The sequence below is a fragment of the Anthonomus grandis genome, chromosome 2 (genome assembly GCF_022605725.1).
Source record: "Anthonomus grandis grandis chromosome 2, icAntGran1.3, whole genome shotgun sequence".
Lineage (NCBI taxonomy): Eukaryota > Metazoa > Arthropoda > Insecta > Coleoptera > Curculionidae > Anthonomus > Anthonomus grandis.
Genome location: NC_065547.1, coordinates 4,315,823 through 4,437,718, shown reverse-complemented (window position 1 = coordinate 4,437,718; position 121,896 = coordinate 4,315,823). Strand labels below are relative to the sequence as shown.

The window sequence follows — 121,896 nt, the reverse complement described above, 5'->3', positions numbered from 1 at the left end:
TATATATGCTTTATGCAATAAATACATAAAGTGTCCGAATAAAGTAATACTGCAGCACACGTTTCGCGAAGTAATTAAATTCAGGCCATCTCTTGTCTTGGTAGGCCGACCTACCGGTCCTACCTAGTGGATGGTAGGTCGATTTAGTACATTACAGACATGTTGATAACATGGTGTTCCGTTAACATTAAATTAATTTAGTCTGCAGATAATTAATGTGGCAAAGCTGTGGTACAGGATCTTTTCGTGCATCGATTTACTACATTAGAGGTGTGTTGACGTTAAATAATCATGAATATGTTTTTTAAGGGCAGAAAACTAAAAAAGAACAGCCAGTTTGAGAAAAAGTACTTTTTCAATTTCTTACAAAAGAAACAATTGTTTAAACAAAACCATCATAATAATAAATAAATCGATCATATATTTACCATACAACAAATAAATTAGGTGCCTGTAAAATTTAATTTCAGTATCCATAAATTAAAGCTTTTTAAACAATATACAGAACAATAATTAATTAAAATTTCGGACGGATTAAAATAAAAAATAATACAGAATAGTTAGGACGAGTGCGTGTCCATGATGAGTACCCCATTGGCATTTTTCACTCTCACCCTTCCGTTGGAATAAACCGTTTCGACCGTTCCATCTTTATGGAGGGTTCTTATGGTACCGTCCGGATATTCCCTCCTCTAAAATGGCATTTTTACAGTAAAAATCTGTAAAATAAACCGACATCTTTACTTTATATTCTGCTGTGTGTATTTCCCTTTGTCCATTGGGCAACAAGATCATCACTTCACCCAAAGGGTTTTTAATAGTTTTCCTTCCATCGGGAAACTGTTGCTCCTCGGACCCGTCCGAGTTGATTATTTTTAACGAACCATCGGGGTAACAAATCTCGGTTTTTCCGTCTAGGTTTTTAGTGCATCTCTGCCCGCTAAAAGTGAGAAATTTAAAGATTTACCGAATTTTCAGGGTATTTATTTATTACTCGTTAAATTCCATGACTTCTGTTCCGTCGGCAAATTGGGTATGCCAGGCGTTGTTTGCCGCATAATGGTACCTAAAAATCGCGAGAAATTATTTATTTATTTATTTAAGGTTAAATGGGATCTTACTTTATCGTTTGCCCTTTTAGGTCGGTCTCTTTGGTGTCTCCGTTAAAGTATTGCATTTTTATGTGATTCCCGTCGGCCGAAATGGTTTTTACGTTGCCGTTACTATAACCGATTTCTACCGAGCCGTCCGGTAGAGTTTTTTCGGTTTTTTCTGCAAAATATTTGGGTTTACGTCAAGGCAAAATTAGAGTTAACGAAAAATGTTTGCAATTAATTTTTATAAAGCGTATATAGTAGTTCTCACTTTTTTACTTTTGTTCATAAGCTGTATTAATTTGATCCCTCCCTGAATCCTTTTCTTGCGAATATCTGAATATTGTGGATTATAATTATGCAACCTTGTACCAAGAACCATGGACTAGATGACTTTGTCATTATATTAGGAGGTGTGAATCACTTTAAAAGTAATGTTTTTACTTTAAATAATTTGAAATCATGTAGTCATGCAAATTTTATATTTCTATCAACCCGTACTTTTAGTAATAGTGACTACCCGTACTGCAATTTTAAGGTCTTAAAATTTAACGTTAAGTACTGGATAAATTTTTGCACAATGTTAATGGTATCTCAGAATCTTCTTTTATTTTCTTAGATGTTCTCAAATAGTTAAGTGAGTCGAATAAGCATGACAAAATTGAATATTAAACCTTGGTTGTAAGATCTATAATATTTTGCCTGGTGCGATAAAAAAAATGTTAAAAAAGCCTTTATTCATAATTGTTGGGGCTATATTAGTAGGAATTTGGAACAAATTTTAATATTGTTCTGAATTCACTTATTTAGTAATTAATTTGCTTAATAATTAACAATTTTTTACAGTAATCTTAACTACCTAGTCGTTAGACCGTTATGTTAGATTGAGTATGTAGTAAGTGTATCTAGTTTTATAGACAAAAGATTTTTTTTATATATATATAAACGTTTCTCATTTGGTGCAAACAAAAATGCTGTAGTTTAATGTCTGACTATAGCACAAATTTGGTAATATATTAAGTATATCGAGTGTTACGTGTGGGAGGTGAAATTCCCACCGTACAGATATATTAGAAACTGATTCCAATATCAAGCTTTATCAGAAAGCATCTATTTTTTCCATACAATAGCAACTGTATTATCTAGGACACTGGGTGGCAACTTTGAATAAAAAACCGCTTTATACACAAACAAACTAATTATTTAATTTCCAAGAAATAAATGTGGCAACATAGGATATCAAAATATTTAACAGAATTCACATGCACCCTCTCTCATTTACTCATAAAAACCTTATCTTTATGAAAGCTACAAACTAAAACTAAATAATTACAAAAATGTTGACATTTGCAACGAATTATGTCAAAGCCAAAGTAAACACAGTTGGCACAAAATAGTTATTACATAAAAATGGTTTCAAAACACTTACAGTAGTCTGTAAATTCCAGTATTTATACTCCAAACAGGACACTTTTTGTTTTCACTTTTTACAGGTTGTTTGCACTCACTTCTTTTTGTTTACTTGCACCTTTACACCTTTAACACTTGTTTGTTTACTTTACTACATATTTGACATTACAAAGAGTACAAAGCTACAAAGACCCAATCTGTATACTTAGTCACCCAGCACAAAGGTTACCAACTTGTAATTCTTCCAGGCTAGAAATTTACGGTTTTCGTGGATAAATTAAATTGATTGAACTGACTCGTTCACAGGTTTAATTAACTTCATAATTAAAAACCCTTTAACTGATAACTTATATAAAAGTTTCTTGGGGCAGAAACTATTATTTTTAAAAACAAAACATCACTGGCGCGTGAAAATCGTAAAAGAAACGATTAGGCGGGTCGAGACGTCACCCTCTTGAGCTTTTGTCAGTAACTCGACTACTGGAACACTGATCGGTCAATATTAGATTTTTGCATCGCGCTGCTTGGTTTCCGGTAACCTTTTTTTGTACGACGGCAAAACTTAAACGGGGCGGCTTCTTTGACTGCGTTATTTATAGATTTTCTTTTAACTTCGCACAGCTTTGTCGTGCCGATTAGACTACGTAAAAAGCAATGTGAGAAAGGAAGATATGCAAACATATTTAAGTTAAATTTAAAATAAATGGTTGCGTTGTTCGCAACATCGAGAATTACTTACCAATATTAGTAGAAACGCTCAGATTTCTAGGGCTAGAAATGTTGCCGAACATAGTTTCGTACTGTTTTTCAATATTACCGGGATCCACTGTAGTTTTTGGAGGTTCCTCCGCAGTACTATTGGACCTAACGCTGTCTCTAATACTTTTTGGTTTGGGCACGTCCTTAAAACGCACATAAATCGACCATTTTGTCATTGCATTTAATATTATTTACCTTTTTTAAGTCATTGTTTTGATCGTTTGTCCCTTCTTTGGCATTCTCTTTGTTGCCGCTACTCGGTTTTTCGTTAGTCTCACTCACTGTCTTATTCGATTGTTTTTTAAACGTTTCCTCCGTAAGTTTCGATAAGTTTTTGTTAATTTCATGGAGCATTTTCACTTCTTGGGGTCTGCGTGCGAATTTTTGTTGTACACTGAAAAAATATCCATAAAATTAACCATCTATATTCTATACAGATCTAAAGGACTATAATTAATTATGTATATAGGGTATTTCAAATTTGACCTTTAACATGGAGATTTCAGAATGTATAAGAAATACAAAGCGGTTCAATTGGAGCAAACTTATGAATTTTTGAGCTTAACAATATGCCGTTTAAAAAAAATACATATTCGAATGGTTCCGAAGATAATAAATCGATTTTATTTTTTTCGGAGCTTATTTCTTATCCGATTTTAAAATAATTAGCAACTTTTGCATTGCTACTTTTTTCGTGCTACATGATGGGGTTTTTAGATTTTTAATACGACGCACAGTGTTGCAACCAATGGACAAAAATGCACAAATAAAGTATTTAATTTTTAAACATTCTTGGTGTTATGTTTAGCAAAATACCCGAGTAAGATAAGGCAGGTACCTTTAACTTTTTTTATTCAGAAATTTTTGGATAATAAAAACATTTTATACCGATAAAGATTTGTGGTTATTTTTAGAAGTTTATTTTAAAATAAAATTATTGTAGTGTGCACTAGTGTTTTAAAGGTAATATATTTTTAATTTGTACACTTAAGTATGAACAACATTTTCGAAGGTAAGTTATCATTTTCATGTTAAGCCTTTTGCAGATATATAATTAAAAGAGTTAAAATATCCTTTTTCTCACTTTCATCAAGATTTACAAAAAGTAGTTTAAAGTCGTTTCATAAAATTTTTAGGATCGATCCTCCAAAGTGCTTGCTTTTAAATGACACCCATCACTTTTCGCGGAATAATGCGGAATTTTTGTTTTTTAGAAAAAACCATATCTAATACAATCCTGTATGAAAAATGGTTAAGTTGCGAAAAAAATAAAAAGGCACCAGGAATAATGGAAACAATTAAAACTTATTTTGCATTAGATAATTGTTCAACTGACATTGAAGCAAAGCTGCTAAATAGCAGCAAGCTATTTTCTGTTTCGTTATAAAGAATGTGGAACAATTGTGGAAGACACCGAGATGCTTTTCTTAAAAAACATTCGAGATGGTTACAAAGCACTCTTCATTTACCCTATCTTCAACCAAATATTCCAACTGAAGCAACTGACATGGAAGTGGATCCTCAACCAAGACCTAGTCGTGGAAGACCGCATGTTCCTTTTGAAGCTGCATCAAAAAGAACCAAATTGCGCAGAGTACAAGAGTTGTTGACAAATTATACGCCAGAAGAAATATGTTTTGCGGCAGAGAGGATTATTTCTCAATGAAAGGAAATTCCTTCAGAGGCCAAAAAATTAACACCTGAAGACGCCTTAGCACTTTACCACGACCTAAACCTTTCGGTTGAGAGATATAACATACTGCGTTCTAATTCTTTGCATACAAACTGTTTTCGGAGCTATCGCACTCTATTTGAATGTAAAAAAACATTTTTACCCTCGCAAATTATTGTGACTGACACTTCAGCTGAAGTTAATCTTCAAGAGCTTCTAAATAAAACTGCAGAGAGTATTTTAAAAATTCAGGATATTATAATATATTCTGACAAAAATTTTAAATTAATTTGCAAATGGGGATTTGACGGTAGCTCGGGGCAGAGTCTTTATAAGCAAAAATTTGAAGATAGTTTGTCAACAGATGATTACATGTTTCTTGTCGCATTAGTTCCTCTTAGATTAATTGATAATGAAAATGGAGAAAGTATATGGTCTAACCCACGTTCATCATCAACAATGTATTGTCGACCAATTGCATTTAAATTTATAAAAGAAACTTCAGATGTTGTTCGAACCGTTCATGGCGAAATTGAGTCATTAATAACTAATGTTAATAATTACCATCTTTTTATTTCAGAAAAAAATGTAAATGTTTCTTACGTGCGTGTTTGACGGTATTGTGGCCAATATCCTTTCAGAAACCTGTTCTACATCCAGGTGCATTATTTGTGGAGCCACACCAAGGCAAATGAACCAGGACTCAGTGCTTCAAAGAACACCAAATGCTGAAAACTATCGCTTTGGCCTATCGACACTTCATTGCTGGATTGGTTTTTTTGAGTGTGTATTGCACATCGCATATCGCTTACAATTAAAAACGTTGCAAGTAAAAAGTGGTGAAAGTAAGGAAATTTTTGAAAATACAAAAAAAAGAATGCAGTTAGAATTCAAAGACAAATTGGGATTAATTGTCGATAAGCCAAAGCCCGGGTATAGTTCCACAAATGATGGAAATACTGCCAGGACATTTTTTAAAAACGTAGAAATTAGCTCTGAAATAACAGGTATCGACTCAACTCTAATTAAAAACTTTCAATTAATTTTACGAGTACCTTAGAACATTGAAAGGCTAGAAGTAGCATGCCGTGGAACTATGGACAGGTTTGTTTGCTTGCAACATCTCTGATGCAATGATGCCAAATGCTTATACAGAAATGGCAAAAATCACTTTATATCATAAAAATTTTCAGTTGTTTCCGAAGGCTCAAAACAATACTACTGCTCCCCTTTAATAAAATATCAAGTATTTTTTAAAAATAAATTTGATAAAATACTCTATATCGAAGTCAATATTAACTTTAAATAAATGAAAATAAAGTACGAAGAAACGAGAAAACGGTAATGGCATCGCAACGCCGCTCGATCTCATTGTTTATGCCACTCATACAAGCACTCTCTACCAGTGACGTCGTCAACAAATATTTACCTGATAAATTTTTATTAATTATTATAGAGTTTGAGTATAAGTAATATTACCATTTATGAGCTATTTATGTGTTTTTTTAACGGACTTCGTTAGAGGAAGGTCCTAATAAAAGGCACCATTTTTGTAAAAGCATTTTTATGGAAATTAAATATTTTAATATAATATTATAGATTTCTTAATAAATAATGTTTTTGTTTTAAGACACAAATTATTAACATTTTGCAAAATTTTATTGTTATTATTATATTGGACAAAACTCAGGTTTACATCACTTACTTTATATCACATAATATATACTTCTATGGTGCTGACTTTTTCAAAGGGACAGTATTAATTCAGCGGAAAGAGTTAAAACTACAAGGAGGTTTAAATTGTGAAGGAGTTGCAGGTTTTTTATAGGTTATAAGATTTTTATTATGAGTATTTAGCCTGTACAATGGTTTTGAGACATTTAACAGTGACCTATATAATACCTAATACCAAATATTATATCATATTAATTTATACTAAAAAACAAAGCTTACCTAAGAATAAAGACTATATACAATAGATTAGATTAAATAGTTTATTAGTAAAAATATACAAACAAGTACTTTTACAAGTCAAATAAAATATGTAGTATGTTGGGCTTTTTCAAAAATCATGTTATTATTTCTTAAGTATTTTAATAATGACTTGAGACATCTAATTCAATTTCTTTGGGGCAAATTTGTTTATTGCAATCTTCAAATTTTAATTTTTTGCTCTTTATTTTTTTTCCATAATTTGGTGACAAGTGATTTAGCTTTTGAAACGGTGGAATCATCAGTGCTTAGGTCCTCAGGATATCATTTTGATTTTACCCTAGAATAATATACATAAAAATATAGTATTACCAATTAATTGCATTTAATTAAACAAATATAACACAATAAAATACTATATCACTTTTAAATAAGAGATATAGAATAGGATGATACATGGCATAAAACTAGTAGTCTATTTTGAGTGTATTTTTACCTTTTCCTTGGCAGAGTCAGGGAATATGTAGCAGTTAAACAAAAACGGCTTGGATGATAAATAGTAATTGTTGACCTAGACCCCACGGTTACTGTAGAACTATTAATCTCAGATGCAGTTATTGTTGATGATGAATGATCAGATCTGTAATTATACAAAATTTGGTGTATCTAGAATATTAATCTATTTTAATTATCCATACTTGTCTATATCAGCTTCACTGTTTGTACTATATACCATTTTGGAAGCTAAAGAAGTTTTTGCACTCTTCAGGAAAGCTATTCCTGCAGCTTTGAAGGGTAAATCACTTGGTAAATTAACTGAATTATCAGCTGCTGTGTTTTTAACCAGTGCATCAGAAATCCTAGTAAAAAAATAGTTTTACATACGTACCTAATTTAATAAGTATTAGGTATAAATAAAGATATGAGTAACTTATATGAGTAACACTAATCCTTTTTGTGACGATTTTTTTATACTAGAAAAATATATTTAAAAAAAAATTACCTTTGAGGTAGAGCTGATTTTTTTAATCTGTTTGGTCTAAGTCTGGCTACTGATAATATTATCTTCCTTATATAAGAAATCACTTTTAAGGATGTGATCTGAACAAACAAATATGTTCTGTTTAATTTTGTTGATTTCCATTAATGAAATCTATTGTTCCCTTTGGGCATATATTAGGCAATCTATAATAAGTATTTGATATTTAATCAAAAAGCAAAAAAATTACAGTAATAAATTAATATGTGGTGCCAATTACTATATATATTATTGTAAGTTGCAATATGGTAAAACAAAAAAAAAATATCGACCAAATTTTAGGGAAAGACAAAATTAACTTTATACATAGATATCAATATCTAAATAATTTTCAAAATTCTTTAACGGCAATAAAAAATTAGTAATTTCATCTATCTACCTAATGTCTATATTAAAAAAACATAACTATACATAGATAGGTACATGGTTATTAGGTATGCCTTCTTTCTGCCAAAACAACAACAAAAAAACATAAAATCCTGTAATAAAACCAGGGACAAAATTCTAGTTTTATATTTTTATAGCCTATTGATAGATGAATATGTTCAAAAAAATATTTAGAGTTAAAAATATAAATATTTTGGTATTTTACCCACACTTTCACATTCAAGTTTTTATTAGGTTTATCTATAAGATCCCCTATTCTACGTTTATGATGATGGTTACCCCATGATGTGATGTTATGAAAGTATCGGTACTTACTTGTGAAAAGATCGGCTTGAATCACCTTTTTATCATGATGCGACACAAACGACACAAGTTTTTCCCATCCTAGCAATTTAAAAAAACACTAAAATGTGGCCTTTTTCCTTTTGAAACCGAAAATTAAAGAAAATACACGAATCCCGAAAATAAACAAAAAGCCGTTTGACAGATGACACTACGCGTATGGCTCAGACGCTTAAGCTCCGATGTTGTCGCTTCAAATTTTTTAGAAGCAGTTTTAGGGATAACAATGTTAGTAATTTTGTTTTTTTTTTGCTTAAGGATATTATATTTATTCTTAAAATAGGTTAATTGTAGTATTTATACTTTTTATTTTAAATTTTCCTATAAAATACAACACAAATAAGTTAAATTAACGTTATAATGGTTGTTAAAATATAGCTAAAAATTTCCTCCGTTGGAAATTTGCGTCGACTTGACAACAGAGAATCGGCAAATATGTTTGTAAACAAAACACCCCTCTTGCCCCTGTGCACATGTTGGACTTAAACAAAGTTGTTGTTTACTAATTCTAGCCTTTCAATGTTCTAAGACGAGTACTTTCTTCAGGTTCTAAGATTAACGTACCTAAATTTCAGTCCTTACTTATTGATACTAGGAGCATTTATTTAAATTTTTATGAATGGTACTACATGCCTATAACTTATAGTATTGTTCATAAAATTTTAACGCACGGTTGCGAAATTATTAGCTTTTTTGAACTCCCTGTAGGGCAGCTGGCAGAAGATGCTCTCGAAGCCAGACACAAAGAATTTAGAAAAATTCATTTACATCACACACGAAAAGTATCGAGAATTCAAAGCAATACAGACCTCATTAGAACCCTTTTGATAATTTCCGACCCTAACTTGGCGGATTATCTTAGAAATCAGTCAAAAAAACAAAACAAACCCATAACGTGGGATATGGATATTGTAGAATATTTAAATGACCATATAGAAACAGATTCGTTACTTCTAGAAAATGATAATGTACACGAAGATGTTTAATGTTGTAAAAAACTTCTTTTTTTTCACCCTGTATAAAGACACCAATTTCTATTCGAACTATGTATAATTTGATAGGTTGTTGGTAAAAGTATTCATAACTCGAAAAACTCATCCATTATCCCAAAGATGCTGGTCATACACTTTTATAAAAGGTAAAAAACACGAAATCTACAGCATCACAAATACATTTAATAAAATAACGAAGGTTACATGTTTCGCTCGACTAGAGCATCATCAGACCTAAACAATAATTAAAATTATGTAACCCGAAAAAAGGAGAATTCAACAAAAACTTACCATAACATACACAAAACACCTAATATTTAAGTAAACAAAGATTACAATAAAGTGGCACTATCTATGTACAAAGAACTCAACTAAACAATCCAATCCTTTATACATTTTAGAAATCTAACCATCATTAAGAGCCTAGAACTACTTGAGGTTATTAAAAACTAGGTGGCCATCAAAATCAAACCTTTCATTAATACAGGACAGATCTGGGCTTTTAAAAGCTTTACTAATCTCCATTGTCTCCAACAAGTCTAGTTTTTTACTTTTGTTGCATTGATGCAGTATTTTTATATTTTGGCTGTCAGGAAAATCATGTTTGGAGTCGAGAAGGTGATTAGCAAAAGCTGATCTGGTCACTGTGATTTCGGTATTTTTAAATTTATTGTATTGGGCCTTGTGTTCACTAATCCTAGTAGAAATCTTCCTACCAGACTGGCCGACGTACACTGCAGGGCACTCTTTACACCTAATCTCATAAACTTCTGGAGAAGATAGCGGGGGTAGTTTATCTTTAGTTTTAATTAGATGTCTTTTTAAGGTATTATTGGTTTTAAAAGCTGGGGTTATGCCAAAGGGAGAAAAAAAGCGGGATAATTGTGATGAAATTGGTCCAAAATAAGTAAACGACCTAAAAGTTTTGATATTGTTTGTTTGTTGTCTGATAAAATTAAATGATAATTTATACTTATTCACATACTGAAAATACATTTTATATATAGGTTTAAGAGGGAAAATGTTGTTGCTTGTTTACGAAATATTTCAAAGGATATCTTATTTCTTTCCCTCTTAAGTAATAAATCTAAGAATGGTAAGATGTGGTTCTGTTCCCGTTCGATTGTGAACTCAATTTTAGAGTGAAGAGAGTTGACATAATTATGGAAATTTGTAAGCTCTACCTCACTTCCATTCCAAATCAAACATATATCATCCACATACCGTTTATAAAAGATGATGTTATTTTTAAAATTACTGCTCATTATTTTTGTTTCTAAGTTGCTAAGAAATACTTCACTAAGAAATGGCGATAAACAAGAGCCCATTGCTAGTCCTTCTTTTTGTTTGAAAAAACGGTTGTTAAATTGGAAAAAATTTTGATCTAACACAGTAGAAAGAAGCAAAAGTAGATTTTCCACCAAAAGTGAATCAAGTTTCCCCCTGAGAAGATCTTTGACTAAGACCAGACAATCAGCGGGTGGAATGCTTGGAAAAAAAAAATAAATAAATAAATAAATTTTTAAATAAATAATAAATAATTTTTTAAAATAAATAAAAAATAAATAAAAATAAATAAATTTTTAAATAAATAAATAAATAATTAATAATAAAAAAATACATTTTTCACGTCTAGCGATATAAGCTGGGCTGTATCTGGAACGTGAACATTCTGAATGCTTTTGGCAAAATTCACTGAATTTGTTACAGAATATGGCGCTTTGAAGTTTGAGACATTTCTAAGAACGTTGTTAAGCCAAGATGATAACTAGTAACAAGGGAGTCAACAAAGGAAACCACAGGTCTAATTGGCATGCTAGTTTTATGGACTTTTGGCAACCCATATAATAGAGGTGTTTTAGGGTTCATGGGATATAGTTTTTGTTTTGTGGAATTAAACTATTCTAAGGTTACCAAGGTCATGTCTAAGACTTTTTTTAATTTATTAAAGAACGAACTCTGTCGACCTTTTCAAAGTCTTCTGTGTTTAGAAAATCCATTACTTTATTTATGTAATCGTCTCTTTTTAAGGCAAGTAAGCATGATCCCTTATCGGCTTTTGTGAAAACTATATCGTTGTCCCTCATTTTCTTTTTTATAGATCTTAATATTTTGTTGTTGTTTTGATTTATTCTCTGTTTATTGTTAAGGAAACAATTTTGATTTAAAAAGGAAATTATTCTTGCTGTAGAGCATTTTCAGCCTCTACAGCCAATGTTTCCCTAACACATCGGTCGGTTCTGGTAGGAAGATTAAATTTTAAATTGTTGTTAAGAAATTTTAATTCGCCTTCAGAAAAAGAAACATCACTAAGGTTCATAAATCTATCGTGAAAAACATGACTAAAATTTCTTTTGCGATATTCGTGGAAATCATTGAGTCTAAGTGAAGTTATATATTTGTTTTTAAGGTTACTAAGTTTCTTGTGTAATCTATTAAAAATTGATATTGTTTGTTTGTTGTCTGATAAAATCTAAAAATTTTATCAGACAACAAACAAACAATATCAAAACTTTTAGGTCGTTTACTTATTTTGGACCAATTTCGTCACAATTATCCCGCTTTTTTTCTTCCTTTGGCATAACCCCAGCTTTTAAAACCAATAATACCTTAAAAAGACATCTAATTAAAACTAAAGATAAACTACCCCCGCTATCTTCTCCAGGAGTTTATGAGATTAGGTGTAAAGAGTGCCCTGCAGTGTACGTCGGCCAGTCTGGTAGGAAGATTTCTACTAGGATTAGTGAACACAAGGCCCAATACAATAAATTTAAAAATACCGAAATCACAGTGACTAGATCAGCTTTTGCTAATCACCTTCTCGACTCCAAACATGATTTTCCTGACAGCCAAAATATAAAAATACTGCATCAATGCAACAAAAGTAAAAAACTAGACTTGTTGGAGACAATGGAGAATAGTAAAGCTTTTAAAAGCCCAGATCTGTCCTGTATTAATGAAAGGTTTGATTTTGAGGGCCACCTAGTTTTTAATAACCTCAAGTAGTTCTAGACTCTTAAATGATGGTTAGATTTCTAAAATGTATAAAGGATTTGATTGTTTAGTTGAGTTCTTTGTACATAGATAGTGCCACTTTATTGTAATCTTTGTTTACTTAAATATTAGGTGTTTTGTGTATGTTATGGTAAGTATTTGTTGAATTCTCCTTTTTTGGGTTACATAATTTTAATTATTGTTTAGGTCTGATGATGCTCTAGTCGAGCAAAACATGTAACCTTCGTTATTTTATTAAATGTATTTGTGATGCTGTAGATTTCGTGTTTTTTACCTTTTATAAAAAAGTATTCATATATAAATAAACCCAAAAAATTGGTTACTTTAACTTTTAATTAAATAATGATTTTTGTCCTGATTTGTTTCATCCTGTATAGAGACATCAATGCATTTTTTGTTTAAAATATGATTTAATGTTATTAGTTAAAGTGTCCATGTATAAATAAAAGTTTAAAAGTGGTTAGTTTAACTTTTATCTAGTGATAATGATTTTTGTCCTGATTTCTCTATAAGTTGCAATACTGTGCGACGTTTCGTCTTTTGCCAACCTTTAAAAATTGAAAATTACCTTTTTAACGATGTATCTATATTTATTATGTATCTAATATCTATTTTTTGTAAAAACCCGAATTTTTGAAAAAAACTGGATTTGCCACAGTAGGCTGTACAAAATAATATCTAAACTGTTAATAAATATTACAAGTTGTAAATACAAGATAAACAGAAATACTAGTATGCAATACCGTAGTAGTGCATACACATTACGTCAGGGTTACACCCTTATTATTTTCGAAATACAGTAGAGTCTCGATAACGTGAACTAATTAGGGATGACTGTGTTCATGTTTTCGAGGAGTTCATGTTACTGGATAAAGTTAATCGCATGATAAACTAACACGTATATGTACTTTGAATATATATTTTATTGGAATATCAAACAAAAACATGTTATACAGTTAGTAATACATAGTTGAAAATGTATATGTATATGTTAATACATGGTATAAAGAAAAAAATATTTATTATATAGGTAAGTATATGTATGTAAGTAAGTACAATGTACATTATTTATATTTAATCCGTTGTTTTTAGAAAAAAGTTATCTAACTTTGTTTGACGGATACGTTGTTTGTTTGAAAGAATAGTTACACATTTACGTAATTTGTGTAAAGACTGAATATCCTCGAAGTCGGCATTGTTTTGCTCCGCCCATTCTAGACCTCTGTTAAATATACGAACTGCCTCAACGTGAGTGACTTTATCCATAGCCTGAGAAACGTCTGGATCTTGATCCTGTTCGGTTTCTGAATCATTAGACACTGCAGTACAATTCTCATCATGTTCAAAGAAGTCATCTTTATTCCATTCTTCGATATCTCCACGTTCGAAGTCTTGCCCTGGATCAATTTCTTCTAATAAATTGAGGTTAGTCTCTACAATGCTATTCAGGCTTAGCAATTCTTGACGAAGAGTTGCCAAGGGTATTGTGTCTTCACGATCATCATTGCTTTGGCTTTCGAAAATATTTTTCCAACACTTTTTAATGGTTGCTGGTTCTAATTTATTCCATGCTCGTGATAAGTTTAAAATAGCATCCCTGAGGTTGTATTGTTTGATAATGACATTCATGTCCTTAGATTTATTAGCTAAAACCATTGCCAAAAACATGGAGCGATAATGCAGTTTAGTCAACCTAATAACGTTTTGGTTGAATAATTAGGTTGAATTAAGGGTGTCACATTGGGAGGCAGATACATAACTTGAATTAGTCCATCATCAGATAAAAGTTCCTCTACTGGGGGATGACTGGGGGCATTATCCAATAAAAGAAGTGCTTTCTCTGAAAGACCTTGTTTCTTAAGAAACTTTCTCACCTAAAATTAAAACAAAACGTTATTCTTTCTTTGGCTGTTTTTCTTCCAGGGGCAGTTTTTTCTTCACTGGATACGTGAGTCTTTCCGGGTAAAAGCTTCCAGTACAAGCTGGTTTCATCGGCGTTGTACACTTGGTTATAGTCTAAGATTAGGTCCTTGATTTTTTCTTTAAGTTTACGTAAGAATGGTGAAACCAGCTCGGGCTGAGAAGATAGTTTTTTACCAGCTATTGTTAGGAAGCGTATGCCAAATCTTTTCTTGAACTTTTGCAACCACCCCGAGCTCGCAGAAAAAGTGGAATTTTTGTCGTACAGTTTTTCGTGAAAATATTTGGCTTTCTCTTTTAAAATTAAACCACTTATTGGTGCATTGCTGTCTCGTTGTCGCAAAAACCACTTATACAAAGCTTTTTCCATTAATGGATATTCAGAAGGTCTAAGAGATTTTCGTTTACCTGGTCCAGAAAAAGTCAAGGCAACTGTTGAAGTAATTTGGTCTTTTTTCTTCTTAATTGCACACACCGTGGATTTGGTTATTCCATACTTTTTTGCTAAAAAGGTAACTCCGCAACCTCTACTAACATCTGACGTTTTTTTTCCAGAGTTAAATAATTTACTTTCTTAGTAGACATTGTGCTTGTTTCGTATTGATCGGCGAACAAACACTGAATAAGACGCAAATTTCATATCTCTTCCAAACATGTACAAACAAGATATACAATTTGGCGGCGATATGCAAAAGTTAGTACTAAAGTTGCCGACAAAGGGAACATAGGAAATGCCGCTTAATGCCTACGGGTAAAACGGTAAAACGATTAAATATTTTTTTGTTCACGTTATAGAGGCGAGATATTTTTGGCGTTCACGTTTTAGAATAGGCTGAATATTCTAAAACAGCCACCAATTAGGCTGTTCACGTTTAGGGATGTTCACGTTATGGGACGTTCACGTTATCGAGACTCTACTGTACCTGTAAATATTTTAAAAGATACTAAATAAGTCAAAATAAAACTTGATGAGTTCTTAGTGTTTCCCTTGCTATCTTACAGGACCATTACTTCCAATCCACCTGTCACCAAACCTTTCTCTAAGATAATTTAAAACTTGTCGTGTATCTTGATGAAACCAAACTGTATAGTAGTAATTTTCTAAAGGAACTATGTTATCCAAATGGTCTTCAAAATCCGATCTTAAGAACTTCTAATAAGAATCTCCGTTAAGAGTTCCATTACTAATAAAAGAACCCAAAAGTCGATTTTTATTAATAGCTGCGCAATCGTTTAGACTAAAACGCACTTGTGCCCGAATTTTATTTACCCTTTTAATCATTGTTATTAATTTTCCATGAATTTTAAATGTTGAAGTTTTACGAGTTTTCGGAATCATTTTTCATTGGGTAGTATTTAATCGAATATCAGTTTTTATACTTTTTAGCGCGTTTAAAAACTGTGTGGAAAAACAAAAATACTTATTGAGCATCTAATAAAGTTAATATTGTCAACTGTTTTATACTAATCTAGATAGCTATTTAAATAATAAAGCTTCTAAAAACTGTTTGAACTTCATACTTTATAATATGACAAAAGCTAGTGAGCATAAAAATAATAAAACAAAAATAGGCATCACAAATATACTTTATTATCTTCTATTTATAAAACAAAAAGAACAAAAAATACCATTTTTAAAACAGTATTTGAACCGCAAAACAAAAAAGAGTGAACATTAAACAAATTATTAATAAGACTTCAATAAATTAAAAACATCACTGAATTACCAAAGCAGGTTTGGATTTTGATGGACGTCCACGCTTTCTGTTTTGTCCAATATGGATATTTTTTGCCTCTACAGGCGGAACTGTATATTTTAATCTAATTGCTAGGCCCAGAAGATGTTTGCACATATACTACAAAAAAAACTGTGGACCATTGCAGCTACCATTCATCCAATCATCTTTTTCTTTGGGAATTGTTACTCTCCAAGTTGAAAAAAAAATTATTTGAATTCATCAAAAGTTTCCCAAGGTTTTTCAGCCTGAACATCCAATACTTGACCTCCTGGTACTATATAGACATTGTTCTTCATGTCAGCATCTAACATTTTTATTTTTTTGTCTAATTTTGCCTATTGATATGCTTTTGTCCAATCAGGAAGTTTAATAAGCGGAGTAATTGAAAAGGACTCCTCTGTAGTTTTGCAGGACCATTCGTTAACCATCTCCGATGCGATAACCAGAAAACGAGACAAAGGAAATCTTTCGCGTATTAAACGATTCCAGTGCGTTGTTTGTGGCTGGTGATCCTGGGGCAGCACTTATAGCAGGTACCAATTGCGATTTTGAGTTAACCACTCTTCTTTGAAGTATTTAATAAAATTAGTTTGGGTTTCCATTTCCTCATAAAAAGTTGTGATGCGCTAGTAAAATGTTCAGGAGAAGTAACGGACTGTAAAGCATCAATGTCTTGTAATATATTCTTTCGGGGGTTTTCCATGCATCTATGTTGGTGCACACATAGTCAATTTGAGTGGTAGAGTTAGAAGTTATTCGAGTTGGATTATTAACTACAACATTTAAACTATAAGACCTTAAAAGGTAAGTCAATTGGTTTGTAAAATTATTAGACAGATTTGACCAGTCAATATTAAAATCTTCGTAGAAAATTACTTTCGAAAAAACATTTAAACCAGACAATAACACTTCTAGTCTAAATAAAAAGTCACCTACAGCGGCAGCAGGAGCTCTATATTATAAACATATAACATACAGATCAATAGAGCTACTATATATAATAATTGACAATTCAAATACCCTGTCATCAGCTAAATAATCAAATTTACTTACTTTTACAAAACTAATTTCCTTAATCAATTCAGAATGCAAAAAAATTAATGACCCTCCATGCAACATATTTAAACGACAGTACTTATCAATAACAACATAATTCTCTAAATTTACAAGTTCATCAGGTTTTATCCAGTGTTCACATAATAAAACAAAACCTGGATGTTTAAGCCCTTCCAAGAATATCAGAAGTTCATCCATTTTTTTTCTTATAAATTGGATATTAAGATGTACCAAAGAATATCTAGTTATGAGGTACTTTTGTTCAAAAGGATGAAAATAATTATTTTTTTCTATGTTATTTCTTAAATTTATATTATTTATAATAGGGGAAATTTCAATGTCTTTTCGAACATCTGTAGTTAAAAGCACACTATCATCATTCAATACATTTACAAAATCAGATACTTCCTGCAAGTTATTTGTTGTTTTTACGTGAATTATGGTTTTGTTTATTTTATGGCTTGAGGGTTCCTGACTTACTAAATTAGACAACAAACGAGAGACAATATAATTTTTTAACTTTTCACCTAAACTATCGCAAATGTTAGCAAACAGTACACAATTTTCTGTATATCTATTTACAGTATTTAAAAAGTCACAATAAAAGTCTTTGATTATAATTTAGAGCCCTTTTAAAATTAATTTTATCAATGTTATGTCCTCCTGTTGCCATTCTTTTATTTTTTTATTAATAAGTCCCATTTTGGGATATTTACCGTTAGTCAAATCGTTTGTACCGCTTCCCACTATCACAAAGTCTGTTGCTGACAAGTCCTTGGTTAAGCCACTAAGATTTTCTAGCACCTGCTCCTGTGTTGCATTAGGTTTTACAAACGATTGTATGTTAAAAACTCTGCCAATACCAGTTTTTGTCAAGGATCTGTTTAAACTCATAACCGTTTCATCCCCCAATATGAAAGTTCTGCGAAGCTTGGAAGGATTCCTAGATGAACAGTTTTTTTTGAGGAGGAGAATTCACTGAAAATACAGAATCCTTGGTGGGCAAAAATTCGTGATATTGATCACTTTATTCATATCACTAATTTTCATGGAATGGTTCTTATTTTCTTCTTCCAATACTTTAATTGATATCATTTGGTTCTTGAGGATATTTAGCTCTTCAGTCTCCTTTTGCAGCTTTTTTAGATCTTCAATGTATCCTACATTCTCCTTCTCCAGAGTACTAATTGTAAGTATTAAATTCCTATTCAACAAACTTAGGTCATTTACCCCTTTCTCAAAATCATTTTTGCTAGTTTCAAGCCAGGTTACTTTTAATAATAACTCTGTTTGTCCTGTTTTTAAAAGTAAATCATTTCTTTTGTGTAATTTTTCAAGATGAGAAGAAAACTTTTGATCTGCCTCTGTCACCTCACTTTCAAAAACTTGACTGTTTCTCCTAAGTCTTTCAATAAATATATCCTTTCCTTTTAATTCTTTTAATAAATCCTCGATTCTCTTTTCATACATCCCTTTTTCAGTTTCACTTTCATTATAACTATCTTGACATCCTTCAGAACACAAAATTTTATATCCTTGTAGTCTGATGACATCTGAAATTCTATCTAAACAGCTAGGGTGAAAAACTGACCTGCACCAGACACAAATGTAATTTGAAAAGTCCTTACTCTTGCAACACTTGAAGTTACAATTCATTTTATAATACAGTTTATTTAAATTCAATATCTAATTTAAAACGCCAGTTCAGTGGCAGAACAAAGGTCAAGTTTCAGGGAAGTCAGGTCAGCCTAGCAATACAGGAAACCCAACGCACTTCGAAAAAACAAACACACGAGTGCGATGAACCCAGAAATACCAAACAGACCAAACCAAAACTATTTAAATGCCAAACAAATTCCCAGCAACTTTGCCCAGTGCAACCACCTACTCAGTTCAGTGGCAGGACAAGGCCAAGTTTCAGGGATGTCAGGTCAGTTTTGAAATACACGAGACAAACGCACGTCAAAAAACAAACACACGAGTGCGGTGAACCTCGGAAAACCAAACAGACCGAACAAAACAAAACAAAACAATTGAGCAATTACCGGCAAACGCGTAGAACGAAAACACAACCGTTCAGCGACGACTACTACGATACTACTGAAAAATAATTGTTCAAATTATTAGTAAAAAAACATACGAATATTTAAAACATATTATAATATTCGTGACATGGTTATTTACTGTCTTGTCAGTTTATCACAGTCTACTGTGGCAAATTTAGTTTTTTCAAAAAGTTCGCGTTTTTACGAAAAATAGATATTACTTGTGATACATCGTTGTGATGGTTGGCAAAAGACGAAACGTTATATTAAAAATCTAAAAACACCATCTTGTAGCACGAACGAAGTAAAAATGCAAAAATGAAAATTACTTACTAAAATCAGATAAGAAATAAGTTCAGAAAAAAATAAAAGCGATTTTTAAACACTTCGGATTTTTTTGAACATACTAGAAACCATTCCGAATTTTTGAATTTTTTAAAAGTCCTATTGTTAAGCTAAAAAATTCTCAACTTTTCCCCAATTTAACCATCTTCGTATCTTTCATAGATTCCGAGATCTCCATGTTGTAAAACACCCTGTATGAAGAGAATGTTCATGAACCAAAAGGTGAAGAATTAAGAAATTGATCTTTGGTTCCCATTACAAGACCCTATTTCTGTTAATTCCTAGAAGAGTGTTCAATAGGGAAGAACGTTGACAAAAAGTCAAGTTTCCCTGAATGAAAAACCCAATAAATAAAGAATAAACCGCCAATTTAATACATACGAGAGTTTCGCGTTTTCCCTTTGCAACTTATCGATGGTGATTTTCATTTCGACAATATCTTTTTCCTGCTGTTTAATTTGGGTCCTAAGACGTGCCTGGGTGGCCCCGTTTTTCGCATCTTTGAGTTTAATCAGCTCCTTGGCATCAGCGAGTTCCTGCTTGAGTTGCGTCATTTCGTCTCGCTCTTTTTTCGATGGTCTGACGGGTTGGCATTCTTTCACGTAACTAAAAACAAAATGATATAAAGAACATAGTCTCACAGTATGGAAGGAACGTTCTGAGAATATCCCACAAAGGTACCTACTAGAAGGAACTACATATACTTCTAAATATACTTCTGTTTAAGTTCAAGTTGTATGTTTAGCTAGGTTTTGTGGCTTTATTTTAGAAATATGATTAGAATGTGTAATTAAGAGGTTTAAATGTGTTTTTTCTTTACAGGAAATTGTCCATGGTGCAGCTGCCTGCAATTAATAAATTATTTATAAAAATTAAAAAATGGTTCTGGAATTGCTAAATTATTAAAAATGAGATTAAGAGAAAATGAACTTTGGAAAATTAAAAAGGGGATCTTGGAATTGAAAAACGAATCCTGGAAAAGTGAATAAAATTATTTCTATACTCTATTTCAGAAATGTATAGAGCAATAAAACCTCATTAGGTATGCAAAAGTGGTACCCGGTGATCCACCAATATTTTATGCTACTACCTTAGTTAGGTATTAGTTTCAATGTAAAATTCTTTCTTTTCGTCGAGTGCAGGTAGTGCCACCCGGTTTTGGGTCAATTTATGAGTTTTGCCCATTGTTATCCACTGATAAACATTGAAAACGATTCGCCAAAGGGGTGCAACTGGGATTTGTTTTTTTATGAGACTTAATATTATAATGTTACTTTATGATTTTTACCTGTCTCTCTTTTTGCATGCTACGAGTTAAAAGGTATCTCTTTAGAAATAAAGGCATTTAATCCATGAAAATTAAATTAAAAGTACCTATAGTAATAGCAGGTATAATACTTATAATAAATATTTATTATACTTATAATAATTAATTATACTTATGAAAAGATCTAGGGCTTTTCCCTAAACCTTTTTTTATTCCCTATTACCCTATAGCAGCCTCACTATAGGTTTACAGGCAAGGGTGGCTTGGCCGTAATAGGTTGAGTAGAGAACCACTTGATTGTAGAATTCAATACTGGTTTATTCACAAAAATTAACAACTATTTATATCAGTCTTAAGATAACAATTCGAGGTAATTATACAAATCAAGGTGAGCATCGTAATCATAATTTTAACTATTTACTAATTTCGACCTTGCGAACTTATAGCAAACGTGAGCTTAAAATCCATCGCAAACACCTTGACCGGCTAATATCAACAATTTTATATAAATATGTATGAATATTTAAAACTACCAAAAAATGTAAAATATTTAAAAAATGTCGTTTAGACACTTATAATAATTAATTATACTTATAATAATTAATTATACTTATAATAAATATTATAAGTACCTACGCCTATGAACGACCACGAAATTTAGCCAAACAGGACGGAAATTCCCAGTTTATTACTCTATACATTTCTGAAACAGAGTATAGAATATTAGTTTTAGAAAAATGAGCCTGGAAATGAAAATTAATCATTAAAATCTGAAAATAATTATTCCTGGAAAATTAATTTTGGTACGCTTGGAAAAGTTTATCTTGGAAAATCGAAAGCTTCAAAATTGAATCAGGACTTGAAAAATTTTGAAAAAATATTCCTGGCATTTTAAAATTGAAAAATTAATTTTGACGATTTAAAAAAACTGATTCTGCAATTAAACAGTTATTTCTGCAAAAAACCTAGAAACTTAAAGAATTGATTCCGGAAAATTCAAAAATTTAAATATTAATTTTCATAAAAAAATATTATCTATAAAAATTTGGAAAATTATTCCTGAAATTGCAAGTGTTTCTGTAAAGTAATGCTGTAAGAATTATTCTTATTAATATTAATTATTAATTATTAAAATAATTCCTCTAAAATTTCAATTAAGGGAGATCTTTTATCTCCCTGAATTGAAAAATTATTCCTGAAATTCAAAAATTATGTCTATCAATCATATGCTTTATTGTCAAAAAATTACAAAATTTTGTAGACAAAGCTAATAAAAAAACATATAAAAACAAAACACACAAAATAAAAAAAATAAAAATAAATATACAAACAAAATAAATACTTGCAAAACTGTACAAAAACAATGTACCTGGTCAATATACATCATGATGTATAAAATGTCAATAAAAATAAACACAATAGCCAATAACAGTAAAATAAAGTCAATAACTAATATATTCTCAATTTTAAGTATTTTAAGATATAAAAAGAGCCAGTGTGTGTGTGATACCCAAAAAGTTATCCTAGAAAAAAATCCTCCACTGCGTACAAGGCTTTTTCCAGAAAGTACGCCTTCAAAGCATTATGAAATCGAGGAAAAGAAGTAATTGATTTAATTTCCAAAGGCAAATATTATGCATCTTTTTGGCTCTGTATAGAATAGAGCTTTTTACTAACTCGGACCGAGGGGTTTGCAGATAAAGATCATGCACTGCGTTGCGAAGTAAATAATTGTGAGACGGCCTACTTGGCATTTCTGACTTATGTTTGCGTACTAAGCAAATAGATTCAAATATGAATAAAGAGGGAAGAGTAAGTATCTTATATTTTTTAAAGATTTCTTGACAGTGAGTGCTATTAAGTCTAAGCAGATACCGAACTGCTCTCTTTTGGAGTTTAAAGATGCGCTCAAATTGAGTCACACCACATGTGCCCCAGAATGGAAGGGCGTAACGTAGATGTGACTCAAAAACGGCATAATAAACTGTTCTTGATGTTTAAAAACTTAATTCCCTGGAAACTGATCTTGAGGCAAAACATGCTGAACTTAATTTTTTATATAAGGCATCAATATACAAGTCCCATTTTAAGCAGTAGTCAACATTAAGTCCCAAGAACTTCACAGATTCAACGACGTCCAAACTGGTGTTGTTAAGTACAAAGGGTTGAATAGTAGTTTTATATGATAAGATTTTAGTTTTTGAGACATTTAGGCACAGAAGATTAGAATCGCACCACGATTTAATGGTAATTAAGTCATTAGAAATAGTAGCATGTAGTGCTCTAGCATCCGGATTGCTCCATGTAAAGCTAGTATCGTCAGCAAAAAGACAGATTTTGCCACTGATGTTAAGATTGGCCATGTCATTTATAAAGATCAGAAACAAAATAGGGCCCAGGACTGAACCATGAGGTACCCCACATTCTATTGGTTTGCAAGAAGACTTCGTCGTATCAACCTTTACAAGCTGATTTCTGTAACTGAGATACGATTTAAACCACTTAAGGGGCGTTCCTCTGAACCCATAGTGATTCAATTTGTCAATAATTAAGATGTTATGGTTTACACAATCAGAAGCGTTGGAGAAATCACAAAAAATTGTTGCTGTTGAATGATTATTATTTATACTAGTGTAAACACTATTAAAGAGAGAAAACATAGCATCATTTGTGCACTTGTTACTCAAGAATCCAAATTGGTGAGGAGTAAGAATTTTATATTTAAACAGAAACGATAAGAGTCTTTTTTTTAACAAATCGTTCAATGATCTTTGATAAAGTGGGAAGGAGTGCGATTGGGCGATAGTTTGAAGCTTGTTGTTTATCTCCTCCCTTATGCAAAGGAATAATTATTGCAGTCTTAAGGCAGGTAGGAAAGACTTCATTTTGGAATTACTTGTTAATTAAGTTTGTTAGATGGATTAAGGTGCAATTTGGCAGATTGGAAAACATTTTGAGAGTGAGCCCATCTGTACCAGATGATGATTTGTTTTTTATTTCATTTATTGTAGTTTGAAGCTCTGTTGATACAATGGGGGTAAAAAAGAAGCTGTGTAAATTTTCATTTGGGAGATATGAACGAGGATCGTGAGAAGGTGTTATGGTAGCCATTAGATTTTTAGCTACATTAACAAAGTAGTGATTAAGGTCCTCAGTTGAAGTAGGGATATTGCTAGATGAAGAAGTCTTATTTCTTAATTCATTTACAATAGACCATGTTTCTTTGGCAACATTACTTGATTCGATCATCCCTTTATTATAATAAACATCTTTTGCAGCTTTTATAGTCTTATGGTACATTTTTCTATAAAGCTTGACATAGTTATAAAAAAATATGCTGTCTGTAAATTTTTTCAGGTTTGATAATGAGCGCATGTTTTTTGCAGAAACACGTAAGCCTTTAGTGGTCCATGGCTTATGATGTTTAATTTTGATAGGTCTAAGAGGAAACGACTTATCTGCAATACTTGATAAAGACTTTATAAAACTAGAAACTTCACTATCTATATCGTCAGAAAGAAAATCCCAATCAGCCGTTTGGCATAAGTTCTTAAATTGTAAGAAATTATTTTTGCCAAAAACACGGCCTAATTTACGTAACGTGTTTTTGCCTTTAGAATTTATGGAAAATTTAGTTAGTGCAGCTTCATGATCAGAAAATCCGGAATTAAAAACCGTACAATCTACGAATTCAGGAGCAAAAGATGACACGACATAGTCGATAGTACTAGAACTATTTCTAGTTAGTCTGGTAGGAATTTTAGGTTAATATGCATTACTATACCCATTGAGACGAAAATAGAGTGAAGAGATTCTTGAACAGCACACACACTGGAAAAATCAATATTAAGGTCGCCACACAAAATTAATTTACCTTTTAAGGGTTCTAGCAAGCTTAGTAGTTTTTGAAGGAAAGTCTGTAAGTCAGCGTCAGGTGTTCTATATACACAAATAATATAGAGGTCGTATGTATTATGGTAAACTATGGAAAATTCAAATACTTTTTGTAAATACTAATAAAAAGTTATCAAACTTAGTTACCGGTGAAAAATCGTTGTTTATAGAATAATAATAATAATAATAATAATAATAATAATAATAATATGTCTTTATTAAAAAAAAGCAATATTAATCTTACAATATTACTTAATACTACATTGCCAAGAAGGCGAAGATTAGCTTAAAGCTACTCTTTAACTCTTAACCTTCCTAACATTCACAGTTTAAATGGAGAAAACGAGAAAAAAAAACAAAAAAAGAAACAAGTATATATAAAGTATTTATCTTCTAGAACACTAGACTATATTTTGGATTGATTTAAAAACAAAAGTTTATAATATTTCCTATACACATTTAACGAAGTATTAAATATTGGTTTATAAGTATTAAAGAACTTAACGGCATTATAAGTAAAAGATCGCTCGAATAGAGCCGTGGAATGGTGCGGCATGGTCAAGATATTGTATCTAATATTTCGAGTGTGAACATGGTTTCTTGGTATTAACTTTTCAAAAAGATATTCAGGTCTTTGACTAACATATAATCGATAAAGAAAAGTAGAAGTGAAGAATTTGAATAGGTAAGGTAGCGTTAACCACCTCAACTGAAGTATAGAGTCTGATACATGATCAAACTTTCCGAGGTTAAAAATAAATCTACAGCAAGTATTCTGCACGCGTTGCAGGCGGTAACGATTTATTTGGTCTAAGCAAGGATAATAAACTATAAGGCAGTAATTTAGAATAGATAAAACAAGAGCCACTACAAGTTTTTTCCTAGTTTTAAAATTTAAAATGTGTTTATTGGTATAAAGCATACGCATGCGTAAATAACACCTCTGCAGAAGAGTATTAACATGTTCCTTAAACCTTAAAGAATTGTCTATTGTAAGTCCCAGAACCTTCACAGTATCAGAGAACAAAATAGTTTCGTTATCCAATTGAATGTGAACAGTTTCCATTATATTTTTATGTGATCCTCGGTTTGAAAACAAAACCATTTTTGTTTTATTAGGATTAATGACAAGGTTATGCTCTTTTGAAAATTGATTTATTACGTTCAGATCAGCGTTAATAGTATCAGCCACGTTATCAAAATTAGCAGAGTCAAAATAATGTATGTATTGAGTATCATCAGCATACTGATGTATTTCAGAATCTTCAACTAGACCGGGTAAATCTGAAGTATATATAAGAAATAATAATGGGCCTAGGATCGACCCTTGTGGGACACCAGAAATAATGTTTTTCGAAGCAGAATATTCATTATTCACCCTCACTTTCTGGGTTCTACGCCATAAGTAAGTTTTAAAAAAGGACAAAACGACCTCACTACAGCCATAATATTTCAGTTTCGCTACAAGCAAATCATGATCGATGACATCAAATGCTTTCGAGAAATCAAGGGCTATCATAATGGCTGAAATCTTTTTGTCAAGAGCTCGCATGATATTATCGGTGACGTTTAGAAGTGAACTAGCTGTACTATGATGTTTCCTAAAACCAGATTGACACAATCACAAGACATAATCATAGTGCCCCCATGAAATAAATTTGTTCTATTAAATCTTGCTATTGTAGTGTAATTTTGAACAAAAACAGGTTCATCAATGTTTAGCGAGTGTTCGGTTATAGCAACTATTTCTGGAAAATTAAGCTCTTCTAATAAAAGAAATAATTCATTAGTTTTGTGTCTCAAGGACTGAATGTTAAGAAGAAACACGCTAAGCTTGCTATCATCCGATTTATCAGAGGGTGCTTAATCCTCCGGTCGCGTCACGTTATTTAAAAAATTTTGGTCCTAGATGAGGAACCACTGGAAAAATAATTAGATTGACTTTCTCGTATTTTTTGAAGCCTTAAATTTTTTTCGAAGAAGGATCCAAAAGCGGAGAGGTCTTCTTCCACTTCGGCTGCACCAATTCCATAGACGTCATGGAAACGGATATACAAGCGTCGGAGGGAGTCTATGTTAGTAGGTAGGCCCTCTGAAGCTAGCATTAGCTTGACACTGGTCTTGGTGTGGCCTTCGAGACAGACGTTGGAAGGCTGGTCATAGAGGTATGCCAAGTAGAGCCCAAGAGTTTTTAAGATGGTGGGGTCTCTCAGTCTAACAACAGGTACCGTCCATTTTCCGCATCAGATTTTTGGGATAGTGGCACTACTGGAGGAGTCATCGGGTCCATATTATGCAGTCCATCATCATCGTTGGCCTTCTCCACAAGTTTAAAGCTGACATTTTCTTGCCCAAATGACTTAGATGCAGCTATCGCATCTTTATCTGAACCAATTTGAAGCATATTGAGCTGATTTGAGACAGGTTTGGGAGTTAACTCCCAGGAGGACTCTTGACCATTTTCAGATCTACTATTGGCAAGCAAGTTGTGAATGTCATCCATTTTCTCGAACAAAACCTTCCATTTGGGATCATTTTGACTCAAGATATCACATAGTTCTGTAATGACAGGTTAGAGATCCATATTCTTTTTGAGACATGAACCCAAAGCATCAACAATGTCTAAAGGAATCTTACATTTTTCCCTCAACATTTCTTGGGTTTAAGAGGCATGCCTCGACGCGCTTTTTGTAACTGTGAAATCTTATCGTGAAGGAATTTTAGAGTAGGAGAGTCACAAACATTGCAGAAGAATCTAATGTTATGGTACTTTTGATTATACAGATAGGCCACAACAAAGGCCTTATCCAAACCAGTACAGGACATGCAAAAATTTCGGCGATATTTCCCGCTGCAGCGAAGCTTATATTTTTCTTTCTACAAGATGGTCTTTTGACAGGAATCACACTTAAATTTAGCCATAATTTCTTAAGATTGATTTCAAAAAGTGTCCAAATATTTAAATAAAAAATATTGTTCCGTGAACGAAAACTATTTGTAAAACAGGAGACCAGAACTGTTTATTATCAAATCACACGCACTGCGAAAACTTGATGTTGTAGAGTTAAAGTTCAATAAATTGTGATTTTAAGGTCAAGTTTAGGTTAACAGGTACTAATTTAATCGGAAATCAAAACTAATGTTTATACAGGAAGCAAATCAAAACTATTTATACTGAAAGCACACGTACAGCAAAACTTCGCGTCGCGTCTGGTAAGGTCAAAAATAGAAAGACAAATCAAAGTCAAAACAAAACTTATCAACCATCAGAGCCGACGAGCGAAGACACAACCGTCTCGTACGACTGCCAATGATCGAATGTTTTGCTAAAAAATTAATTCTGAAAAATTGAATAATTATTATTGGAAAAGTGAAAGAATTGAATCTAAGAAATTGCCAAAATTAATTCTCGAACTTTTAAACATTTTAATGAAAAAATTAATCCTGAAAAATTGCAAACTTGATGTTGGAAAATTGAAAAAACTACCATGGAATTAAAAATTTGAAATATTATTCCTGAAAATGAAAAATTAATTCGGGAAAATTGGTAAAATTTTCTAGAATGGAAAACTTAAAAATTATTCCTGAAACTTCAAATTCAATCCCGGAATCGAAAAATTACTGACTGATGGATGAATAGTAAAACTACTCTCCAGGAGTTGAAAAATCAGTTCTGAAATGAAATCGAAAAATGAATCCGTGAAATCAGGTTCGAAATTCCCTCAAATGAAGTTCAAAAAAAGTATGTGATAGGAATATTCATAAAGGCATTTCTAAAACATTCCCCCAAATATTCTTAAAAATGCTTAAATCAACTTACCTTTCGAAATACGCCCGTTCTTTAGCAATTTTCTTCCGTTCACTCTCCAATTCCTCCATCAGTTTTTTCACTTCCTCCCGATGCTCCTCACCATCCTTTTTCATTTTTTTCTTAAACTTATCGTACTCCTTCTCGAACCTCCTTAAATCCTGCTTGATCTTCGTATTTTCACACTTGAGCGCGGTCAAAACGGTTTTCGCCTCAGAATTCTTCGATCTACAATTAAAACATACATGGATGTTTAAAGCGGAAAGAAATCGCACACAGTTTCACCTTAATTCCTCGCAGTGCTTACACGGTTCCAGATTTCTTATCGTTTCATCTATGCGGGAATTCTCGTCGAAACTCGTGTTGACACCCGCGTCAACCTTTCTGACACTATTGTGTCTGTAAGTCGTCGACTCGAGTTCGGTCGTTTCTTCAGTGGTGAAACTCGGCGATCTCGAGGACCATCGGGTGTTTTCGTCGGAGAAACTCGTGTCGACCGACGAAGACATTCTTCTTTGACAGGTACTGTCTATAGGACAACATATTTTATTTATTTTACGTTAATATATAAGCGTTTTTGCTCTCTAGATTTACTGGCTAGAGAAAATAGATAGATAGATAGATAACATACTTTATGCCTCAAGAACTACAACGAATATAATTCTTATTAACAAAGCTTGAAAGACAAACTCAATGGCAACGTTTAACCCTTTCAGTACGGCTCACGGATATATTAGTCACTAGATTTTTTGGCACACAGGCGAGTGCCGAATATATTCGTCAGGTCAATTCTGAAGATCAATTTCTGAACGGCTGCCGACTCGGTCAGGGCGTTGATGAAAGTTTTTCTTGGCGTACAAGCGACTGCCGAACCGTTTCGTTTGTTTTGGTTTGTCACATAGGCGACTGCCGAAAATTTTCGGCGCTGCCGATTATTGACGGCATCCGGCAACGTGGCAAAATCAGGTGATACATCAACCCAATGTGTGATATTTCGAGTCATTTAGTGCCAGTTACGCCAAGTTACTGGAGTTACGCGCCAGTCTGACTTATAATGGCTCCTGAAGACCATGCGGGTCCGTCAAGGAGCTCTGAAAGGGCAAAAAAAGGAAGTATGATGAATCATATTGTGGGCTTACTGAGTTAGAAGTGAATAATATTCTAGATGAGATGAGTTAAAGTGACTTATATGCAAGCGAGGATGAACCATTTAAAGACAGTGGAAGTGAATACGTTCCTGAATCTGAGAGTGACAGTGAGGCAACTTTTAGCTCCGGAGATGATGAGAATGAGTTGGAAAACCAGAGTATCCCAGAACAGAACAATGATACCAATTTAGACACCCCTGATACTTTTCAAAATGTACAAGATTTTGTTATACAGTGGGATTCAAATGAATTCCTTCCCAAAGTTGACCAGTTTGACAGCACTCATAGTGGCCTCCAAAATGAAAGCTTATTTAACGAAAACCGAGAGGTGGAGTATTTTCTGAACTTTTTCTCCGAAGAAATAGCCAATGCTATTGTTGAAGAAACCAATCTTTTCGCACAACAACAAAATGCTAAGAAATGGAACAATATTAACTTAAAAGAGTTCTACGTTTTTATAGCACTTACAATGCTGATGCCACATGTAAAAAAGTCGGACCTGAAAGACTACTGATCTACAGATGATTTGATTGGAACTCCATTCTTCCGGCAAGCGATGTCTCGTGATCGATATGTGCAAATATTAAGATACTTGCATTTTAGCAACAACGAAGCAGCAGTGGAAGGTAATCGACTATACAAGATCGAATCCATTGTGAATATGTTTCAAAACAAATTTTGAAGCCAGTTTTACCCCTTCGAAAACATCGTAATAGATGAAACCATCGTTTTGTTCAAAGGTCGGCTGTATCCAAACAATATATAAAATCCAAAAGGCATCGATTTGGAATAAAATTATACGTTTTGTGCGACTGTGAAACTGGGTATGTTTCGAATTTCATTGTATACGTTGGCAAAGAGGAAAATAAAAATGCAGATATTGACACAGGTCTAGGTTTGTCATGAAATGTAGTTGTAAAACTTCTAGAGCCCTATCTCAACAAAGGACATTTATTTTACAGTGACAATTATTACACCAGTCCATATTTGGCAAGCTATTTGTTTGAGCATAAAACTAATAGTTGTGGAACCGTACGTGCCAACAGAAAGCACATGCCGATATTTCAAAAAAAGTTAAAAAAAGGAGAAACTGAATGGAGGAGCAATAACCATATTTTAGCTCTGAAGTGGAAAGATCGTCATGAAGTACAGATGCTCACAACCTTTCATGAGAATAAAATGATTATTCTTCCTAAAATAGACCGGATTACCAAGGAAAATAAGCAGAAACCATTATGTGTACTTGCATATAACGAAAACATGGGAGCCATAGATAGAGCTTGATGATGATTAGCAGTGTGGATTGTACTAGAAAAACCAGTAAGTGGTATAAAAAATTATTTTTCCACATATTAGATATTTCTATGCTGAATGCTCACGCTTTATGGAAGACTCAAAACTCAACCACACATTATTTCCTTCATTTCATCTACAAGTTATCCGACAGATACTTCAAAAGTAAGAATGTTTTTTTTTTCTGTTGGATTAATAGTTGTTATTATTTATAGGTATCCAACAAATTATACCCCTAAGCCTGGAGCTTAGCATGCGATGTTGGGTATGCTCTCACACAACAAAAGGGCCTAAGAAGAGAAATGATTCAAAATATATGTGCAACAATTGTGGAGTCGGACTGTGTGTTACGCCATATTTCCAAATATACTACGAGCAAGTCGACTTTTAGAATATTATTTTTTTAAATTTATTTTTATTCTTTCTTTTGTATAGAGTTTAACTTTCAGTCTGTCAATATATCTTTTGATTTGTGGAATAAATAAAATCATAAGTGAAATTTATTGTCAGCTTTTTACGTAATTTTTGTAATAAAAACCCATTTTTTAGAAGTCACGAATATATTCGTCAGCCGCCCATATGCCACTGTAAAAACTCCCGTCTATGTGGCACGAAACCGACTTTTACCTGCCGTCGTGAAAGGATTAATAATGACAGAAATATTTTACTAATACAATTGTTGGTTATATTACAGAATCTTAAAAGCCCAATAGATACTAAATGCTACCCAAGATTAAACGAAAAATATCCATCAACAGAATAAGACCCATGGTCAATTAAAAGGTTATTGCTCTTCAAATTCTCAATACAACCAACACTCAATGCCCATATAAATAATGGAGTCCTCTACGTAACTAAAGTGAAGAATAGGCAAACATAAATCATGTTCCTGGCGTGTTTGATAAGTTCTGGCATTCGAGATATTAGAAAGATATTTATGAACAATATACATTGTTTTCAAAACAAAAAAGTTAGTAGGATGACGATTTTATTTTCAATAAATAGTGGTTTGCAAGAGTATCAGACGCAATGATCGAAAAGCTCTTTTTTGTAGAACAAAAGAGGGTGAAAAAAGATATTGGTATGATGAATTTATATTGATAATATTGATATGATAAGATATGAACACCTGACGCTGATGTACAGATTTTCTGTCTAAAACTTCTAAGCTTGCTAGAATCCATGCCTCTAAAAAGTAAATTAATTTTGTGTGGCGACCTTAATATTGACTACTCCAGTGTGTGTGTTGCTCAAAAATCTCTTCAGTCTATTTTCGATTCAATGGATTTTTTAGTGCATGTAAATTCACCAACCAGAATAACTAAAAATAGTTCGAGCACCATTGACTATATCATATCATCTTTTTCTCTGAACTTCGTTAATTGTACTGTTCTCAATTCAGGTTTTTCTGACCATGAAGCTGTTTTGACCAGATTTACTATTGACACTTTAAGCAAAAAAAAAATTCGTAAATTAAGCCGTATTTTTGGTAAAAAAATTTTTTTGAAGTTGGTCCACTAAAGGCTTACGTGTGTCTGCAAGGAACATGCGATCTTTATCATACCTAAAAAAATTTTCGGACAGTATATTTTTTTATAATTATGTAGGGCTATACAGGTAATTATATCGAAAAGCAATAAAAGCCGCAAAAGATAATTATTATAATAACAGGCTGGCTAATTCTGGTAACGTTGCTAAAGAAACATGGTCTATTGTTAACGAATTAAGAAATGAGCCTCCTTCAACTAGCCCTATCCCCTCTTCACCTGAGAATCACGATTACTTTGTAAACGTGGCTAAAAACCTAATGACTACTATAACACCTTCTCATGATCCACTTTCATATCTCTCTAATGAAAACTTACAGAGTTTCTTTTTTACCCCTGTACTAACAGAGCTTCAAAGTACAATAAATGAAATAAGAAACAAACTATCATCTGGTACTGATGGTCTTAAATTAATCTTAATTTAATTAACAAATCGTTTCAAAATGGGGTCTTTCCTAGCTGCCTTAAGACTGCAATAATTATTTCCTTGCATAAAGGAGGAGATAAAGAGCAAGCTTCAAATTATCGTCCAATCGCTCTCCTTCCAACATTATCGAAGATCATAGAAAGATTGGTTAAAAAAAGGCTATTATCATTCCTGTTTAAATATAGAATACTAACTCCCCATCAATTTGGCTTCTTGAGTAATAAATGCACTAATGATGCTATGTTCTTCCTTTTTAATAGTGTTCACTCCAGTATAAACAATCATCATTCAACAGCAACTATTTTCTGTGATTTGTCCAAGGCTTTTGATTGTGTAAACCATACTATCTTGATCAACAAATTACAGCACTATGGGTTCAGAGGAACGCCTCTCGAATGGTTTAAGTCCTATCTTAGCTACAGAAGTCAGCTTGTAAAGGTTGATACGACCATGTCTTCTAGCAGACCAATAGAATGTGGGGTACCTTAAGGTTCAGTTATCTTATTTATCAAGGTTTTATAAAGGTACTATCCAACCCTTTATACTTAGCAACACCAGCTTGGACGTTGTTGAATCTGTGAAATTTTTGGGACTTATTTGTTGACAGCTCTTTGAAGTGGGAATTACATATCGATGTTTTATCTAAAAAAATTAAGTTCAGCTTGTTTTGCCATAAGATCAGTTTCCAGAGAATTAAATCTTTCGTCATCAAGAACAGTGTATTATGCCCTTTTTGAGTCCCATCTTCGTTACGCCCTTCCATTCTGCGGCACATACTGTGCGACTCAGTTTGAGCGCATTTTTGAACTACAAAAGAGAGCGGTTCGCTATTTACTAGGACTTGATAGTCGAGCTCACTGCCAAGAAATGTTTAAAAGATTTAAAATATTAACTCTTCCATCTTTATTTATTCTTGAATCTATTTGCTTGGTTCGCAAGTATATATTAGAAATTCCTAATAGACTATCTCACAATTATCCACTTCGAAACGCAGAGCATGATCTTTATGTGCCAATCCCAAGCTCTGAATTAATAAAAAGCTCTATTCTTTACGGAGCTAAAAAAATGCACAATCATCTGCCTTCGGAAATTAAATCATTGACATCTTTTCCTCGATTTCGCAATGCTTTGAAATCATATTTACTGGAGAGAGCTCAATTAAGAGTCAAATTTCAACCTGTAATCTATGTTCAAACCCAGATATTTAGAATTATCAACAACCTTTAAAATTTGAGTCTCAATGGCAATATCCCAATCGCATGTCTCTAAATTTAACACTAAGGGTTTTTTAGAGGTTAAGAGCTAATTGATTAGCATCACCCTGATCCTTTGAACGAGAACAATATTTTGTAGACCGAGAGGATTGTCCACGTCCACTGACCACAGTGCTGTATAATCATCTGCAAAAGCTCCAATCTCTCCAAATCATTGATGTAAATCAGGAAGAGAGTTAGGCTCAACCCAGACTCCTGAGAAACACCACAAGTAATGATTTTGCTATCTGATGCTCTGCCCTTGTGTCTGATAGAAAATGTCAATACGTAAAAGTTGATCCTTGAGCATGACAAAGGACAGACAGATAGAAAAATTATGTTAGTTAGAGAGAGAGAGAGAGAGAGAGAGAGAGAGAGAAAACAACCTGATCCCAGTGAATTGCCTAAAATTCAAAGTGAAGAATCGCTAACGCCATCTAGGAGTTCTTATTTTTTTGCTATGCCATTAATCCCCTTTACACTAGATGTCGCGATCAGTATTTTTTCATACAATATTAAATTATAAAAGGAACCAAAAAAAAAATGCTACAACGGTGAATGTGAAGAGGTAAGAGAAGTACGATATTACTAATTTACACAAAAACATAATTTTTATTTCTCTTGGTAAATATCAAAGAGTGTGGTCTCTTTTTATTTGTTTTTCAAAATATGATTTTTTTGCCACGAGATTTGGCTATTTTTCATGAAGTAATTGATAAAATTTCCTCTGCCTTCTTTTGCATCCTTACAAATATTTCCTCGATTACGACAATTTAGTGGCTTCATTTTTGATTCTAAACGATCGTAACCAATAGAAAGGACAGATCCATCATGAGTATTTTCTTGATACAGTCTGCAGAGGCGTTCGTATTAGATTGATGTTCAATCAAAAAATGAAGCAACGGAACAGTGGTTACTACTATTTTTTGAACATTCTCTGGTTCACAATGAATAATGTGTGAAAGAATTTATGGCCAATTATTAAAAAAACAAACCTAAATATGGATTTTTCAGATTTTTGAAGGTAAAATGAACTAAAGATTAGTGTGTGATACATCAATGTATTCAGAACAAAAATCGCAAAAATTTGACATTAAGATAAACAGGGTGTTCTATTTAAAAAATACCAAGTTTGTGCTCAATCTTAAAAACGGTGTTTCAAAATAAAATTTTAAACACGCCACTGACTTTTATGTAAAAATATTTATTATAAGCAGCTACCATTTTTTCTGTCTTATACAGGGCTTGAGAAATAATAACGTCTCCAAAAGTGAACATTTTCGTTTTCGCCCTGTATTTCAGGAACAAAAGTAGTTGGAATATTTCTGTTTGAAGCTTTAAAAGTTTTACAAAAAAAGTGTTGTAGGTATCAAATTTAGCAACTTTGCCATAATTTAACCGACCTTGAATCTCTTACGGTTTGCGAGATCCCAATGATGAGGGTCACTGGAATTTGGGCCACCCTGTACATATCCCTAAATACTAAAAATTATTTTTAAACAGTGGGAAGTGTAGTGCAAGGTACCCGTTATCTGCTGTAACAAAAGTTTCTGTTTAGTGTGGACACAAGTGGTGAAAATTATTGATTTAGACCGTTGACGAAGTTCAATCGACAAAGATGGGTCTTTCAACAACCGATCTCAGACAAATCAAGTCTGTCGTCATAAGCGTTTCTAACGAAAAATGTCTTTAGTAAGTGGCTGACAAAGTAGTCCAAATTATGGGAAGAAAATTCGAGGATTGCTGAGCAAAAAAAAAACAAACAAAATAGGAAACAGTCATAACAAATCCAAAACCATCTGGAACATCATTATAGAAACAGAAAATAATGATTCTAGTAATTTGAAACGTAATGTAACTCCCGATGAGTTTAACAAATTCTTTGTGAATATAGCTGACTCAATTACAAATACACTGCAAAAATCTAATGACCCTGTACAATTTACATCAAAATATGTACATAACAATTCAACAGTATTTCTCTCACCTGTTACCGAAATAGAGGTCATTGATCTTTTAAAAAGTTTAAGTGATAGTTCCGCTCAAGACATCTTTGGTTTGAGCAAAAAAATATTGAAACAACTTGCAAATGGTTTGGCCCTATTACTATCTCTAATAATAACAAATGTTTCTCATCTGGTACATTTCCACAAAAGCTTAAAATAAGTAAAGTTGTTTCTATATTTAAAAAGGGTAATATGGATGATCCAGGAAATCATCGACCCATATCAATAATACCGATATTATCCAAGCCCATTGAGCTCTGTCTAAACCAACGTCTCATATCTTCTTTTTTTGATAAACATAATTTACTTTCACCAGCGCAGTTTGGCTTTCGAAAAGGGAGATCTACTGCTGATGCACTCAGGGTAATGGCAGACTACCTGGTTGATGCATTTGAGGGGGGCAAGACAGTGGGTGCAATTTTCTGCGACCTCTCAAAAGCGTTCGACTGTGTCTCGCATAATATTTTGTTGAGCAAGTTGGCTTTTTAAATATCCGGGATATTTGCCTGGAACTTATCCAGTCCTACCTTGGTGAGCGTCATCAGATGTGACTTGTGGAGGAAGAACATCCTCTTTACTTCCAATAACAGCAGGGGTGCCTCAGGGATCAATATTGGGCCCTCTTCTGTTTTTACTTTATATAAATGAATTACCCGCCCACTTCTCAGAGGTGATGTCTGTACAATATGCGGATGACACAACTCTTCCCAGTCGGCATTCAGATATGATTTCCCTACAGAATGGAACTAGTGCAACACTTCACAAGTTAAAAGCATGGTTTGCTGACAATAATCTATGTTTGAATCTAAATAAAACAGAGGTGGTTAATTTCTCTTTAAGGGAAAGATATCAGAGAATAGACGCGATCAAATTTCTGGGTGTTTACACCAATTATTTAAAAAACGCCTCACCTGACTAACAGCATACGAAATATCAGGTCTGCTTACCGAAGCCAGAAAAATTAAAGAACCAACAGCTTGACGATAGGGTTCATTTCTTGCTGAGCTGTCAATACAATCTGGAGTTTTTAGATGAAGTCCAGGTTCTGCTGGAACACTCACAGGTTTTGCTTGATCCATATTTAATTTTTGAAGAGTCTTTTTCACATATTGTCTCTGGTGAAGCACTATTGTATGTTTTTCTCGATTGCACTCGATTTCAAGTCCAACAAATTATTTTACGTCACTCACCGTCATCTCGAAACTGTCCTTTAGGTTTCTCAACATGTCCCGAATCAGATTTGACGACGATGATATCACTAAACCGCCATCCAGGTATAAGGCCAAATAAATTGACACTCCATTTATATACCCGCGAAAACGCATGGGTCACTTTTCAGTTGTCTAAAATTATACTTGCTTAAGAAGGTCACAAATGTCTTATTCCAGCACCGCGGAGACTGTTTCAATCCATACAAAATTTTTATCAATTTACCGACACTGTTGGGAACATTTGAGTCTTCATAATCAGGTGGTTGTCTTATGTAAATTATCTCTTCTAATTCACCATACAGAAACGCAGTTTTAACATCAAACTGGGACATTTCATAATAATTTTCTGCTGCTAAAGCAACTAGCACACGTATACAGTCATATCTCACTACCGGGGCAAAAGTATCTTTATAGTCAATGCCTTCTTGTTGCATAAAACCTCGCGCCACTAAACGAGCTTTGTACCGCGTCAGGTAACCATTTTCGTCACTTTTTGCGCGAAACACCCACTTGGTGTCTATCTCTTTCGCATTTTCCCGTTTTGGCACAAGCTCCTATATTTTGTTTTTCCGATGAGCCTTAATTTCTTCATCCATAGCCAGTTTCCATTTTTCCGAATCTTCGTTTTTAATCGGCTCTTCATATGTTTCAGGTTCAACTACTGAATAATAAACTGCAGGTCCGAAGTAATCTGGGCGTCTTAAAGTTTCACAATTACGTAAGCAGCGTGGTTCAATAACTGAGGCGGAATAGACACATAGTTTGAGGGACGGCTATGTCTTTTAAACCATTTTTCATAAGCACTTTCAGAATTTTCTCCACTTTAATACATAGGCTGCTGTATTTATAGCTTCTGTCCACAATTCTCTTGGAACATTTTTGTTAAAAAGCATAGAGCGGGCACATTCCACCAGTGACCGCATTTCTCGCTCAGAAGTGCTATTTTGCTGAGGTGAGTATGGGGCGGATTTTTCATGAACTATTCCTTTCTCTTCTAAAAATGCTGTGAATTCATGGCTTAAATAATCCGTTCCATTATCACTTATTAAAATTTTTATTTTATTTGCCGTTTGTGTTTGTACAATTGCCTTAAAAATTTTAAAGTGACTTAGTACTTCATTTTTATGTTTCATAGAATATACCATTCGGTATCCACTAAAATCATCTTAAAAGAGTACAGCGAGCCCGTCGGTGACTCAATGTTTATAGGTCCACACACGTCAGAGTGAATCATCTCCCCAGGTTTGTCAGCTTTTGGTCTCAGTGTTGAATGGAATAGTTTTCTTGGTTGTTTGCCAAACTGACATGCCTCACAGAAAAAATCATTTTTATTCGTACAAGGAAGATTTGCATCTTTCTTTAAATCTTTTATTACTTGCAGGTTAACGTGTCCAAAACGTTCATGCCACATTTGAAGTGAATTACTCGTAGCAAGATTACATTCAATTTGGTTGGTTTGCTTTATACGGAAACTCATTTTCCATAAGTTGTTCTTTCGTGTCCCCCATGCATGATATTCTACCATTTTCATCACGAAATTCGCATTTATCTTTGTATGCAAAATGTGTAAAATCAGTCATTGCTCCCACTGAAAATAAACTTCTTTGCAGCTCAGGAATAAACAAAACATTGTTTATTGTGCGATCTTGCCAGAAATTATTCACAAGAGCCTGAATTTCTATGGCTCCTATCCCAGTTGCCTGATTACTCTGTGATCTGCCACTTTTACAACAATTGGTTTACTAATTGGCTCGATTTTAGAAAACCACTTTTTCTGGTTAGTCATATGCATGCTTGCAACAGAATCACATATCCAGTTGAATTCATCTCGTTCTTTACTAGATGAATCAAATACTGAAATATCACATATGTAAGCAGATTCTGTATCGGGGAGGTGACCATTCTTATTTTTATCTTCTTTTTCTTTGGCTAGTCGCTTTTTGCATTCACGCGCTCAGTGTCCTTTCTCATAACAAAAATTGCACTTGGTTCTTTTCTTTAAATTGGCAATACTTTCGTCTCTGCTTGTTGTACCCTTTTCTTTACTTGTAAAATTGGCAAGTTCCATTAGAAGAGCTTCAACTTTCAGTGCCAAACTCGTAGTCTCATCTTCACTTAAGGTCATTCGAGTCTCTTCTTTAAGTAGCCGTGCTACTAGATTGTTAAAAATTTGCATCGACGGTGTCACAGAATCCCAAGTAGTTGAAAGCGAAAAGCATTGTATTTTGCTGGGAAGCTACTAATCACTTACGAACAAATCGCACTTTGGCTTACACTTTCGCCTATATCTGATAAATGCTTAACAATCGTTTCAATATTTGCAATATGAGTAGATATTTTTGTATTAACAGGCATGAAACATTCATAGAAACGTTGCCGAATTAATTCTTTTGAAACTTCCGTCTTCTGCTCATCTATACTAATTAATTTTGACCACATTTCCGCAGCAGTTTTACAATTAACTAAATATTGCAATTGATCAGGCAGAATGGAAGAAAAAAAAATTACTTGCGCTTTTGAATTTTTCTTGTCCCAGTGTTTTCATTCAGTCGTTGTTTTATCTTCTGGTTCACCAGATGTTCCTTGAACAACTTCATCTAAGCCTTCAAAACTATGGACACGCTAAATTTCCACAGCTGGAAATTGCTCCCGACAAACTTGACAATGTGTCCTGCAGAGCCTTCTTTTGCAGTTGCCATTTTCACACAACAAGAAAACTTCACTAAACTCGCGCAATCCCCACTACTGTACCGGCTAGAGTGTTCGGCGGCGCGACGCACTCAAGAACTCGCGAACTTAGACACACTATAAACCAATGCTAAGCAAGCCAATGATAGCAACAGGTTATGGGCCCAAGGGTCAGGTTATGGTTTATAAGGTTGTGTGTCTAATAAAAGTACAGAAATACGAATAAAACTTATGTTTATTAACTACACGAATGATTAGTTATATAGAAAAATGATAGTAGAAAGTATGAAAAGTAATAACAGATCTTCCGGTCTGTTTAAAAGCTAATAGAAGACTAACTTTCTAACTTAATTTACAAAAAAAAAAGATCGGGTCGCATAAAGCAAACAAACACATCGCCAGTTGGATACGGTTAATATAAACAAAGCGATAAGGAAGGTCGGCTCACAAATCTGAGAAATATAAAAGTTCTTGCTATGGCGTTCTATAGAAAAACAAACTCGTTCAATATTAATCTTTGCTTATGCCTTTGATATTTAAATATACCTTAATACTACTAATAATCAAGCAAATAATATCCTGTATATATCTTTTTTTTGTGCATTATTTAACAATACTTTTTGACGATGCTAAGCTGCTGGATGTATATGAGCAAATAAAGAAGTATTAAAATTTAAAAAAATACGATTCTGGTGACTGCAGTAAGTAGCCTCAAAAAGTATGACATGCGATAAAAAGTGAAAAAATGACTTTGTAGCTATAAAAACCTTACCCGAATCGATTGTTGTATCATCAGTTTTGCCACCGCCCTCCATATGCCTCAGGTTCATTAAAAAGTGCTGCAGCACGTCTGTTTTCTGTGCGACTTCTTGCAGTTTTGTTTGAATGGTTTCCTGCATGTCTTTTGGAAAAACCTCTTGTATTTCCTCAATCGATCCTTCAATTGCTATAAATGTTTGCTAAATTTCTTGTACATTAATAGGGGAAACAAGTACCTTTCTCTGGTTTTCTGGGGGTACTAGCCAGTAGGTTTAGCACACTGGTGTTCGTAGAACAAAACGAGCTATTATCCACTTTTTTTTCTAAAATTTCAAAAGCTTTCAGCTCCCGCTCCGATTTTATTTCCTCTAAAGTGTAATCGCCGGCACTGTGTGGCGGTTTTGTCGTTACCAGATCGCTTATTCTGTCGCTAATAATAAATAAACAAATAATGTGAACGTTTTCAACAAATATCTCGGTTTATATTTACGGAATGTCGTTAGTATACAACACGTTGCTGCCGTCGAAATATTTCTTGGCATAGGCGTTCACTTGCTTCAAAACATTCTGGTTTATCGTGGTGAAATCCCCAACTTTTAATGTGAATTTGTTGGATTCCAGGTGGGATATTTTGGGTGTTTCTTTATAATAAATCTTTTTAAACAAATAATATTAAATTTGATAATAAACTTACCAAACCCTTCTCTTATCACATTGGCAGCACTGGAAGTTTTAAAAACCTTTTCCTCGCCTATCGCCTCCTTAGCAACGCGACTCTCTTCCGACCCCAGGCTCCTCCTAAACTCCTCGTACTCCTCGACACTCTCCCCGTCCTCCTCGGATCCTCCCACGGGATCCTCACTAGAACTCTTCCATTCACTCTTCTGAGCACATTGGAAGACCTGCTTCCAGGAGGCTCTGGGTTTAACATACTCCGGAACAGTCAAAGGGATGAAATCCACTTCTTTAGGTTGACTCTGAGGGTTCTTTAAAATCCCTCTTATTCCAGAGGGAGCAGATGCTTTTGATGCGGCAGCAGAAGCTTTAGGTTTTGCCACGACTACAATATCAAATCAAAATAAGCTTTATTGTTATGAACAAATATTTGTTGTTAATAAAGCAAATGTATATAAAAAAAGGACGAAAGTCAAAAGCTATATAACGAATGACACAGGAAAGATAAACAAATAAAATTTGGTATGTTGATGAAATTGCTATAAGAGCATCTTTTGACATAATCAGTTGTTTTCCGTCATACGATCATCGACGATGATTTCTGGGCTTGGGTAGTCAATTTGCAGATGGTTAATGCAATCAACCAGGTTCAAAAAGAGCCGTCTATATTGGGTGTCGCTTGGTGGTCTGTAGATACAGCAGATAAATTTCGTGGCACCACTGGCTATTATTTTGAACCACATGACGTCGAAGTCTGCAGGTTCAAGCGTTTCCTCCCGCTGGCAACTCAAATCGTTCTTGACAAATACTGCCAATCCAAAGTTTAGTCGAAATCGGGTGTGTAGATCGTATCCAGGATAAATGAGGTGAACATTTGTTGTTGAAGGTTTCACCTTTGTTTCTGCCAATGCCAGAATGTGAGGCTTATTTGATTGCAGGTGTTGGTGTACTGCATTAATATTGGTGTTTAGGCCTCTGATGTTGCAGAAATTGATTTTTAGGCTTTTTGATCCGCCTGATGGACTCCCCCGACCAGCCTCCGCCCGGAGATCCGAATGGGAGGCGAGTTTACCTCCGGAAAGTTTAAAATAAAAAGCATAGGTATTTGTTTAGATTTTTATTAATATTAAATTGAAAATACGTTCAAAAACTTTATGAAAAACCTTAAAGTTAATCTAAGCACATCTCACAAATAAACCATAGATTTTTGTCAGTCCTGCACATTCTTCATCGCACCAACGAAAGCACTGATTGCATCTGATCCACTTTTTCCCTGCTCTGTCCTCTGAATAAAAATTATTGCAATACAGACATTCGGCGTCTTCGGCATCTCTGTCCATATCATCATCACTGTCTAACTAACTGCAATTCAGTATCAGTGTCATCATCACTGGATGAGGTGAGAGGTTTTTTAGCTTTTCCCTTCCCTTTACCATTTTTTTTTGGTTTAGCTTTTCTGCTTCTGTTTTGACCCTTAAGTGTTAATCGGAATCGTTTTTAATTTTCTTTTGTTTAAAGCTTCTTCCAGTTCTGATTTGTAAGGCGATCCAGTTATTAACGCAGTAGTGCCACAGTAGATCCGGACGTGTACGAGCAACTAGGTCTCTGTCTGTTTCACCAACTTTCTGTTTGTAGAAGAAGTGGTCAAGCTATTTATTAAGGGTTTTGTGGGGATAGCATCAGGTGTTTTAATTATTTTAAGCGTTATTTCATGTCACAATTGGTATGATATTTTAATGACAATTGGTATATTATTACGAATTTTGATAGAAAGTAATATTCTGAGAATAATGATACCGCATTTGATACTTTTGTTTTATACATATTGAAAAATGAATTTTTTAAATGTTGAAATAGGTACCCATGAATGCGTTGAAAGTTTTAATTTTTAATCAAGTACACTCTTTTACTTTCGTAAAAGTAAAGTAAGTAACTTGTGGAGTCCCTCAGAAAACGGTGTTCCAATGGGGTAAGTATTGTAAGTTACTGTGATGATACTGCAATTTTGTATACGGCAAATAGGTGGCAAGATTTAAAATACCCTGCTGAAAAAGATTTTAGATATATTTCAAATTCAGATTCCAGAATAACCGGCTTTCACTTAATGTAAAGAAAACAAAATAATAAATAAATATATAATAATAAATAAATAACAAAATATATTAGTTTTACATCTTATCTTATAAGCTTCCTAGAATCGGACCGTTAATCCAAAAATCTCCATTACCGAAATAGAAACCATTAAATATTGTAGATCAAAATACGAAAAGAATATGTACATTAAATACGTAATTGAAAAGCTCAGAGGTCTGGTATCCAAATTTAAGTACCTAAAGACTTATTTAGATATTAAACACCTAGTGATAATCTACTATTCGTTAATACTATCAAACTGACCAGTTTACACTTGATAACGGTTGGACATACTTACCAACCGAAACGTCGTGTTACATTAAATAAATAAGACAATGCAAGTCCGACAAGATGTTGTCATGAATTATGTTAATTGAAAAATAATTGAAGAACGCGTTAAAACGTAGCCACCTATTCAAGAAAACAAAGCCTTTTTTTAATTGAATGCGTTTATTTATGTGACCCAACACCGAAATTACTGTGTTGGACATTCGAAAAAGGGGCACTTCACGGCACCCTATTTTAAAATTAATTTTTTTTTTCTATGAGTATGAAACGAAAAGCGGCAAATGCAGTATTATTATTTTTTATCGAAATACGTAATAACATACAAAGTGTCTCATTTAAAATAAGACAGTTAGTGTCACTTCCGGCTAAACAGGAAATCACGGAAAAACAACTGAATATGTCAAAAGATGCTCTTATAATGATTCCATTAATACGAATAATAATACTATAACGTACACTGTAGACTCCACAACACATGAAGCATAAAACTCTTCAAGGTTATAGTAGGCCTTTTCTGTCCTATACTTGAAATATACTTTGTCCTATACTTGAAATATACCTTGAAACCCTTGTCTAAAGCATTTGAGTGTCACAAGATCTCTAATGTTGCAAAGCAACCAGCTGACATTTTACTGGCAAGATCAAGTACATGATTAGTAAATTGAAGGTTGTTATCAAGGATGACACCAAGAAATCTGCTGCTAGAGTGTTCAGCAACTTGATTGCCGCCAATGGATACATCCCCAACCTTACCCCTAAACGTCAGGATTTTGGTCTCATTGAAGTTCAATGACAAACTCTTTGAGTCAAACCAGTCCTGTATCCTCTGGAGATCCATCATCAGGGGCAGATGCAAGGACTCACTATTTGATCCATGCCAAAGAATCGTGGTGTCATCGGCAAATAAGGTAATTTTTCCTTTAATATCCAGATTTGTAAGATCATTGACATACAAAAGAAAAAGAATTGGACTAGAGAAATATGAGAACATTCTTTCCCTTGTTGTTTATACCTCACAGGTATATAGAAATTAATCTAAAAAGTGTCAGTAATTTGTCAATTTAAATGTTCATCAACTTTTTTTTAAGGCTAAATTATTTAACTATGTCGGCCATACAGAAATCCAAACTGTTATCTATTAAACATTTCCCAAAACGAACGTTGGCTTTTAGCAGCTGCTGTAAACCCTCGGTGTTCGGTCATGTGGAACAGGGTCCTGCCGACCCAATCTTTGGGGTTGCGGAAGCGTTCAAGGCCGATAAGAACCCCAAAAAGGTAATGCTTGGGGTGGGAGCTTACAGGTCAGACGATGGTAAGTGCTTAACGAATTTATCACTCGAAATTTTTTTTGAATATTCATAGGTAAGCCTTATGTGCTGCCTTGTGTACGTAAAGCAGAGGAAATAGTTTACAAAAAGTGCGGAAACCATGAATATCTACCCATTACTGGTATGCCCGAGTTCAACAAACTGGCTGTTGAGCTGGCACTGGGGAAAGATTCATGTATTTTAAAAGAAGGATTAAATATGACTGTGCAGAGTCTCTCTGGCACTGGAGCCATAAGATTGGGAGCTGCCTTCCTAGGAATGTTCTATAAAGGAAACAAGGTAATTAAGCAGACTCCTTCATAATCCATTTAAATAAGCACATTGTTTCAGGAAGCCTACATTTCTAACCCCACATGGGGCAACCACCGTAATGTCTTTTTACACTCGGGCATACCATGGAAATACTACACTTACTATGACCCCAAGACCATTGGGTTGGATTTTAAGGGAATGTCCGAAAACCTCTGCTGCATTCCAGATGAATCCATTGTGGTCTTCCATGCGGTGGCCCACAATCCCACTGGCGTGGATCCCACCCCAGAACAATGGAAAACCTTTTCACAAATCTGTATGCAAAAGAAGCATTTTCCTTTCTTTGATATAGCTTATCAAGGTAGTAATTAATGCAAAAATTTGATATTTATTAATTCCCATTTTCATTGAAGGTTTTGCTTCTGGGGACCCTGAACGGGATGCTAAAGCAGTAAGAATGTTCATAGATGATGGGCATCAAGTGGCCGTAGCACAAAGTTTTGCCAAAAATATGGGCCTGTATGGAGAGAGAATTGGGGCATTTACCTTCACATGCAGTAAGGACAAAAATAAATTTGTTAAACTTAATAAGACATTTGTTGCCTGTAAGGATCTAAGGAAGAGGTGGCCAAAGTATTATCACAAATGAAGATCGTTATAAGGGCCATGTATTCTAATCCACCAACATTTGGGGCCAGATTAATCACTGAAATCCTAGGAAATCCCGAATTAAAGTGCTTATGGCTTCAAGATGTTAAAAGTGAGTATATATTCTTTATTTATTTGTGGAATCTACTTACAAAAGTGTTACATAGCATACCTATACAAACATAAAAAAATATAAAAAGAGACAATAACTTAAGACAATATATAGTAGCATTTAAAACCTTATGCATAAAACATAAGTCAAGTAATGTTCCTTATGAGCATGAGCACAGGATGATACAGGGATGAGATAAGCCTAAACAGCTTTACATCATCAGCGAACATTAGCACATGACAATTTTCAAGTTTCCCAACTAAATCAGTCAAAATGTGGCATATATTATTCTAATGTAATCTAATAATAACTCTTATATATTTAAGGTCTTGCTGATAGGATAATGAGCTGTCGAAAAAAGTTAGTGGAGGCCCTAAAGAAGGAAGGATCTAAAAAAGATTGGAGTCATATCACTAATCAGATTGGAATGTTTAGCTTTACAGGTATGGAAAAGGAATCACAGATAGGCCCAACTTGTTTTAATGCCATTTTAGGTTTAAAACCTGAGGAAGTGAAAAATATCATAAAAGAGTTTGCAGTATACATGACAGCTGATGGGAGAATATCTGTTGCATCCCTAGGAAGCCCTAATATAGATTATGTGGCGAAAGCCATACATACAGTCACAAAGTAATGCTCCAATAAATTGTTTAAATTTTGCTGTAATAGGAAATATATAATATTTGTCCAAAAGTGTTTTAATTTTGTTGATATCAGGAGTTAATTATGATAGAAAGATAATTCATTATAAGCTTAGATTCGAACACAGAAATTACTTTATGTTGTGAATTGTACAAATTTAAAATAAGAGCTCATACCTGGTTTTCGACCCACCAATCTTTTAGCCCTGGGATTATTTGGTGGTCGTCCATTGTCCATTTTAAACCGAGCCAAACCCTCGCCTTTTTTCAAAAATGGCCTTTTGGCTCCATTATGTACCTGCACTGGAGTTTCTTCAGCCAACTTCTCTTCTAGCAATTGTTGAAAATCTTTTACAGGGGATATTTTCCTTTTATCCCATTCTTTGGAGTGATCTTCTTCTACACAAACGTTATGCTCGGACTTATTTTCCACTAAACTATTAGGGGAAGGACTGTTGGACTTTTGTAATAGAGAATCAAAACTTCCTTGCCACAATTTCAACTCTTGGAGTCTCACGTAACTGGCGGCCGAGGGGGTGAGGGACATTATTATCAATATAAAAGGGGTATGTAGATATTCGAGTATTATTTCACAAGGAATTTCGAGTAAAAGCTCTAAAATTATTTTAAATATTTTTTTTTGAGGTTTTTTGCCGTTTGTTTGAATTTGAAAAAGCGAGGTTAGGTTCGACTTTGACATAACGTAAACAAAGGAGTGGGGGTAGAAGGAGGGACGGCCATTAACCTTGGATTTGCAGGCTAATTTATGGCATATTCGCTTAATTTTGGGTTTATTCAATATTTATTTCTGAATATAATCGAATAACGTTAATATATATTTGAAATAATGCATTTTTTTCACACTTTCTGAAAAATTTGACATTTATGACAGCGATTTGACGTTTGACACCTGTCAGTTGAAACGTCAAAATACTTACAATGGCGTCCAAGGTTTGGGGAACCCACTCTAAGCTCTAATAAACTAAACAATTTAATGAGTTTCTTCAAAAGAAAAGGCGAAATAATGCAATTTTCCCTATAGAGTTAAAACCAGTTAATAAAAGAATAATGGCGACCGCCTTGGAAAGCACTTCCCCAGAAAAAGCGTGGGTGGAATTCTGCGAGAGGCACGCGACCGCCGCGGCCCAAGATTTCTCGAAAAGTTGTCACAACTACATAAATATTTGTTTGCCGGAGAACGCCAGGACTTTGGTGAACCACAAGGACCTTATGAAGAAGTTTATCGAGTTTTTCACTGAGGAGTTCGACAGGGATTTCAATAGGAGAAGATTAGGAGGCAACAAGTGCCTCAATGGGATGTCAGGGGGTACTGCTGAGGACAATTTTGATACAGAGGACGGCAGCCCCAAAATGGCACCAAAACCCTTCTTTAGAAGGTAAATTGTTAAATAATATGGGTTAAATACTGATTGGCTACATTGAATATTGAGCAAAAGGATGCTTTTAAGTTATCTGTTGTAATTACAACTTTTTAACTTATCTTTTTGTACAAGCACCTTTCCTAAAGACTGAAAATTTGCTAAAATTTGTCCCATCTTTAAATCAGGAGAAAAAAATTTGGTGGAAAACTATCATCCCAATTTCCATACTATCAAACTTCTCTATAGCTCTTGAGATTTGCCTATATAATAGCCTTTTTTATCAAGTAAGAGGTTTCATTTTACCAATTCAGCATGGTTTCTTTCAGTCCAGATCAACAGTAAGTAACTTAACATCATTTCTTCAGACTACATATGAGGCTATAAATAACAAATGTCAACTAGAGGTAATTTACAGACACTTTGCCAAAGCCTTTTGTAAGTTGGACCAAGAACTTCTTGCCCGGAAACTTATCAGGCTCGGTTTTCATTATATTCTTATACAATTTTTTGATTCCTCTCTGACATATAGACACCAGTGTGTAGAGTATGAGTTTAAGTCATATGTTTATAAAACATATAGCGGCGCTTCACAGGGTAGCAATCTTGAACTTATTTTTTTATCAGTGACATCTCTGTTAAATTTTAAGCAATTTGTGCATACTGTTTGTCTTATACACAAAAAAATATTGCTTGGCTTCCTCTCCTTGGGTTACAATCTCCGAACAGCTTTAGAAATATAAGGAAACTGTTACTTGCAAAGGTATATATTTTTTCGACTTGACAAGTATTTAAATATAACATGTTGACAGTGAAATTTGCATAACATTATGTGACTTCTTACTACTTTTTTAATTGTGTTGCATAATATTATGTTCTATGTATGTAAGAATTGTTAAAATTTTCATATTTTTATAAAAGATTATATTGTAAACTATCTTTAAGGTTTTATATGATGCTTTGTTAACAACATTATGTCAGTAACAATTAATAAGCAAGCTATTTTTGACTTGGACTATAGATAACAACATAAAGTCATCTTTGAAATGTTTTGGTTTTATGATAAGAGATACATCAGACTAATGTACCAAGTAGAATCATCTTGTTTAATTCCCTAATAAAATAGTGATTTCTTTATGTGGCTCCACTCTGGTATCCAAACTATATTGTACACATTGTTAGAATTGAATCTCAAATTATGAGACAGTTTTACTACTAACGAAAACTCTTTAAAGAGTAAAAATAAAGGGTTTTGGTTAGTGGTAAAACTATCTTGTAATTTGAGTGTCACACCAAAGGATTCAACCATAGGACTAGAATTGAATCTGTTCAATGTAAATTTATAAAACATATTGCTTTTAGATGAAGCTTACCTCAAACAAGGATATAATCAGCACTTGTTACTCAGATTAAATAGGCTGTCTGGTTTGCTTTTTCTTTTCAAATTATGTTCAGCTTGGCCTCTGAGATTTGGTTGTGCAGTAGCCTAACGCTGATAACACTTGGGAGCTCATTTAAATGGAATCTCTCGTCTTGAAATCAGTCTGGAAAGTTCTAAAGTTTAAAAATGTCTTTTACAAGAAAATCCACCTATAATATATATGGATGAAACATATATCCATTTGACTCATACTCATACGAAGGGATAGAGTGATGAATCCCTGGCAGGACTTCAAAAACCAATAAGCAAGGGGCCGCGCCTTATTATAGTGCATGTCGGTGGCAAAAATGGATTTGTCTCCAATGCCTATATTAGGTGGAAATCGATCAGCATGAGTGGCGACTACCATCAAGAGATGAACTACGATAATTATAAAAAGTGGGTTTCAGAAAAACTCATCCCAAATTTGCCACAAAACAATGTTGTAGTCATTGACAATGCCCCATACCACAAGAAACAAATTGATAAAGCGCCGACAACATTGACCAGGAAAGCGGTGATGAAGGAATGGTTAAGGCTACGAAATATCGATTTCGACAGGAAACTGTTGAAACGTCAGTTATACAACATCATAAAAATGCACAAACCTAAATACAAGAGGTATGAAATCAATGACCTTTTTAATAGAAATGGTCATGAGGTTTTACGGCTACCCCCTTATCACCCAGACATAAATTTTGTTATGTAGTTTTGGGTAAACTTATTTAAAATGTTAAATATTGTGAACTAATTTATAAAACGGCTAGTCTGCTAAGGGTAACAACATTGATATATTAGAATTTTTGAATTGTTTCTACCATAGCACATACAGATACTCTGGTATCTAGGTGCTTTATATTCTTAGAATTGTAATATTTTATATTGAAGTTGAATATATTGAATTGAATTTAAAAAAAAAAAAAAAAAAAAAAACCCTTGAGCTGATTTGGGCAGAAATGAAGGAGTATGTGGCGTAAAGAAATGTAGATTTTAATTTTAACAAAGTCATTGAGTATTGTGACAATTTCCTTGAGGAATTTCCAGTGAAAAAATGGAACCCTCGATGTGAGCGAGCCAAAAGGTTGAGCAAGAATTCATTGACAAAGAATCAATAATGGATATTGTTGTGGAGGAGCTGATTATTAGGTTGGGTAAAGACAGTGACTCTGATGGTGATTTGGATGAAAAGGAGAATAATGGCGACCATGATGATGTTAACGATGGCGACTTATCTGGAATCGCAGAAATTGGTGAAAATGACAAAGACCAATTAGTTGAGGACAATAATAAAACTTATTTTAGTTTTTAAATGTGCAATATGTTTTTAAATTATTATGTAAATATATTAATTATAGAATTAAAACTTTTAATGGAGTTTTTTTTAAACATAACAAGTTTTATTATTGTCCTCAACTAATTGGTCTTTGTCATATTCACCAATTTTATGTATTTCTTTTCTTAGACTTTCTTTACATCCTTGGTACTCCATGTCCTCTACAAACCCCATGTCGACTAGTTTTGCTTCGTTCCTGATTCTTCATATATTTCCCATAGAAACACCTGTAGCTGCAGCAACACGTTCCTGAACCTAAAAATAAATAAATTTATTGATTAACTGAAGTGCTTTTTGCCTTTTGGGTGGGATTAAAGGCCATTGCCATTGCTAATCCATTATTCCGAGAAATTTCAGATCAAAACATACCTTTGCGAGAGGAATAACTTCTTCACCATTGCCAGCAGCCACTGATTCTACTTGCATAAACTTCAATACGTTGCTAACTATTTCACGACTTTGTCCACTTAACACTTTATTTTTTACTTTACTGAAATTCCTTCAAACAAATAAGTTTCTCGCTTACCGAAAATCATGCAACAATAAAAGTAAACCTTCGTGTTTACTCCATTCTCCAAGACAAACTAGGCTAACTAGGAGACCCAAATTAGTTCCGTTGTGACTGCCTTTATATCTCGAATCGACTAAAAAACCTGATGGTTGTAAGTTTATTGGTTTAGAAGTTATCGCGTGGTATGTATAAAAAAAACCATAAAAATATTATGTTGATAAATTCTGGGCATTTGCCGGGATAAAAAATGTCCGACCCCTCAAAATATATTGTCAAATAATATTGTAATCTACTTAGTAAATATACTTGTTGTACATATTTCATGATTAGTTAATATTTTATATAAGATTTTCTGATTTTTCTTTAGTAAGGAAAACACACATATTTGTAAATAGAATGAAGTGCCAAGAATAGACGCTTAACCTGCTTCTCAAAACAATGTTATTAAACTGTGGACTTTTAGAGTAAAAGTACTACACAAGTGATACTTATTTACTCCTTACTATTTTTGGCAGTAAAAGCCCAAAAATCGGTATAACCCTTTTTATACTTAAATTTGCAGATTAAGTTTTAAAATGCTTAGAAAAAGCAAAGACTTATTCCACAAACATTCAGAGGAAGACAACATTTCTCACAACAAGACTAAACTAGCAAAAATTGTTGTTGAATGCAGAAAAGAAGGTAGTGAGCTATAACTTTTATAGGGAACAATATATTTATTTAAATTTCATGTAGGAATTGTCAATTATACGACTCCAGAATGCCTGGACCAGCCCTCAGGGCCACCAAAATGGGAGAGATGCAGATTGCAACTGGTTAAAGCGACTGGAGGTTATATGTTGGAGTTTTATTCCCCTCCAAAGAACCCTAAGGTATAATTTTTATAAACCAATAATAAACTTAACACAACAAAAGAATTTACTATATTTAGCCTAGAAGTGGGGTATTTTGTGCCCTAATAATTGAAGCACGAGAGACCACTGCCTTAGAAATGCCAGATCATGAAAACACTTTTGTTTTAAAAGCTAGTAATAATATGGAGTTTGTCATTGAAGCACATGATACTGATGATATGAGGTCGTGGTTGGCCACCATAAGGTATATTCTAATATTAAGTGCTATGTTGCAACATTGAATAACTTATTATTAGGTATTGTATGAGCAGAAACTCCATAGAACACACCACTGCCACAATTGACTATCAATCGAATGCCCCGGATTTGCCCCCCAGGCATATGCCAGGGACCAGGGGAGTGGATAGATTGTCAAGTAGTTCTAATTTCGATATATGTCCCAATCCCGGAGAGACACATAGTAAGTGTGTGCCAAAATATAATTAAATTAATATTTCATTAATTATTTACAGCTATAGAGTCCGATATTGGTCAGACTTTAAAAAAGGAATTGTGGTTCCATGGGATGCTGCCAAGGTCTGAGGCCACCCAGCAAGTATTACACGATGGTGCAGCCGGTCATGGAAGGTTTTTGGTGAGGCAAAGTGAGACCAGAACAGGGGAGTTTGTGTTGACTTTTAATTTTCAGGTAAACAGACTTAATTTAATTCATTAGATTTAAATGTTATAATGCAGCAAGATATTTGGTGACTAGTCTTATAAAACAAGAGAAGTGGTCCTCATTGATTTTAGGAGGTGACACTTAGATTTATCTTTATTAAAAGAAATTGCAGTCAAAAAATTGAGAGTATTCGCAGGTGTACATGAATACAGTACAAGAAATCGTTCAGATTTTATTCTGGTAGATAGATGTGTAACTGGTCAAATGCTCAATACTGTTTTATTCAAGGGCTTAATTGAGTCTAATAGGCTACCCAATGACATCAAAAGCTGTGATAATTTAAACCAGTTTGTTTTGAATAAATGTTGAAATATTGTGAAATTTATTTTATTTTTGTCTTCGTCAGTTTTGTTGTAATATTTTGCGGCCATTGTATATGTAAAATTTTAACTTTCATTTTAAGCTCACCATTTTATCTTTACGATTTTTAGTGTAGGTTAGTTTTTACCACTTTTTAATGTTTGTTTAGTTTTTTGTGCTTCTCAAGATTTTTTAATTTTTTCTTCTTGCAGCCTTATGTATTTTGTAGTTATTATACTAAATATACCTTATGTATATTTTATATACTTTTTCGATACCAGTTTTTTGTATGTAGCTATTATGTTAAATAAACATTAATATAGGGGCGATAATTGGGAGAGGCAATATCACGCGACTTTATTGTTTGTGCCGTATTTAAACGCAGTAATTTTTGTGATTTTTTCGTCATTTTAATTTGTGAAAAGTGTTGCATCTGCTTGTTTAAATGAAACAGAGGCTATGAAATTTGAAGTTTGATTTAAAAAACAGTTTTTCTCATTATAATACACTGTTAAACGTATCAGCTGTGCATTTTGTAAACAAACCAGGTAGACAGTGTTGCCACATAAATCTATTAGTCTGGTGATCTGTGAGTTCTAATATTAAACTTGTGTATGCTATGCTATAAGGCAGTGCTTTTAGTCATTTTCATAAGGGTTAAGGTTATACTGTCTTACCTGATCTACAATGGGTGAGGGTGGTTCAGGTGACCGAATGGGCAAGGATATTCAGCTTATCTGTGAATCATGTAAGAACAATTGCTATTTTAAGGAAGAGAAAAATGTCTTGTTTGGTTTCAAATGCCAAAGGTGTAGAAAAGCTATTTGTAAATCTTGCAGTGGTCTTTCTTTAAGTGAGGTTAGATGTGTTTTATTGCAAAAACCTGTATTACTTGCCTGGTGCAAATGCTGTATATCTACTTATGCAAAGATTAACACAACACCTACCAATATTGATGTGATATCATTTGATGATATTATGACGGGACTTAAAGAAATGATTCAAGGTCTTTTTGATGTTATGGAGTCCAAAATTAATACCAAGCTTGAATCAATTACAAAAAAATATTTATGATACAAACAAAGAGCTAGTCAATGTTATGTTGAACAAAATTGAGAGCAATACTTTCAAGCTTGGTAACTCTGCTCCTTCAACCAGAACTAGTTATTTGAACTCAAAGTTCTCAAATATCAACATGTCAAGATTCCAACCAAATGGTTTAAAATAGCTAGCCCCAGCTCACAACAATAAACCAAAGAGTCCCTATAATAAACTCTAGAACTCAGAATAAAGAGCCATTAGTGTCAAAAAAGGCTTTGGAGACAGCGGTCAGTCTCGCCATTACACAAACCAACTTTGGATCTTCTCTAACCAGTTTGGGGTCTTCTAAAATCAGTCCTGAGTTATCACAATCTAGCCCTGGAACATCATCTTTGGAGCCTAATAATAAAACTGCCTCCAAGCCAGCTGTTTCAAGAGGCACAGGGTAAAACCTACATCTATCTGGAGTACCAGTGACTCATAAGAAATGGTTATATGTTGGAAGAGTGTCCGGTACAATTGTCACATCCGATGGCGTCCAACAAGTCTGTGAAGGTACCATTATTGACAAAAATCAGGCGAAGATAGATGACAACAAGGACGTAGTTGTATATCAGCTATCGTCTCGTAATGGCATAAAATCATTTAAAGTTGGTACAATCAATCTTTTCGGCCAAATGGAATTGTATTTCGTCCATTTGAAAATAAACCCAGAAATTCAAATGTAAATTTTCAAAGACCAAATGTACACATACAAGACAATTGATAGCTCTTAATGAGGTGAATGTAAATGGCTTAAGAACAAAGTTGGTTGAAGTTTGCAAAAATGCTTCAACTTCGGTATATGGTGTGATGATGTTATGTGAAACTTCATTGAACAGCAACTTCTTGGACAGTGAACTGGGTCTGCATAGCTTTACTATTTATAGACGGGACAGATGTCTTGAACGGACTGGTAAAACCAGGAATGGTGGAGTACTTATTGCTGTTCGCTCGTCTCTAGAGTCTGAATTGCTGCCTGTGGCTCATGAAGAATCTGAATCCATCTGGGTTTCCGTTATTTTTGGTAAAGTGAGACGAATTTTTTGTTGCTTTTACACACCTCCCAATTCTAAACCCGAAGACTACCAATGTACCAGCAAATGTCTTGCAAAAAAGATTGCCACATACAAAGTATAAACAGTCTAAGGCCGTTGAAGACTATGAAATGTTCAGTAATCTTAGAGCAATCTGTAAAAATCAGGCCGATCAGTGCTATTCAAACTATATTGAGCAAACCCAATCTTCTATTTCCGGTGACCCTAAATATTTCTGGGAATATATAAGAGATAAGACACAAAATAACAGTATTCCATCTACTGTGAAATATTTAGATGTAGTGGGTGAAAATGGCCATGAAATAGCATCTTTATTTGCACATTATTTTTCTTCAGTCTACTCTCCTGATGAATCTGATGTTCAGGAATTTACGCAGCCTGATATTACATGTTTTTTTTGATATTAATGAAATGCATGTACAAATATCTGAAGTCTTTGAAAAGTTAACCAATGTCAATGTTAATAAGGGCCCTGGGCCTGACTGTATTCCAGCTGTCTTTATAAAACACTGTGCTTTTGCTTTGGCTCGTCCACTATGGCTGATTTATAATTTGTCTTTCAAGACGGGTAGATTTCCAACCTCATGGAAGTTAAATTATTTGACTCTATAAGAATTATAAGAATACAGGTCATAGGGATGATGTGAAAAACTATTTTTCTCTGGCTTGTCACTTTGCCAAGGTTCTTGAAAGTTTTGTCACAGATTTTTTATCAGAAATTTAAAAACATAATCTCAACTAAGCAGCATGGGTTTGTCAGGGGTAGGTCCATTACCACTAATTTGTTGCTTTACCAAACAGCTTTGTCGGGGACCTTGGAGAGCGGTATGTCGGTTGATTCCATATACAGTGAGAGCCAAAAGTCCGGAATAAATTCATTTAAAATTCAGGGGTATGTTAAAAAAAAAAAACGCTCGGACACGTCGATTTTTATTTTTAGCTGCGGGTTTTCTTACTATAATTTTATGTATACAGGGTGTCAGGTCCAAAAATAAGTTACGACCATCAACTTCAATTTTTGAAATGGAAATACCAATTTTTTATTCTGTATTCTTAAAGAACAGAAAATCTAGACATATTTCATGTATAATGTCCTATACCTATCTTCATTTGTTTTTGAGTTATTGACAGTTGAAGATCCGCATATTTCCACTTTTGACATGTTATAAAATCCAAACGGTTAGACATAGACAAATGCGGTTTGCACTTTTTATCGAAGCTTTTTTAAAACCATCTGTTGACACTAGCTAGTTAGTGTCAACAGGTACTGAGAAATTTACGGTTGAATTTTTGAACATACAATAATTCATGCAACTATGTAACACCTTTACGTAATGTAAACTTAAGGTAATGTTGACATCATTTTTTGAAGTGACAGGTATCAAGCAGTATTATCCTTGTTTATTGTAAAATTTAATGTTGCCTGAAAAGATGAATAAGTTAAGTAAAACTAAGAGAATAGAAATACTAATTATAATAGGATGTGGTGATCGCATTAGGACCCAACACCAGGTTTGTGAAATGTTTAATACCAAGTATCCTGATAAGACAATATCTCAGTCTACCGTTAGCAAACTAAAAAGAAAATTTAGGGAATTAGGGAATTAGATCGACCCAGATCGGGTCGTCCCTCAATTTCCGAGGAAAAGAAGTTAAATGTTGTTTAGTCCATTGAAGAAAACCCTCATACACCGCACTAGATAACGTTGTTGGAAAAACATCTTTAAGAAGGATTTTGAAATAGGCAAAATATCATCCCTATAAATTAAAATTAATCCACGAACTTAACGAAGATGATACAGATCGTCGATTAGAGTTTTGCGAAACTATAATGAATGTCTGCCATAACGACCGTCTTTTTACTCGTAGAATAATTTTTTCTGACGAGTCGACCTTCTGCCTCAATGGTACAGTGAACAGACAGAACTGCCGTTACTGGTCTTCCTCCAATCCAAATTGGGTGATTGAAGCTCATACCCAATATCCTCAATATGTGAATGTTTTGGGCCGGCATTATCAATGACAGAGTCATAGGTCCATTTTTCTTCGAAGGCACCTTAACAGGTCAACGTTATTTGGAATTCTTAAGGAACGAACTGATTCCCGCTCTATGTTTGATGTTTCCAAATGCAAATAATCCCAATATTCCAGAAGCTTCAATTTGGTTCCAGCAAGATGGCGCGCCGCCACACTTCAGCAGAGCCGTGCGCCAATATTTAAGCGAGGTATTTCCGGGTCGATGGATTGGGCGAAGGGGTCAATTGGAGTGGCCTGCTAGGTCCCCCGACTTGACTCCTTTGGACTTTTTTTTGTGGGGTTATTTAAAGCATAGGGTGTATGTAAATAAACCCAACAATTTAGAAGAATTGAGAAATAATATAAGAAATGAGATTCAACGAATACCTCAAGAAATGATACGCAACGTTCTGAGAGAATTCGAATCAAGACTCGCTTACTGTCAAGAAGTTAATGGGGCTCAATTTGAACATTTAATTCGGTCTAGATTAGAATAGTTTCTTTTTGTTTAACGTTTATACAATACTTTTGATTAAATACATTAATATTTTGAATGTTTTTTAGAAATTCAACCGTATATTTCTCACTTTGAAGTAAAGTTTTGAAGTTTTAAAATTTTGAAGTAAGTTTTGAGTAAATTTCTCTGTTGACACTTACTAGCTAGTGTCAACAGATGGCTTTAAAAAAGCTTCGAATAAAAGTGCAAACCGCATTTGTCTATGTCTAACCGTTTGGATTTTATAACATGTCAAAAGTGCAAATATCCCGATCTTCAACTGTCAATAACTCAAAAACAAATGAAGATAGGTATAGGACATTGTACATGAAATATGTCTAGAATTTTCTGTTCTTTAAGAATACAGAATAAAAAATAGGTATTTCCATTTCAAAAATTGAAGTTGATGGTCGTAACTTATTTTTGGACCTGACACCCTGTATACATAAAATTATAGTAAGAAAACCCGCAGCTAAAATTAAAAATCGACGTGTCCGAGCGTTTTTTTTTTAACATACCCCTGAATTTTAAATGAATTTATTCCGGACTTTTGGCGCTCACTATATACTGACTTTTCCAAGGCCTTTGACAGGGTTGATCATTCTCTCCTGGTTGAAGTCATATCTGTCTGGAAGAACACATATTGTAAAGATAAATAACTTTTATTCTAGTCCTTTTCCAGTGACTTCTGGGGTTCCTCAGGGTGCCCATCTTGCCCCTTTTTTATTTAATCTTTTTATTAATGATGTTGTTCATTGTTTTGATTATTGTAATGTGTTGCTTTTTGCTGATGATGTTAAGATTTTTAGAATTATAGACAGTAACTTGGCACATCATGCACTTTGTTCTGATCTTCACAAGTTTGAATTATGGTGCAAGAACAATAGAATGGTCCTAAATGCTAAAAAATGCAAATATATTCAATTTACCAGGAATTTTAGTCCACCATTTCATCAGTACCATCTAATGAGTTCACTTATTGAGAAGGTATCAGAGATACGTGATCTTGGGGTGCTTTTTGATTGCAGACTAACTTTTTCAAAAAATATTGAAAACCTGTGTAATAAGGCTTACAAAATGTTGGGTTTTATTAAGAGGCACACTCATGATTTCAGCAGTATTGATTCCATCAAACTTCTGTATTTTTTTATTGGTTCGCAGTCAACTTGAGTCGAATTCATGTACATATATGGTCATCTTATTATGCTAAATATATAATGTATCTAGAAAAAGTTCAACGTAAATCAGGGTCGTATCTGAACCAAAATTTTGGGGAGGTTAGGCCAGTGACTTTTGAGAAATTAGGGATAAAAAAAACATTAATTTATAAATAGGTTTTACTAACTGTAGTTCTGCAGATAAGGTATCTAGGTCCAAAAATTCCTCATATAGTAACAAGTCTTCTATTTTTACTATGTGTGTTTCGCACATATTTGGTACTAGACAATATAACGATGAAAGTGATTTTTCGTGATTTGCAAATCTTGCAGATAGTTCTTCTATAAATTGATCAAAAAAAAGGAATTGCCACTGTGATTCGAAAATATTCCTCTGCAGTAGCTACCATGGCATTAGAACGGTTCTGCTGTTGTGAAACTATTCTAGGTATTTTTATGCATTCTTCATCATCTATAGACTTTATAATAGCTTCAGATTTTTTACAAATATTTTTGAATTCTTGATCTATATTCAGTCGCATATTCCTGACCTGACTAATAACAGTATTCACATGCTCAACAGCGCTAAATAGATCAAAATCCACAGTCTGGAGAATTCTGCATAACGGTAGAGTAAAAGCAAATAAAGTGGACGCTGTTAACATACTGATGATAAACTCACTGGTCATAATAGCTCGAAGGAACTGCAAAGCTTTTGAAGAAGTTTCGATGTCTCTTACTTGTTTTAGTTCTTCTAATGTTTCAATAATGGGTTTAAAAACTTCAGTAAATCTAATTAGTCCATCATGATTTTCCACCCACCGAGTTTCACACATGGATGTTAACTTAGTCCATTTACTATTTGGAACATATTCTTTAATTTTATTTTTTAATATCTTAGTGCGTATAGCTGATATTTTTATAAAATTTGCAATAGATTTTATTGTTCCAATACAATTTCCGATACTCTGAACCTTACAGGAATGGGCAAGAGCTAAATTTAAAGAATGAGCACTACAGTGCACATATATTGCTGCTGGATATTTTTCTCTAATTATAGCCTGGACACCTTTAAAACTGCCACTCATTGCAGCGGCCCCATCATAATCCTGTCCAACCATGTAAGTGCAATTCACTCCAAGTGCTTGTAAACTTTCCAGCATTACTGTCGCTAAATTCTTACCAGTAGTATTCTGAACAGCTACAAATTTCAAAAAATCTTCCTTCAATGTATAGGAAGAGTTGTCGACATTTTTATCAAAATCTATATATCTTACACAAAGGGATAATTGTTAACACGAGAAATATCTGTAGTTTCATCCATCAGAATAGAAAAATATTTTGCCCTGTTTATTTTAACTACAATTTCATGTTGTATTATTTCGCCACAAATTTTGATTATATTATTTTGAATTATTGGGCTTATGTATGGATGGATATGATTGGATATGATGTATGGCAAAGTTATGGATCCAGACTCGGAAGTTCCTCGTAAAGCTAACTCTTGACGGCCACATAAGATAATTGTCTCAATAATTGGTACTAGCTTTCTTCTGTTTTCTGCAATTTGCTTGGAACGGCTGGAATCGAGTTGCATCATGATATCTGGTGCAGATCTATTAAAAGTTGCAATAAAGTTATCGGCAAAAACGGAGATATTTTTGTGATAGTCAATTTTACCATGTTGAATAAATCCCTCAATAGCATCTTTCCACTTGTTAAAGGTTTTGCAACTAAAGCGTTAAGCTTCTGATGATCTCTTTTTCCACTATATTTACATGAGAAAACTGCACAATATTTATACACTGCACCTTGTTCGTCTTTGGCAGTGTAGCTAAGCCACTGAAAGCGTTTTAGCCACCCCAATTGAAATTTTAAGTTTCTTTTTTTAGAAATAGGAAACTTATATTTTTCATCTGGAATCCATCCAGCCGTCAATAGTTTATATTTAAGAGCATCATCAAGTTTTTTAACAAAACACCAACCGATGTCTAACTCATGGATATTATCTTCAGATGTTGCGATTTCATCTTTATGCATCAAATTTACTGTTTGGCTGCAACTTGCCATTTCGATTTAATTTTTGAAACAAAATTATAAATTTAACCCTCATTTACATTGGAATTTCAAACCAAATTAAGTAAGTTGAAATTGACAGATTTACGCTTGCAGGGTCCAAGCAAAAATTCTTACTTGACATTTGACCGCAATTTGTAATGTAAATGGTTGTAAGAGTTTCTATTTGACAGCAGAAAAATTTCAATGTAAATGGGGTTTTAATAAAAACTGATAAATATCCCAGTGACAATGAATGGAAAGACTAAAATATATCAATGAAAGCTCTTCACCTATAGATTAGCCATCACCTACTTATTTTATGCCTAAGCAACTAACTCATTTTTACAAACAAAAAATATTAAAAATGCTCGAATCGTAGTGCTACCATGGCGGTTCCCAAGCGGCAAAAATATGAAAACAGAACCAGTGGCGATCACGCCGATAGTCAAACACATCGGGGGCGAGAGCCGAGAGCAGCTTGTTAAATGATATTCGGGCCCATTGGTGGAAATTTAATCCTTGAAAGTTGTGCCTGCGGGTTTCATCTAGTGTTTTAAAATCAGTTTTAAATTTTGTATCAAATTATATGCATAACTCATGTAGCATAATCTATAGGTACTAACTAATCATTTTAAAATAAAATATACGTAAATTTGTGATGCAACGATGACTTGTATTTTTTTCGTACTTTTTTTGTATATTTTTCTACCTATTTTTCATTTAGTGTAAAAAATGCGGAAACGTAATTATTTATAATTCACGGAGGACAGGTTGATTATTATTCACTTTAGATAAAAAAAATGCAGATTACCTTTTGTCCTACTGCTGTCAATTTGAAAATTGCAATGTCTATTTACAGTGTTTACACATTACACAAACACTATTATTATTCGTCTATTAAATAATATTATATTATAAATAGTAACTATTAATCAACAAGTTAGTACACAGTATAATATGGTAGGTACATAAGATTTACTCCTAAAAGTCCTAACCTAACCAAAAAATAATAAATAGACGAATCTATTGATCTTCAGTCATCACCTAAAACGTCACCCGCGAGCTTAACGGATTTTTTTTACGATTCCAGACTATTGTGAGTTTATTTTTCGTTCATTTTTAATAAAGAAAAAGTGATTTTGCACTTTAGAAATTTCCTTTTTTGACCAATAGAGTGATTTAAATACTATTTTTACTTATTTTAATTAATTTTGTATTGTTGACCGTGATTAAGTAAATTTAAAAAAAAGAGTTATAGTTACCAGTCGTTTCAATTTTATTTTACGTTATAAGATTTTCGGGGGGGGTTTGATCCCCCAAACCCCCAAACCCTCCCCCCCCCCCCAGATACGCCCCTGACGTAAATTCATAAGATACATTGCTTACAAGCTTAATATTTCCTTGTATTGATATTAATTACAGTGAAATGTATAGATTGCTGAACATTGAAAAGTTGGAGACTCGACGTAAAAACTGCGATATTGTCACAACATACAAGATTCTTAACAATGTAATACAGTCTCCTGAGTTGTTGTGTCAGCTTAATTTAAATGTTCTTCCTACTACAGTGCTCAGACAGACTAGATTATTCTACCTTGAACAACAATGTACACTGTATGGTGAAAACTGTGCAATAGGTAGAATGATGATTAACTCAAATAGTGTCAGAATAGATTTGTTTCATTGTTCTCTGAGTTCACTTCAACGAGTTTTAAAATCTACTTAAGTGCAATATAATTTTATATTTTGACTTTGCTTAAAGTGTGTCTTCTTTTCTATTGCAGTTGTTGTCCTTATATTTTATTTAATTTTATTGATGTTACCTGTTATCTGTTATTTATGCTAGATATTTAATGATAGTACTAATACTTCAAGTGCTTTATTGCGATATAAAATCTTATTTTGTTGAATATTTTATATACTATATTTATTTTGTAAATTGGTTAATTACCGTAATATATATACTATATATACTGAACTAAACGATATTATATTACATTATTATTATTTTTACTTTAACAAGTTTTTACCAATAACATGTTAACACTTTCGTTTTTTTTAACTCTTAAAAATTTGCTACTTGTAAACAATATTATAAGCTCTTATCATTCACTGTTATATCATGGTTTTATCCTCTAGAAGTCCTTTATCTTGAGTAATGTGTACACAAATATATTTAAAAGGCCCTGAAGTTATTCCCAAAAATATTGAGATTCTTTGCCCAATTCTCTTTAAGTATATTCCAATTATTTTGGCAAAAAATTGTACCAACCAAACATATAATTTGATTTAAATTCATCCGGAAATATTCTCTTAATGTTCAAGGTGTAACTTGCATAATTATCTAAATATTTTTTTAATCAATAATTTTGTAGGACCTTTTTTCATATTTTAGGGTAGACCAAAGCATTTAAGGATGACAATCAATGAAAACGGTCAATGCAGATTACAACACTATTGGTTCCAATCGATATACGAGATGCTGGAAAATTTTAGGACCCGACCAATTCCCTTGGAAAGTGGAGGAAATTCAGATGTAACATTAACCGATTATATTCTCAATCCTAATGCTAGGCAGCAGGTCAGTATAGTGGTGAAAAGAGAGTAACTTGATTAATTTGAATGTTCAGAGAATGTTTTTTTTTGTGAATTGAGAATGTGGTGTGAACAGATTAATTTTAAACTTGAAAAACTAAACAGGACTTATGTTTTTTCTTTCAAATTGTTCATTTAGTTCTAAGGGTTCCAGATGGTACAATGTGAGATACTTGTTTGAGATTGCATTAAAAATAGTAAAAGAGCTGCTCGTTAAAGCATTTCTGCAAATTTGAACCATTTTTTTCAGACGAACTTATTATTTATTTATTTAAATAAATAAATATTAAATAAGAAAATCTCATCCATTTTTCACAAAGAGACCGACGTATACAACAGACGAAAAACAATGACAAACACAAAGTCACGGTCTCACAACATTTACTTAAAGCTACACGTGTTTCGCTCTATTCAGAGCATCATCAGGCCTAAAACAATAATAATTAGTCTTAAAAGAAAAAAAGAGGACATTAAAAAGACTAAAACCTCAATGTTACGTGTGGGAGGTGAAATTCCCACCGTACAGATATATTAGAAACTGATTCCAATATCAAGCTTTATCAGAAAGCATCTATTTTTTCCATACAATAGCAACTGTATTATCTAGGACACTGGGTGGCAACTTTGAATAAAAAACCGCTTTATACACAAACAAACTAATTATTTAATTTCCAAGAAATAAATGTGGCAACATAGGATATCAAAATATTTAACAGAATTCACATGCACCCTCTCTTATTCACTCATAAAAACCTTATCTTTATGAAAGCTACAAACTAAAACTAAATAATTACAAAAATGTTGACATTTGCAACGAATTATGTCAAAGCCAAAGTAAACACAGTTGGCACAAAATAGTTATTACATAAAAATGGTTTCAAAACACTTACAGTAGTCTGTAAATTCCAGTATTTATACTCCAAACAGGACACTTTTTGTTTTCACTTTTTACAGGTTGTTTGCACTCACTTCTTTTTGTTTACTTGCACCTTTACACCTTTAACACTTGTTTGTTTGCTTTACTACATATTTGACATTACAAAGAGTACAAAGCTACAAAGACCCAATCTGTATACTTAGTCACCCAGCACAAAGGTTACCAACTTGTAATTCTTCCAGGCTAGAAATTTACGGTTTTCGTGGATAAATTAAATTGATTTAACTGACTCGTTCACAGGTTTAACTTCATAATTAAAAACCCTTCAACTGATAACTTGTATAAAAGTTTCTTGGGGCAGAAACTATTAATTTTAAAAACAAAACATCACTGGCGCGTGAAAATCGTAAGAGAAACGATTAGGCGGGTCGAGACGTCACCCTCTTGAGCTTTTGTCAGTAACTCGACTACTGGTCACTGATCGGTCAATATTACATTTTTGCATCGCGCTGCTTGGTTCCGGGTAACCTTTTTTTGTACGACGGCAAAACTTAAACGGGGCGGCTTCTTTGACTGCGTTATTTATAGATTTTCTTTTGACTTCGCACAGCTTTGTCGTGCCGATTAGACTACGTAAAAAGCAATGTGAGAAAGGAAGATATGCAAACATATTTAAGTTAAATTTAAAATAAATGGTTGCGTTGTTCGCAACACTCAAAAAGCCACTAACGTTGGCAAAACAGTAAATAAACATACATTTAAGGTTAGGATGACTATACAATTATTTAGAACCAAAAAAAAAAATAATAAAAAATAAAAAATTGTAAAATATCACACCTATTGGGAATCGAACCCGCGACAACAAGCTTACAAGCCAGAGACTATAACCTATGGGCTACCGGAACACTGAGGAGAAGTTCAAAACATTTGTTGTTAAGCCAAGGCATTCTAACACAATATTAAACTTATTTCAGTTGGAAGAGATGTAAATATAAAATTGATTAAATAAGATTATTAAAAATAAGGTTGGGTTCAAAATTAAATACGTCGTTAACACAGACAAGAACAGGACTCTTCTTGGCTTTAGTAATTTCCATCCTCTCCAGAAGGTCAAGCTTTTTCCCTTTAGGGCATTCATGAAGTATTTCAGCTCCGACCTCTGGGGAAAAGTGATGTGTGGAAGCTAACAGGTGATTCGCAAACGCTGACTTTGTATCACGAACGTCTGTATTTTTAAATTTCTCAAACAACGCTTCATGTTCTTTCATTTCATTCTTCTTCCATGTTCTTTAACGCGTGTAGAAATTTTTCTTCCAGATTGGCCAATATATACAGCGGTGATATTTACCGACTTTTACAAAGAGCACCTTTTTTATGTAAAAAGCATAGGAACATCATAATCTAATGCCCAAATGGGCAGAAATTAAAGTCTTAAAGAAATGAGCCTAAATTTACCAAATACCCCCCTGATTCTGAAGCCTCTGGTAAATTTTTTTTTATTTAGTAGGTTCAAAAGAATAAACGTACTAACAATAATTTACCTCCCAAAATTGGTTGCAATAGCTAAAGTAGTTCCGGAGCTATTAAAAAAAACTAGTTTTTAAAGGTTATTTTCAAAGAGCTCTAGCTCCCTGAGGACGCTTTTCCGGACCCATGTTTATATGAACTTTTGTTTTTCTTTTGACGTTTTCTATCTGCCCTAGAAGTTTGTAACATGATGATAGAAGTTTATAAGATCAATGGTTATGTTTTTGTATGTATGTTCGTATTTTATATTTGTGTCTTAAATATTTCTTTTTTAATTTTAAATTTTATACTTGTAGTTTGTGAGTTTTAATTTTTCTAGCTTTGTTAAAAACATTTTAATGTTAAAACAATAAAGCAATATTTGACTTTGACTATAATAAAATGTTGTACTTACATTATTATTATTCTTGGAGCAAACATTTCACAAAGCTTTCCCGCACGCATTTTCATATTTAACGTAGCGTATCGCAATTCGAGTTAAGCCGAATAAAATTTTATAAATAACGTCCGTGGTCGCAGTACATTTGCGATATCGCGCGCGGAATATTTTGTAAATTAAAAAATCAAAATTCTGCATAATTTGTGTAGATAGGATTATTACAGTCAGGTTTTTTAAATTAAATAATAGGTAAAAAAAAATGTATGTAATATGTTATTATTTAATCGACACCGTGTTTATTATTACTATTTAATAAAACTATTAATATTTAAAATGTAATCTAGACTGTAAATAGATTATTAATCGATTATTATTATTTTTAGACTTAAAATCTTTTTAACCTTAAAATAATGTTTTTCATAAAATGTAAAATTAGCAGTAAACTTTTAAGCGAGTTCAAAATTAAAAAAAAAAACATTTTAAATAGTAAAATATTTTATTAAACATAGGTGCGTACTTTCAAAAAATCCTTTTATTCACAAAAAATTATTTTTCACATTTGTTGTCCACCATACTTATGTTTTTTCCACGCATTCTGCTTGTACTTTTCTTCGTCCAGTTATGAGAGTTTTTCGCCTTGCAATTGATGTTGGCTGAACTCCTATCTTTTTACCCTTCCATATTGTTTTTGTAAAGCTTCGTTTAGTGGTGCGACATTTAGAATCATTTGATTTAAATAAGGTATAAAGGCTACTTATCAAACTGGAACTAGAGTTTATGTTTTTTTGGAAGGACGTTATACGAGTCTGAATTGCTGGTGAAAACCCAAGCGGATCATCTCTTAATCCTGTAACCACTTTCTCATTAAGATTTCTCATAAAATCTTCCCATAAGGTTTCTGTTGCTGAGATGTCGTTAGAAATATTGGAAGCTCCGCGAATGGTGGTACAATCCAAAACTTCATCGTTAGTGTTTTTCGAAGTGGATGCTTGACTGTTACATAAATCCATTGTAGGGTGAATTATAGACTTTCCTTGATTCACTGTTTCAATCACTGCCTTTAATGGCATTAAAAGTTCTTCTGGAGGTTCCAATCCAGTGGCGATTTTGAAAAATAAAGTTTTATTTTTGTTTATTAAAATGTTAAAAATGTTGTTTAGTTCCCCATTATTTAAAATAATATATGATTGATGTTTTTGAAACTTTTCCGGAGGTTCCTATAGGGCAACTACAAACACCAATACTTAAATCCACAAAACATTTATCTTCCATTTTACTATCAAGAACACAGAACTTCATGTCTTTAATATGCTTAATTTGGCTAAACGAAACATCGTTCGCATTTGGACACAGTCGGTTAATAGTATTTTTTGTAACTTTATTAAAACATACATCAAAAATTCTTTGTTTGTAGTAACTTTCGAAGGCAGATGTAACAAAATCAGCTGGGATAGATTATATGCTTTTGTTCGTTCTAGAGTGTTAAGAAAATTCGCTACTTTAAATAATATTTAAGTTTAATACATTTTTGACCGTACGAAAACTCCTTCTTCTTGCGAAAAGAGCCAGACGGTTTTCCGAGTATCTTCTTCCCGGCTTGAAAAATAACATTTTGTACGTATTTGGTAATTTAGTTAAGTTTTGGTTGTCGATTAGTATTCGTTACGATGACATAAGTTTAAGTCCGTGGCCGTCGTGGATTGTAACGATATTTTATATCGGCAGAATTTACCATTTTATGTGTTTTAATACCGTGATAAATATTAATTGAACCAGTGATGTACAGTCTGTGTTTTTAACGAAATAAAAATCCGATTAAGATAAATTTGAGTCGCTTTTATTTCAAACATTTTTGGTCTTCGAGCTCGGATTTTTTATTTTTGGGTCCTTCCATGTGAACTTTTAGTGTTTTCGTGCATGGTGTTGCACGATTGGTTCTTGGATTAAACGGTATTAATTGGTAAACACAATTTGGGGATTGGAAAGTGAATTTGTTGTGTGAATTCCAGTGTGGACTTTCCAATTGTAAATAGTCAGGCCCGGACTTGGAATTTTGTTAATTTGGGAATTTGTCTATTGTGAGAGGCAAGTTACAAATAGCTGGCTTATTAAGCGTTTTGCTGTGGATACTAAACGCGCTGTGAAGAGCTGTACGCTATTTGAAGGGTTTATTTGTGGGAACCCAGGAGGTGTTGGTAGCTGGTGCTGGTGGCCTTATTCCTTATTGTGTGGGCTCTTAAGCGGCAAGTGGCTTAAAAAAGTGGACTTTTTTGGACAGTGCTTCGTAGTGTGGAGTGTGCCGAGTAAGATTTGGTGAAAAATAGTAAAGAACAGGTAACATAGGTTAAGAAATTTGTGGCCTCTATATTACTATAAATTTTGTTGCATATTTGTGTTTGCGTTACGTATTAGGATACAGGGCTTTTATATAGAATTGTACAATGGAGGAAGAGCTTAAATTGTTAATTAAAAAGCGAGGGGCTGTGAAGGGGCGAATCACTCTTTTCAGAAAATATTTGGCAGAAATTGAGGATAAAGTTTCTAATTTGGGGGAAAATGAGCTTTTAGATGAAACCCTTCTTATAGAGTTAGAAACTAGATGTAACAAAATTGAGGAAATCTTTGAGGAGTTTGAGGGTTATCAAACTGAGATAGAATTAAATTCTAATGAAGAAGATTTTGAATTGAGGCTTAGTGAGAGGGATGCTTTTGAAAACGATTATTTTAAAGTGGTGAGTAGGGCAAAAAAGATATTAAAATCTCGTAAGGACGGAGATAATAAAAGCGATATTTCGAGTGTATCTGAGGCACCCTCAAACATGAATTCTGGGGCAAGTTTAAATGTGAACAACGCGGTTGGCAATGTGGTTACAGAAAATCTTTCAAATAGTGTTAAATTACCGTTAATTAATATTCCAACTTTTGATGGGTCTTATAATAAATGGCTGGAATTTAAAGACACATTTGAGAGTTTAATCCATAAAAATCAGGGTATAAGTGAAGTACAGAAATTTCATTATTTGAGGGCGCAGTTATTGGGGTCTGCTAAGCAAGTAATCGAATCTATTGAGTTTAGCGCCGTAAATTACAACATAGCGTGGGAGTCATTATGTAAAAGATTTAATAATAAAAGAATACTTATCCAAAACCACATTTCGGGAATTTTTGAGGTTTCTCCTTTGCGACATGAGTCTTCTGAGGGCTTGAGAAACTTGTGTGATACGGTGTCGAAACATTTGCGGGCATTAGAAAATTTGGGTAGACCGGTGCAATCTTGGGATGATTTAATAATTCATCATTTAGCCTCTAAGTTAGATCGTATTAGTTTAAAAGAGTGGGAGAGTCTTAAGGTTAAAAATGAAACTCCTTTGTTGTCAGATTTTAAAGAGTTTATTAAAGGTAGGGCTGATCTGTTGGAAACTCTAGAACATTCTAGGAGTCCCAAGGTAGAGAAAGATCACATTTCAGGTAACTGGCGTAAACCCAAGGAACAAAAGGCATTTTTAAGCGTTGGTAAGAAGTGTCCAGTGTGTAAAGACCTTCACGAACTTGTAAATTGCAAAAGGTTTTTGAATTTCCCTGTTCCAATTCGAGTTAGTATTGTAAAAAGAAATAGGCTTTGTATGTGCTGCTTTTCCTCTAATCATTTTAGTATGAAGTGTACTGCACCTAAGTGTGCAACATGTAGTATGGATCATCATACATTATTACACTACTCTAGGGCCTCCTTAGAGGGGAGTAGTGCTCAGGTAAATAAGGGCCAGGAAGTTGTTGTTAGTACTACAAGTGGAGGTACAGAGCAGACTACTATCACTATGTCTACGAGTAGCGGTAAAAATTGTGGGTATCGCGGCCAACAGGTTTTGCTCTCAACAGCGGTGGTCAAGGTTAAGGATGTCTATGGTGAACTACATGAATGCAGGGCTTTATTGGATTCGGGTTCGATGAGCAACTTTCTGACTGAAAAGATGTATAATAGGTTAGGGTTGCAGGGTAAACCAGTCGATGTTTCTGTGGTAGGGATTAGTCAAAGCGCATGCAATGTAAAAAAAAGGTGTGAGGTTGAATTTTTGTCTAGTTTGGGTAACTTTAAGGCTTCAATCTCATGTTTAATAATTCCGAGCATAAGTGAGGAACTTCCACTTTATGAGGTCAATTTGAAGGCACTGAATATCCCTGAAAATATTCAGCTGGCAAATCCAGGCTTCCATATCCCAGAAGAGGTTGATATGCTGATTGGGGCTGGATTCTTTTGGAAACTCGTGCGAGATGGGCAAATATCGTTGGGCAATGGTATGCCATGCCTCCAAAATACATGTTTGGGTTGGATTATTTCTGAAGAGTTCCAAAATAATATATCTGGTGGGAAAAATTCTAAAACTGTTTGTAATTTTGCAATGAATTTCGATGTGCAAAATCAGTTGCAAAAATTTTGGCAATGGGAGGAACCAGGATTGACAAAAAATGAGAATTTGTCTTCTGAGGAGGTAATGTGTGAAAATTTGTTTGTTTCTACAACTTCTCGTGGTGAGGATGGTCGATTTGTGGTGACTATTCCTTTGAAAGATTCTGTAGATAAACTTGGAGATTCAAAACAAATGGCTTTGCAAAGATTATTTTCCTTAGAAAGAAGGTTTCAAAAAAGTGAGTCGTTGCGTAAGCAATATGGCGAATATATGGCCGAATATGAAAGAGTGGGCCACATGACTAAGACTAGTGATTTTCAGGAGGATGAGATGTCTTTCTTTCTTCCACATCATGGAGTGATTAAAGAGGACAGCTCTACAACAAAATTAAGAGTTGTGTATGATGGGTCGGCACAGTCAAGCAGTGGCGTCTCCATTAATGACTTACAATACGTTGGACCTAAAATACAGGATAATTTGTTGTCGATTCTGTTACGATTTAGGCAAAACAAGGTGGCATTTTGCGCAGATATTGCGAAAATGTACAGGCAGATTTGGTTGATGGATGATCTCATTTCCGGTTCGTCATCTCTAGAAGAGGCAATAGAGGTGTGTAAAGAGACTTCTAGTATTTTAATATCAGCAGGTTTCGAGTTAAGAAAGTTTTGCTCCAATAACAAGGTTTTTTTGAGTCAGATGGGTCCAGATAATCCAGATATAGAAGGGCATAATGTTGTGTTGGATCTAGGTGAAGGTGGAAAAACCAAAACATTAGGATTATTTTGGAACTGTTCTTTGGACGTTTTTACGTATAAAATTGGATCTTCGTTGAATAATGATGTGATAAGTAAAAGAAAAATACTCTCTGACATCGCTCAGATATTTGACCCGTTGGGTTTGCTAAGTGCCAGTATCATAATTCCTAAAATCATCTTACAGAAACTGTGGTTGCTTAAATTGTCGTGGGATGATGAAATTCCAATAGAGTTAAGGAATGAGTGGTTAAGGTTTAAAAGTGAAATCTTGGAATTTAATAGTCTTTTAATTCCCAGATTTGTGTCATGTGAAAATCCAAAAAGGATGGAATTGCATGGGTTTTCTGATGCAAGTCAAAATGCATTTGGGGCTTGCGTCTATATCAGAACCGTTGACAGTTTAGGTTGTTTGCAGGTTAAATTGCTATGTGCTAAAAGTAGAGTGGCACCAATAAAGGCTTTAACTATACCAAAATTGGAACTGTCAGCTGCATTATTACTCTCAAAACTGGTTCAGGAGGTTTTAGAATCAAAGGTGCTACATTTTGATGAAATGATTTTATGGTGTGATTCAACTGTAGTGTTAAGTTGGATTAGGTCGCCGGCAAATCAGTTTAATCAGTTCGTATCAAATCGAGTGGCTCAGATACAAACATTGGTAGATTGTGACAAATGGCGGTATGTAAAATCTGAAGATAACCCCGCTGATCTGGTGTCCAGGGGTGTCTTTCCATCTAAGTTAAAAAACAACAAGATGTGGTTTAATGGTCCTGATTGGTTGGGACAGTTGGAATATTTTGTTAAAAATGTAGAAATTGTGAGTTTGGATAAACTTCCAGAAACCAGAAAAAAGATCAAGGCTTATGTTTGTGTTGAGAATATTCCCTTTGAGCTACTTAATAAGGTTTCAGATTTTGATAAATTAAAGAGGATTTTTGCTTGGTGTAAAAGATTTGTGGATAACTGTAGGAGCAATAAACTTGGGAAATTGCGTCGTTTTGGAGAATTATCTGTGGACGAATTGAGAAATTCTGAGAGGGAATTAGTGAAAATTGCTCAAGTTGAAAGTTTTTCTAAAGAGTTGGCTGTTCTAAGGAAAGGTCAATTCATAAAAAAAGGTAAATTGTCAGGGTTAAATGCTTTTCATGACAAAGATGGTATTTTGAGAGTCGGTGGTAGGTTGAGGTTGTCAGGTTTTGAGTATGACAAGAAGTTTCCTGCCCTATTAAGTAGTAAACATATTTTATCCAGGCTAATTGTGAGGCACGAACATAAAATATTGCTACATGCTGGTCCTCAGATGGTATTGAGCTCCATAAGAGAAAGGTATTGGCCTATTGGGGGGAGAAATTTAGTAAAGAAAATAATTTACGAGTGTGTGGTATGTGCGCGAGTTAAGCCGTTATCTCTTGGGATTCAAATGGGCAATCTTCCAAAATCACGTTTAACGATTCAGCCTCCTTTTAATATTACAGGGGTGGACTTTGCGGGGCCGTTTAATCTCAAGATTGCACAAGGTCGCGGTAATAGATTATATAAGGGTTATATATGTTTATTTGTGTGTTTCACGACACGTGCCATACACTCAGAAGTTGTCACAAGTTTGTCAACAGAGGCTTTTATAGCCACACTTAGAAGGTTTGTCTCGCGTAGGGGAAAACCAAGTGAAATTCACTCTAATAATGGTAAAAACTTTTTGGGAGCCTCTTCAAAATTAAAAGAATTTGGTCATTTTTTAGAGGATAATCAATCCAAATTGGAAGGGTTGGTCAAAGATGAGGGTATAGAATGGCATTTCATTCCTGCCTACTCGCCTCATTTTGGAGGCCTTTGGGAGGCAGGCGTCAAAACTGTCAAATATCATTTAAAAAGGGTGGTTGGCAATCATAATTTAAGTTATGAAGACTTTACAACGATTTTGTGTCAAATAGAGGCCATTGTCAATTCACGTCCTTTAACTCCGATGTCATCCGATCCTCGCGATCTGGATGTAATTACCCCTGCGCATTTTTTAATAGGTAGGCGGCTTACCTCGGTACCTGATAAGAACTTACTTAGTGTTAGTGAAAACAGGTTAGCGCGTTTTGAAAAGCTGCAACAAATGCAGCAGAGCTTTTGGTCTAGGTGGTGTAAGGAATATGTGGCTGAACTTCAAAATCGTGTCAAGTGGAAGCACAGTAAGGACAAGTTAAAGGAGGGTGACTTGGTTTTGATCAAGGAGGACAATATTCCACCTTTGGATTGGCGAATGGGACGAGTATTACGGCTTTATCCAGGTGTCGATGGAACCAGTCGTGTTGCAACTGTTAAAACTTTACGTGGTGAAGTTACTCGTTCTTTTTCTAAGTTGTGTCCGCTTCCAATCGAAGCAGATATTAAATAACGGGTGCGTGTTGTTTGTGTAATGTGTTAATTTTAATTTAATTACGTTTAGTTAGGTTTACAGTTGTTTTGAGACTATGTTAGTATATGTCAACATAGTCGTGGTTGTAACTGTTTTATGTAAGAAGAAAGTAAGATATGTTAGGTGTTAGGGTTTATTATCTTACAAGTATTTTTTGGTTTGTTGAAAGTCTTGATTCTTTCAAGGCGGGGGGGATGTTAAGAAAATTCGCTACTTTAAATAATATTTAAGTTTAATACATTTTTGACCGTACGAAAACTCCTTCTTCTTGCGAAAAGAGCCAGACGGTTTTCCGAGTATCTTCTTCCCGGCTTGTAAAATAACATTTTGTACGTATTTGGTAATTTAGTTAAGTTTTGGTTGTCGATTAGTATTCGTTACGATGACATAAGTTTAAGTCCGTGGCCGTCGTGGATTGTAACGATATTTTATATCGGCAGAATTTACCATTTTATGTGTTTTAATACCGTGATAAATATTAATTGAACCAGTGATGTACAGTCTGTGTTTTTAACGAAATAAAAATCCGATTAAGATAAATTTGAGTCGCTTTTATTTCAAACATAGAGGGATGTCCTTAAATAAACGAAACATTACTTCTACAGTATTGTTTGTATCGCAACCTCTGGTTAAAAGATTTTTTCTATAATACAAAGCCCATGACTGTATGTTCCTAATTTTTTAATCTAAATATTTCTTATAATTCTCGAATTTATTTTTGGACTGCAAAGCTTCAATATTTAAGTCAAGTTCTTCCTTAGTTTGATCATATAGGACATTTTTAAATAGCTTATAATGATGTGGTCTTTCGTCTTTTGGTATATTATTACGCGCAATGTTAAGCCACTTCCAAACGGCTTTTAAGACGTGAAAAGTACAGAGAAGCATTTTGGATTCGGGCCAGTACTTTTGAAGAACCTTTCTCTCAGTCATGTCATCATCTGTAAGAATAATTTTTTGTGAGACATTCTGTAAATGAACATCTAATAAGTTCCTCTAACTGCCAAGTCGAACAATTATACACCCCAATGGAATGCCACCAATAGCAGATTGTGTTGCGAAAAAATATATGTTGTGATTTTGAACATCACAATTGCTTGTTGCATCTACAAAAAGAATTTCCGATGCTTGAATTAATAAAGTTGCAGACCGTTTCATTATAGAATTACATAAAGATATCGCATAATGATCGTCGATGTGACATATTTTATATGACACTTTATTGTTTGTTAGATTTTCTTCTAATTTTTTAAACATATCAGAACCTGTTCTCTCACCGTAATTCTCTTTTAAATGCTTTACTCATAAATTTTAAAAGTCTGTTTTATTTGGAAAATAATAACGATCGGCCGATAGCGTATTATATTCATCTTCCCATTCCTCCATTTTTTTTAAACAAAAACTGTGGTATGCAGATAACACTGAGTGGCCCCTTTCAAAATATTGCAATATTTCTTGTTTAGTGCTTTCACCTATACGACGTCGGATGAGTGCAGCAGCGCTAAGAGACAGTGGTATAATCGTTTGAAAGTATGCTTTTTGGCTTTTTCATGTGGTGTTCTTATGGTTCTGGTTATTGACCATATGACCTTGGATACCGCCATAAGTTCGGTAATCCATTTCTGAAATAAATTAAAACAAATTTTCCACAACCTAGGAATAATAAAATATACGATAATTTAAAACATTTACACACCTAATGGAAGTAATTAAATTATTTAGTTTACAAAGTAAATTGAAATCTTTTTAAAGTATTTAATTTATTATGCTAAAAATGTATGCCATAAGATTGACGCTTAAAAGTTATGATGGGAAAAAATTACTATACTAACTTCGAATACGTTGAACGCCACGCGCCACACACGTTTAAGTAAATTTGCACAAACGTAAGTTTGAGGCCTCGGAATCGAAAATTGAAAGTTTCTGGAGTCTTGTACAAGTCTAGACACTTGCGGAAAAATTTTCCAACACTTGTAAGTATATCCTTACGTGTATGACTGGCAACGAAAGCGTAAAACTTAAAAAAGGAGTCACTCTTAGATATATGTAAGTAGGTATAAAATATACAGGTTGTCCTGTAAATAGTGGTCCAAGCGAAAACTGCAGATAGATTAGACAATACCCCATCGGAATAACCCCATATAGGGTTAACAAAAGTGCAACGGTTTCCGAAATATTCGCATTTTTGATAACTTTTGAAAGGTAAAAAAAAGCCAGAAAATATTAAATTATTTGGTTGATTTTATTTTTAGTTGGATTTTTTATGGGATGTATACCAGAATTTCTTCGTAAACCATTTATCCAAGTAAAAAATTCGCAAAATCTGCAGAATATTGTTTCTTATAGAAGTGTGAAATTCCTGCATAAAAAAATAAGAATACCGACCTTGTCGTACTTAAGCTTAAAACCTTTTGCATTTAATGTAGACTTGGAAACATGATAAACCAATAAAAAAATGTATCTATCAAAAAATTCAGTCTTAGTCTTAAATTTCAGTCTTAGTTGCTTATCATCGATTTTTAAATATTCAGCACCAATTTTTTCCACAAAATCCATTTTTGTAAGCAAATACTGAATGAGCGTGCTGAAACGATTATTTTACTAGAAATTCTTAAATCACGTTTGATATTGCAGTACGCGATGCGATTTCGCGCGTGATTTATTAGGCCGCGTCGTGCAAGTTCGGACTGCAATACGTTACGTTAAATATGAAAATGCTTCCCGCACTGCTTTCGGTCACTTCCTCTTGCCCGAGGCCCGGTCGTAACTACTTCCAAATTTCGTTCGTCGTACCTAGTGTTCATTTTCTTTGCCAGCAGAATTTCGGGTTTTTTCCAAACCATCGTTCTGTCGACAAAGTACTTTTGCAATCTTTTTACGATGGAAATTAAAAAAAAAAGTAATGTAATTAAAAAAAAACCATATGCTATTTTTTCTTTTTGTGGTTAAGTTAGAGTAGCCTTTAGGGCTAGACTTCGCCATTACTTTAAAATCTTGTATTTATAATGTATATTTATTGAAATAAAAGCCTTTATTATTATTATAAATATTTTAGCTTCAACACTCCGGGTCGCGGCCTATTCCGGTGCCTGCGTCCGCTGCCGCGGCATCTACGCCCATGATGCCAAATCAGGGCGGGGCTGCGCCCACGTCCAATGGCGCCCCCGAAACCGTGGGCGGTGCGGGGCGACGTGCGCCCATTCCGGTACCGGAAGTGAGACAAGTGAGATAGATGTTAGACGTACATACACATGTTTATTTATAATTTAGATATTAGACGGTCGAGTATTTTGTTTGTATGTGTATATGTGTGTGTGTGTGTGTGTGTATGTGTGTGAGAAAGAAAAAGAGAGACTTGGTTTGTTTTTGGGTCAATTATTATTATTATTATTAAGATTGCGCTGTGAGGAGGATTTATTATGGATGTACAGGATGCCCCAAGTTTGTGAAACGAAAATAGTATTTGCGTTTTTTAAAGTTCTCTTGTTCATGGAGGTTTTATGGAAAGTACCTGAAGGAATTGTTGATTATTATTATGTGAATTTTAATATTTTGAAAAGTCATGAAAGAAGAATTTTATTGTTTTTAGTTTCATATGAATGCTGATGAGTTTTTTTGCCCAAAAGATTCTTACAAGTTTCCTTGTAAATGATTTTTACAATTTATTACATAGTCCAAAAATAATATAATAATACAGTAATGTATGGATAATCCGAACAGAAAGTTGGCAGACCCCGTTCGGTTTACCAAAACTTTCGGATTATAGGATTCATAATAAATGATTTCTATAATCCGAACAGGTTCGGTTTATAGATAACTTTCTTCACCATATAAATCACCATAAAACATATTTGTACATAATGGATTTAAAAACCTTTATTTATATGCATACATAAATGCATGTTTCAAAATAAAAATAAACTTAACAGGAAATCAATCAAGAGATTCAGTAAAAATTTTTCTAACAAGAAAAATATTTACGATTTTTAAAGAAAACAGTTATAATATAGACATACTTCACTGTCTCTTAATATTTTCTTTGGATAAAATGTCCAGAGTTCTTTGAACAGGTTTTTTGATGCTTAGATCGACAGCCTTCTGTCGAATTCTTCTTAGATGGATCACTTCATGCAGTGACAATTCATTTTCTTCCGCCCAATGTAGACACTTATCAAATGAGATCACCGCTTCTTCGCTGAACATTTTCTGTATAAGTTCATCCTCGTCATCAGGTTTTTGATTTTCTCCTGCGACATTAGCAATGATCTCATCATCTTCTAAGATCTCTATATCCAAATTTTCCTCGTCATCACCTCTTGCCCATTTTTAACTTCTGTTTTATCTATCAGATTATCAGCACGATTTACTTTGTTCACTAACTCCACTAGATCACTTCTTTCATCTGACAAAATAGAATTACATATTTCTCCTCATAAAGCATGCAGCGGTATTAAATCTTCTTCATCCGATTCATCCATGTCCTTGGCGGAAAGAAGTTGACACCACGATTTTCTCACCAGTTTTTCAGGCACTTGCTTCCAAGATTCGGCTAATGCAAACACAGCATCCTTAAGCGACACATTCTTTAAACATTGCGCAATGTTTTCATCATCTTGTGCAAGTACCTCTTACAGCAGCCTTTTTTGATATGTGATATATATTTTGGATCACATTCTGATCCATCGGCTGAGCCAGGACAGTGCAGTTAGATGGAAGAAACATGACTTGAATATTACCATGATGGCTGGCTAGCCTGGTCTGTGAGCTGAAGCATTGTCCAGTATTAAAAGGGCTTTCTCTTTACGGGCCCTTGCATTTGCGCAAGGCATAAATGTAATACGGTCTTTACTGATTTTCCGACCCGGGGCACCCTTTTCGTCTGCGTGTACTAATGTATTTTCAGGAAGGCAGAGCCAGTATAATCCAGATTCGTCCGCGTTATAGATTTGCTCTGAAGAAAGACCGAGTTGCTCAATTTTTTGTTTGAGTTCTATACGAAAGGGTTCCACAGCATTTTCGTCACTAGACAGCTTTTCGCCGGTAACTTTTAACGAGCGGATCCCAAATCTGTATTTGAAGCCTTGAAACCATCTTCTGCTAGCTTCGAAGTTGACTCCTTTGTCATTATTCATTTCTGTGAAAAATTGGCGAGCTTTTTAAAGTATGACAAAAACTATGTATACACTGCATGTTCAACAACAGAAAATTCCGCTTTGCGCATCGTTTTTCTTGTTCCCGGCCCTTTTTCAGTACGCGACACGTATCGATTAATTTTACTCTTTTTTTTCCTGATATCGGATTTTGTTGACTTCCCGACATTAAAGCGTGTCGCCAAGGACGTGAATGAACATTCGGAATCCAGCAGACTTAAAATTTCAGCCTTTTGTTTAAGACTTAATGTGACATGCTTACATTTAAAATCCATGGTTTAAATGAAATATGCGATACATATACATATATGCAGCGTACAACACAACTACATAACTCTACTCTATCCATAAAACACGTCAAAACCACTATAAAACCACGCAACGTCTTGCTGCAAGAACAAACTTATAATTATGAACTACTCACCTAAATTAAACGTTGCATCATCTTTTCGCACTAGACGCCCACGCTCCCGTACGTATCGACAGTTCGAATTACGGAATTCACGGTGTTCAGATTATGGAATCAATTTTACGCAATTGGGGCGTTCGGATTATACGGGGCTTGGACTACCCATACATTACTGTACATAAAAACACCACCTTGGAGTCCAGGCATAAATATATAAATAGAAAAAATTATAGGCACACAATTACATTCCTGGCCATATTTAAAAGTAATATTAAAATAGTAGTAATATTAGAAAAATTACTTTTTGGTTATTTGGTAAAATTACTAATTGGTCAATTCAACTACAAACATCCGGTTCGTTATTAGATAGTTTTAGTTAATAATATTTAAAAATTATTATCATTAAATATAAAGCATTTATGTTAATGGAATACGATTTTTCGCCGAAATTAGTATTTTGTATGGCACCAATAAGTCCTAAACATTCTTTATAGGATTTATATCTGGAGAATTTCCAGGCCAGTCAAGAACGGTAATTTGTTTCTTCTCTAAGTGTTTATTAGTCATGTTTATTAATTAATTTCCAACCCACGACATTCTTGTCAATACTGCAGTTTTCGAATTATTAAGTAATTTTACCATAAATGAAAAAATCTTTTCAAAAAAAGCTTTCAATTTAATTTAAAAGCCGATGAGTTTCTTTACCAAAAAGGAAATTACAAGTTTCCTTATAAATACAACAGGTTTGGAGTTATTGAGTAGTTTTTCTATGGATTGTAGAAATTTTAAAGTTGTCAAAGCCTGTAGAAAAATTCAAATATCTTGAAAACTCATACAAAGATTTTATTGATTTTAGTTTCATATGACAGCTGATGAGTTTTTTTAATAATAATAATAATCTTTATATAGCAAAATCTGCTACATAAAAATAAAATACATAGTATGGCATTTAATATAATATTAGTCTGCCAGTCAATAGCAAGCAGCTTTTCCTGTAGATGATTAGAATTATAATTTTTAAAACATCTTTAATAAATCAAAGTATGAACAGGTGGTTTTTCTTGCTGGTTAAATAAAATAGATATAATTGAGTGGTCACTGATTTTAGGGGTCAGATGTACCTTATGTGCCAATTGCTTATAATAAAATCTATTAGAGGTTTGGCTTGTTTCTGGTAGGCTCTAACACTATTTGTGTAAATCCTTTTGAATATATAAGATTTTTTATTTTATTGCCAATGTGTGTTTAAGTAGATCGAAATTAAAATCACCAACAATAATGTTAGTACCATTAAAACTGCTTTCATCTAAATATTCTTCGAGGAAGTCTAAAAAATTGGCGTCATATTTGTTTTGTGGGTGATACAACACTGAACACAAATACTTAATATTATACACAGACAATTCCAAGGACAATAACCAGACACAAGAATTAACAAAAAGGACGTTTATTCTTTTATATCTAATATCAGATCTTATCAAAGCCATAACTCCTCCTGTTCTACTGTCATTATTCGTACACTGTTCCGACTTGTACCCATCTATGCATGGTTCGACATCAGGTGTTATGTGAGTCTCACTCAAAAGAACAACTTTAGGCCTCCAATCGTTAACAAGCAAAATAATATTATCCTTATTATTAAAATAACCTTGACAATTAAAATAAATAATGTTGGAGTTTAGTACAATATTAGAGTCTAGTTGCTATTTTATGTACTTACTTCGTTGAATTTCTTCTAGTCTCTTGTAGGATTCACATCCCATGAAACATTATTTACATTTAAGTTGAGACCATATTTTTCGTTAGACAACACACAATTTACAAATTTAACAAAAGTACGTAAAAAAGTAATTTAATCACAGTACATTCTTTAACGTTGTGGTTTCCACAACACTTTGCACATACTTTGTTCTCTTTACAATCCTTAAGTAAATGACCATATCGACAACATCTAAAGCATCTCCGAATTCCACACTCGTTGGAGACTATACAGCGGTTCCATCCGATATTCATTCTTTCTTTTTCGATAAAAACACTATGCGTAGCATGCAATTTTTATTTTCTTGTTGGGACTATCTTGCAAGTTGTTTTGCTTATTTACTTTTGCTACAGTCTAATTTTCTGGAAGGGGATACTCAGATTCACTTATGCCTACTACTTAAACACGGTGTTCTAACACTTTTGGGATATCCACACTATGAGAATCTCCCATTTTATTCTGAATGTGGGCTTGAATATTGGATATCTTCTGTTCTGTACCACATTTTGGAATAATTCCTCCATTCTTTGTTGTCTTCCCCAAAGTTAACCCCCCACCTAAATCAGTAGGATCACCTTCTGTACATCTTTTTGAGGACACTTTTGTTTTACTATCAATACCGTATTGTCGTTTTTTTGTAACATTGTAGCATAGGTTGCTCCAACATTACCCTTTGTCTGTACTGTCACAGCTTGCTTATTTTCTTTTAAACTAGCTATTTCGACTTTAAGGCTACGATTTTCCAACAACAACAAATATACTTTTTGGCTTAACTCTTTTGTTTTCTTTACTAGTAGTAACAATGTAGCATTAACATCTATTTCTTGATCTTCCAAGCGACTCCTTTTTCTTGTCTTCGGCTCTTGAGTATTTTTTACAAGTTCGATGGCACTCGTGGGATTCGGATCGCACACCTCACATTTCCAAGTGGCTTTTTTCATATGAAAGCCTCTCATGTCCATATTCTCACACTTCCCATGAAAAAACATGCCACACACATTGTATAATCGACTTTTTATCATCGAAAGTGGCCTTACATTTGAAACAACTATTTTTACTAAAGTTTTGCTTCCGCCTGCCATTTCACATGAAACAATTTAACACTGGGATATTCGGAACGTAGCTCACGAAATATTTGTGGACACAACACATAAACAAAATGGGCGATTTAAAATTTTACACAGTATTTTAAGTTTTTATGTCTGAAAAACTGGTTTTCTAGATTCACTAACAACACTGACGATTCAACACAACTACTAAAATATATCACATACAACCAAATTAATTAAAATGCGATATAAACCCGCTAAATAGATATCCAGTGCGAGAGTAAATAATATACACCTTATTACGCGACTACTCTACTTGCAAGGACCCTTTACTAAAAAGGTCCTTGCAAGTTTCCCCGTAAATACAGCATCTTCCAAATTATTGAGTAGCTTTTCCATTAATTTAAAAAAATCTTGACACTGTCAAAGGCTTAACAAAAATCCAAATATTTGAAAAAATTTTAACAGATTGGTTTTAGTTTCATTTGGAAACTGATGATATTCTTTACCAAGAAGGTTCTTAGAAGTTTCTTGGTAAATACAACAGTTTCCAAATTATTGAGTAGTTTTTCCATGAGCCAAAATAATCTTGATAATACAAAAATCTAAATATCTTGGAAACTCATTTAAGAATTTTATTGATTTTGGTTTAATATGAAGGCTAATAACTTACATTACTAAAAAGTTATATAACTATTATAGCAGTCCTTTTCATTCACCTCCAGAGAAAGAGATAGATGCATAAAAAATGTTTAGGTATTCATTAATTTACCATAATTATATCCTCGAATTTGGGACTCCCTGTACAAACTGATAATAACTTAGAAAAGTGTTATCAGTATATGTTAGACGTCCTCACTAAATATCTTAATCATTACCGCTTTAATTAAAGCTTTATCCTTTGGGCGGGACTATATCTTCTCTTGTCCAACCCATTCTTACCTCAAACTTTTAATTTAAACTTTCTGTATATATTTAAACCCCGTATGAATGTATAGCCTTAAAACACCATCATCATATTGTATACAGCTCCGACAACAAAACACCATTTCATGTTCATTTTTTGTGTTTTTTTGTGGACAAAAAAAAGCGAATTTGGCCCTTCGTCCACATACAGACACCGCGCTTCAAAGCATACCAAGACTGATTTTTTCAAAGAATTCGTTAATAGTTATCATTATTGTATATATTACTCACTCGGTGTCATTTGAGGGGTTAAGTTTGGTTTTTTTTTTAATAGCATTACTTAAAAATACTCCATAGGACTCGTATAGGACCGAAAATAAACCTTTTTGATAGGATTTTTACATTTTTTACGCTTTTTAAGCGGGCAGCTAGAAGGAATAATATTTATTCTAGTAGAGAGAATTGTTCGGGAGGGAGAGACAGAGGGAACCTATATAATTCAGGGTGTCAAGACACTTATTATATTGAAGCTTGCCTTGAGAGTTTCGAATTTAAGACACCTTGTACATAAAAAATAGATTTATAGTACCCCCCTCCACAACCGTAAAAAAAGTGCAATTTTATTTTTTAAGTACCTACTCTTGTTGGTAACTCATGGATCAATAAGTCCTGGGATTAATTATTAATACGCATTATGTCGGAAAAAATGTGATCGCCAGTCATGTCTTTACCAAAAAGGCAAAAAATCTCTTGAGCTAGATCTGGAGAATCTCAGCTTGTGTGGAAGGATTTCAACGTTCAATTTTCATTGACCTGTTACATGGTAATTTCCTTTTCAGGTTTGATCGCTTGGGTGTAATTTCAAATGCTGTGATCGATGTTTTTTCCTTTACATGATAGTGTCATAAAGATTAGATAGATTATAAAGATCTAAAATTTCACCTAGAAAATCTCCCTATTAACTGTATTTTACAATTAACTATCACTAAATAATTTCTATTGCTTAATTTGTGTAACTTTTTGTTCAAAGTCGGGAAATTACTATCTCTTAATTTCTTAAGTTATATAAGAGACAAAGGCACTCTTCGTCTTCCGATTCCGATTCACTTGATGACTTTTGTGGCAAAAGGCGTTTTCCCTTATCAGATTTAGATGCAGAGGACTGTCCCTTGAAGGTCGGCTTTGAAGAAGAAAATACCTTTTTAACGGTTTTCTTTTTTGGGGCGATGGCTTGGAGCATGCGAGCTCTACCGATATATCTGAAGATGTGGAGGCATGTTGGGATAGGCTGTTGATGTTAGTAGAAGTACACTGGGACATTTCGTTTACTGAAGAGGTATTGTTGTCTTTTGGCACATTTGTAGGCTCGATGTTCACATTGGAAAGACAAACGAAATCACTGTCATCAAACAAATTTTGATCTAAAGGCCATATGCCGCATTTCGCAAATAGCATTTCCCACTGATGCAGCTTTTGCATATGCTTCTCCCAGTAATCTTGATACCTGAAATTGCGTAATATTTTGGGTAGGGTGCGCACGAAGCCATTTATCTGCTGCTTGATTGTAACATAAACTAAGGGGCTTAAAGAATGAGACGTCACAGGGTTGCAACCTGTGGGTAGTGTGTGCTGGTAGTGACAACATGATGATTCCATTATCCCTTGCTAAAGTTATGGCTTCTAAATTTTTTGTATGGGTGGTATGTCCATCCATTATCAAAAGTACTTTTTTTATTTTTAGATGGCTTCGCAAAATTAATAAAATGCCTTAGCCATTTTGCAAATAATTCACTCGTTATCCAGCCCGATTCTGAGCAAGCAAATTCTGTTTCTGGAGGTGCGCCTTCTTTGAGTTCATCTGTGAATCTTATTCGCTTGAATATAAGCATCGGTGGGACGTACATACCAGCAGCATTAATGCAGCAAACACATGTCGTGTTTACTCCACGTTCTCCGCTTGTAAGAGATCCTATGTAATGCTTAAGCAGGCCGCGCATCGAATCGGCTAGGCACGCTACGCTCGGCATAGAGCGATCGGAATTCCGACAGACCCCGCGCACTGAGTACGCACAGTCGGCAGTCGTCCGTTAGTTCCATTCGTGTATTGGTGTATAGAGGAGCAGAAGTGTTGTAAATATACAATATATTTTACGACAATGGCTAATTCAGACCGTCTGATTACACTCACCCTTTATATTTATAATGCATACATGAAATGTGAAAAAAAATTGTATCTGAATATCATTTTAACTTTCAGGTTATTTAAAAAAATGATCCAATTTAAAGCTGGAAACCTTGTATTTATTATATACATAATATGTGTAGCTACCAAGAAATCTAAAAGATTTTTAAAATATATTATTTTACTTACCAGATTGCCCAGTCTTTTTTGATATTGCGGTCCAAGCATTTTCTTTTCTTATAGTGTCATAATAGTATCTGTTCTGGGGTTCATATAAAATGACATATTCCCGAACACATTCAATCAAATATTCATCTCTCGACATCACAAACACAAAACAAATATCCCAATAAAAACAACAGGACAACAAAAGAAATCAAACGGCCAAACGTTGCGCTGTTTTTCTCCCTCTACACTAAAATCTATTAAAAATCAATGGTCGCCGTAAGAGCATTCGGCAGTTTTTGCCCCTCGAAGCAACCGCCGTTTTTGCCGAGACGTGCGTACCGCGCCGAACCAACACCCACTCAAAGACAAGGCCTTAGTGCTTGGCGCATGACGTCATCGATGTGGGCCACCGATTTTTAAAAACCAAGGGATTTCATATGCTAATATCTCAATATTTGGCTTATTTTAAAAAGTGCTAGCAATAGAATAGAGTTCAGGAAAGATTCAAAGGTATGTTTTAGTTCTGGTTGAATGTCAGGTTAAATATTATGGTGTAATATTAAATGCAGACTCCCAACTCCCCTACATCTGCGCCAAAATTCAACATATGTATTTAGGTATTTTTTATGTTTTTATACCATCAAGTAGTAAAAAATGTTATTATATACACATAAATACATATATTGACTTTAAAAGCTTAAAAAGCTTAGGTATACTCAAAAAGAAGCACATTTTTTCTTTGAGGTGTCAAAATGAAGAAAATAGAAAGAAAGAAAGAAAGAAAGAAAGAAAATGTGCTATATTACGTAAGACAACAAAATCTTGTGTACAAGCATCCTAAAAACTAAAAAATTCCAAATTTACTTTAAATTTCAAATTTCAAACAAACATAACATCTAAAACACTTTACCATAACATTTACACACATTACCAAAATTAATCATAACAAACAGATTGAGAAAAAAAAAAGCATCTTTTTGATAAATTTCATTAAAAAATAAGTAAAGCTGTCAATAAAACAGAATTTAGAAGAAGTAAATTAAATTATTTAACAGGAAACAAAACTAAAACACTAAAATGATGTCAGAGCACAGGTTAAAAAGTATCATTGAAAAAATCGTCAAGGCTATAATATGCCCTGGATAATAAAAGTGATTTTAATTCCTTTTTGAATCTCTTAACTTCTAAAATTTGTCTGATACATAGAGGAACATGGTTGTAAATTTTTTTGCTAAGGTATATAAGTGAGTTCTTGGTGAGGGAGGATGTAGGGATTGGTAAGGGAAAATCGTTAACCTGGCGAGTCATATGTCCAGTGTTAGAGGGAGGTTTAGGACATTTATGAATAAAATTTTTGGTCTGGTTTAGAGTTAAGCCAATTATTAAATACAAATTTAAGTATGTGAACTGTCTCAAATAGGTAAAATAATGGTCTCTGATTATCTATGGGATGAGGATAAACAATGCTAAGTTGGTCTGCAGTTGAAAAATGACTAATGACTTTCCCGTTAATGGCATTATTATCACACTATTAAAAAACTATGTACCCAATCTCCTCTAAATTTTAAATAATTGTCTTAATAAAATTATGAAGTATGTCTGATGTAATTTTGGAGATGGAAGCTATATGAACTACTTCCTTAAAGCTGGAACACACACTTGTAATCATAAAAGTAAATGCCGAGGAAGCTAGAGACTATTATTGACTGATTTTCCAGTCATATTACCACCTTTATAGTCCATGTAAGGATCAATATGAATTTCATCAAAAAGTAGTGTCACAAATCTCTCATGATCCTTTAGTAAACTAAACACATTTCGGGCATAAGTTAAAAACATTTTTTTTTCATCTATGTAGGGATCGATCATGTGTTTGTTACAAATACCCATTATAGTTTGAGGATGTGGTAAAATTAGGGATCCATAATCTCTTAAATACTTGTACGCGTGAGGACTAATAGTATAGATTATAGAAGTCAAAATTATTGTACTACTTGAATATCTGTACCTTTCCTTTGCAGTTGTAAGCAAAGCTAATTGTTCACAAATAAAATCTAAAGAATGCACTATTTTGTTGTCTTCAATGTTTTTAAAACTTTTTAGTATGTTTGACACAAAATCGAACACATGTTTCATTTTATTTATGTCATTTGATGGTTTGGCATGTTCGAGAATAGTATTGCCAAGGGTATTGGTAGCAGTCTCGGTAGCAGTATTTGGATTTAAGTCACAGTCGGGGTTGTCATTATTGGTAACATTTTCCTACGCGAAGTACGCGAAGAGTTTACATAAATATAACATACAGGTTTCGCGGAAATAAACAGTTCCGATTTTAGGAAAAAACATAAATATAAACAACCTAACCTCTCGTTTCATCAGGTGGTACAACTAGTAGTGCGCCATTGTCAGATTTATATAGAAAGAACTCCTATTGGCAAGTAACAAGGTATTAGATAAATGATAAAATTTGAAAAAATGGAAGTTTAAATTATAAAAAGAGAAATAAGGATGCACTATTTTTTTAACTAAATAGTAAAGTAAGAGCAGTTAAAGATATAGATTTAATTATTTTAAGATAGTAATACATCATCCTAACGTTCACGGCAATCTGCAAAGTCTGGCAGCGTTGCAGGCAGCCTTCCGCGGACGAACAACGGCAGCGTCAACAGCTGAATTCACGCGAAAATCAACCTGAAGTGCATGGCCCAAACGTGTGACGTCACGAGCAAAATTTTTTGGAGCGCTTTGTCCTTTTGTAGAGGTGTTATTGGCCGAACCGACGAATCCGACTCAGTGCCATTTAATTCTATGCAAAGCAAAAACTGCCGACTGCTCTTTTCCGAGCGTCGCGTGCCGAGCCGATTCAGTGCGCGGCCTGCTTTACCCTTCTGTATTCAATTATTTTTTGCGGTCTCTGGACTGTAGAAAGGCCGGTCTCATCGACATTATATATCTCCGACGGACCAAACTTATGTTTATCGTAAAGAGCAGTGAGGCAATTAAAGAAAGCTTCAGCTTTTTCCTTGCTGAACCCTACAGCCCTCGCCGCTGAAGTTGCCTCCGGCTGGCTAAGCGATAACTCTTTGTGTCTAGACATAAAACAATAATACCACTTTTTGCCCGCTCGTCCATTTTTAAACCTGTGCGGAATTCCATTCGCTTCGGCGACGTCTTATGCGAGTTTCCTTAAATCACTACGAGTGATTCCAAACAGACTTCTCTCAAGCTCTAGAACATGCTCTACTATCTCTTCCTCAATTTCTGGTGGAAGATCTGCGGCTCGTACAAATTTTTATTCACTTCCATGAACATGTTTGTTTTTGTCGTCAATTCTGCGTTTTAAAGTTGCCTTCGGTATTTTATACCTTCTAGCTATTTCGTTTAAACCTATACCTCCATTTTGATGGGCAATTAAGGCTTGTTTCATATCTTCCTCGTTCCATTTTCCATATTTTCCACGTTGTGACATATTTACCTTGAAGAAGAAAAAAAGTTGCTTAATTTCGACCGGTCCAAAATAAGAATTATTAAGTGGTTCAATTTAGGATACTATAACCTCACTTTAAAATAGTCATTTTTAAAACGGTTTTGTTGTGAAAAACAGGTAAACTATTAGGCGAAATAATAGGTGACAACCTGTTTAAAATGTATACATAGGGGAGAGTGGGGGAATATCGACTACTTAAGCGCTACTGAGTTTTTTAACTTTATTACTTTATCTAGTAGAAGATTTTTCTATTGCTTTCGCAAATGAACAAATTTTTTTTTTCTAAGATGGGTTTTTGTAAACATGGAAAAGATCGGATAATTTCGACCGATAGGATAATATCGACCACAGTGTAGGGTAAAATCGACCAGGCAGTAATATTTTGGAATTTATTTTATTTTAACATTTAAACATTAATTTATACTGAGGAAAAGTCACAAATATATACTGAAGCTTTTTCTGCGCTGGTACAGTCAGCATGAGCCCAGGTTGCAGAAGAACGGCACCGCCACCAAATCTCACTATTGTATCCAAATTGTTCACAAATAGCGCAGATTTCATCAATTTCTCTTTCCTCTCCAACCGGGGTTTCCACTTTATCTGTAATTTTTCTTGTGACCTTCTTAATTTTGTCATTTCCCTCCTCCTTACCTGTAATTTTTTTGTGATCTTTAATTTTTCATTTTCCTCCTTTTTTTGTTTTTTTAATGTCTTATTTTCGAGCTCTTCTTTTAAAGGGGTAGATGTTAATATTTGAGAATGTTGCCTTTTTCGCTGTGAAATTCTTCGTTGAAACACTGGAGGTGGACATAACTCGTGAAAGACAGTATTTTCCAGTGTTCCTTTAATTTTCAGGGTTTTATCACCATCATCGCTTAGACTGTCTTCCGCAACTTCTTCCAAACTGAATTCAGAATTAGACGAATCTGATGACAATCTAGTTTTACGTAAGGTATTCAATTTTCCTGGACCAGATCCACTTAATCCACTTGGCCCTGGTTTTGAAGAAGGAGTCTTCTGTCTGAATTATATGGGTTCTAAAATATTTTCTGATGTATTTTCCTGCAATGGTAAATCTCCTGGAGCCGTTGTATTTGGCGGATCATTACTATCTTCATGGATAGGTACAAAGTCTTCCTCACAAAACGCATCACGATTGATGGGAAATATTCCGGTCGTTTTAAATCCGTTTATAACTATTGTAAGCATTTCCAAAAAGTTCGGCAATATCAGTGTCTTTTATTTTTTCATAATTTCTACTTTTCATGTACTTATCACATTCTTGGTGGTTTTGAAGGACTTGAAGAAAGTTACGTCCAGAGGCTGTGTCCTGTGAGACGTGTGGGGTGGAAGCGATAGTAAATGAATGCCAGCATTTCGACAAAAAGTGTAGGAAGCTAAAGAAGAACGAGTGGAATGGTTATCCAGTAATAAAAGAATAGGTTGCTCTGGAGTAGCATTAGCGAATTTCGCAAAATGTTACCGAATGGTTGCATTCGGTAAACAACTCTTCGGTAATCCATCCAGATTTTGAGCATTTGTATATCGCGCCTGCCGGACCATTTTTTCCAAGCCATCTTTCATTCTCATTCTCTTAAAAATCAACATAGGCTGGATATATTGCCCGGATGCACTAAAACAGCACACAATCGTAGTATTTTGACCCCTTTCTCCGCTTGTTATCGCACCGACTTGCTTCTCTCCTTTTCTTGCCAATATGCGACCCGGATTGTGGACATTGGAAATACCAGTTTCGTCAACGTTATAGATGCGATGAACTTCAAAATGGTATTTTTCAAATAGTAACTCTAGATTATTAAAAAAAATATTCATTTCTTCTCTGTTGAATGCGGTAACTCTGCTAAGGCTAGTAGCTTCTGGTTTGCGAAAACTAAGCTGCGGATAACGTCTCATAAATAAGTAGATCCAATCCTTGCCGCACATCCCGTTCTCCTTATTAAAAGGATGTTTGATTTTATTGTCTCTGCATATTTAAAAACCAATGATCTTATGCTTTGAACTGTCAATCCATAAAATAATGTTGACACTTTTAATATGGTTTCAACCATTTCTTTTTCCTGATTTTCGGAAAACACAGGTTTAGTTCCCAACGTAAGTTTTTTTGGTTGAAATCTACCTTTTAGCTTATCTTGAAGAGTACCATATGGTACATTAAATATTTGTGCGGCACGCCTAATGGATAATGTCTTTTCTCCCACGGCCTTTATTGCTCTTTTCATGGAATCCTCCGTCCATGAGGAACGTCCAGTTTTTAGGACGTATGTTCGCGGCATCTGAAATGAAATGCTGACATGTAGGTACCTAATGCTTGCATTTATTCCGCACTTTATTATATAAAATATAAATATATAATTAGGTTACAAATATTAGGTAGGGTAATATCGACCAGTGTGATCGATTTTACCCGAACCGGTAAACCTAACCGAATTTTTTTTTTTTACTCAAAATATGTATTATAAGTGCACCAAATTGGACCTAATAAACGAAAGCATATCTACAGCATCATATAAACAGGAAATTCAATACATTTAGAATGTAAAAAGAGTTCCCTAGCTTAATAACGGCAGTGGAGTTTTACTAAAAAAAGTCTAAACACGAGCACAACTATCAACAACAACACAGAAGGAGTTATGGAACGATACTAATCGTATAAATCGCCATATGGCGCCAAGTTTATGAGATTTGAAACTGGTCGATTTTGCCCGACGGTCGATATTCCCCCAGCTTCCCCTAGGCAGACGACAAAGTTACTCACCAGTAAAAAATAAAGCCCTAAGAAGCTAACAGCAAAATTACACAGCAGCACGAAAACATAACACGTTATTTCCCGAATTATCCGAACTGTACAGGTCTCTTGTTTCGGGCTGCGGCTAGCAAATATATAAGCTATATCTACCGGCCAACAGATGACGCCTGGCACAGTTTTTATTCGAATAAAAGCGATGGTCCAATTTAAGAGCCGGTCCAAAATAGGGACCTCTCCCCTACATCATAGCAAAAAAAAAGCAAGACAAGCAATTTCTGAAATAGGCAATGTAAACCAGACACCTTACAGCTACTTTAACCAAAAACTTAATGACCTATCTGTTTTTAGCTAACCACTGTGAATAAAGTTTTGCTAGTGATGAAAAAAGCACATGTGATCATTCCGATTGGTGGTTGATACTGCATTCAGGGCTGCCAACATAAAACATCTTTGGCCTGTTAAATTAGTTATGGCGACATCTGTTGACCGTTTGAGAACAAATTTGAAGCGTTGGGAGGTTGTTGCAATGTTGATTTTTTTTTAAGTTTCCCGTTTTTGTTGCTATTCACCCAGCAGTTTTTTCTTACCCCATTTCACAGTAATTATTTAGTAGATTCGATGCGTTACCGGTCTCCATAATATGCTTAGCAAATAATGACTCAGGATTATTTTGTCTAACACATCTACTGCCGTGTCATTCATATGTGAATGACATCGATTTAACTACAACAGGCCGTGTCGTTCCATAGTGCATGACATCTAATGCTATTTAAATGGGTGGCTTACACGGTTGGCCCCGCACGACTCTCTAGACATAGTTGGCCGCGGCATATTATTATTGCTAAAGGTTATTGCTTGGTATTTTAAAAAAACACAAAATTTCGCGAAAAATGTATTTCTTAATATTATAATTGATTGATTATACACATGATTACTATAATATTATAGTATTTAATCAAGTGTTTTTTAACTAAAAAAAAGTTCTAAACCTCTATGAACATAAGCAAAAGAAAAATGAAAACAAAACGAACAGATTGTTACATTCTAATGTATAAAAAGAAAAAAATAGTACCAAGGGTAACACAAAAGCTTAGCTAATTGGCAAAAATTAGCAACCATCGAAAGTCCAGAATTGCGAAACTTAATGTTGTTAAGCATAGTTGCAAAATGCAACTCATGCCCATTTTGGCTTTTTTTCGTGCCATTTCTCTGCCGGATTCCTTTTGGATTTTGGCATAGCATTCGGCACACTTTCTTCTGATTTTTTTTCCTATTTGAATCTAATCTCTGTAAGAGCTGATGGTATGAGCCCTTTGATGATCTTGGTCTATCCATGGGTTTTACCTCTTCAAGTTGTAAAAGTTCGGCTACTAACGATTCTCGGAAAATGGATATGGTGATCAGTGGCGTGTCGTGAGGTTTGTGCCAGGAGGGGCACAGTAAAAAAATAAATTTTTGCAATGCCACGCCTAAAACTCTTTAAAAAATAGTTTCCTTTTTTTAATAATGATATCATATGAAACAAAAAAAACGAAAACAATGGCACGTTTTGAATAAAAGTTTACCTATCTCTTTTACCTAAGTTGAATCCAGGATCGATTGAACTCAACGAAAAAAAAACTGTAATATCAGAGTAGTCTTTTAATATCATATAAGTCAGTTCACTAAGAATAAAGGCATTTTCTTAGTACGAAAAAGGGAACCATAAAAATAAGGTAAGTATTTACTATTTACATGGATTATTGTTATGTTTAGGTATATTTTAGAATACTATTTTCGAGATCATTCTATTATAATAACATATTTACACATTCTAAACAAGCGAGAGGAGCTATTTTTTAAAACAGAAATCCGCTCTACGGTCCGTCATGGAAATAAATTTTTCTAATACTTTGTCATCAAAATTATTTATTTCATGCACCAAATTTCGATTAATGGACATCATAGCCAGAGCATTTAGTCTATCATTAAGCATGGTATTTCGCAAAAATGTCTTTATGCGTTTAAGCATAGAAAAAGTACGTTCTGCTTCTGCCGTGGTCATTGGAGTTGTCACGATAATTTTTAATATTTTTGACGCTTCAATAAACGTCTCATGAAGGGTGTTGTCCATGATAAATGAAAGAAGATTCATTGCTCCAACAATTTCTTTTAAATCATCTCTCGAATAGATTACCTCTAATTCTGTTCTTAGCCTTGATTTGGTCTCTGCTAAAAGTCTAAAACTGCTACAGGAAACTTATTATTTTTCTGTATTAAACAGGTAAGCGGCTTGCAAATGACCCCGGTAGGAAAAACGATCCTTCATTTGAGTTGTAATTGTATCACAAATTTCTTTGGCAATAACACTTCGAAAATTATCATCGGTTAGCGTAGGGAATTCGGATTCGACAATCTTTTGAATCGAATCAGTTTCATTTCGGATATTTAGAAATATTTTTCTCAAAAATTAACAATTTCCTTTTGCAACTGAACGCTGTCTTTATTTTTAGATTGAAGCTGATTGTACAGTATGTCAAAGTGTGGTAAAATTCTGTGAAAAAGTGTTAACCAAAATACAAACTCTGGATCTTCCAATGCTCTTCGTAGACCGGAAGCTTCATTTGACGTAAGGCCTTTTTCACACCTACTTTCAATTTCTTCAAACACTTCTATAAGTTTTTCAGCTTTAAAAAACAACAGACACGTGAAACAGAATAACAAATTTCTTATTTCACACCCACATATCCACTTATTTTTTTCATAAATATCCTTTGAAAATCGTCGGGTAAAAGATCTGCTCTCTGCTTTTCGCGTACTAGTTTGCGTTAAATTTAAATTTGGCAAGGGCCTTCCCAGTTCTTTAATTTTGACCTTATCGGCCAACGGCAGTCTATCAAAATTGATTTCAATAATATTATCTAGAGTATTTATCATAAAACGTAAAAAAATCCTCAAAGCCAAATAGGCGTATATAACGATACCACCAACACAAAAATCGATAATATCGACAAAACAGTACCTCGTTAACAACGAATTGCCGATTAAAGGTCGGGACACACATGCCCGCAACGAGTCCGCACCGTAACACGGCCGTAGCTCGGTTCCGTGTTCACCAAACCACACATAACCGAGACACGGGCGTATGTCTTTCACAACGCTTTTCAAAAGGTCTCAGTTTGCACCGAAACTCTAAACAAAACGGTCAAAAAATTTAAAGTAGGAATGTTTTCCAACTTTCGGAACAGCGAATTGGCAATTTTAGCTATTGCACTGGATGAAGAAGAGGAGAAAAAAGTAAGAAAAAAACAGAAACGGTTGAGAAGTAAATGGATACATAGTGCTTGGAAAACAAGGAATATTGAAGGGGAGTTTCGCACATTATTTCCTCATCTAATGGACGATGAGACGAAATTCTACCAATATTTTAGAATGACACAATCCACATTCAATAAGCTTTTGTTAAAGGTGCAGAAGGAACCCAGGTTTAACACATGTGTTACTTTTGGCTGACGTGTTCGAAGTAGCATTGACCTGGGAATTTTGCGCACCGTCTTCTTCCATTTCTCCCTGGTTATTCTGACTTATAATTTCAGAGTTCTCTTCTGCATTTTGTTGAGTCGGTTCCTCAAGGAAATCTTCCCGCATAGAGTCATCCTCAGTATCATTGTCGATCCCCAACTCAATATTTCCTGAACCGGAGACGTTCGAAAGTGTGTCTCGTTCTGTTAGTTGAGGTTTTAAGAACTCCAAAAGATCTTCATACTTATATTTTCTATGATTTGCAGTGGCTTGTCCAGAGCTGTCTTTCGTTTTTGCAGAGTCCTTCGTAATTGGTCCCGAATGCACGTCCACCTTTTTTTACATTCTTCAGCACTGCCTGTAAATAAATATTATATCATTACAAAATAATTACAATACAGAGTTTTCATTTATATTTTGACGCCTACCTACAATAATTATTAAAAAACGTAGAAAAGCCAATCTTTCATATAAAACCTTAATAGAATTTTGTCTTTTATATAGCATATCGAAAGAAAAAAAAATATAGCAGTTTCCAAATTGTATTGGCGCTTTGGACGGAAAGCACGTAACAATAGAAGCTCCAAAAATGTCAGGGAGTCTGTATTGGAACTATAAAAAAACCTACTCTATTGTTTTGTTGGCTCTAGTAGATCCTTTGTATAACTTTATCGCAGTAGATGTTGGAGCTTATGGGAAAAATTCTGACGGTGGTATTTTGTTAAATTCTAATTTAGGGAAGTCATTAGAAAGTAACAGTCTCAACATACCAAAGACAAAAATGTTACCTGGAACTAATACTGAACTACCTATGGTTATTGTGGCTGATGAGGCTTTCCCCCTTAAAACATATATGATGAGACCATATCCAGGGAGAGATTTGACTGATGATAAAAGAATATACAACTATCGTTTAAGTCGGGCAAGGAGAATATCCGAAAATGTTTTTGGCATTTTGCAACAAAAGTTTCGAATATTTAGTAGAAGACTTCAAGGAAAACCTGAAAACTTAACAGTTGCTGTTACGGCCACATGCGTCTTGTACAATTTTATTCGGAAAAAGGAAGGCTCCATGCTACCTGAACTCTTGCAAAATGAAAGTAATGACATATCTGGGAGGTCGTCATACTTAAATAATATAGCTCGCATTCGTGGAAGATCAGCAAATGCAGCATTTGCTGTGCGAGAACAGTTAAAAACTTTCTTTACTTCAGCAGAAGGTAGCGTAGACTGGCAGGAGAGAGCAGCCCTGGCCGTTTGAATATTTGAAAAATGGAATAGGTTGAATAGGGTTTTCTCTTATTTTCTGTGGGTGGTGTACATTATATTTATTCATTTAAATTAGTCATACAAATTAAGGTAATTATTCTTTCCTTACTTAAATAATATCCTATTTTTCTCAACATAAATAGCAAAAAAATTGTAAATATAGAAAAGAACTAATTTAGGAAAAATCGACACTTTCTATTAACTTAATGCGCAGATCAAAAGCAAATGAATAAACTAAAAATGTTGGAAAGATTGCTTTGTTATTATTTATGATTTAGAATATACTATCTAACTAATAAATAATGTTAAACCGTTATTACTCTTACTACTGTTATTAAAATTATTATTATTATTATTATTATTATTATTACTATTATTACCATTAATACATTATATTATATTATATGAATTTTGTTTGTCCTACCTTTTACATTTAATTCCATGGCAATTTTCTTCCACACTCTTTCCTTATAATCTACATTTCTGTATTTTACATCGCGTTGTTCGTAAAGTGCTAGATATTTCCTCACTTCTTCGATAAGCTTCTCAATTTCCATTTTAATTTCCAGCTGTATGATCACTACGGGAACGCACCGTCGTCCGTCACCGTCGATTTTTAAAACAAAACTATTCTAGCTCGTTGCGGAGTCGGCGCACGGGCACGGTGCGGTCATGTTAAGACTACTTCATATGATTACGAACGACAAGTCACAACCGAGACACGGCCGTGCTACGGTGCGGACTCGTTGCGGGCATGTGTGTCCCGACCATAAAACGGGCCTTTCCTTGCAGAATAAAAACATCAGGCCGCAGAAAATCCGCGCCCTAATTGACCTTATGCAACCTGAATATTACAGGGCCTCGTGCATGCTCGCGCCGCCGAAATCCTACATCGATACATGTCGAGGCGGGCGGCGCTGTTTTCGCGCGGCCCAGCCATATGATTCAATCTTCTCAGGTGCGCACGTGCCAATGAGGACGACGAGTTAGAGATAAGAGCGAATGTGATGGTTAGATACGATTTTTTTTAGTTTAAATTTTTACTTAGTAACACAATGTAAAATGTAAAAAAAAATTGGTGTTGCACATTGTCTTGGAGGGGCGCGCGGCCACGCGGCCTTATGGAGCAACCGCCACTGATGGTGATCATATTTTTTTTTCGTTACAGCCTTGTACACCACCCACGAATTCACTACTGCCATGCCCAGTAACAGTTCCATTCCCAATTTCCGGTACCATTTGATATTCTTTCTCAAAGTGGAGACGTAGGACCTCATTTGGTCGGAGAGATCTATTCCAGCTTTACCCTGGTTATAATCAAGTACAGCTAATGGCTTTTCAGTGACACGTTTTTTTTTCTGTCTTGGGACGGAAGCTGCGGTGGGAACAATCAAAGGTCTCGCTAACACGTTTTCTTCAGAGGGCTCATCCTGTAGCTCAGATTCTATTTCTTCAGTGGGGTTTGTTGGAGTCTCGTCTTCTTCTTGTGATGATAAAGCATCAATATTAGAGCTCGTAGAAGGCAGAACTTGTAATGGAGCAGTATTAGAGGCAGTGATCGAGCTTCGTTCTTGTGAAGATGATTTTTGCTTTTTTAGGGGCGTTTTTGTTTTGGAGCATGTTTTATGGAAAGCATTCTCACATCTCTGGTAACCTTCCATTTCAAGATAACTATACCATTATTATCTTCTCGGGCTATGATTTCTCCTCTTTTCAAATTCTTCTGAAGAACCTCTTTCGGAAGATCCTTTTTAGATGACCTTACTGTACCTACAACATGTGTCTGTCTGGATAACAGGGCTTTTGCTAGTTCATAGCTTGTATAAAAATTGTCGACATAAAGCGTTCTTCCCTGGTCCAGAAGATCATGTAAGAGTTCCATGCAGACGTTTTTCGCTAGTCCGGTTTCTCTCTCCCCGCTTGCAGACTTTCCACTGTAGATTTTTAAGTCCCAGGTATAACCAACTACTGAGCATAATTTAAAAAGTTTAATACCATATCGATGCGTCTTATTTTGTATATATTGGCGAAAAATTAGTCGTCCCCTCCAAGGTACTAATGTCTCGTCAATAACAATAATTCACCTGGGCAAAATAGATTTTGAAACTTTCTCTTCAGGATATCGACAAGCGGCTTGATTTTTCCCAAACGTTCTCCCGGAACAATTCTTTCATTGTCATTAAAATGAACCATTGACAACAGTAACTGATACCTGTTCCTTGACATCACTGCTCGCGGAACTGCAAGGTTATAGATACTACGAGTGGACCAATAATCCGAAAGGGTACTCAGTCTTACTAAGCCCATCCTCATGGTTAGCCCCAAGAACTTTTTAATTTCGTCGTTATTCCTCGCTGTCCATTGATTTATCCTTGATCCTTTGGTTTTTTGGCTTGATCTTATTTTTTGTTGTGCATATTTATTGGTTTCCGTGACAATATGACTAATGATTTCGTCACCGACAATCAACGAAAAAATGTCTAGTGGCGTAGAGTTTTCATCAAGATCTATTTTTAAGCCCTGGGGTCTACTAAACACAAATTGTTTGTGTCTTCCACAGTATTCAGTCCAACCATGATTATCATTTTGGTCATCTTGATAGGGTTCATCCACTTAATTGGCAAGATGATCTTCTAATTCTTGGACTTCCAGAGTTTCAAGTATACCATCTAGATCTTTTGGGTCTTCGTCTTCAGATGAGTCTGAATATTCTTTGATATGATGGTCAAGCAACGTTTTATTTTTTGACATACCAGGATACCAAACAGGGTCATCAATGAAATCATTGGAGCTAAAGTCACTACCTTCAGTATCACTTATACAGTCTATTTCACGGAGAAGTTCTTGTTCTGTCAGTGGTCTCTTGTTTTCTTGGTGGTCTCCTGGTCTCTTCCTCTTACTCGTTTTACTTTTATTTTACACTTTCACTGGGGTATCTGCAAATCATGACATTGAATTATGGATTTCTCACTCATGAAAGCCAAAGCTGTAATGTGCCATTACGGCAAATATACAGTTCAAGGTGGAGAAATCCATGATTCAACGTTGTCTCGAGATCTGGTAAGCTTCTATTTCTCTTCAAAATGACCTGTTACAAAAGAAAAAGCTGTCATTCATATATGAATCACGTGGCCTATCCGTCAAGAAAGAGTTTAACTTTTTCCACAGGCCGCGTCATTCATATATGAATGACACATTAAAAACCATAAATTAATAAAAAAACTTGTTATTTGTCCATAATAACATACCCAAAAATATAGAAGTAAAAATGAGCTTGGCCTCGAGAAGAATTATTCTAATAACAGCACGGCAGTAGATGTGCTAATGCATCGGTCATGTTCGCTAAACCGAGTTTTAAAACTACGCTTCGTTCTACCTACATAAAAATAACCACACTCACAAGAAAGCTTATAGATTCCTTTACAAGATAATGCTTTGATATTACAGTTTGGCTCTCAGGTTTATATAAAGAGAAACCAGGGCAGCTCCTTGGTGTGCCAATGTATTGCGTCATATTGTCTCGCCAGAGAAGAATTTACAAATGTAACACTATCTGGTTGGAAACAGTATGAGCGACATTCGACAGTTGTTTTGGTCAAGCCAAAGTATGCTTTTCAAATTTAGCACCTTCTGGTTTATTACGTTCTTCATATTGAAGAATTTATATCTGAGATATTGCAGGTTGATTATCAGACTGTTATATTTTATGGCTTTTACAGGATGGAATTTCAATTACTTGTATCCTATGAGTTCTATCCATTTCCTACGGAAACTTATTAACAGCAAAATTGATGATATTTCATTCAGTTCCTTCAAACATGTTTCCATACATCTCGCTTGTAAGCTTGATATAAAGTGTGTTTCACTTGTGAAATCAAATATCCTATAAACTTGTTATGTTTTCCATTTTAAGTAGTAGTACCAGAGGATATACCAGGAGGATTATAAGGGGTTTTTCACATTTTTGGGAGTAACAGCCCCACTTTGACATCCAGAGCGAGTGAGCAAGCACACAAAACTAAAAACTAATCATGAAAGTAGTGTCACTTGTAATGCACAAACGAATGATTAAACTCTCATAAAATTACGTAACGTTTGAAGGGTACCCCTATTTAAAAACCATAGGAATGGTGGCTACAACTAGTGACCTTCTGTTGCTTAGTCCCGGAACTTATTGATCCATTTAGTACTTTAATTTTTTCTTTTAGTTTTTAGTGTTACTTTTAAGTTGGTTTTAAAAATAGCTTTATTTATTTTAGCGGAAAAAGAATCTCGAGTTATACCGTTGAAAAGTATGACTTGTTTTTAAATATTTTTTGTGTGCTGCATGTGAAGCTTTTTAGGGTGATCCAAATAAGAAGAAATGTCTTTTAACCCTTCAACTTCACGTCAAGGGGTTTCGTTTAAAGTATTTTCAGTAATGTTCCTCTCGATTGGCTTAAACAGTCATGGCAAATGCTTATTGGGCACCTTTGCTCATTTTAACAAATTATATTTGGTCCACCCTAAAGCATTACAAAAAAGCAAAAACACATCGATATTGTATGTGAATCTCAACTATTATTCAGTCACTCATCTAAAAAAAACTGTTTTATTTAATTTATTTTATTAGCATATAAGTTCAAATGTAAATATAACATTTATTTAAAACTTTTTTTTTGTTTTATTTCCCTTTTTCTTTGTTTCATTTTATTCCTAAAGACTCCTTTTGGGTATTTTTTAAGTAGCAGCTTTTTAGTATTTTTGTGATGCTTTTATCTCACACTGTAATCGTAAGTAAAACCATTAATTAGTATATTACTTAACAAGAATGGAACGTAATACTTTCTCAATGTTTTATAACTCCTAGTGCAAATTGAGCCTTCCTTAAAGGAAGTTGTAAAAAAAATTACCTTTTAACTAACCCAAACATTCCTATACAAGAAGTGTAAATTATTTCATATTTCTAGGTAATAACACACAATGGGAGCGTAAGAACCCAAGAAGCAGTTCAGGAGCTACAATCTGAACAAACTCCCAATAGAGCGGTGGAAAATCAATATAGTTTCGTTTAGGGAGGTGCAAAAAGGGATGCCGACATAATCAAAACTTTTCTGCCAATAAATTAGGAATAGTGTTATTATCAGGGTGATTTATGAGGCCCTAAATAAAAAAAAAATGATTACCCTGTATATGTTTTGGAAGCCAAAATGTCCAGTTCCTCAAACACACATTCCTGTAAGGTTTTTTTTTAAATAATTCAGGTCTATTAGAGTAGGATCGGGTTGGTTAGAAAGAAATTCTTGTAGAACCAAAGGGTGAACAAGAGCAATTTGGTCTTACAAGGTTTTTGCCCCAAAAGCTTTTTTATTTAATAATTTATTATTGTTTGTGTTGTCTTATTGTTAATAAATTTATTTATAAGAAACTATAGTTTTTTTTTTTAAGTTAGACTCTGTACAAAACTCTGACAAGAATATCATTTTTGGTGCTGTCTACATCCCTCCTGCTTCTCCTTTATCAATTTTTGTGAAATTTGCCTCTACATCCATGGATTGCGTATGTTCATACTAGTTATGATGTTCTATTGTGTGGAGATTTTAATCTGCCACATGCGGTATGGAGGAACTCTGTGAACGGACTGCGTGTTAAGACGGCTGAGTCTATATCATCTGCAAATGTGCTATATGTAGTTATAATAATATGTCTTTATTAAAAAAAGCAATATTAATCTTACAATATTACTTAATACTACATTGCCAAAGAAGGCGAAGATTAGCTTAAAGCTACTCTTTAACTCTTAACCTTCCTAACATTCACAGTTTAAATAAAGAAAACGAGAAAAAAGAAACAAGTATACAGGGTGATTTTTAAGTTGATACTTTTTTTTAACTGTGTATAGAACTCGGTAAAATAAACATTTTTATTCAAAAAACCGAAAAATAAAAAAATTGCATTGCCAAAATGTTATAAAATGAGTCCAATACGGTCCTCTCTAATTTAAATAAGTTGTTCAAAGTGTTGTCACCATTAACTTCAACACAACGATTTGCTCGACGTAACCACTGTTCCGTAACGGCACGCAATAGAGAAATCGGTTTTTGTCTAACTGTTGCGCCGCAGCCTGCTCAATACGTGCTATTAGTTCTTCTTGTGTGTCGATAGGCGTCTTGAAAACTAAACTTTTCATATACCCCCACAAAAAAAAATCACATTGATTTAGGTCTGGCGACCTTGGTGGCCATGCAACTGGTCCATTTCGGCCAATCCACCGATTTGGGTAACTTATATCCAAAAATTCGCTCACTTCTCGTCTAAAATGGGCAGGTGCTCCATCCTGCAGGAGCCACATAGCTTGCCTGATATTCAGTGGCACGTCTTCTAACAGAACAGGCAGATTAATTTGCAAAAAGTCCAAATAAAAATCGCCCGTCAAACGGTCTGGTAAAATAAATGGTCCAACAAGTATCCCATTCACAATTCCTGCCCACACATTAGCAGAAAAGCGGTGTTGAAAATTGGTTCTGCGAATTGCATGGGGATTATCAACAGATCAAACATGCGTATTTCGAAAATTGTTTATTCCGTTTCGGGTGAATGTTGCCTCGTCCATGGCTAAAATTTTGTTCGAAAAATGTTGATCATTTTCATGTTGTTGTAGGAACCATTCACAACATTGAACTCTGCGGGGAAGTCTTCAGGCAGTAGCGCTTGGACACGTTGAACGTGAGAGGGATTAAATTGATTCTCCCGCAATGTTGTCCATACTTTTGTTTGACTTAATTCGACCTGCCCTGCAACAACTCGAGTATTTGTTGTTGGATCTTCTTCGATGAGATTTAAAATTTGTTCTTCCCTATGAACATTTTTAGGTCTCCTTCCTCTTCCTGCATGCCCTCCACAATGTTCCCGTAAATCGCCAGTATCCCTAGCCCGTTGAATAAGATTTATGAAACTTCTGGGTGTAGGATGATTGCGCAAAGGAAAGCGGTCTGCGTATAATACCGAAGCAGCAGCAGCACTTTGAAGACACTCTCTATAAGTAAGCAACATATCCACAAGTTCATTGTTTTCATAACGGTGTGCAATTTTTAGGATTTGCAAATTTCAAATTAACAATAATAAACCAAAAGTGTTTAAGACTAACTGATCGGTATAATGCGTGATCGATAATACAAAAATTATATTCACTTTTTTTATTCTGTATGTCCCTTGTTTTTGAGTGTATCGAAAAAAGTTATTTGAAAAAAATTTATATTTTACCGAGTTCTATACACAGTTATTCTTTTCGAAATTATACCATGTAGCATGTGACTTTTTCCATTTTGATACAATTTCAGACTTCAACCGACGAATTTCTCGTTTTACTTTTATTTCATCCTCATCAGAAAATGGTCCAAAGTTAAGGATGTATCCTTCAAGATTTTTGCATTTTTCTGTTATATTAACACCTTCTGACTCTCTGACAAATGTAAATAGCATCCTACGTGTCATATTTCGAAAGCCAGATGCAGCTAAAACATGAAAAAATCACAAAATGTCACATTTCAAAATTTCGATATTTTGAGATGTCCTCCCTCCTTTAAGGCGTTAGTTCAAAAAGTTGAAAAAAGTGGACATTTATTTTTTGTACCATAGAAGACAAAAATGTAGGCTATTCAAAAATATTAATATCAATGCCCGGCAAATCCCGGCACTTTGACTTAATCATTTTTGATATATATTTTTTTAGATGTTTATTACTAATGTTATCATCTTAAAAACGGAATACCAAAGAAAGTATACAATAAATGTAAAAAAATAAAAATGAAGTTTGCAAGTACTTACCTGTTGTATTAGACTCCATAACTTTTCTTTTCTTAAAATAATCTAGGTACGACACAATTCAAATTAAAAATTATTAAATTTATTTCATTCTAAACACTTTGATATAGAGCTCACAAACTATTAACCTTAAAGTGACAATTAAGAGAGTTGATAAGGCATAAACAATAAATAACAGTTGGGTTTGATGCACTAAAGTCTTAGATACCTAAAAACATGTATTAAATCTTTTCCGTCCTGATTTCGGAATACGGACTTCTGGCCGCCCAGATTGATGAAATACTCCTATGTGCGGCATTATAAGAAAAAATCGCTTAAACAGAGGCGTGGAATCATAGAGAAATGAATATTAAATATACTTTTAATTACTCTATGCGTGGAATGGTGCGGCATGGTCAAGATATTGTATCTAATATTTCGAGTGTGGACCTGGTTTCTTGGTATTAACATTTTTTTTAAAAGATATTCAGGACTTTGACTAACATAATATAATCGATAAAGAAAAGTAGAAGTGAAGAATTTGAATAGGTAAGGTAGCGTTAACCAACTCAACTGAAATATAGAGTCTGATACATGATCAAACTTTCCGAGGTTAAAAATAAATGTACAGCAAGTATTCTGCACGCGTTATTGACGGTAACGATTTATTTGGTCCAAGCAAGGATAATAAACTATAAGGCAGTAATTTAAAATAGATAAAACAAGAGCCACTACGAGTTTTTTCCTAGTTTTAAAATTTAAAATGTGTTTATTGGCATAAAGCATCCGCATGCGTAAATAACACTTCTGCAGAAGAGTATTAACATGTTCCTTAAACCTTAAAGAATTGTCTATTTTAAGTCCCAGAACCTTCACAGTATCAGAGAACAAAATAGTTTCGTTATCCAATTGAATGTGAACAGTTTCCATTATATTTTTATGTGATCCTCGTATTAGACACCCAAATGAGTGATCACTATCCAATTATGCTAAATATGGAACCAAAAACAGAAAACAAAAATGTTAACAAAATATATCACGTAGTAGATTACGAAAAATTATTCAGTAAAATAAAGAACACCGACTGGCCAGATATATTACAATCAAATGAGGTGGAAATTGCATGTCCCAGGTTTATCACCCAGTTTAACGAGCACATAATTCATCTAAAATTGAGAGGAAAAATACCAGAAAAGTCCATAAAATAAAAGAATGGATTTTAACAGAATTAATCATTGCAATACGAAAAAGAGACAAAATGAAAGGAAATTAAAAAAAAAACAATACTTAAGAATTACAAACTTAATTACAGATTTAATTAAGAAATGTAAATTTGACTACTATAAAATTCATTTTGAAAAATAGGAATATATCAGATAATAAAATATATTGTTACTAACAAAAAAGAAAAAAGCCCGCCCACACCTAAAATTAATAACAATAACAATGAAGCATTTGAAACGGACAAAGATATGGTTAATTTCTGCAATGATTATTTTATAAAAATAGATATACAGTGAAATTCCTCTTAGCGGACAGCTCTCAATAGAGATATTAGTAAAAAGGTGAAAAAAAATAAAAGAAAACTCGTTTTTTCCCACGGTACCATTTTTTTTCTTAAAATTATAATCGACAAATTATAATGTAAGCCCTAAGTTGGCAATTTCCAGTAAAAAAAACCCAAGAAAAAAAAATTTTTTTTTGCTCCAAAATCGAAAGGGGTATAGCCATGAAAAATTGTGAAAAAATGGTTTTTATTTTTTTCTAAATAAACTATAATTCTGACAACTTTTTGTCTTAAACAAAAGTTTTCGGGAATATTACGAGGTATCCGAATGTTAAAACGAATTGATTATAGCTATCACAGAATCGGAGAAAATTGTAAAAAACTATTAAACATAAATATCGAAATATCAAGAGCCCTATGGAAAAATTTCAATTTTTTATTTTTCTGTCTTGTACTACTCCAGGATACCTTTTAAAAAGGTTATTATCGATTTGACTCTAAAATGAACAGAAAACCTATTTATTTGCATTTATCGATTTTCGAACAAAATCCGGCACAAAATGAAAATTTTTCAAAACATGCTCCAAATTCAAAATTTCTTTTTTCTGGCTAAAGACCATTCAAAAAGTAATGAAAAAGCTTTATGACAAAATTTTTCAAAATCTATAATAATGCTACAATATTATGAAAGAAGATAAGTTCCCTTTAAAGCCTATGTATTCGAACCGATGATTTTTTAATGTTTTTTAAAAAGGCAAATTTAAGAAATAATTTAACTAATTAAGATAAAAGGAATAGGGTAATACAAAATATTATCTATAAATATATAAATATCATCTAATAGTAAATTTCAATCGAATAGGAAATTTTGATAGTCACGTGACCCTAAAACTTAATATTTTAAAATTTTGTAAAAAATCAACAATTGCATCCTAAATAAACCCCAAATTCCAAATTTGAACCCAATCGGATCAATAGCAAAAGAATTATGAAAGTCACGTGACTTTAAAATATAATTTGTCAAATATCTGTCAAAATTTATTAATTGTATCCTAAATAAAGCATAAATACCAAATTTGAACCCAATCGGACTCATAGCAAAAAAGTTACAATAGTCACGTGACCCGGAAGTCAAATGTCAAATATCTGTCAAAAATTAATAACTGCTTCCTAAATAAAGCCCAAATACCAAATTTGAACCCAATCAGACCAATAGCAAAAAAGTTACAATAGTCACGTGACCTGGAAGTCAAATGTCAAATATCTGAAAAATTAATAATTGCATCCTAAATAAACCCCAAATACCAAATTTCAATCAAATCGGACAAATAGGAAGAAAATTAAGGTAGTCACGTGACCTTAAAACATAGTCATGTCAAATATCTGTTAAAACTTATTAATCTTATCCGAAATAGGTACTAGGTACCAAATTTCAACCAAATCGCACCAATACCAAAAAAGTTATGATACTCGACTAACCTTAAAATTCAATATTTTCAAAAAAATTATATTTATATCCCAAAAGCAATGTTTAAGAATTATTAACATATATTAATAATAAACTAAATAGTAAAAACTCACCTAATATTGAAATTTTTATTTTAAATTAAATAGATCATTACGACTGACCCGTGTATATATTCGAATAATTTTAATAAAATAATCGGGCAAATTTCATTTCGTCTCACCCCGGTATAAAACCACTGACTTTTCAAAAAAACGGCATTTTTCGAAGACGTCAAAATGTTTGCCAAATTTTCCTGGCCGCAATACACAATTTCCCCAATTGATATGCACAGATTCGGAAAGCCCATTCATTTTCTGATTCGGTGCTTCCTTTCCCTGATCGTTTCCGGTTAATTTTCATTCATAATTTTACAAAAAACCCAACCAAGTCCCGGCCACCTGTCACGAGCAAAAAATTTGTAGCCATTTCATCAGAGTTTAGGTTGACACCTCCAATTACCTGCAAAAACGCAAAAAAATGGACTTTTTTCATAAAATCGCATTTTTCGGGTACTTGTACTATCGCTGGAACCCTGAAATTTTAGTATGTGTTGTAAAACAAAATTTCGGATCTTTTAGATGATGTCTGATCTTTTCACCATGTACAGGGACGTGGCAAATGAATTAAACGCGAAAATTCGAATTGCTCAGAACCTATTAATGTTGGAAGATTGTAATTTTACATAAATAATGGGGTTATTAAAGTATTTAATGCCTGAGAATATAAATGGTCCAGGTGCCACTACGAAAAAGTTATTAAATAAAATGTGATTTTCGGGTCGGACCTTCATGGGTAAAGTTCATTATTGCTCGCCCTGTATGGTTCCCAAAAATTTCGGTTACATGCCATATGAAAGGTAAAAGATGAAGTTATTTTTTGAAAAAAAAAATTTCCCAAAATAAGTATCGTTTGGCGGAAAATCTCAAAAAACTGAAAATGCTAGAACTCGTAAAATAATTTTTTTACAAAAAAAAGCTCCAAGTATGTTAAATCTCTTATAAAATGAAGTCTTTTCGCCGAAACACTTTTTTTATAAAAATTTTTTTTTAGCCTCTGGAGAAGTTTGAATTTTTTTTTTAGTCACTTTTGTTCGCTTATAACAACTCACCCTGTATACCGATCGGGCCCAAAAAGTATACAGACATGAATTACTATAAAGTCTTTTAGGCCTAAAAATTTCAATTTTTTTGACAGCGTTAAAATTGAGATCTCGTGCAAAAATGAATTTTGACCCGTTTTTTTACGAATTTTTGACTTTGAGACAGTACCGCTCCGTTTGGTGGTACCGGAAAAAAAATTTGTTTACGGATCCATCATTCCCAATGTGTTGAGAGACCCTATGCCAAATTTCATCGTTTCGCTAGCCATACAGCCAAAGATATGAATTTTTATTTCCAAAAAAACACGATTTTTCGGACCCGAGGTCGCGTCATGACTATTACTGGACAGTATTTTTTGTCACGAAATTTTAAAGAACAATTTCCTATAAAATAAATTCTCATTAGCGGACGCTCTGTCGGACGGACAAGGACAAAAATTTTCAACCCCAAAACGCGCAAAATTCCCCAACAACGGACACGGATCTCCGAAAGCGGACAAAAATTACCGTTACATTACTCCAGGAAAAAAATCACGCCACTTTAGTATCCACGTATGTATTGTTTTAGTACCGTCTTGTAATTGAAGCAAATGACAGTGCGCCCGTTAGAAACTTTTTAACGCTGAGGCAAAAAATGGAGGTTGTAAATATTGCAGAACAGGAAAGTTGAAATGTCCTTAAACTGGGAGAAAGGTATGGGTGTAGGATTTTAATTTTTGTATTTTGTGATCACAATGCACATATTATTGTAGGTTTAATATAAGTAAAAGTCAAGCGGCGGAGATTGTAAAAAATAAAGAAATTATTCGAAGACAATGGTAATCGGAAGAAAATTTAGATCAGAAATCAGCAAAATTGAAAGGTAAAGCTGCCCAAATAGACCGAGTTTGTTTTGAGTGGTTTGCCCGCGCAAGAAATCAAAAAATTCCCATCTCAGGGCCCCTAATAAAAACGAAGGCGAAAGAAGAAGCAATTGAATTGGGGCATCGCAATTTCAGCGCATCTGATGGTTGACTGAACAAGTGGAGAAGAAGGCATAATATAAGCTTTAAGTGCATCTCAGGGGAGTCGGCAGATGTAAACCAAGAAGATGTGAATCAGTTCTTAGAGAGGCTACCAGGAATGTTGCTAGGATATAGGCCAGAGGACATCTATAACGCAGATGAGAGCGGTTTATTTTTTAGAGCTTTGCCAGATAAAACTTTAATGTTTAAAGGTGAGAAGTGCACAGGGGGCAAAATGTCAAAAGAACGATTAACAATACTATTTTGCGCCAATATGGCTGAAAAGCTTTTGGTTATTGGAAAAGCTGCGCGCCCACGAGCCTTAAAAAATTTACCACTTAAGAGTTTGCCAGCTACATGGACATCAAATAAAAAAGCTTGGATGACAAGAATTATCATGACAGACTGGCTTTTGGATATCGATAAAAGAATGGGTTGTCAAAAACGAAAAATTTTACTTTTTTTTGATAATGCCGGTTCACACCCAAGAGAACTTAACCTTAAAAATATTAAAATACTTTTTTTACCTCCCAACACAACTTCTGTATGTCAGCCCATGGACCAAGGTATAATACAAAATTTTAAATTATTTTATAGAAGCCAGATTTTAAAGCACATCCTATCAAAAATGGATGATGTCTATATCGTCTGCTTCAGATTTATCAAAATCGATTAACATTTTGGAGGCATTATATTTTATTAAGAAAGCCTGGAATAAGATTACCCCACGCACAATACAAAATTGTTTTGTCAAAGCTGGTTTCCAAAAATCACCTCAAGGAGATACTCGAGCAGAAGACTACGATCCAGAAGATGACTTACCTTTGGCAACTTTAGCGGAATTCTGGAAAACTCTCAGAAAGCGGAAGTTGCTGGAAAGTGATAGTGAAGAAAAGGAAGAAGAGGAAGAAAGGGAAGAAGCTTTGAGTACTGTGAATTCTTATGCCGATGCATTAAAATGTATTGATGATTTTAAAAAAATTACAAAAAATGATTTTGTCGCTTTTGAACACCTTAAAAATATCGAATCGCATTTTCAAACCTGCCTTTTTCAGGAAAAAATGAAACAGAAGAAGCAGGCAAAAATATCTGACTTTTTTAAGGTATAAGATCTGAAATTTGCAACAAATTTTTAAGGATTTTAAATTTCAGTTTTGTTTTTCTGGTAATAAAGGTAGAAATGTACCTATGTTTTTTTATACTTGTAATTTTCATCAATACATGTTAGTTAATAAAAATTATGTTACTAATAAAACATATGTTAGTTAATAAAAATTATGTACATACATTTACATATTTGGGTTTTCTTATTAGCGGACACTTCCTATTAGCGGACAATAAACTTGGTACCGTCAATGTCCGCTAATGGGAGATTTCACTGTACACATGAAAAATAAAATTAAAACTCCTCAGAACGAATTTCAAATTTCTCAAATAATTCAGTCTTCAAATTCTTTCGTGTATTTGACCCCAGTAAACCAAAACGAGATTATTAAACACATAGCTACTTTAAAAAATATTCATTCATCACCAGGTTTAGACCAAATTTCTACTAATATAATTTATTAGTTACACCTAGAGAAGAGAATTATCGGCCTATTAGCCTTATAAATAATTTTGCAAACATTTTAGAAAAATGTGTTAAAAGATCGCTTAACAACAATTCCGAACTCACTTGGCATATATTCTCGGAAAATCAGTATGGATTTACAGAGGGTCTGAATACATCACATGAAGTATATAAATTAACTTCATAAATAACAAAAAATTTAAATTCTGGTAAAAAAAGTATTGCACTAAACTTTGTATTCTCATTTATAAGTCCTTAGGAAAATCTGTAATAACATACTGCATTATAGGGCGGTATCTACAAAAGTACATTGCAGCCTTTGAATGTAGTACAAAATTACGTTTTATAGGTCATTTATAAAAAAAATAAAGTGCACACCCTGGACTTGATTAAAATGACTTATAATGCAGTCATAATAAATCAACTTCCTGCCTAAGAACTGATAAAAAAAATATGCGAAAATATTGTTTGTTTCTGATTAATATAGTCGAACCTTTCAAAATGTTAAGGTTATTGGCACTGTTTAAAATGATGATTTTGTTATCACTTTTCGAAGAACAATACAGTTTTACAAGCAAAGACATTACTAATGATATGAAGTACATAAAAGTGTGCAGTAACTCTTCATCCCCGATAAGCTCATGTGAGTATTACTTTATTAAATACAATATGGCCTAAAAATATTTTTTTAATCATAGATTCTATGAATGACGTTTTGATCAGTAGAAACCTGGAAAACACTCGCTCTAGTGTATTTAAATGTTTCCTACATTGTCTATTAACAAAGTACGGTTGGATGGATGAAGACGGGGGGTTTTTAATTCACGATATCCGGGAAACTTTGCAAGAAAGCGATATCCAGATATCCACTTTGGAATACATTTTATACTCTTGTACTGCCATGAAATCGATGAATAGGTGTCATAGGGCCTTCTATTTCACCGAGTGCTTCTGGAAGAAAATGGATGAGGCAAGAAACCTTAAAAACTATATATATGAAATCACTGTTTATTGGTTCAATTTTTAGGAACAACCTGCTGAAGACGATTTGTTCTATGAAGTACAAACCAAATGATCAGACTTTTTGGGGTTATGATTTCACACAACCATTTATATTATTTATTCTTTAAACTGCTATTACTTAATAAATAAATTATGTATTTCTTCTTGACACTGTTTTACGTTTATAATTATGAAAGGTATTTAAAAAAATAAATTAATTTTTTTTTGTATTTATGCGCCTTACGCCAACACCATAAACAAAACATTATAAATCTAAATTATTTGAATATAATAATATCACAGTGATAATGGAATTGGAACTGTCGTGTTCCGATATCGGATCCGGATCACGTTCTCAGTATGTCTTTAATAAGGTATTTATGTTGCAGAAGAGGGCAATTAGATGTTTATTTAGGGTCGGTCCTCGAGACACTTATTGTCCCTTATTAGTTAGACACAAAATTCTTATTTTGTACTGTATTTTTATTTTGGAAACAGTCAGATTTAATCAGTCTGCCAGATTTAAAAAAAACATAATATCGGGTGAACTAAATGTGGAGAATATTGGTTATAATACCCGCCATGCCTCTTAAGCTGCGTCCACACCGAGTCGACACTGTCGATCGACATGTCGATTTGTTTTCCATCGCTTGTCGGTAAACATGAAAGAGCAGTCGATCGACTTTAGTGTGTGGACGTGTTTTCGACATTCGACAAAGTGTTAAAGTAGAAGTAGGTACTCAGTGACGTCTTGCCTTGTTGACATCGTGGCCGTGTGTTTTCGTTAGAGAAATGGAATGGGAACAAGCTAAATTCATAGCCTTTATTGAGGCATACAAACTAAAAATAAATCTATGGGATTCTAAAACCAAAAACTATAAGAACAGGAACTTGAGGCACGATGCCCTTATGGAAATTGGTAAAGAATTTAACATCGAGAAGCAAGCGGTAGTACAAAAAATTAAAAATCTTTAAAGTCAATTTGCAAAATAAAGGACAGCAAGAAATCTGGCTCTGGTACGGAGGATGTGTATAAAAGTAAATGGTTTGCTTTTGAAAGTATGAAATTTTTACTAGACAAAAATAAGCCCAGGCAGATGTTGGATTCACAGATACGTAGACTTTGAGAGCTTATTTATGTATTTTTATTTTTAAACGACAGGTTGTTTAGAACACTGTTAAGCCTTTAACATATTTCGTATTGCCAAGGAACTTCGGGTGTCATAAAATAGTATCTTAATATGTTTCTCACTTATTGGGCCTGCACTGCACTTCTTCTAGGTATTCTGGGTAAATCTGCTAAGCCAAGCTCATTACCATTATTATTTCTCCAAGCTCCTGGAATAACGTCAGTTGAATCAGAGCAGTCGGAATCGAATGTTCCAGGGGGATTATAAATGTTCTTAGATGCACATTTTCTAAAAAAGTTGTGCAAGTAACATCCTGCTAACGTTACCTTGCAGGCGGTTTGAGGTTTTAATAGTAATGGTTTGCGAAATATTCTAAATACATTAGATATTAACACATTTTCTGATATTCTTCGAGCTCTGCTGAGGCGATAATTAAATACTCTTTCACTAGAACCTTTAGTGTGACTTCCTGCATATGGTTTCATTATGTTTGTTGACAAAGGAAATGCGTCGTCTGCAACAAAAACATATGGGCTTTTTAGATCACTATTTGGGAGTTGATTTTCTCCAGGTAAATGCATTTTATTGTCCTTCAGAAGCTTATTAGACGTAGTACTACTAAACACGCCTCCATCGGAAATGCGCCCTTGGCATCCAACATTAGCATAAATAAAATTGTAGTTTGCGTCGACTACAGCGAACAAAACAATACTAAAAAATCCTTTGTAATTGAAGAATTCACTGCTGCTGTTTATTGGAGCCTGCAACGATATGTGTTTTCCATCCATACCTCCGGCGCAGTTTGGAAAGTTCCAACGATTGTAATAGTCGTGCGAATAATAGTAGTGCTTCATTTTAGGCATCTGAAATTAAAAAAAATATATTTTATTTTTTTAAGTTCAAACTAGCAATAGTGCCAACAGAAGTAAAATAAAAAATCTTTCTATTACAGGTTTCATCAGGGGTGGGTGCAGTGGAAGATGCCAACGATGTGGATAATACTGCTGATGAGCATGAGAATACTCATGATGCCATTTTAAATACTGGAGAAGGCAACTCTGAAGACTACGAGGAGTAATGTAAATGCCGATAATGTTGAAAAAGCAAAGGAAACTTTAGCTACAAAAAAACAGTTTAAGTCGCCAGCTCTTGGCCACGTACCTTCAAGAAAAAGGAAATGCGATAACTCAATGGTCAATGAAGCCTACGAGATAATGACGCAAACATTAGCGACAAAACAATCAAAGAATGTGTTTACCATATTTGGCGAAGAAGTGGCTGTGACATTGCGAAATTTGCCCACTACTTATGCTCAAGCTTCAGTGCAACACAAAATAAGCACACTTCTGTTTGAAGCAAAATTGGGAACTTACAACTATCCCGTAGCACAACAACCACAGCAGCAGTATTTTTCTCAGGATCAGCAACAACACTATTATCCTCAATCTCAGCATTCTCAGCAACAGCAATATTTTCCCAGTACAGCAAATTCAGGTGGCTTACTGACGATTTCACCGATGCATTCCCCGGAATCATATTTCTCATGCTCTCCTTTTAGCATTCCCCCTACTTCGGCTATTTCGGCGAATCATTGAGTTCTTGATGCATACGCTATTGCTAAATCATGACCTATTGGTCCTTGTGATGCCACTGCTCCAAGGGCTACATTATAGAAGTAGCATCCGTAGTGAGATTAAATGTTGTAAAATCTGGATACTGTAAGATAGGTTCATTTACCAAAAGATTTTTACATAAATGAAAACATTCTACAAATTCTTGGGTATGTTCGATGTTCGCACCTTTCTTTAAACATTTAGTCAGTGGTTTTGTTATACGGGCAAAGTCCTTAATAAATATTCTATAATAGCCCAATAATCCCAAAAATCCTTTGATTTCTTTTGTCGACTTCGGTATTGGATATTTCTTAATTGCTTGAATTTTGTCCGGGTTTGGTTTGGCATCGTCTGCTGTTACAACGTGTCCAAGATAGGCGACTTCCTTTCGTAAAAATTCGGACTTATCTAATTGTATTTTGAAGTTAGATTCTCGAAATCTTTGAAATACACATCTTAATCGTTCTAGGTGTTCTTGTAACGACGTGGAAAATACAATAATGTCGTCTATATAGACTAGACATTTTTCATTCCGGATACCTTTTAAAATATTGTCCATTACACACTGGAACGTCGCTGGCGCGTTCTTTAAGCCAAAAGGCATACGCAAAAATTCGTAATGTCCATGCTCTGTATTAAATGCTGTTTTTTCGATGTCATCTTCATGCATTTGGATCTGGTCTAATGTGGTAAAATAATGACATTTGCCAAGTTTGTCCAATAGATCGGTTATATCAGGCAACGGGTATTTGTCACCTAAAGTTTTAGCATTTAGTCCTCTAAAGTCGATAACGACTCGCCATTTTTGAGTGCCTGATGCATCTTGCTTTTTGGGCACAACCCAAATTGGTGAACTCCATGGAGAGTTACTTGGTCGAATAATTTTTTGTTGCAACATTTTATTGATTTGTTTTGCAACTTCGGCTTTGTGTACTTGAGGATAACGGTATGATTTGGTATAAACTGGTATTTCATCTGATGTCCGAATTCTATGTTTAATTTTATTCGTGAATGTTAAGGAGTCATTTTCATTATAAAATATGTCACTATATTCATTAATTAAATTTAATATTTTAATTTTTTCTTCTAAATTCATATGATCAGTTCGAAATTTAGAAAAATTTAATTTGCGTTGGTGTGAATAAACGCTTTCGTCATAATTATTTAAAGAGATTGTTGGTCTTTTAAGGTCTTCTTTGTTAAATGTTTCTACCTCTATCTCATGCGAAAAGTCTAAAGTTACAGGTTCGTTGGTGTTATTTAATATAGTGGTTAAAGCAAAGCCTTTTCTTGCAACTGATAAGCATTCCGGGATCTCGCAGTTATGAAACTTCTGATGAGGTATTATAATTTCGCCATTTTTTACAGACGTTTTAATTTTTATAACTTGCTCGACTCGCGGTGCAATTGTTATGCAGTTTAATTCATTTTTAGTTTCTTGAAATTTTAATTTAATTTTTGCATAAGGTGTTATTAAATAACCTTTTTCAAAATCGAGTTTTGCTTGTAATAATTTAAGACTGTCAAGTCCTATTAAACCATGAAAAATTTTATGAAACTTAAAAAGATAAAATTTCAAATTTTTCGGTTCAGGCAAATTAAAAATTTTTGAAGCGGGAATTAAAGAACTAAATTGATGAGCAGATTTTTGAAAAACAGTTGACACTAAAAAGGGGTCATGAAAAATTTTATCAGCATAAAATTTTTCTGCAATGTCAGGGTCAATAAACGATTTTTTTGAACCTGAATCAATTAAAATTTTTGTTTTGGTTTCTGGAAACTCTATATAAGAAAATTCGCTAGAGTTTGAGAAATTAATTGAGGTTCATGTATCACATTTTGGTGTTCGTTTGAGAAGTTTCCTGAACATTTTCATTTTAACAGGGTTCCTCAATTATACCTTCGTTACTTTGTTCAGAACCATATTGGGGTTTTGGTATTATCGTAGTCATAATAATTATATAGGGTACAATTCTGTTCTTGAGGGTAATAATATTGTTGTGGATAATATTGAGAATGTGTTGAATCATCAATATTATTTTCAGTTTCCGTATTATATAATTCTTCAAAAACAAATTTTGCAGGATTATAATTATTGGATATATTTGGGGTATTTGTTAATGGTTTAAATTTTGAGGATTCTATTCCAGACATAGGGGTTGCTGGTGGTAAATGTTTTATTTGGTTTGGCCTAAATACATTTGTTGGTGGTTTAGTGTTGCCAAATACTTGTGAGTTTGTGAAAAACTTTTGTGGTGGTCTATTAGGGTTTGGCCTAATGGGCACTGGTTGAGAGGGAAAAGTTGGTCGAAAATTATCTCTAAATGGTTGAGAATAAAAATTATTATGGTATTTATTGTCTATTTTGATTTGTGTTATTTTCATAATGTTGATTAGGTACGTTATGCCTTATGTTATTTTGATTTTTTGGCATATTTAACAAATGTTTTGCGTTATTATCTTGCAAATAATGAATATTATGCTCTTGAGTGACAAACTGTAGAGCTTGCATAAGATTTTTGGGTCTCATGCATCTAATTGTTGTACCTAGTGGTTCTTTGAAACCTGATAAGAAAGTTTTTAAAGCAAGGTCGTTATAAAGAGATCTTTTTAAAATTTTTGCAACATCTGTGGTTTCATGTAAATCTACATATGAACACAAGAAATTTAAAATATGTAAAATACGATCGTAATATTGACTTGGCTTTTCGTGATTTAATTGTTTCATCATAACCAAATCCCTGTTTAAACAAACTTCGTCCCTTTGATCCGCAAAATTTCTTCTTAGGGTCTCTTTTAACTTATCCCATGTACTAACATTTTGGATATTTATGACTAACTTAGCTTGCCTTGTTACCTTACTTATTAAAGAATTTAAAATATATACATCTTGAAAATTAGCAGCATTTGTTCTATCATAAAAACTATCAATAAGTGATTGGCATGTTGTTAAATATCGATTTCCGTTAAAAACGGGAATGCAATTTAAGTATTCTGGTTTAAATTGTGCCATTTCTAAATTATTTGTAATTATAGAATTAAAATTATTATTACACTTACTACTACTTGATTCTAAATTAGATGCTTCTGTAATTTAAGAAACAGAGTCAGCTGAGGGTTTCATTCTTAATTTGTTAAAAACATCAATTATGTCTTCGACGTCAGACATAAAGAAAGTGCAAATATTTAAATATCAATGCATTAAAAATTCAATCAATAGCACTTACATTACATTAGTAGTTCCAAGTCCAATCTTCGGCATAACTCTAAGGGTGAGGCTCTGGTTAGGCAATGTAGTCCCTTCCAATTTCTTATCCTTGCGAAGACAGGCAATGTTCGTCCTATCCCCCAATGTTTAGTCGAACAATATATAATACACAGTTCTACGATAGATTGGGATCTTTTGATTTTCAAAAAAATCCACTCTGCGTTTCACAAAAAAGTCAACTTCACAACAATGTTCTTTCCGGGTAATTCGTTAAACGAAAAAATCTATCGGCGTTTCGATTGATTTCCAGAAATCCGATCCGACTGCGCCAGTTAACTCACTAGCTCGAAGATTTTCCTTTTTAAAAAAATTGTTTTACAAATAATATTACATTAGAGCTTAAACTACTTCTAAAGTATTCAACTGACTGCTTAAACAATGGGTGAACAAAGAATATATAAACATGCAATATGATATGCTGAGCTAAGGGCTTTCCATAGAGGTAACTCATACGTAGAATTCCACGCGAAATTCAAAAATGAAATAAAAAAGGTGCTTTCATTTGAAAAAATGAAGTTGATGGTCGTAATTTATTTTTGAGCAACCCTGTATGTACAAACTTCACGTACAAAAATGTGCAACTTGAAATAAAAATCGACGGGTCCGAGCGTTTTTTTTTCGAACACACCCCTGAATTTTTAATGAATTTAGACATAACTTTTGGGATGCACTGTATATAAGTTGTATATAATATAGAAGTTGTTTCGATCAGTAAACGTATTTCGTACTATGTAGTAAATTATAAAAACATATTCGGACTGGACGTGAATATAATCATTTATTTACATTACCACCAAAAGTGGAATGCTTTTTTTCGTATGAAATTCCTTTATTTAGAATTCCATGCCTCGTCGGCCCGGGCCACGTAGGATAGATCTCGATTTTTTATGTATCAGTAACGGGTCGAAAACAATTACGTCTCGTTTAAATTATTGCGTTTCATATTCAATACGCATCCAGTGTTGTGTCAAATGTGTAGTTTGTACTAATAGTGAAGAAGTCTTTGATCCACAAAATAAATGCCAATCATGTTTTAAGAGTTATGCATTTCGGTATAAGATCACATCACGTAGCGATCACACCACATAACATAGTGTTTTCATTACCTATGTTGTACAATTGGTATGTACAGAGTCATTTCTTATATTTTTCCACCTCCCTTCACTTTTTTGGTATAAAAACTGGTACCAGTGTAAAAGTAAACATGGAATGTCTACGAATATACTGGATATTACAAAATTCATTGCAAACATTTTTAAAGTTTCTTGCATTTTTTCGGTACAATTAATTTGATTTGACAAAAATTAAAGCAGCCACACAAAAAAACGAAAATGACTTGGTTTTTCTAATTTGATAGTTAGGCTTAATAATGCTCCTCTTTCGTTTACCAGCGATTTTCTTAAAAACGGTTAATCCTATAGAAAAAATGCAAAAAAACCACAATTTTAGGTTATACAATTAGATTTACATAATTTTTGGGACGGAAAATGAAAAGACCACTCAAAAAATGGAGACCTACAAAATTTCAGGAGATTTGGCGCGTTACTGTAGTCGCAGTTCCAAGTGATCGATTTTCAACAATCAATTTGCGCGGAATATAGCTCTGATACATAACACATATTTCGCAAAAACTAATTTTTTACATTTAGCAATTTTTATATAGGGCGGTCCAAAAATATTAAGAGGGGTGGATACACGTAAGGAATAACTTTGTACATGTTTTATCACCCCATACATATACTTACATTTAATTTTAACGTAAAAATTTTCTATCTTAAGAATTTTAATCAGAATAAACTGAAAATACATTTTATAATTAATAAAACTCCCTGTATATTAATTTATTATTTTTTTATTATTTTTAAACGAAATATAAAAAATTTTTCCAGGTAGACACAAGTATCACCCAAGTAAAACTCCGGTGATTGAAACAAATGAAATACCTATTAGAAATTTGAGGTAAGCCCCCATCTTACCCATTAAAAATTTTAGTATAAATTCTATCTTGTTTTTTTCCAGATTTAAATTCTGTTGGGACAAATCCAGTGTTCACAATCGTAAAATGGAAACAGCCCTAAAGGCCATGCAAACCGGCAAAGACTATCCAAAGATTAAGACTTTCAGAAAGTTTTCAGGTGGTTCCAGATATATAGGTACTACCTAGATACCAGATGATATTTTCCCACCAGGACCGATTTCACTTTCAATTCTTAAGGTACCTCATTTAAAATTAGAACTTTTTGGATAAATTGAACGTAGTATATACTATCGGACAAAAGTAGAGAAACGTTTAAAAATTTGGTTTTATTTCAATATGCCGACAGTAATGCAGTTCCATATACAGTGACCGCCTAAAGTTTCGCATTTTTCCAGACATTACAGCTGCTCCATCGTAGCTTTGGGAAATAACTTTCTGTACATTATTTTTCACCAATAAATTCAGTGCTTCCATAATGACAGTCGAAATAGCATCTGCGTCTTGTCCACTTGGATTGACAAATGACCAGAATCTTTCATATATCTTTCCTTTGTGTTCATACCTAACTACAAGGCAGGTCTGCGTTTTTCCAGAAATGTCAGTGGTATCATCGGCTATAATGGCAATAAACTTGGACATATCAATTTGCGCTAGTATTTCATCTTAGCACACCTCTAACATACAATCTAAAAGTTCATTTTGTATTGTCTTAAAATGTCCTTTGATAGCACTACCACTGCTAAAATGATCTTTTATTGCGGAGTCCACACTGCCCATTAGATGCAAGAGACTTCTGAAAACTCCTGCGTTTGAACTTTGGCAGAAAGCAAGACGGTTTACAAACTCATGTAAAACACTATCAATTATTTCGGGTGATATACGTCTAATTTCATATCTAATTCTATTTTTCAAATCTTCTACGTTGTTTGGCTTCTTATTATAAACTTTTCAGGTACCCCCATAGAAAATAGTCTTAGGGATTTTGGTCTGGTGACCTGGCCGGCCACTCTATTGGCCCTCTTCGTCCTATCCATCTTCCTGGAAACACTGTCTGGTTCTTGTTCGTCTGGGTTTAGGGCAGCCAAAGCAGGGATAAGATCTTCTTGAAAAAAATTCAAATAGCGTTGTCCTGTTAAGTTTTCTTCGAAAAAGCATGGCCCAAACATTAATAGATTTACGGTACTGTGTATGAGCCTCAGTTGCCCAGTGTGGATTTGACACTGACCAGACCAGTACCGATAATTTTGCCGATTTACGACACCGTTTAAACAAAAAGTTGCTTCATCCGAAAACAAAACTCGTAACATAAACTGACGGTTATTATCGCAAATGTTCATA

The 121,896-nt window shown here is 33.9% G+C and overlaps 3 protein-coding genes and 1 long non-coding RNA gene across 5 annotated transcripts; 2 read left to right on the top strand and 2 right to left on the bottom strand.

Annotated features, from left to right (window-relative positions):
- Positions 1-401: 401 nt before the first annotated feature.
- LOC126750385 (cingulin-like protein 1) lies at positions 402-47,795 on the bottom strand. 2 transcript variants are annotated; one of them, XM_050460002.1, is made up of 14 exons: positions 47,303-47,795; positions 41,743-42,108; positions 41,539-41,689; positions 41,285-41,478; positions 41,062-41,226; positions 29,002-29,245; positions 28,729-28,944; positions 20,129-20,353; positions 3,459-3,657; positions 3,244-3,406; positions 1,122-1,272; positions 995-1,066; positions 745-940; positions 402-692 (listed from the first exon to the last, which is right to left on the bottom strand). In XM_050460002.1, the coding sequence occupies exons 1-14, from the start codon at positions 47,670-47,672 to the stop codon at positions 561-563; spliced, it is 2,844 nt and encodes a 947-aa protein (XP_050315959.1). In that variant the 5' UTR covers positions 47,673-47,795; the 3' UTR covers positions 402-560. The 2 variants fall into 2 exon arrangements, with proteins under 2 accessions (XP_050315959.1, XP_050315958.1); XM_050460001.1 differs by having other exon boundaries at positions 41,062-41,235; positions 47,303-47,794.
- Positions 7,396-7,976, bottom strand: LOC126750388 (uncharacterized). The gene is made up of 3 exons (XR_007665700.1): positions 7,871-7,976; positions 7,566-7,727; positions 7,396-7,507 (listed from the first exon to the last, which is right to left on the bottom strand). It is a non-coding gene; the product is annotated as an uncharacterized LOC126750388 (long non-coding RNA).
- On the top strand, positions 45,333-47,125 carry LOC126750387 (aspartate aminotransferase, mitochondrial-like). The gene is made up of 7 exons (XM_050460003.1): positions 45,333-45,456; positions 45,507-45,751; positions 45,803-46,085; positions 46,138-46,281; positions 46,335-46,484; positions 46,811-46,927; positions 46,979-47,125. Exons 1-7 carry the CDS (start codon positions 45,423-45,425, stop codon positions 47,116-47,118), a joined length of 1,113 nt encoding a protein of 370 aa, XP_050315960.1. The 5' UTR covers positions 45,333-45,422; the 3' UTR covers positions 47,119-47,125.
- A 282-nt stretch (positions 47,796-48,077) lies between the features above and the next one.
- Positions 48,078-102,430, top strand: LOC126750121 (SH2B adapter protein 1-like). The gene is made up of 9 exons (XM_050459628.1): positions 48,078-48,522; positions 52,331-52,449; positions 52,504-52,640; positions 52,700-52,866; positions 52,919-53,082; positions 53,135-53,310; positions 63,904-64,089; positions 77,507-77,674; positions 102,048-102,430. The coding sequence occupies exons 1-9, from the start codon at positions 48,194-48,196 to the stop codon at positions 102,150-102,152; spliced, it is 1,551 nt and encodes a 516-aa protein (XP_050315585.1). The 5' UTR covers positions 48,078-48,193; the 3' UTR covers positions 102,153-102,430.
- Positions 102,431-121,896: the final 19,466 nt, after the last annotated feature.

Excerpts from the sequence above, each read along its gene's own strand:
- LOC126750387 (XM_050460003.1), top strand. The coding sequence starts at position 45,423 with ATGCTTGGGGTGGGAGCTTACAGGTCAGACGATG. Across the intron at positions 46,485-46,810 it reads ATGGCTTCAAGATGTTAAAA|GTCTTGCTGATAGGATAATG; the intron begins GTGAGTATATAT and ends TATATATTTAAG. Across the intron at positions 46,928-46,978 it reads TGGAATGTTTAGCTTTACAG|GTTTAAAACCTGAGGAAGTG; the intron begins GTATGGAAAAGG and ends ATGCCATTTTAG.
- LOC126750385 (XM_050460001.1), bottom strand. The coding sequence starts at position 47,672 with ATGTCCCTCACCCCCTCGGCCGCCAGTTACGTGAGACTCCAAGAGTTG. Across the intron at positions 3,407-3,458 it reads AAAACAATGACTTAAAAAAG|GACGTGCCCAAACCAAAAAG; the intron begins GTAAATAATATT and ends GTGCGTTTTAAG. Across the intron at positions 1,067-1,121 it reads CTAAAAGGGCAAACGATAAA|GTACCATTATGCGGCAAACA; the intron begins GTAAGATCCCAT and ends CGCGATTTTTAG.
- LOC126750121 (XM_050459628.1), top strand. The coding sequence starts at position 48,194 with ATGGCGACCGCCTTGGAAAGCACTTCCCCAGAAAAAGCGTGGGTGGAA. Across the intron at positions 52,641-52,699 it reads CCCCTCCAAAGAACCCTAAG|CCTAGAAGTGGGGTATTTTG; the intron begins GTATAATTTTTA and ends TACTATATTTAG. Across the intron at positions 52,867-52,918 it reads TCGTGGTTGGCCACCATAAG|GTATTGTATGAGCAGAAACT; the intron begins GTATATTCTAAT and ends ACTTATTATTAG.